Source organism: Dipodomys spectabilis, unplaced genomic scaffold (assembly GCF_019054845.1).
Source record: "Dipodomys spectabilis isolate Male_0828 unplaced genomic scaffold, ASM1905484v1 ptg000009l, whole genome shotgun sequence".
In the NCBI taxonomy this organism is placed as follows: Eukaryota; Metazoa; Chordata; class Mammalia; order Rodentia; family Heteromyidae; genus Dipodomys; species Dipodomys spectabilis.
Window position 1 is genome coordinate 26,454,611 of NW_024870686.1, and position 112,350 is coordinate 26,566,960.

Below are 112,350 nucleotides of genomic sequence, written 5' to 3' on the forward strand. Positions count from 1 at the left end.
CTACTAAGAAGGCTGAGATCTGAGGATCACAGTTCAAAGCCAGCCCAGACAAGAAAGTCCTGTGAGTCCTTATCTCCAATAAGCCACCAGAAAACTGGAAGTGGCACTGTGGCTCAAGTGGTAGAGTGCTAGCCTTGAGCTGAAGAACTGAGCCACAGCGTCCAAGCCCAGAGTTCAAGCCCCCTACAACCAACAAAAATAAGGAAAAATGAAAGGAAAGAAAGAAAGAAAGAAGGAAGGAAGGAAGGAAAGAAAGAAAGAAAGAAGGATTTGTCAATAAAGATAACTCATTTGTCCTTTCCTGATAAATCTTCTAACCACTGAGAGGAATGTCATAATAGAATCTTCTAAGGATCACAAATAACAATAACAAAGCTAAAGCTTTGCATGTGTTATCTGATTGAATGAGCAACACAAATGGAAGCAAAATTCTTAGCCCCACTTTACAAATGAAGACACAGTTTCTGGGCCAGGTATGGCAGCCCATGCCTGTAATTTTAGCACGCAGGAGATGTGGATCAAGTGCAAGGCCCTGAGTTAAATCTCCAGGACTGCTAAAGAAAAAAAAGGAGGAATAAGAGAGAAAGACAGAGAAGAAGAAGGAGGAAGAGGAGGAGAAGGGGAAGGAGAGGGAGGACAAAGAGGAGGAAGAAGGTTTGGAGAGATTGCCACACAGGTAATCGAGAGCTGGTGTTCAAATTCATGTCCCCATGTCACAGTGCAAGGCTAAGATACTTTCAGAAGTTGCTAAGAATAGCCTGAAGGATGGATGACCCCAGGGCTGGGCTCAGGGGCAGCCAAAGGAGTGGAATGCAGATTCATGCAGGGGTCTCAGCAGAACATGGCATGACCATAATGTGTGTATCCCAGTTGGTTGGGAATAGCAGGCAGGGGCACAAGAATGCAGTAAGTTCAACACTCTACCACGTGAGCCACAGCTCCACTTCTACCCATCTCTCACCTGCAGGTGTATGCTTGGCTCACAACTGCCCAAAACTAAAGAGCCTGCTGAATCAAACTCAGTCCCTACACCAGATTAATAAGATATGCAGCCATGATTTTACTATTAATGAAGAGGAAATAATAAATGTGAAGTTTTGTGGGAGTGCCAACTGTTAGACTTTCCAAGCTACAGTAGTTTGACAACCTTGCAAATCTCAAGTGTTGTCTGTAGACTAGCAGCAAATAGTATTGCTTCCTTTGCTACTGCAGTGAATGGAAAAAATTTGAAATGCACAGTGAAGCATCCAACTATTACCAGCAGGTGGCAGTCTTGCCTCAAGATGAATTCTTGAAAAGTTTGCAGTCTACAATTGACTCTGATATAATTATAAAATTATTTTTAAAATTGTAAAAACTAGAACTCATATATTGAAGGAATTGGAAAGTAATATTACTTAATTATACTAGCTCCTGGATTTAATCTGACTAAACCTGTTCATTCAATTAACTACACAAATATAACTTTTTGCTGTTTATATATTAACTGAACTCATCTACAAGACATATTTCTGCATATTAGGTAAAATTACAATGTTTAGACTATTCAAGTCCTGGTAAGGAGGAGAGCATATGTAAGTATTAAATAAGGTACTTAATAATTTGCTTTTCTGTGAGAGATTTGTGTGATATTATATTCATCCTCTGAAAAATCTCAAAAATTTTTGTGCCAGTCCTGAACTTGAACTCAGGGCCTGAGTGTTATCTCTGAGAATTTTTGTTCAAGGCTAGCACTCTACCACTTGTGCCACAGCTCCACTTCCAGCTTTCAGTGGTTACTTGGAGATAAGAGTCTCATAGACTTTCCTGCCTAGGCTGGCTTCAAAGCATGATCCTCAAATCTTAGCCTCCTGGGTAGCTAGGATTATAGGCGTGAGCCACCAGTACCCTGAAGTCCCATCTATTTTTCAAAATGCCTGTTTTCATTATTCCAGAGAAATACTAAAAATTATATTTAACATTTTACGAGTTAATGTTTCTAATTTTTATATTTAAAAGCACATTTCACAAATGATTCAACGTTAAACGGCAGACTCTACTTGGAAATCATGGTAAATTTGTATTTTTGCTCTCAAAATATTTACTAATTCTATTGCACATTTTCAGTTGTTGACTTTATGTCCAATAAGAAAGTCCATGGTTTCACTAAACAATGCAATAAACTGACTATTATTGTCTTGGTCACTAAGAAGTAAGAAAATTTTTACCTTGAAGAAGCATGCAATATTGTTATTTGTTAATTCTAAGCATTCTAAAAGTCCCAAGAAGATGAATGTGTACAAATTCCCAACAAAATAAATTATCAACTCTCAAAATGGTGGTTCACGGCTAGGAATGTGGCTTAGGGGTAGAGTGCTTGCCTAGCATCTACGAAGCTCTGGGCTCCATTCCTCAAAGCCACATAAACAGAAAAAGCCTGAAGTGGCACTGTGGCTCAAGTGGTAGTGTGCTAGCCTTGAGCAAAAGAAGTTCAGGGACAGTGCCCAGGTCCTGACTTCAAGCCCCAGGACTGGAAAAAAAAAAAGGGGGGGGGGAGGTTGCTCATTTAGGTTTTGCATAGCATGTAATCACTTACTGACACTTTTCTCCAAAACTCAACTCACAGTGTCACACATCCAAAATTAAGTATCAGAGTGTTTTTCATTAATAAACTTCCAAAACTGAATCTCTGGATGTCAGGAGTCTAGTAAATGCATGGCATGAGAAATAAAGAGAAGGTGGTATATTCATGTTAGAAAAAAAAATCAGGACACAGCATAGGCCAAATTACTAACAGCTGGTGATAGTTGTGCAAGGTCTCCGCCTGTGAAATGATCAAAGATTCCTACCCAGGCCTGGTAGCAAACTTCTGCCACCCCAGCTGTAGCTAATCAGCAAAATCCTAGCTCAAAAACAAGAAGGAAAGGTCTTCTGATGTCATGAAGACCAGGCGAAGCCAGTGCCACGAAGGAGATTCACAAAGATTCACAAACCAGTGAGCTTCCATGTAAAATGAGATTTGTATCCAGGGACTTACATGCAAAATAAGGTTTATAGGCATTATTATCTTCCAGGATCCTATGACTGCTGATCCTTCACCTTCAAGGCAAGCCACTGCATCTCACAATCCCATCTGAGTTGAAGATATGGCTGCCAAAGAGTTGGTGCATTAGAATGACAGCATACTGGAGTTTGTGGGGGTTTGCAACAGTAACTCCAGCAAACTAAACCTTTAACACAATACTTTTTATGAATTAACTTGTATGGTGAAATCCAATATAAGTATTGGATGTAGTCAGGTTAGAATTACAAAATGATGGAGAAATCATCTTAGGAAGATAATGTATTAATTCAAAGACTAGGGAAATTCAGTTGTTGTTGTTTTTTATTTTATGTTATTTTGTTGTTGTTGGTTGTGGGGCCTGAATTCAGGGCTTGGAAACTATCTACTTTGAGCCACAACACCACTTCTGGTTTTCTGGTAGTTAATTGGAGATGAGTCTCATGGACTTTTCCTGGCTTTGAACCTCGATTCTCAGAATTCAACCTCCTGAGTAGCGAGGATTGCAGGTGTGAGCCACTGGTGCAGAGCTGAAATCCTATTTTTTGCTGGAAGTGTGCCAATAAAAAAGAATAGCAAAGGGGTCTGACGAGACTTCTCTCTGGGTTCTGCAGTCCACAGAAGAATGGCCTCACCAGAACTCTGTAAACCATCAACTTGGCAGAGAACATCATTGACTTTGGACATTCACCCTGACTGTCCTTGAGTTATTTTTCCTGTTCTTGGACAAACATCAATTGGCCTATGGACCACTCTGTGCGACAAAACTGTTAGTTTTTCAGATGAACTATTAAAAATATACAGCCTTTCTTTAGTGCGCTTCCCATCCTCATAGATTGACCAGATTATTTTAAAACTTCCTAAACCACTAATCAATTGATATTTTCATGAACAGACGCTTAATTAATTAGCACCTTATTGCAGGTTAGCATTCAGAGGCTCTGAGAAAAGGAGTTTCAAAGAGTTTTGACCCTGGTTGGAGAAGACAAGCAACATATATTAAATAAAGGTTGCAAAATACGACAATTTCAATGTTGTGCCAGATGAAAATAAAATCACTTAATTTGCTGCCTAGAAAAGTTCTTTGGACTGATTAAAATCTAAACTTCATGTTATTTTTGTGGTTGCGGGTATGTTTTTCTCTTGCTGTAATCTTCTCACTGCAAATGCATTCATCATGCTTAATGTTTTATTAATCTTCTACCATAACTCAATCATGGGATTTGGGGCACTCTCCAATTTATTTTATGGCTTCAAGAAAGGGATTCTAGTTATTTTGTAAATGAACTGCCACTATAAACTGTGCAATATCCCTAGACTGTTAGGCAAATTGGTCATGTTCATTTTAAATAAATTAAAACGTAGGCATTAAACTTGATTTTCCTCCTTATTTGGCAATATTCGCTTTAATGCTATGAATATTCCATGCCATCCATTTGAAATCTCATGAATGATATGGCTAATTTTGTGTGGTGACATTTAGAGCAAATCATCGCAAAGCTCACAGAGCATGGCTCAGTTTACCCCTTTGTAGATGGTGGTGCTCCCCACTACTTCCATGAGAAGTCTGACAGTCAATGCAACCAATGAAATAGATCCCTCCGCCCCAACCACTAATTAGCATGGACTGACAAATAGCAAGGATGAAGATTCTGTTGAAAAGTTACACTTCACTGACACGGGTAGGAAGGGAAGACAAACATCCCTTTTCCATTCTGGCTCCTGCCCTTCCGTGGCTCCGCCCTGGGCCACTCTGAAGAAACTTACAGCTCTAACTGTAAGAGCAATTGCAGACAGCTTCAACTCTGAGAAGCTGACTAGATTTTGAGGGACTCAGGGAATCCCCCTGGGTCATTCACAGGATCCTGGAATTAGGATACTGGGTGTAGCTGGCGCCACCTTGGCTTCTTGGTGGATGAGGTGAATTCCACCCCCAAGGGCGGGACTTGAACAATAGGCTCCTGGTGTGCCAGATCTGTACCCTAAACTCACCAGACGCTATGAGTTCCCTGTGACCCTGCTCTGTGACCACGATCCTATTTAGGCCCAAACCAGCACAGTTGCCACTTTTTGCTTCAGGTCTCATGTCTCCAGACTTTCCTTGGGTCACCATGGGTGTCCCCCTTCAGCCCTCCATTAGAGTTGCTCTGGTTTGTTGAGATTGCTTTTCTGTGCTTTCTGCACTCCGCTAGCCTAATGGGCGCATGTATCCACATGCAGTCACTGGCTTTCTTTTTTTTTTCTTTCTTTTTTGTTGGCGGGGTCCGGTCGTGGGGCCTGAACTCTGGGCCTGGGCGCTGTCCCTCAGCTCTTCAGCTCAAGGCTAGCGCTCTACCACGTGAGCCACAGTGCCGCTTCCGGCTTTTTTTTCTTTTTGCTTATGTGGTGCTGGGGAATCGAACCCAGGGCTTCATGCATGCAAGGCAAGCGCTCTACCACTGAGCCACTTTCCCAGCCCCCAGTCACTGGCTTTCTAATAAAGACTCCCAATGGGACCTCTCACAATGCGGCTACTCTGTATCTGGCGATCGAATTCCCATATAACAGACCCTTTAATAGAACCAGAACTAGTGTCTGACAATGTCTCCATTCAGAAAGAAATCAGCCCATGCTGGGAGTTGAAGGGATGACAGGTAGTTCAGGGGTACTACCAGAAATAGCCACTATATTCTTCCATCACCTTCAACCTTGATGTCAGAAGACGGAGAGGGCTGGGGAGCAGCCTGAGCGTGAAACAGGAAAACTCCCAATCCAGGGCAACCTAGAGCAAGCACCCAGAAAGTGCCCATCACCCTGTGTGTTTGGCTTTCGGCATGACCTTTGGGAAGGTGTTTTTAGATCCAGCCATGAAGAAAGTCTATGACAGAGCCAGGAAAGTTGAGTAAGGGAAATCTCAAGAGGAAGAAAAGTAGCACAATGGGCTGTTGAAAGTCAGAAATACTTCTTACGTGGCTTCTTCACAGTTCAGTGCACCTTGTAAGCAGAGCTCACCCATACACAATGCGAAAAAGATGTATGCACCGTGAGTCAAAAAACTGAAGATTCTTCAGCTATGCAACTTCTATGTTTCTGACTTGCCCATTACATCATATTTTGCACACCTTAAGTTAGACAGTCAACTGCTATGTAAAAGAAATGTTCACCTGAGTTAACATCTGAGAAGCAACAGTTAGCATGCAGTCTCTGAACCCTTCCCTGCGGTCAGGTCAACAGGACACACACAGCCTGGCTCACCTCTTCCTCTTCCATTCTAGCACTGATCATGGCTCCTCGTTTCGTCCTCTCCTAAGTTTTCCCAAACGTAAAAGAAAAGCAAATGACATGGTCCAGAAAAACAATTAGTGTGACAAACACAAGCCAAAACAAGAGACTCAGAGAAATCAACCAAACTACACTAAGACTAATGGAATGAAAAATCCATGAGTACCAAAATGAGCAATGAGCAACATGTGAGGAAACTGAGTCACAAGGGTATTAGAATAAAGAAAGAGCAGAAAACAACCTGAACAGATCAGATCAACTCTAAAGGAGAGTTAAAGAGGGACGCCCTGTTGACCTGAGGGGAGTCAGGAGCCATGCGGCATGGCATAATGGCAGCAGGGGTCAAAGGGCTGAAGTAGAGCCGTGGTTAGGGAACAAGGTCACAGGGAGTGTTCAAAGAGTCTCACAAGTGTATGGTACAGGTCTGGCAGGTCCAGGAACCTATTGTTTGAACAGTTTCCCAACACAAAATATGTATATAATCCAACCTGTCAAATGGGCAGAGGGCAGAGTGAAAGAGTGCTGGGTTTTTTATAAACTATTTTGTTCTCTTTTGTAAATTTGACATCTTCAGAGCCATCTTTGGTTCTCCTGTTTTTCTGGTACCCTCCAGATGGGGGCCGGGTGAATTATGGGTAGAAAAATGGCTGAGATGACGGGTAGTTCTACTCAGAGCGAACTCATTACCTACCACATTTCCCTTGGGGAATAAGCGCTTGTGGACTTTCAATGTAATTAAATGTAATATTCATGTCACAGTCAAAGATTCCTAAAGATGGCTGGGTATTCATTCCCCTTTCAAGCTTAGTCCATTTTCAGTAATTACAAGTACAGGCCAGAGCACACACACCGCATTATAAATCACTGAAAGCAATCATGCTGAGAGAGATCTGTGAAGTCCTTTTCCTTCTGTCTTCTCCCACAGTGCTGGTCAACATCAGCTTGTTGACTTCTAGCTGTATCTCTTATATCCTCCTGTAGTGTGAGCTGTTAAGCCACATTTTCCATGTAGTTTAAGAAAACTGCTCTCAAATCCCTCATGGTGTAGAAATGGTTGCTTTCAAGGTAATTTTTAATGAAAGCAATAAAGCTGGGAGTGACAGCACACATCTATCATCCCAGCTACTCAGAAGGCAGGGGCAGAAGAATCTCCAGTTAAGGCTAGACTAATCCCATCTCAATAAAACACAGACAAATGAGTTGGATTGGGAGGCTGGGGACATGTAGTTCAAGTGGTAGAGCACTTACCTAATGTGCTATAGCCTGGATTGAATACTCAGTATCGAAAGTAAATTAAGGCAGAATTAGAGTTGTGGTTCAAGTTGTAGAATGCAAGGCTAGCCTTGAACAAGAGAAGTTCAGGAATAGCACCCAGGCCCCAAGTTCAAACCCCAGAACAATACATACATACATACATACATACAGGCAACAAGGAAGGCTTATTGGAATTGATAGTGCAAATACTAACATGTTACAATAGAGAGCCCTTGAACCAAGTTGCTGAGAGAAATACCCACTAGCTACCTACAGTTCAGTTAATCCTTCAACATTGCTCATGCATTATGTCCCCACTTTCATCCTGAACTCATTTCTAGTTTTGTTCTTTTGCTTGCTGACCCAAGTCAGAGACAAAAACATTGGTGACAGATCAGAAGCATGTCGACATAAAGAGAAGAAAACTCAGCTCTGAAGGGACTTACTTGAGGCTCAAGTCTGAAGATGTTTCAGACCAACCATGAACTGATGGCCTCTATTTGAAAATACCCATTTCCAAAGCGCTCCAACAGGTAGTCCTAACAACAATTTCCAATTCAACAAAATAGGCTGACATCTAGTAAGTGCCAGAACTATACGAGATTCAATTACCAAAAAAAAAAAAAAAAAATCTCCTCAGGAGAAGTTGCAGGGTTTGTATCCGCCTATAAATCAAGTATTGTTCAAATCAAATCAAGAAACCAATTTCCTCAGCGGAATAATTTGCAGTTACAACATAATCTCCACGCTTTCTCTAAGTAAAGAAAGCTTATTCGTGTTCATGCTTATCCTTGATAGAGAGCTAAACAAACAAAGCAGCTATTACTGCAATCACACACAAACTGTATTTGTCAGCTGGGGAAAGAAACCCATCACAGTATTGAGGGGTACCACATTTGCACTCCCTTCATCTGTGATGGAAGAGAACAAAGTTGCATTTATGAGATGACTTCTGTTTCTAGGCTGGAGTCAACAGAGAACTGTGAAGTGAAGTCCTTCAAAGCAAACTTTAGTGTCAACCCCACCCCATCCCCACCATTTGCTGAGGTAACAACTTTGAATGGCCTAGGCCTTTGAGCTCTTCTGGGACAGACTCTGGACTTTGGACCACTGACTCCCTGCTCCATCAGGACAGTCCAGAGGAAAGAAGCCAGCTTACTGACAAAGAGTGCTCAGCCTACCAGTGTCCTTCAAATCCTACTAAATCAGAGACTGTTCTCCATCCTCCGCCATCTTTCTTTCTGTGAGCCCCTCACCCCTCCTCCCATGACCTTCACTCTCCTCTGATATCCACCTTGGCCTCTTCCCTCCTGGCCTTGGCCACATCTTTTAGCCTTTGCTGCACAGAAGCCCCAAGTCTACAACAAGATCTGTGGGGTCACAGTTTTCCTAAAAGGTAAAATAACCCACACATTCATTCCCACAGAAAATTGCCGTGAGACTTGCCACATCTCCTTTGAGATTGCTCACCAGAAGCAAAGAAACATTTATTTCTTCTGGGGGTGGGTGGCAATGAAGATATCTCCCACCCTCTGAGCTTGACTGCCTGTCCCTCTGTCCTGAGCTGCTTTATGCAGTGAGTGGCATGGCGTCCATTCAGAGGGCAAAGGAGTGACTAGCAAGCCAGGAAGTCGGAGAGTGTTGTGTTGTTCGGAGGTTTGTTTGTGTGCTTGTTTTTTCCTTGTTTGATCACTTCAGTCAACCAACTTCTATTTTCTCTCCGATGGAGGGATATTTGGTCTTCCTTCCTTCTTTCCTTCCTCCCTCCCTCTTTCCTTCCTTCCCGAAGAAACTCTAAGCTAGAAATACAAAATTCCAATCTATGGGTAAGACATAACTTTTCCAGGATTCAAAGGCGAAGCATTTTCAAAGCCAGATTTTTTTTTCACCCCTTGCAAGATCACCCCGTTCCCCCATTCAGGGTCTCCAGAGCTTTGTTTTATATGTTTCTCACCAAAGGGTGCTTTCTGCTAGCCATCCGATGGAACTATCCATCCCCAACACAAAGGAGGCTGAGTCCTCAATGCATCTCCCTCCTGTTCCTAAATCCACACATCTCTAGAAAGTGGTAGATTTAGCTAGAGTGGTCAATTCACTCCCAGGTTGGCAAACTGCCCAGGAGGGAAGGGCTTTAGGATGTCTCAGAGGGACATCAGGAAGGGTGAGCTCATCAAGCTGGGGTTTCTGCCCCCAGTGAGTTAGAAGCAGACCATTTGACCTCTTGGTTTTTCCAGTTGGGTAATGGGACAGAAGACCACACACAGGCATGCATACCTCCAAAAGACCGATTGGGTGCACAGTCTTAACCCCTAATGAGGAAGGGATTATTTTCCTAATGCTGACTCAGCCTGTTCTGGCGGCTTTGCTCCTCTCAGCCAGCAAGTCACAAGTTAGTGGAGAAGTATTTGTTTTTATTTCCTCAATATGTGATTTCTAACTCCCAGGAGCAAAGAAACCTCATGTAGGATCTTACTCCCTTTCATTGCCCCTCTGCCTCCAGAAAGGGTCACAGGTCAAAATTTCCACTGTCCTACTCACTCTCCACCAAACAAGACACAACTGAAGAACAAAGCACTAGCAAGTAGCACTTGGCCATTTTTATTATCATATAAAGTCTATGGGTGGCTTCAATGCAAAACCAGCAAATCTATTAGATGACTCCTCAGACTCTCTAATATAAACCAGGGCATTTTTAAATGAGCTAAGAGCCCGTGTGTGTGTGTGTGTGTGTGTGTGTGTGTGTGTGTGTGTGTGTGTGTGTGTGTGTGTGTGTGTGTGTGTGTGTGTCCCTATCAAAGAAAACCAAAATAGAGGTTGTTTGAAATTTTGGCCAACAGTTATTAATTTTTCTCTAATACATGTGATTGAGAACTGTGTCTCAAATATACTGTGTCTGTATTTGAGAGAGTTGAGAGGCTTGATGAAGTGCCTGTCTCCTGGACCACTCTAGTGTGAACGTCTTGCAATGGGTTTCTGGGCCTGCAGGTGATTGTTTTCCATCCTACCCCCAACCCCCTCCCACTATGGCCATAGTTAGTTCTAGAACTTAGCTGATGACATGAATGGATAGATCTTCCTAAAAGGTCCATCTGCCTTCGTGGGGTGGCATGCGTTGAAATAAGTATGTCCTCTAAGGAGTAACCACTTAATTAGGTTATAACCACAATGCCAAAAGGAAATGCAGTGATTGAGGACAATGGAATTTGAAGGCTAATTAGCAATCCTGGGCTGAGCTTCATGTAGCTACAGGTCAAACAAGCAGATCACACTGGCTCACAAAATACTTCCTGATTTCTGAAGATGAAGAAAACTCACTGAGTTTCTGGAGGTCAAGCCTGACACTTCACTCCCATTCCTCAAATGAGCCTAGCCAGGCAGCCGATTCCATCCAATGTGACGTGTTCTCTGGCTTTGTCTTTGCAATCTATTTACAGACCTCAGGGAGCATTTTAAAGCTTAATACACTTTAAATGTCGTGCCAGTCTATCATTCATTTATTAAGTAAAACTCTACTGACACTGAGAAGAAAGATAGCAAGATGGCCAAAGCTCTTGTTTGTACAGTGCAGTGGAGGAGATGCAAGCAAGAAATCAAGGTCAGAGGCCATCAAGGAGACACAGTAAGTGAGGAATCCTGGGAAGGCCAGCTGATAGCCCATTTGAAATCATTCTCAATGCCTTAACATTTGGCATGTAAACAAGTCAAGGGAGTGGTGGGAGGAGAAAACGGATATGCGGAGATGATTTGGTGATTTGGATTGACCAGGACATGGGATATTAGAAGACACTGATTGGAGACGAATGTAGGTAGGCAGGCAGAGGCCAGGTCATACTTAAATATTAAGCTCACTTCATATTGAGTTCACTTAAGGATTCTTAGCAGATCTATTACTAAGAATTTGCAATTTGATATGTAATCATTATATATAATTCCATATAATCTGCTTAGAAAGAAAAATCTGAGGAGGTGAGGCAAATTGGATAGGAAGAGACTCCGTAGAGAAGATCCACTTAGGTTATTGTGCTGTGGTTAATGGTGACAACAATGGGGATTGAAGAGGGTCATGCAGATGGTGCGTGGTACAAGCGGACCGGCTAGATGATTAAGGAAAGGCAGGTGAATGGATTTAGAAATATCCAAATGTGCAGATGAACATTCCAATAATCAAGCTAGAGAAACAGAAGAGCCTGAGCTCTATATTATTTTTTGAATTGTTATTGTAAAGGGATATTCAGAAGGGTTTCAGTCTCAGAAGTCAGGTAAAAAATGCCATCTCATCCCTTGTTCTCTTCTAGTCATGAGCTCTATTTGAGACAGACTAAGATGTTTGGTAAGTTACATACAACGATCTGATCTCCAAAAGAGGTGGAAAGGAAAATATGTCCTAGGTCAAAGATAACATATAAACTATTAACAAGTGAAGATGCCAAACAGATATCTGTTTGATCCCAAAAGAGGAGGAGCTGGAGCAGGAGGAGCAGGAGCAGGATCTGGGCGCCAGTGGCTCATGCCTGTAATCCTAGCTACTCAGGAGGCTAAGATCTGAGGATCAAGGTTCAAAGCCAGCCCAGGCAGGAAAGTTGTAAGATTCTTACCTCCCGTTAGCCAGAAAAACCATAAGTGGTGCTGTGGCTCAAGTAGTAGAGTGCTTGCCTTAAGCTGAAGAGCTCAGGGACAGCTCCCAGGCCCAGAGTTCAAGCCCCACAACCGACACCCCTGACCCCCCAAAAAGAGTCTAGCAGGAAACAACTAACATAGCCATATGAACACACAGCAATTAGTGCTACCTTGGATCTGACAATCATCATAAGAAATGAGAGACCACAGGAAAGCAGAAAGCAGACAGGAACAACCAGAGAACATCTATCATGGTTAGTACAAAGGAGGACAGTGTGGAGGAGGATGCGAAAGAGTAGTCACAAAAGTCAGAGAAGGTTCCATGCCATGGTTGATCAGGGGAGCAGAAAGCCTCAGGCCACGAAGTGCCTACCTGTCCCAGGTGAGAGTGTCTTTGGTGTTGTGTTGACCCAGACCTAGGCACATTCAAGAGCAGTGTTTTGGTCCTACCAGCAAGAATGGAATCTAAAAGCTCAGTAGAGAGAGGGATGAGAGGGACCCCAGCTCAAGGTAAGATTTGGAGGAGAAGCCATAAGTAAACTTATCTTTCTAGGGGTGGAGATGGTGACTCCAGCCCTTCTGAGCTGAGCTAGGGCTGATCAAGGTCAAAGGCTGGAATGAAGAGCAACTTGCACTGAGCTCCTTCCCCAAGAACAGCAGACCACACTGAGAATGGAGATGCCAGCCAGCCCCCTTCCACTTGTCAGGGAAAGCCACAGCGATCCTGAACTTAAAAAAGCCTCTCCCCCTCTAAGTTTACTAATTTGAATTTTTTTCCCTCCACTACAGACTTGGCTTTTGTAAGTGAGGATTCAATTAAGTTCCTCACATATAGGCAAGTGTTTCTAAAATAGAGGTTAAAAGAGAGGAAGAGAGGAAACTGCATCTGAGCAAATGAAGAAATGTTTAAGAAAAAAATATTGCTGAATTCTTTGAGAATGAAGACATAGATTTAATTTAATTGCAAAAAAAAAAAAGGCTTCTTGAGCTCACACCTGTCATTGTAGCTACCTGGGAGGCTGAGTGAAGGCTGGAGGTTCAAGCTAGAATAGTCCTGAAGATCCTATCTTGAAACTATTCAGCCAAAACATAAAAATAAAAATACAGGGCCGGAGATGTAGCTCAAGTAGTAGAGTGCCAGCCTTACCAAGCCAGAGGCCCTCAGTTCAAGCCATAATACCGAAAGAAAAATTTAAAAATCTGATCGGAAGATTCCAAGATTGGGTTTCTTCAAGGACAATAAGGGATGAGACGCCCTATGAGCTAAACGCTCGAATTATCATGCGAGAGGCGACACCCCCCCCACCCCTCCCCCCAAAGGCTAACGTATCATCTCTAATTTATGGGAAAGATGGGTTTGCATTCACCAGGAGGCCCGACCCCACGCAGGGCCTCCGCCCCGCGCAGGTGCCCTGCGCCCCGCGTCCACGCTGATGAGCGCTTCCCCGCCTAGATGCCAACCTGTCTCCCGAGCACTGGGCTCGTGACCAGGGAGCGCAGTCCCACCAACCTTGGGCGACCAGAGACAGCCACGTGCGGCAGTCTGGCACTGCCTGGAGCATGCTCAGTCGGGTCCAGACCCGCTTCTGCAGGTCCGGACCGCTCGGGGCTCGCTCGCGGTCAGAGCCTCCCCCCTACTTGGTTGAGTGTGCCGGGGACAGAGAAAGAAGAGGGACGGAGAGTTGCCGAAGGTTTCCGATCTTTTTGACAGCCGTGCCTGACCCGGAGGACGGAACGTGCCGGGTCTGACTGCAGGAGACTCCGGGATCCTTCATCTGGAAGGGGAGTGGGGGGGGGATAAAATCCACTTGTCCAGGTTTTCCTGGCAATCTACGGCGAAGAGGGAGGGACTGGAGTAGGAGGGCAGGCGCAGGGCGTGGCCGGGGGGGCGGGCCGGGACCAGCCCGAGGGGCGGAGCCGGGTGCCAGCTCAGAACGGACGGCCCGGCCGGGCCGGGACGCTTTATTCACCAGCCGCCGGCCTCGCAAGGTCGTGCACCAACGTGTTTGTCCTAAGAAAGGAACCACTGTGGTCTGCGCGACACCCGATGACCGCAAGAAAACCGCATTAGTCAGACAACTAAGCGATGCAAGCTGACCTTATTAGGGACTTCTCGCTATTGTACACAAACAGAAAATCCCCTTCACGCCACGAAAACTAACCATTTTAGGGTAATTGTGCCTGTCTGCAAAGCGCCCCGATTTAGCTATCCATTGGCGTCCACGCAGAAACTGCAAAGAGGGAAAACTGCAGGACACGGTCCTCCGAAGAGCCCGCAGCGCGCCGGGGCGGGCAGGGCTGAGCCGGGGGACCCGGCGCGGGGACGCCGCGCGGACCGCCTTCCCCCGGGCGTCCTTGAGCACGGGCGCGCGGGGGGCGCTCCGGGGAGGGTGCCGGGAACGCCGCTGCCCGGGCGCCCCGCCCCGCCCCGCCCAGCCCCGCCCGACAGCGTGGACCGGTCACGCCGTCCCCGCGGAGCAGCGTCGGAACGCGGTGGGCTTCACGCGCCACCCCCGAGGGCGGGCGCCGGCAAGGACCGCGCCCGCGTTCTGAGACCCAGGATCCCACCACGCCCCTCGGGCTCGCGCCCCGCCTCCGCCCGCGGCTGCTGCGAAAACCCGGCGGCTACACCCCGCGCTCCGCGCCGCCCGAGCGCCGCACTGGGCATGCTCGCCACGGGCCGGCCCCGGCGCCCGTAGGTGGGAGCTCCGCACTCCCGGCCGCCCGCGGCGCATCCCGCGTCGCTGCCCCGGCGCCGGAGGAGGCGGCTGGTCCTCGCTGGGCGCTGCCGGGCGCCGGGTGTGCGGAGCGCGGCGCGGCGGCAGCTCCGGGGCTGGCTATGGCGAGGGGTGCCCGGAGACCACCGGAGTGGCGCAGCGGTGTCAGGTGAGTGCGGGCAGCCGGCGAGCCGGGGCGGCGGGGCGCGGGTGGGAGGGAGCCCCGCACGCCGGCTCTGCGGCCGAGCGGCTGCGGGAGCTGCGGAACTTTCGGGCGCTCGGGGCTGGCCGGAGCCGGCGGCGGAGGCTGCGCGCAGGGAGGCGCCGCGGGGTGCTCGCCTGGGGCTCGCGGCGGGTCGCCGGATGCTCGGGATCCGCGCGGGGCCGGGGCTTGGTGGGTTGGGGACAGCGGCTTTCCCGAGGCTCGCGCGGTAACCTTCGGAGGGCCGGGAGCACGTTCCCCCGCAGCGCCCTGCCCGGGAGCCTCTTCGATCTTCGGGGAGGAAATACCGGTGGCCTTCGCGAGCTCCGGATGTGGTTCATGTGGCGGTGCCTCAGTTTCCCCGGACAGGGAGGAGGTGCAGTGGACGGGTTGTGGGCTGGAGGGCGCCTCATCCCGATGGCGTGCGTGCCCGGAGCCTTCGCCCGCCCGGCCAGGGGCTCGAGCTCCTGGAGTTTGTCGCATTTGACACTGTAGCAAGTTGACATCGCGTGGCTTCGTGGCCTGGGCTGGGGGAACCTGCTTCGTGGGCTTAACCAGCGAAGCGCTTGCAGAAGCTGTTTGTTCTAAACGTGAGCATTAACCTGCCTCGCTCTCGAGAAAGCCTTGAGCATGCGAATTGCCACATTTATAAAGCGAACTACAAAAAGAAAGAAGGAAAACCAAACCAAACAAACAAAACCTTATGGCTTGTAAGGCTATTAGCTGCTTGCATTGGAGAACGTTGATTCCAGTTCAATTGCCATTGTTTTTAAGGACACTTGGCTGGAAGTTTGAGTACAGTGGCAATATCTTTATGTTGCCTTAGCTTTAAATTAAAAACTTGGAAACTTAGCATTGCAGAAGCCAATTTTTTTTCAAGTTTTCTCACTTTTGTTTCTAGATGAAACACATTTTTTTCCCTTCCCAGTCGCTACTATGTACAACATAGTAAAATTGTTCAGGATGAAACGCAAGATGGGAAAGACTTTTAGGAGAGTAGGATTGAACAGTATAGTTCTTCTGACATTTATGAATGCAGAAAGCACGGTCTGTAAGTCTTACTGCAGTCTCTACTATCGGTTCGGAAACCACACTGTTACAACTCTTGGCTCTAATAAGACTCAACTAATGATGAGAACTAAGTTCTACTTCTAACTAAAGTTGAATTCTCAAGCCGATTCCTCTAAGTGCTACTTCGCAGATTCCATTGTTTCAAAATAAACTTCTTGTTCTCATTCTCAATAGATTTTAGAGACGCACCAATGATGCTGCTTCTTGGGTTGTGGAAAGTCTTTGAGGTGAAAGGGTTGTGGAAAGTCTTTCCTGCTTGCTTAGGATCTTTAGGTGGTTGGAGCTGGGATCCCCAGTGATTTCCCAAATGTGCTCTACGCAGTGCTTCACCAGCCCCAATTTACTAGCAAGAAAGGCTGGGAAGATCCAGACAGCTGCAAAAATCAACAACATGAGAGGCTGGGAATGTGGCTTAGTGGTAGGGTGCTTGCCTGGCATGCATGAAGCCCAGGGTTTGATTCCTCAGTGCCACATGAACAGAAAAAAAAGCTGGAAATGGCGCTGTGGCTCAAGTGGTAGAGTGCTAGCCTTGAGCAAAAGAAGCTCAGGGACAGTGCCCAGGTTCCTGAGTTCAAGCCCCGGGACTAGCAAATAAATAAATAAAGCAACAACCTGAGCACCATTACACCTTAGACCTTCAGTTCTCCCTTTGAACCAAATAGTTTGGTTGGTGATGCTTATTACTCTTAAATGTATTTCTAAAAATATTCATAGGAACGTTGAGAAGCTTGAGAAACAGCACATATACTGGTGCTCTATAAAAGGTGTCAAGTTTAAAACCTACCATGATGTCCTGTACACAAAGTGTGGCTTACACTGCCAACTTGTGCCATTCAGCAGGTCTGGAGGTCTCTCAGGCTGGAAGTAGGCAGAGATTCCTCTAAGCCTTCCAGATAGCTGAGGCAGCTGGGCCTCAGTTTACCTTTTAGGAATATAGAGTTTAATATAGATCTGTAGACTCTTTTGGATCTAAGAATCCCAAATATGTTCATGGTGTTGGGAAAACCAATGAGATGTAAGCAAAAGCCTATTTACATATTTGCCTTAGCTTTACGAAGTCCATATTCCCATAACTCTACTAGTCAACAGGAGTTAGGTTGAAGGGGGTTTTACTTCCATGTATTTGTCTTTCTATGCTATAATGGCATCTTTCTTGACAAGACATGCATAACAAATCATTGACTTTAAAATTACATCTCTCCCCACTTGTGTTCCCTTAAATCTATTCAATTGCTTTTTTGGCTTGTAATTTTAATACTTTTGGCAGTTTACATTTTGCTTAATTTGCAAATTAACATTTCTTTTAAACACAAGAACTTCCAGATTCTGAAATAGTAAATAAATATTGTAACCACATACACAAATAAATAGTGTAGGCCATACCCACAAGAGCCCAGTCAAGCCATTTTTTTTTGTTTTGTTTTGTGAAATGAGGGTTTGAACTCTCATTTGCTAGACAAGCAGATACTATCACCTCCACACCCTCACATCTCACCCACTAGGTGAGTTGCCACTTGCCTTTTCCTGCCCAGGAAGGGCATTTAAAACATTGACGATAGTGTATAATCCATGGTAAATCACATTAAAGCCAGAAACAGTCTCAAGATGCAAAAGGTTGATTCTTAATTTGTTTTAATACCTCCATAGGATGGTTAAAAGACTAAGAACTGGTGGATTACACAATAACAACCAAGTAAAAGTAGTTGATAAGTTATATTCCAAATAGACGTAGTGTACATTGATTGGTCTTGCCTCTGCCTGCACCTGAGGTCTTTATGCAGTAAAATATCACATAAATTTTTATAGTGAGGCCTCCAGGGCTGCAAAAATGAGTAAGGCTTTGTGACTCACCATCTAGTTACAATGATATACTTGAGGATAAATAAAGTACAGTACAATATATACACATGGGTATAAGGAGACAAGAAGGCACCCCTTGGGTTCAAGAGAGAGGAGAGTCTTGTGGAAGTGTTGGCTTCCCAAAGGATAGTTGTAAGGAATGCTGAGAATGGTTCCCATTCTCCTATGAGTGAAGGCCTAGGCCAAAGAAACCCATTATGGCAGGCACAAGAATATCCCCAAAGGAACTCACTTTGAGACTTTGCAGATATGAGTAACGATAGAGAGATTATTTTGAATCATTCAGGTGATCCAGTGTCAACTCTAGAATGACCATAAGTGTAGGAGGAAAGCAGACATTAGTGTCAGTGTCTGTGAGGATGTTTTCTCTAGCTGGCTTTGAAGATGAAAAGAGTCACAAAACAAAGAACATAGGCAGCTTCCAGAAGCTGGCAAAAGCAAGAAAACAGATTTTTCACATAACAGCGCCTTGATTTTAAGCCCATTAAGACTCCTATTGAACTCCCAAGCCACAAACCTTATAATAATAAATTAGTGTACCAAGTTTGTGATACTTTTTACTGGAGCCTTGGAAAGACAACACAACCATGTACAAATAGACTTGAGATAAGGGTACCAAGGGCAGTGATAGGATCCTGGAATTAAGGGATCCTTTTATTGTGATCAATTCAAGGTCATGCAGTGGGTTTTATCCCATTTTTAGATAAACAGTGGAAAACTAGCTAAAGATGGTTATGTTTTTTTTCAGCTAAGGATTTTTGACTAGCAATCTAACATGGACAGGCTGCCATCATATTTGTTTTTCTAAAAAAAGTAATGTGTAGCTAAACCCCAAGTTTCCTAGGGCAGTTTTCTGCTAAAAAGAGTCTCACCAGAAATGGTCAGGGGCCAGTAGGAAATCTCAAACCAGTATGTTACAAGTCAGTCTTCTGAATTAATCTAACATGACATTCATTTGTGCTTGTGCAGTTAATAACTGGAGAAAACTTTTACTCGTAATTTGTAATAGTCGTAAAAATTAAGACAGGTCAAGACACATTTTAGCTAGAGCTGGCCACAATTTAGGAGGGCTTGCCTGAGTATTTGTTTTCCAATGGGTTATCAGGACATACCCTAACATAAATCATGGGTCCACAGCACTGTTTCCGCTCATTGTTGTGTTTCAGTAGTCATCTGGTCTACTTTCTGCAGACCATGCACATGTGAGCAGAGAGCGGTGAAATTCAAATGTAACATAATTAGCTTGAAAAAGATGAGATTTCATCTGCGCCAAGTCTTCACAGTTGGCAATAACTACTCACAATGTCATAAGCGTGTAGCTGGGGGACTGCCATAATCAATTACCAATGTTGGCCACAGGCATTGTTTGGCCAGGAATGGTGATAGCTACAAATACTATATCACCTGACTTCCAGACTTAACTATACGAAATTCATTCATTTTCTCCAAACACATTCAGGATTTTTGTTGTTGCTGTTGTTTTGGGCTGCAATGCCTGTCTGACAAAAAATTTATAGTGTGATTGAGTAGCTATCTCTCTGTGCCTGGAAAACTCTAACTGAAGAAATCTACCTTAGTGTTACAAGGATGGCTCAGAATTGAGACAGAACTAGATGACAGAAAAAAATTAGTAAGAGAAAAGCAGATTTCTCAGACAATGTGGCAAGGAAGCCCTGGGCTAGACATATCTGCTACCCCAGGGAAACAACTGTAGAATTTGATTAAATCTTATCTTAATAAAAATAAAATTGTACATATTTATATTATAGAACTTCCATTTGCATAACTCCATGAGATTCTGACCCAAACATCCTTCTATAATAATGTAATAGTTCTGGTTTTCTACTTCAGTACAGTAGCTCAGTATTAATCTGTCAATCAAAAAGAAAAAAAAGCAACCAGAGAGGGATTCTTCAAAGAACAATGATATTTATTTGGGACTAATGGGACTATACACTTGGCTTAGTAAAGTATTGGTGTATGCAAAGAAGTGGAGGCAAGGGGAAAGTTTTATGGGCAAAAATGAGGAAGATCACATCAGAAAGTTTGAAATAATTCTTGGTCATACTTACTACTAAGTATGATGTCAGTCTAAGGTTCAACAGACAGTTGCATGGGAAGATGGCCTTTGTACTTCTTGTAAGCTTTCTGGCAAAAAAAAAAAAATCTTTTGTGATAGTATTATCAAGTAATCCTATGTAAAAATCTTTCCTTAATAAGTTCCCAGCTCTATTTAGGCTTTGAGACCCACGACTCAGCTTTTATCCCGACAACCTTCACAGACCACTCCCCCATTTCTGGATCTCTCTGCTTGATTTTTTAGATATTGCATCCTTGGCTAGTCCTGTGCTTTTTCTTCCCTTGCTCTTTCTCTGGGGGTTGGTCCTCTGCTTTCCCATGTTTCTAACATTGGGATTCTTGTAGGCCACTGTGTTCTTTCTGGGTGATTAGATTTCTCCTTGACTAAACCTGTCAGTCATCCATGCATTAATGCCTCCAAGTCTGCCTTTCAAGTCTGCCTCTTGCAAATCTATATGCCATCCATTCATTAATTCATGGATTCAAAGACTGGAGATGTGGCTCTTACCTAGCAGGCCCCAATGCTCCCTAGTACTGAAGGGAAAAAAAAAAACATGGATTAATTCAACGAATGTCAAATGACATCTGATAACTGATTGGAGAAAGAGACATGCAAAAAGACAGTCAGACAAACTATGACATTATGGGTAGAGTAAGTGAGAAGGGAATGTTCTGAGTCCTGGATGCTTTTAGCCAGGACTTCAGACTAAGAGCTCAGCCACTGTGTGAGGGATAGAAGGCAGTATGGGGAGGCACAGAGCCACTGTGGGAACCTGTGGGAGTCAGCAGGGGGACAAGGGTGTAAACAGGGGTGGAGTTAGGGGGAGACTCACAGATAGCATTCAAGGAGTAGCTGGGAATCAGGATGTGAAAGGTCATGCATGCACATTAAAGACTTTAGTTTCACAATCTTAACAAATCAAAGACATGAAGTAGGGTTTTTTTTTAAATATACTTAAGAGTGTCCAATCATATGATTCTAAACTGTTATATAAAACATTTTACAACCTTCTCTAATGAAGATAAAAAAAATTATCAAGGAAAAATTACAAAAAAAGCAACAAGGATAAAATTTACAGTTTTAGGGGCTGGGAAGGTGGCTTAGTGGTAGAGCACTTGCCTTGCATGCCTGAGGCCCTGGGTTTGATTCCTCAGCACCACATAAGCAAAAAGAAAAAAAGCTGGAAGTGGCGCTGTGGCTCAAGTGGTAGAGCGCTAGTCTTGAGCTGAAGAGCTGAGGGACAGTGCCCAGGCCCAGAGTTCATGACCGGACCCCCCCCCAAAAAAATACAGTTTTAGTACTTCAGGAGACATAATTAAATTTTTCTGTAAGTTTACACAAATATACAGTAATTTGTTTTATATAAAAGAAATACCCTAACACGGTAGAGTCTCACAATGCTTTGGCAAACATCCATTTGATGTTTTAGAGTTATTTTAATGTATTGTTAACAAATTTTCAATCAGGCAAGTTTAGATATGCCTCTGTAGCCTCCACTTAAAACTAGAATTCTTTTTCTTGGTGCCAGAATTACTGTCGAAGTGAGTCTGGTCATCTCCAGACTCAATCAGCTTTACAACAGCTGTTGACTTGTCAATTACTTCTTTAACAATACCCTTTTTCTTATGATGTTTATCGCCACGTTTTTTAGTTATAATTTTTACAATGATTTCAGCCAGGGGTCCATTTGGGATGTTCTTTTCTTTTCCTCTTCAATCTCCATGATTCCATCGAGTACAGATTTCTTTTTCTTCTTTTCTTCAGCCTGCACTGAGCTCTGGAAAGTCTTTTTGCTTTACAGATGCTGCATTCCCCAGTGTTTGCGGGGCACTTGGCCCTAAGAGACTTGATTTGGAAGATGTTCCTGATGAACTGCCTGCTCCTTCATTCAGATGAAATGTAATTTTCTCTGCTGAATTCTGTGAAAACAGGGGTCTCCTGCTCTTTCCCTTCCAGACCTCAGCTCATCTGCTCTTCAATAAACTTGGCAGTTTTCTCTTCATTGTTGAGGTCCTGCTTCTTCTCCAGCTCCAGTTGCCACCGAATAGTCTCTGAGTCCCTTGTCTATGTACTGAATGTAGCAGGTGCCTCATCTACTTTGCACAAGCCTTCCCTACCCAGCCAGTTGGTAAAGTCGGTCCGCATTTCCCACTGAGTGGCATTCCTGTGGATGTGCTCGCAATGGCTGATTATTTGTTGTAGACGATGCTGTTGTGCACTCTCCTGGTACCAAAGCGTCTCTTGAGAAGTTCTGCAAAGTTGTTCCTGAATGCCTCTGAAAAAATAATCCATAAACGGTTGAGGATTTTCTGAAGCCGGCAACAGTTGTCTCTGATGAGGTTCAGACAGACAATGACACTTGAAGCCCCTCACGTGCAGCACGGCTTCTGGCACATCTGGCAATACCAGCGCAACTTCTGAAGTCCTTTGGATTGGATTCTGTTGGTGATGGCCTTGGGAGCAAGGAAATCTGGCTTCCCCATCGTGACCATCACAGATACCAACCACCTTCAGGATGAAGTGGGCTTTAAATCAGATATTGTAGTAGTCAGCCAATGTTAGCATGACTTGACGACTGGTAAGACTAATGGTAGTCAGAAATAATGAGCACTGGAGTAAAACCAGAGTAGTTGCAAGCTATTTCGGGCTGAGAATCATGTAGCTGATTGGTATACTGGGCAGGGAATGGAAGGAGGTTTAAACCCCACTCCCGTGGAATTAATTGGATTATCTGTGTCAAGTACTAGAGAAATGTAGAAACATGCCTGTCTTGAGCGATTGTGGTCTTGGAGCAGCTTTTCCAGGCCAAGACTTTGCAGCTCTAGAGAGACCGATTTCCACAGCATGTGCTGTAATCCTACAAGTGATTAAAGTAGAACAGGGCTTAGAGCCATCACGAGGGCCGCATTCAAGGGAGCAACCTTGCCATTGCTGAACCCAGACTATACAAGGAAGGCAAAAATGAATAGAATTCATTTCCTGATTTTCCCAAACCTTTGGGGCTTCCAGATGCTTAGAAGCCCAAAAGAAAATTGGATTCTGGATTGAGGGAGAAATTTATGTGGAGGGTGAGCCGCAATGGCTTTGTAATCAGTGGGAAGAGGAAAGCTCCCCAAACAGATATTTAACTGTAATCCTGGGCCTTTCCTGCCATTGAGGATCTGAGTTTGCTGATGGTAGGAAAAGCATAAAGGGTTGGTTCTTGAGGAATAAATGGGTTGGAGTAACATGCTCCACACATGGGGTCTGCCCGTGCACATGGAGTTGGGCTAATTCAGATCATTCTCTTGGGTTCATTAATGAGTGCATCTCTTCTAGACATGATGTACATCTTTTCTCCAGACCTATAACTACTTAAAGCTAATGATGGCTCTATATTTATGGCTATGAAAACCAGATGGTGCCTTTCTAGCCTAATAGCCATGTTACCCTGCATGGAGAAGGTCAATGTTCTATGATAAAAGGTACAATCCATTAAAAAAAATTTTTTTTTGTTGGTCATGGGGCTTGAACTCTGGGCCTGGGCGCTGTCCCTCAGCTCTTCAGCTCAAGGCTAGTGCTCTACCACTTGAGTCACAGCACCTCTTCCAGTTTTCTGGTGGTTTATTGGAGATAGGAGTCTCATGGACTTTCCTGTCTGGGCTGGCTTTGAACCTCAATCCTCAGATCTCAGCTCCCTGAGTAACTAGGATTACAGGCGTGAGCCATCAGTGCCCAGCTGTACAATCCATTTTTTCCTGGTTGATTTCTCTGTTTGGCTATTAGCCAATAGCCAGGACTTCCTTGATAAACTGTGAGTAGCTTAAACTGCTAGTGACCATGTGCTTTCTTATTAGTCAGCTGCCATTACTGTCATTTTTGTCCATTTTTGCTTTCCCTCTAAACTCGGGCACTAGGCTACACTGTCCTGCTCCAGGCCAGGTCTATCTTCCCTTCTGCTCTTGCCTTCTCCCTGCCTGCCTCTCTGCCATTTTTTCTGGCAGTTCTAAGTTGGAAGGAAAGTTCTGTTTTCTTTGTGATTTGAACAACATAGATTACATGGTTTCTGAATCCAATTAAGTTTTTCTCCATTTCAATACTGTACTTTCAACAAGAAAATATTGGAGCTCCACTTTTCTCCCTAGATATCCATCCTCAGGATGGCTTCCTTCTTGAGCCTTTGTACATAGTCCCATCCCTGTCTCCATTTTAGTGCCACCTTAGGTGTTAGGTTTTGCATTGTAGGTAATGAATCATCTAACCCGAAGCCCTCTTTATCACTTCTAAGAAGCCCTAGAGGCCCTCCAATTAAATAGAGTTTATGGACGAGTGCCCTAACATTGCCTGCTGGAGTTCTCGAGACATGCACATATAGCAGGTGCCATTCGTAAGACTCACAAAAACATCCTGTAACACAGGTTTGCATTAGTTGTCATGCTGTCTTTTAAACTACATTTAAACTACTCTAAACTCCATTTTCCTAAGTCCCCACTCCTACTTGGAAACTGTCCTGTCTATTCATTCTCTGATCTTTGCCAACCTTCTACTTCCACAGTGATTGAATTCTTACTAAAAGTACTCCAGTGGTATCCAGTGTCTTTCTATGGCATTTACCTAGTTTACTTCCTGTTTATTATTTTGTCATCACCTAAGTGACAAGTTCCTGGAGGATAAAGAACTGTTCTTACACATTTTTTTAATTGGAGATAAATCTCAGATTTGTCTGACCTGGCTGGTTCAAACTGTGATCCTCATATTTCAGCCTTCTGAGTAGCTAGGATTACAAGCATGAGCCACCGGCACCTGACTGATGTACACAACTGTAAAACAATAATTACTTGCTATTTCAGACATGTTTGCATTTAGACAGCTTGCCCAAGCTGTGGTATGCACTCACTAGCCACTGTGTACAGTTCCACGGGTCTTCCCGCTGTGGGCTGGCATCCTGGCTCTGGCTGCTGGGCTCTGCCCAGTTGTATGGGCAGAGTGCCCTGGGCCTGCCCGACTCTCAGAGTGCAGTGAGGCTCCTAGGGTGATCACGAGCATGTTTTATAAACCATAGATGCTGAGCAATTATAAAGAACACTATTGTCTTGCTCTTAATAATTAAGTCACGTGGAGTTGGAATCATAGGATCTCTTCAGATTTGTTTTTCATTGAGATCCAGCTCTGAGTGGAATTTGTTAAAACCACTTCATATGTGGAATGTTGGTTATGCAATTCCACTTTGTGATAATGGGCTGGTAAAGAGAGAAGGAGGGAAAGCTATTTAATGACCCTCTCCACTGATTGAGTGAGATTTTTTTCCCCCAAATAGATGAAATCTTACTCTGAAGAAAGAAGAAACTTTAGTTGATCCGTTTCCTAAGCTGTGAATCTAAATGGCTTTTTACCAAACATCTAGAGGTAAAAGAAATGAAGGAAAGGTTGGGGAAGGCAGAGCAGGGGAGAGGGGAGAGGGAAGGGGAAGGGAAAGGAAGCAAAACGAAGGGAAGGGAGGGGTTCTCCTCAATTTCATAGCTCTCCCTCTTTCTCCATGTTACCTTGAGCCTCTACCCTCCAGTCCACCATCCTAGTACTATACCAGCTCTAAAGTTTCACTGTAAGGCAAGGATGCATTTCTGAAGTCTGACTTAAGAATTCTTGACTTACGTTTTAAAGTTCCATTTGCGGTAAAGAACAGACATTTCCCTAGGAAATGGGTCAGATGTGCAGGAAATGCAGGGTAGGTGTAGATCACCAGTAAGTTGACAATCGGTCTAATCTATAAAATAGACTCACTTCCCTGAGCCCTTGCTGTGAGTGAAGCCTGTGTCTGTAGACAGGGGGTTGGGCAGTAAGCATCAGCAGCTGAGCAGGGAGCCCTCCTGGATCTCAAAGTTGAAATGTAAACTGAGTCAGTCAAGGGAAAGGCCTTCGCTAGTTGTCCCCCAATCAAGGAACCGCTGAACAAAATTTTAATATTTAAGGGTTTGGATTTTTTTTTAAATGTCATTGCCTTTGAGGCCTTCCCCATAGGCAGATTGTTACTAATCATTAAAAGATAATAAAAGTAATGAATGTCTGGTACTAAGCAAAGTCAACAAATATTTAAAGCCCAATTACATTGTGTCGTGATAGAACTTTGTTAATGAAAAGAAGGATTTTTGCCTTGAGTGGATAAAGAATATACCAATGGATATTATTCAGCAGGGGAAAACAATAAAAATGAATGAATGAAATTCTGTCATTTGAATCAAGATAAATGATGCTGGAGCCTGTAAAGTTAATATAGGCTCATTAAAATTCTTTAAATTATCTCTCCACATTGCAAGAGCAGACACAGAGCCTCCCTGTAGCGACTTACCAGGTGAAATGGATATTTCTAGGCCCAAGATGTTCCATGTGTTGCACCTTGATGAGACCCCTGTGGTGCAGCCAAGTGGTTCCTGGTCTGGAGAGATGCCTGGAGCGGGCTACAGGCATGGTCGCCTGCCATCGTCCAGGTAGCAAGGTGAAAGTGGTGAACTGCCCTAGAGGAATGGGACTGGAACTGAAAGAAGTCTAGGCTGTACTAAGGAGGACAACTCCCACACCAGCCCCTAGGTAGTCCCTGCTAGCCCTGGCTGCATGTAAGTGAATCTTGGGGAGCTGGGGCTGCCTAGGAACCGATTCACATCCATAGTGGCAGAAGGCGTCTGGAGGGATCAGTGACTGGAAAGTCCTCAGGCTTGGGGCTCCAGCGTCCATTTTCTTCATTTGTACAAGATGCTGTATGCCTCATGGAGAACAAGTGAACTGTGTGGCACCCAAGCGCTTTCTGCACACGTCCTCCAGGCCCCAGAGCCTCGGGGACCACAGTACTTGCCCTGCTGGGAATGACTACAATGGGATTTTTATCTGTGCCAGAATAACTCTTTCGTTCTTTCCCACTTTTCACCCTTACCATTTCTTCCTTTCCCCAGCCCTAGTCACACCCTGTTGTGCTCCATAGAGGGTGGATTTGGGAAAGACCTAGAGATGGAAGAGTCTATAGCTCCGAGCCATCTGCAGACTGACAGGGCTCATCCATCATTTGTGAATCATAAACGAGTGGAAAGGAGCTAATATCCACAGTCCAGGTTCTGGGTCTTAACCTGCAATTTCAGAACTGACTTTTCTCCTCACACCTCACTCCAGAATTTCTGCTCTTGACTTTGTCCCCAGAGATCATCCTATTTCTTATCCCAGAAACACGATCCTATTCCTTTGCTGTAATATAATCATAGTTCCTGGTTGTAGAGAGACCAGTAAGCATGCTCTTAACACCGGCTGTGGCTTGGGAGGTTGAGCATGTTCCTATCAGACCTTTCTCTGTGTCGTGATTGGCTACTACCCATCCTTCAGGCTCCTAACAAGTTCTACTGTCTGATCACAGCCCCCCCCCTTCTCCCCCACCCTGCCCTTCTGCCTTTGTAAGATAGGAGGAAAAACTGCCCTTCCACTTCCAGACCACTGAGTTAATTACATTTGGCAAATTGGGAAGCTGTCTGTACACAAAGACTCATTCTCTAGCCAGGTCTTGAGAGTTTACAAAGTATCTGGAATCAGCAGGAAAACCTAAGCTCACAATTGCTTTGGGCCCTGCATCTTATTTTAGAATGCCGTCTGATGTCTACACTACCTGCTTTGCAAGCTACACAGAAACACCCGTTTGCCTCCATCCAGACTAGAGTGCCCGTCTCCCTGAGCTTGTGGACAGGTGACTAGGATTTCACATCAGGATAAAAGACCTCCGTGACCAGTGGGATCCTCTGAACATTTTTCCAAGCACCCAGACTTTCAGATACCCATCAGCTCCTGATTATATGTACAATTTATACACTGCATAGATCAAGGACTTCTCATGAAATGGGTTTGAGATTCAATTACAAACAAGAATTTAAAGTTTAATCACAGCAACTCAAGGAGACAGAAAGTAAAGATCTCAGATATCTCCAACCACAGAAGGCAAGGTCAAGAGACTCCTGAGCTAGGCCTGCACTTCACACAAGCAGGAAGCAACCAAATACTGACTTGGACTGCCCATTCCTAGCACCATTTTAGGATCATCAGTTCTTGAAGGGGGAACAGTTGGCCATGAGCCAGGGGGAAGTGCAAAGGGAACTTATAATGGAGAGTTCTTGAAGGCCTCCAGTCCTTGAGGAGGGAAAATGTTAAGAGAGCAGGTAAATATCCTGTGTTGAGACCAAAATAGCCCACCAAAACTACAGGATGTCATAAGATGGCGGTGGTGGTAGTGATGGTGGTATTTTTAGTACTCCACCCAAGTCAGGGTTCATGTAAGGCTTCAGTCCAGCCTAAAGTGAGTCAATTCCTAGTTCCTGGGATAACAAATCTTTAATTTATCTGGGCCAAGTAAACCATGTTCTAGAGGTCAAATATAATCCAGCTAACCTCTCTTAACCTCAGGACAGTGACTTTGTGCTGTGAGCTGCTCCTAGGGAGAGATTTAATGTTCCAAGCCCCTTACACTTTCAATGAAAACTTGTGCTAGGGTTTAATATAATTGTCATTTCCACCCTAGAGATGACCCACTTTCAGCCTCTTGAATGTGTATTCTTTTCCTAAGAAACTTCCCTATTACTTTTATAAATAAATAAAGACTGCTGTAACAGATCCTCTGGGTACTTCCTTTCTGTAATAACCAAGTTTAACCAGGTTGTATTTAATAGGATATTAATAGAATCATATCTGTATATTAAAGTGATTTTTTAATGACTTGATAACCCTAGAGGAATATGACATGGCATTTCTAAGAGCTCTAACTCATGTGATCCTTTATCTGTGTAATCAGAACAACATTCCATGTAGGGAGAAAACGCGATGAAGATCTAAGAATAGCTTCATAAATTATGCACCATCAGAAATAGAGTAGAAAGCCAGGCTGAGGTGGCTAGCTTCTGTAATTTTAGCTACTAGGTAGGCTGCTAAGGACACAGTTCAAAGCCAGCCTGGACAGAAGCAAACAAACAGATTGAGGCTCTTATTTCCAGTTAACCAGCAAAAAGCTAGAAGTGGATCGATGGCTCAGCCTGAGTTGAAGGGCTGTCCTAAAAGATAGCACCTGGGCCCTGAGTTCAAGCCCCAAGACTAACACTAAATTAATAAAGTAGACAGTTATCATCTCTATGCCTTTCATTTATTTTTAAGATTGAAAGACTAGTTTAAGACATTGGTTTTTTGAAAAGTACATACATTTCATATGTCAAAAAATAAAGTTCTCTTAGAGTAATAATGAGACCGTATTTTTTGTCTCTCCTCACTTGTTCAGTGGGTTTAAACAGCTCAGCTGGTGGTGGTTCACAGCAATTCAGCATGTTGGGGTAAATGTTCTATCCTGCCCAGTTAGAAGCTGGGAATAGACATAGTGCTATGCTTTTAAAATTAGTAGTAGTAGTATTACAAAAGTGATGTGCAGGGGTTACAGTTACCTAAGTCAGGTAATAAGTGCATTTCGTTGTGAACCATGTTACCCTTCCTTCACTTTCTGCCAGTTTTTCCTTCCCATCCCCCTCCACAGATTGATAGTTCATTTTCAACATAGTGTCTAGTGAGAAATGCTGTGCTTTTAATAGTAAATGAGATTAAAAGCCAGCAGGAACACAGGGTCTCTCCTAGGGCCAGCTGCTCCATAACATGAGCCCTAATTCTCACCATATATTCCTAAGTTTGAGACGGTTGATATATTTGAGTGCCAGCATTGTTGTTGCCACAGCAGGTGGCAGGGGGTGGAGTTAGAAGGGGGGGGACAAGGCAGGGCTGCCTTGGACCCCACCAGATGGCTCAAGGTGGCCTCTTGCAGACCATCCTTCACCCAAGTGTGGCAGGGAGTGGATTGTGCTGCCCGAAGGCTATGGTTAGAATTCATGTGTATTCCACCAACCATGTCAGGCATTGGTTTGGGGCAAATGAGCAGCCATGCCCTAGATAGCCGGTGTGATTGTAGACATTGCTCCTGGGGGTCTGGTATTACTTTAACCTGCTAGGAAACCATCGTTAAATCTGTACATTCTAACCCCTGTGTCTCCTCTGCATCTGCCTCTCCTTCCCTTCCCTTCCCTTCCAATGTCGTTCAGGCTCTTGCTCCTTGTTCCCTTCCTGGATATTGCAGCAGTCTCCTATCTACCTGTGTGTCACCAGCCACACTCTAACTGGGCGGAGTCATCTTTGACCACAGAACTGCGCACAGCACCACCCATGCCATCACCGCCTGGATCACAGCCTGTCAGAACGGCGTGCTTGGTGCCCTGTGGCTGTGCCTGCCTCGCTTTCCCCCGCTTCTCTGTTCTTCCACACCTTCCCGAGCACTGTCCAGTGGCCCCAGTTGTGGTAGGGCACCACCGTTCCTTTGAAGATTCTGCTTCTCTTTGGGGGAAGCTTCTTTTTCCTGGTCTGTTTGGTGAATCGTTTCCAATTAAACTATTACTTCCAGAAAGTTCTTCCTGGGCCTGCTACACTACTTGGGTCTGCTTTGTATCGTTGCCCAGCAGATACTTAGCACCCTCTGATGACATTGTTGTTGCACTGTCCTGTTCCCCCTCGTAGATTCTTGGATGACCAGGTTAAGGGCTGTTTTACCGTCGTGGTTTTCACTCCTGATGGTATACCTCGCACCAAGTCACCTGTTGTTAATGTGTACTGGTCTGGATCAAATTGATCCCCTCCGTGTGGTTTTGTTATTGTTAGCGGTGGTATTTGATTTTGTTTTGAGATAAACTCTTACTAGATAGCCTAAGCTGGCCTCTACCTGTGATCCTCCAGTATCAGCCTCCCAAGTGCTGGGGTTAGAAGTGTGCGCCACTACACTTGGCTAGTCTTCAGTGTGATTCTAAAGTCACCTAAAAGCAGTGCTCTTCCATTCCACCATGTGGTAATCGCATTTGCCTGATCGGTGTGCCAATCGGGAATTTCCATATAGATAGATTAGTATACATTGAAGAAAGGAGGCCAGCTGGAGTCTCTCCGTTAACTGTATAGAAACTTTAGGAAAACCTCAATGAGTATATTAGAGCTGCCTGAGAGGTCATTAGTTGCAGTTCTACAAATTTCTTAGTCTTTGACTTTAGAATTCCACGGTCCCTAATTTGAGATCAACTTAACTGCCTAGAAATGTTGATCTTGAAAGATGTTAAGTAAGACAGATTAGGCCAAGGAGAATTTTGGTGCTTTCATCTTTCCTAAGAGTTATAAAATAGAATCATTTTAAAATTAGAATTTGTTTTCTACAATAGTCATGGGGGTGTTTCTGATTACTTATAATATATGGGAAGGAAAGTTACAGACATGGGCTGGGAAGGTGGCTCAGGGGTACAGTGCTTGCCTTGCATGCATAAAGCCCTGGGTTCAATTCCTCAGCACCACATGAAGAGAAAAGGCCAGAAGCAGCACTGTGGCTCAAGTGGTAGAGCGCTAGCTGAAGAGCTCAAGGACAATACCCAGGCCCAGAGTTCAAGCCCATGACTGACAAAAAAGGAAGAAAGGAAGGTCCATCCATCATTACAATGGCTTTAGTTTGGGAATGTTACCATTTATGATTTCATGGTATTCTAGTGCCTGTCTCCAGCTCTTAGAGAGTCGGGTCTTCCAGCTTCACACTAGAAACCTCTCTAGATGGTGTCTTCAACCAAAAAGCCTCTTTTGTGCCCATGGCATCCTCCCTACCCAAATGGAAACACAGGTGACTCAGCTGGGAGTGGTGGCACATATCTGTACACCCTGCTACTCAAGTAGTAGGAGCAGCAAGGAGGAGGGAGGAGAATGAGGAGTTTGAGGCCAGCCCAAAAAAGACAGCAAGACCTTCAGTTACAAAAACATGTGGGGGGCCATTGGTTCAATCCCAAATACCTCAAGAAATAAAAAAAATGAAAAAAGAAGAAAAGAAAGTAGTGACGACTCCATAGATACTATAAGAAGATCCAGTTGTGCAACTCAACGGGTTACTCATCACAGCAGATAGGAAAATGCCAGCAATAACTGTGCCAAGAGAAAAACAGTGTTTCTTCATTTCATTCAAAACACTCTTAAACAAGGGGAACTTTTCTCCAAAGTCCAGAAGTGCGAGGCAATAATCTTGCTGACTATAGGGAGAGTAGCAAAACTAAGACTCAACAAAGCCTTTTTCCCAATAAAAGACAAGTGTCGGAAGATAGGGAAGGGGTCAAATTAAAGCACATTTGATGGTTGCCAAATATTTTCTCTTTTGCCCTTTTAGAAAATATTCTATGGAATTTTTCCCAAAGGCCGTGAGCAAGCCATGAAGCTTAACAATTTGTCCATTGTAGCTATTGTTAAACCCTGGTTTTGAAATCTGTGGTCTTTGTTCTTGTATTTTTAAAGGACTACAGTGTAAAGCTGCTGGATTATAGTACTTAAAGTTTACTCTTTAGTAGCTGAATTGTCTTTCATAAAGTTAGACAGTTATGAACCAAACTTTTCATGATCTTGTCTAAGATCCTAGTCTGGTAAGCTAAAAAATTTGTAGAATATTTTCCTAGCACCTGAAGTCACAAGATGCATTGTAATTTTTTTGACAGTGGGTTGTAATTTACTTAAACAATTGCTTCTAGACTGATCCTACCTGAGTGTGTCTTTACTCCAGGAAAGAAATACTTTTAGTCTATTTGCAGATTTCTGCCACCCAGGAACTCTCCTTTGTAATGGGGCATTTGCTCAATGAGAAACAGAAGAGTTCAGGACCATATGGTAAGAGGAGAGAATGAAGTTTGGTACACACTGTATCATGGAGAGCTTAGAAGGACCAGACCCTCTACAAGCCCTGAGACCTGTAGCAAGAAGAAGGGAGAGGAGTAGATAGGTGCTTGATGGGCATTTAACAAACAACCTTAGGCAGTGCCCAGGCTGGCCAGTGCTATAGCACCTGGAAGCCATGCTGAACTTATCCATCTCATCTTCCCCACCCCGCAGCTAGATGGGATTTATTGATTTATTGTGCCCATCCCTCAAGTCCCTGGCAGAATGCCCAGCATATGAAAATATTCTCTCTCTCTCTCTCATTCTTTCTCTCTCTACTTTCCTTCCCTCTCACTCTCTTCATTTCTCTCTTTAGAATTAGAACTGAAAGGGCTTGGTGTATGGATATAGTGAAATCTTTCTAAAACTACTAATTCCTGATTCTTAATTGATTTGATGCTTTATTTTCAAAAATGAATTTCCATTAAAGCCCTTTGACACAGATGATCTGTAAGTTACACATTATGTTTTCTGCTCCTCTCAGTGGGATAAGATAGGAGTAAGAATGAGGAAATGAGGGGAGAGGAGGAACTAGTTTGCTAACTAACTTGCACTAAAACTCAGGTCTCTGTCTCTTTGCGTCTTCAGGGCTCTAAAACACTGGCTGCGTTTCAAAAGCCAATATGATTGTAGCCAAAGGACTGATTGGCATTACTAAAATGTCATCGCACCATAGTACCCTTCTCTTTGTTCTTGTTCTCATTTGCCAAGCCAAGGGGTATTTGATCGTGAGTCCTTACAGTCGCCCTGTCTTTTCAACAAAAATATGCAGACAATAAAAGTGGCTAGAACCAGGATCCAGGCCTTGTCTAAAACCTGAGGCCATGATCCTAATGATCCTTTCTGTATTGAATATGTGAGCTCACAGCCACCCTGAAGAAAGGAAACCACAAGTTCAGCCAAGTAAAGACAGCCACTTCCAGAGTCCCAGCACTGTCTATCGCGCCATTGCAGCTTGTGCTATCTCCCTTGGCCACCCCGTTTGTGCTGGTGGGGAAGTGTGCCGGCCTCATGAGGGCAGGAAGACGCTTGAGTCCAGGGGAAAGGAAGGAAATCCACAGCACTAACACTCTTCTCTCCTGCTGAAGACATGTGCTGTCTGAAGCTAACTTATTGCTACTAGGTATCTCTTCGTTGGGAATGAATGCATATGGAATTGGAGTAATAGTTTTTTCTTCCATCAAGATATCTCCAGTCAGTCACCAAATGAATCCATTGAGCACCCTATGTGTCAAGGGCAACATTGGACTCTGCAGATACAAAGATCAATGATGTATATAGGATAGTCCTAAGGATAGATATAGCCATCAGTGGAACAAAAGAAAAGAGTTTAGAAATAGACTCACCCACATACAGTCAATCATTTTTGACAAGATAGCAAAATAATCTGCTGGAGAAAGACTAGTGTTTTCCAAAGATGGTGTGGAGCCTTCACCCTTGGGGGTACACACAAAAATAACTGGACTGAATCAGGAAAGCTAACACTGGGGCAGGGCACAAGGGCATTTTGGTGGTGAAGGAAATCACCTCATTTATTGTGGCAGTTACAGGGTTGATAACTTACCAAAAAACTCACTGAAATCCCTATCTAAAGTGGTCATACTTTATTGTGGGTACCTTATACCACAGTAAAGTTCATTAAGAGGAAACCAAATCCTGAAGCTATCTTGCTTAAAATTTCCTGATGAACTATGTAAGATCCCAATTTCATCCTTTGGCTTTGGAATCCCTAAGTGGCCTGTCTACTTCCCTAAGGCATCTGGTACTAAACGGACCCTTGTTTTCTTACCAGTGTCTTTGCTTTTCTTCCTTCTTGCTGCAGTACTTACCTCCCGTGTATTGACATCGCTGGTCATAGCTCAGGGGCCACCTTCCCAGTGAAGTCCTACCTGCTTGACTCAGCCCTCAGAGCCTTCTGGTGTTTTTCAAAGCATCCTTTACTAACTGAAATCCTTGTTTATACATACGCTTATTTACTGCTTCTCCCATGAGAGTGTAATCTCCCAAAACATGAAGATCTACTCTTGGCATCTCTAGGACTGAGAATAGTGCTTTGCACCCTAGCAGATGTCCAGTAAGTATTTCTGAGAAGCACAAAAGTAAGGAAGTGATAGGCATATACATACTGCCATGCCATAACATAGGTGACAGGGAGACCTTGAAGACTGCCAAGTAAAGGAATGGTGCTGCATGATTTGGAGTGTGCATTGGTAACTTTACCAGTGGTCATGGGGATCGGAGAAAGATTGCCCATCATGGAGAAGGCTGGCAAAAGAAAGTGACAAGGATGGTACAGATCTAAGTAAGGGTTAAGAGGAGAAACACAGCATTCTGGGAGGATAAGGGCTACCACTGAATTGAGGATATTCCTATACACACCTGCACTGAGGAGGGTCCCCTGGATGATAGAAGAGATTCAAGAATGAAACATATCATATTCTGCATATAAGACAATGTGTTTCCTTTACAACAATAGTTTTGAGTGATCTGCAGAACACACAGGTCAGGATGTCCAGTGGGAAGTTGGTAATATCAACCTGAAACCCAAAGAAGAGTCAGGACTGGGGACATGGGTACGGGTATGGGAATGAGGAGGTTATGAATGAGAATTAAAGGCATGGGATAAAACTTTAGAAAGTTAACTGTGGTAGCCTGACAGCATGACTAATGCCGGTATCCCTGGCTATTCAGGAGGCTGAGATCTGAGAACTGAGATTTGAAGGAAGTCTGGGCAGAAAAGTACATGAGTCTCTTCAGTTAGCCAGCAAAAAGCCAGAAGTGGGAGTGTGGCTTAAGTGATAGAGTACCAGCCTTGAATGAAAAAGTTAAGAGAGAGTAGCCTGAGTTCAAGCACCAGTACCAACACACACACAAAAAAAAAAGAAAGAAAGAAAAGAAAGAGGGAGGCAGGCAAATTAGCTTACATTTTTTTTGAAGAAGAAGAAGAAGGCCCAACTCTAGGGGTTAACTAACTTTAAGGAGTGAAAAGAGGAGGAACTTGCAAAGACTAAAGACTGTTGAGAGCAATCAGGAGAAGCTAAGGAAATGATGAAAAAGTTTTGAGAAAGAATAGTTCCTTGTGTCAATTAAGTATTTGGTAAGAGGAAGGAATAAACTTTGCAAGCCTAAATTCCCTGAGAAAGAGCTGTTTTAGAAATAGAAAATGGTAATATGGAGAGTAAATGGTAAGTGAGGAAATGAGTTTAAGATACTGAATGTTTTCCAGAAATTGAGAAGATAGCAATCATTAGGAGAACACTGGTCTTGGTTGCTTGTATGTACACTGTTGGTTGTACACTGGTTGTATGTACACTGATGGCTATATGTACACTGATGGTTGATTCTGCAGCTGAAAATGTCTGTAAGTATTATGAGAAAAGAATATGAACTGATTGAGCATAGGCAAACATTGCCAGGTATCACCAAGGGCCTAGCAAGCACTTGGGAGAATTCCTTCATTTTCGTAATAAGTAATGGTTGTGCAATTCTCTCCAATCATGCTCTGTTCCCCTGGGTGTAGTTGCCAGGATGACAAATGCTTGGCTTCATCAAAGTCATATACTGGCAGAGCAAATGTGGCATGAGGACAAGGGGTCAAGACATTGGAGAATGTGATTGACTTGAACTGAAACAGAAATAGGGTGGGAAACAGGTAGGGTGGGAGACAGAGAGCAAGAAAAACAGAAGAGCTAGAAAGCCAAGTGAGGAAGCTAAGGGACATGGAAGAACGATTGGCTCCAACTAAAGATAGTTTATTAGAACTCAGTAATTACTTGGAACTTCAGAACTTAGAATTTGGAGGGCTGGGTGTTACCCTAGGATACCAGATAAAATGGAGAATCTAGGAACAGGGTGAAGGTTAGATCTTTGGACATAGAAGTATAGTCACCCATAAAAAGTCATCTCATACATCCTGATGCAGTTCACAAGGCTCTGGGAGGCAGATGAAGATCATACCCAGGGAATTCTGTGAGTGAGTATCAGGAAACCAGAATACAGACAAGGAATAAGCTGTGGAGTTCACAGGCACATGTGCAGTTAGTTATGTACCCTGGATGCTATCAAGGGCAGCTACAAGGATGCCAGGCTGATTCTGAACTTCTTCATATTGCCAGCAGAGTTTGAGCTGGGACCAATGTAATAGATGGGAAGGGCTGAGACACTGCTTTGGTGAATATTCAGGCCATCCGCAGGAAAGACAGCTGGTGGGGTCAGAAGAGACCTTAAAATACACAATGAAAAGAATCCCAAATCTTCCCCCTCCCACCCCATCCTCTGAGTGCTGGAGATGAAACCTAGAGCCTTGCACATATATGCTTAGCAAGCTTTCTACCATTGAGCTATCCCCCAAATCAATGTTGAACTCTTGAAGTAAGATGACATTAGTGTAACATAAGAAATATATCTGGTCCTGTTAAGAACTATATGTTTTAATACAAAAGCAAGTTATGCTGTTATTTATTTTAAATGAAATTTAACATTGGAATCTTTTCTGAATATGTTTTAAGAATTATATAGGTTCATAATTTAGCTGGATTGCTATATTTTGCAAAAAGTATTATAAATGTTCATATTTATATGTATAAGTATTCATGTTTATTGGTATGTCATTTTTGTTTTTAATAGAGTCTTTCTTTCTTTAACAGATTCTTAGTCAAGCACCACCTCCATGGATCCAGGACAGGTTTGTCCCATGGCCTGCTCTGAACAGTGTGTTTTCTGATAGAAGATTCCATTGGCAAACCATCTATTGCCTTACCGAACAAGCTAAGAAGATGGATCTGTTGAAGAACCATCTGACTGTGTGCTTTCTACCTTCTGTGCCCTTTCTAATCCTAGTGTCCACTCTAGCAACTGCTAAGAGTGTCAGTAACAGCACTTTAAATGGCACTGACGTGGTCTTGGGCTCTGTGCCCGTAATCATTGCCAGAACTGACCATATCATAGTCAAGGAAGGGAACAGTGCCTTGATTAATTGTAGTGTTTATGGCATCCCTGACCCGCAGTTTAAGTGGTATAATTCCATTGGCAAGCTGCTGAAAGAAGACAGCGAGAAGGAAAAAGGAGGTAAGCTTTAAAGTTCTATCAAATGTCATTGGTTGTAAACATGGATGTGAGAGTTAGCACCCTTGATTGTTAGATGTCTCATGCAATTCATCTTTTTGTTTAACAAAAGCAAAAACAAAAGAGAATAATATATATCCTCAAGGATTCAAAGCAGTAGTAATTCTTTTGGTTTCTATTCACTGGCTCAGAAAACAAAGGGCAACCATTGAAGTCCTTTTACAAAGTGACTTGGAATTTTATAATGCATTCAAAACATTAGATAGAGACAGATGTAAGATGGATTTCCCCTGTCAGGTTCCATTGATAAGAGAGTTTTTTTTTTTGTCTCACAGAGAAATGGCTCAAATAAACAAAGTAGCAGTTGTTTATCATTAAATGTCACTTTAATTCACTGACTGTGCATTTGAAGACCACACTTCTTAAAAGAAGTCTCTGTGCAAATTCCCAACCACCCAGTGGGATCATTGTGGGTTCCTGGGGGACATGGCTGAAGTTTCTGGGCTGAGGTCCAGAGGAAAGGGGGACGCAATAGTAACAAGTAACGAGAGGCAAAGGTAGAATGCTTGTTTTTTAATGAATGAGTTTGGGACCAAAAAGTGTAACTCCCATTTCTAAGCCCTGAGCTTTTTCAGGAAAGACTCCAGCCAGAGAGAGGATTGGGATCAATGCACTTCTTGTTTTAGATGTGAGAAGTAATTGTCTGAAAACACTAGTCTGGTCTCATTGACCTGAAGGAGTTAATCTACTTTCCTCAGCAGGCCACTGGGGGTGGGAAAGTAAAGAAACCATTGTTCAGAAATAGCAGCTTATTCCTTTCTTCCCATCCCTTAGCCTTTTAACCAATGAACAATCCTCAGAAGGGTTTCTGCTCTAGGAAAACCTACATTTTTAATCTCTTTCCTTCATTTTATCTTAATTGCTGTGAGGAAGGATAGAAATGAACACCTTCTATCTCCTTAGGAGTTTCTCAAAATTACATGATTCCGGTTTCCCGTGTGTTTCCAGTAGAGTTGCCTAGCTGCCTGTGTTATGGGGGTCTGGCTGTCACCATGACACTGACATTGCTCTTTGCTTAGCCATCCAATGCTGTAGGGTATAGTAAAGCTGATCCTTTACATCAAAATATTATGTACTATGAATTATATGTATGTTTGATCTAGGAGAATTCCTAATCCTGTAAAATTAAGGGACCATAAAATGCTGACTGAAATTTGCTAGAGGTCCTGCTGCTCATTAAGTGGCTATGACTAGAATCTTCATAACTGACAGTGAAGAGATGAGGAAACATCACCCCTAGCCCAGACTCCTTTCCATCCCCGCAGATGTTTCCTCCATGGACCATGAGTCAAAAACAAGGTAACATCGCTCTTAGGAAGTGAGGGCTGTAGCCATGGTAACTTCCACACTCAAACCCCTATATCTACCTAATCAGGTCTTTTTGTAGGGTCGGACCACCGCTAGGGATGTCAGGATGACTGAGGGGAACAAGGATTCAAGATGTGAATCTACCTTTCACCTGGACCATGAAGCAAAGGTTATTCCTGTATGTTAAAGACATGGCACTGAAAAAAAAAAAAAGAAGAAAAGTATAGGAACAACAGAGATGGGACCTTAATTTCTGTCAGCATGTTTGAGCATGCTGTCTCAGAGAAATCTGCAGTGTCTTAATTGAAAAGGCCCTTGTAGCTATGGACTTAGTCTTGGAAGACAGACAGACACTGTGCATTGGCATCTTCATATAAATATTGAAGAGTTCAGACCAGATAACAGTCACATGAGGCTCAGTTATCTTTCATTGTGAGACCAAGGTGGCCTGTAATAGTGGCCCATCAGTAAATTACAAGGTAGCTGCTGGAAAGCCTTTGGCAGGCAGAACTGCTCCATCAGAATTCAGCACTCCCCTTCTTTGTAGCTAGAGGCCTTGCCGATATAAGTCAATTTCCTTTTAAAAATCTCCTAAAGAAAATGCATTTTCAGTTTTTAAAATGACTCATAGTACTAGTAACTTGATGTTCCAGCTCGGCCTTTATAATTACAAGTGCATAATAATAGTAATTCCAGAGCATAAGTAGCATGGGGTAATACACACAGTGTTACAACTAAGAAGCACATAGAAAATCACAAAAGTTAAAAAAGGAAAATATCAAAACTGAAAGATTCCTCCTCATAAAAACATTAGAACCATGGTACTAGAATAGGCTATTAAAGAGCTCATAGACTTTGCCTTTCTTTGTTTGTTTGTTATAGTCAGTCATGGGGCCTGAACTCTGGGCCTGAGCATTGTCCCTCAGCTCTTCAGCTCAAGGCTGAAGAGCTCTACCAATTGAGCCCCACTTCTGGCTTTTTCTGCTTTTGTGGTGCTGAAGAATGAAACCCAGGGCCTCATGCATGCAAGGCAAGCACTCTACCTTTGAGCTACTTTCCCAGCCCTGACTTTTCTTTTTTTCTTTTTGTCTGTTGTGGGACTTGAACTCTGGGTCTGGGAGCTGTCCCTCAGCTCTTCAGCTCAAGGCAAGCACTCTACCACATGAGCCACTGCGCCACTTCCAGTTTCCTGGTGGTTTATTGGAGATAAGAGTCTCATGGACTTTCCTGCCCAGGCTGGCTTTGAACTATGATCCTCAGATCTCAGCCTCCTGAGTATCTAGGATTACAAGCATGAGCCACTGGTGTCCAACCCAATTTTTCATTTTGGATAGAGCAAATACTTGTTTTGTAGCACCATCGTAGGTTTTATTTTTCGAACCAACTGGCTAGAAGTTTAAATCTTGCAGTTACAAGTCGACCAAGAAGGAGTTGAATATCAAATGGAAAATGATGCTAATATAGAACCTTTCCTAAATACCACAACTACCATTTAAACCTAGCTAGCAAAATGAAGATCATCTTCATCAACAACTGCCATTTATTAAGCCCCTGTGGTTAGATGTATTATTTCTGATCCTTAAGTAGGATAGCAAGGTGTTACTAATCTTCACATGGGAAACCAAGTGGAAGGACAGAATCTTGCACAAGTCAAGTGTGGCTAGCTGGTGTTGATTCTAACCTCTGTGCCCAGCTAACATCTGCTTAATCTCAGTTGGGAAGAAGGGTCGAGGAGCATGGAACCCAGCCTGGGTAATGGAAGGAATACCATCCAAGTTGGACAGAGTTAGAATTGGTGTTGTAGGGCCTGTATGTACATGACATGAACAAGACAGAACCTAAAGGAACAACACAAGTGAGTCCCACCAGCTTAGGGAGGGATTAATCAATCTTTGGGAATTCAGCAGGCAACTCCAAAGGACATCTAACACAAACTCAGGCTTTTATAAAAGGCACATTTATTTGTCAATATAGGAGAACTGAAATGTGTTGTTTATATTATTAAACTGCCGTTAAATTGATTATATTATTGTTTCTAATCTTAAATTGGATAACAATGTGTCCTAACTTACTGGATATTTTGAGTTATTATTTGTTAGGTTGATTTATAATTTCTATACTCTTCGTGTGCATCCGTGTATATTGTAGGTCTGTCATGGCCAGCACCCCTACCAAATCTGTAATATTTCAACAGTCTTCATCATCTAACAAGTTGCTCCTGGAACACAACATCATTCATTTTGTGATTTGTCTAGAAAGAGGCAATTTCTTATTTGCTGAGAAAGTAAGATAGCTGTTATTGACATCAGTCCTGTGGGTTCTAGAAAGAACTGGATTATCTTCTGTGGCGCAGTTGGTCTGCTTGAGTCCCTGATGCTCCCCAATTCCATCTGTGTAATCTATAGTTGGGAGAGCATTTTTTGTTGTTGTTTTTGTTTTTCCTTAGTAGTTCACCAAAGAATCTGTGTGCAATGATCTACGAACCATGCTCTGGAAATAACTGAGGAAACAAGCAACATGAGTAACCACACATGCTTACAAAATGTACTGTTTTAAGTTTTTGTTTGGCTAGGGGTGAATAGAAATGTCTAGCTGCCAGAAAAATGTGTGGGGGAAAAAGTGCCAGTTATTTCAGGAATTAATTATCCGATGTATTTTTGCCACGACATCTTACAGAGACCTTAAACCATCTACACTAACATTTCTTTTTTATTTTTTGTCAGCCATGGGGTTTGAACTCAGGGCCTGGGCGCTGTCTCTGAGCTTTCTCACTCAACACCAACACTCTACCCCTTTGAGCCACTCAGCACTTCTGGTTTTCTGGTGCTTAATTGGACATAAGAGTCTCACAGACTTTCCTGCCCAGGCTTGGGACTGAGATTCTCAGATCTCAGCCTCCTGAGTATCTAGGATTACATGCTGAGCCACCAGTGCCCAGCCACAGGAACACTTATCAGATAAGTAACAAGTGTTTCAAGAAAGTCAGCTGATATAAGCCCTTGTAAGCAGCCTTGACTTGTTAGAGAGTAAGTTTTAAATTCTTCTTCAAGTTAGGTTTCTGACCTTACTGTGAATTTAATTTGCATATTTCTATATAACCAAAAACCCTTAAGAATTTTTATTTAATAAATATGTACCTGAGTAATCTGAGCTGAATTGTAGATCTTCACGGTGGTTGGCATTGCAATTGTAGCATTGTGGAATTCATTACCACAAATTTCACCTCTGTTGCTTTGCATATTTTAATAGATTGTGCAATGACTTTTAACTAGTTCTGCAAGGTACAACAAGCCAGCGAAGTTTTAAGAATGTAGTTTATCAGCTCTCTACTTTACACACGGACACACACACTATATATATGTGCACACATATATATTGTATACATAGAAACATGTGTACATTTGCCTAATTCCGTGGTTCTCACTGCTACCTATTTCCCCTCAAGAGTCTCTGTGGCCAGGTCTGGAGACTTGGCCTCTAGTGGGTAGAGGCCAGGAGGGATGCTGCTAAACAGCCTACGGTGCACAGGACAGAGCCCTACAGCAAAGAATTTTCCAACTCAAAATACAACAGGGCTCAAATTGAGAAAACTCTGGTCAAGCCCTAAGAGTACCTGCAAAGGGGCCTAATATGTTGGACCTAGGTTCATTTTCAAAATTGGACCATACTACTGGCTAAGCTGGTAACCATTTTTATGTTTCCTTAGTGAGTTGGGCTCCATTTGGAATGTGAGCCCACACAGCTTCAGTCTTAGCAGTGAAAAGAACCCCTCCAGATCCACTTCAGATAAGGATAACAACCAAGATTCCCCCCAAACTAGAAGTTATTTATAGGAAGCAAGGGGAGGGTGCTTTTGTTTTGGAAGACCACTTGTAGATCTTCCCAGGAAAGATTATTGCTAGCTCTCATGAAATTACATGCTTCTCCTTTAAAACAAAACAAAAAGATCAAATTAGCAAAGGATCAGAAGTGTCCTTTTCTAAAATATAAAAAGGCAGTAGGATCTTTTCAGATATTCATACCTTTACGCAAAACAGAGCTGTAGATTCTGAATAGCAAAATCCTTTTATGCCCACCTTCTTGAGCCAAAAGCTGAAGTGAGCTGCATTATCCCAGGTCAGGGGTATTCCACATGCTGTAGGAAGTAGCCTTTTAGGACGGCCCGAGCACTCTCTGAAGAGCTCTCTTAGGAGGATTGAGGGTGTGAGGCACAAGGGCCCTTGCAGCTTGTGGAGTTTATAACCTGATTCTGCAGTGCCTTCAGAGAGCTGTCTGCAACCGATGCCTTGTAACAGGTGCAGCCATGCCGTGCTAAGTGTGTGTTGAGTTACGTTTCAGAAACAACAGAAAAAGGTATATGTCCTTTCTCTTCAGGCACCTGAATTTCACCTCGTGTGAAATAGGCACCACATTCATAGGCACAAAGTCATGTGTCCATTTTCTGCTTGCTTGAAGAGAATCAGTTCAGTGTGGCAGTCACTCAAGAGGATGTTCTGTTGATGTTTGCATAAATTACATGAATTGGAACCCTCACCACCTGAATAACTGAAGTTGATTTCAAGAAAACATCGTACATGCTGTGGCAGATTGAAGGCCTGAGAGGCCAAGTTTCTTAAGGAGGTTGTGAGGAGAGCTTTAGTCTGTTTATGCCACTCATTGGAAATATAGATGAACCATGCATCAGCTGGTTTCCACAGAAGAATGTCTCTGAGGGAAAAAAAAATGTCCTTTCTTTTGAATGAATAATTTGTGGGAAGTTGTAAGAGCTTAGCATTTGGGTACAGTGTTAATTTTTAATGCTCAGTGATGATCAGGAAGAGCTGGGAAGTGTTAGAATTTCAGTAAACATGGAGTTTGGGGAAAATCAGTCATTGCAGAGCCTGTGGGGGTTAATGTTCATGCTTTCCCTATGGTTCTTCAGTTCCTGGATGTGTTGATTCTGCTCACTTCTCCTCAGGAATAATTTGGTCAGAGGGTGTTTGTGTGAGTGATAGTTCAGATGGTACCATATGTTGGCTTCATGTCGAGTCACGGGCACCCCGTACCAGAGCATTTCTTGCTGTTTCCAGGATTAACTGTAGCCCTAGGATGCTGCTGTTCTCATTGTTGGCCCTGTCCTGTTTAACACCATTACCTGCACATGCCCCCATGCTGAGCACAGTGAGCCAGGTCAATTGCCTTCCTGGAATCAGACTAAGTATCAGCTTCTCCTAGAGGCAGCTAGCAGGGAAGGAAAGCTCTGGAAACATTCATCTGAAGAAGAAAATTTTTTTAAATTATCTTCATTTTGTTGCATTCATTAATGTTTTCCCAGATGGTCTAGGCTTGACTGATTTAATGAATTTCAAGAAGTCTAAAAGTAGGTCGTAGGTTATATCCAGTTTAAATTTTGATGGATGCTTCCCAATTGACTTTCATACTGGGTTGGCAACCTAACCCCTCTCAGCAATAGATGGGGTAGGTCTTTCTACACATTCCCAACACATGATTGCCAGCAGTGCCCCTCTTCATTTTGACAGTCTGGAAAGGTGAAAGTTATGTTTTAAAATATTATTTTGATCTCATGAAATGTGTATGTGGTTAACTATTTCTGACAGTACTGGAGCATGAACTCGGGGCCTCACTCTTACTTAGCTTGCGTGCCCAGCTTGCACTCTGCCATTTGAACCACGCCTCCAACTCTGCTTTTTGCTGGCTATTTTGGAGATGAGTCCTTTGGATTTTTTTTTTCCACCTGGGCCAGTTTGGAACCATAAACCCAAATATCAACCTCCCAAGTGGCTAGTAATACAGGCATAAGCCACTGGTGAACAGCTTATCTCTTTTAATTTTACTACAGTTTATCAATAATGACTTTATACACTTTGACACCATTTGCAGTTCTTGTTTTGGTGAGTTACCTGTTCATGTCCTGTTTTCATTTTTTTTTTAGGGTTTCTGTCTTGGCTTGCTAAATTCATAGGAGTTTTATATTTTATAGTCATTAAGCATTTGAATTTTCTCCCAGTCTTTTTTTTTCAGTCATTTGGCTTGAACGCTGAGCCTGGCCACTGGCTCCTTTTGAGGTTAGCACTTTACCACTTGAGTCACAGTGCCATTTCTGGCTTTTTCTGTGATTAACTGGAGATCAGAGTCTCACAGACTTTCCTGCCCAGGCTGGCTTTGAACTGTGATTCCCAGCTCTCAGCTTTCTGAGTAGCTAGGATTATAGGCATGGGCCACCAACACCCAGCTGAGTAATTTTTTTTCTAATTAATATATTGTATAGTACAAAAATAATTTTAATCTAATCCATTAGTAGTGTTCTTTAGAACTTCTGCCATTTTTTTTAAAGCTTAGAGAAACCTGCCTGTCAGAGATTTGTAAGAATTATTTTTATGTCCTCTATTAATTCTGTACTTTTAATTTTATACTTGCATCTTCAGGGTGCTTGGGACTTATTTGTATATATCACATAAAATAGAGATTCGCCTTTTATTCTTTTCTCATGCTCAGCCACATCTCAATAAGGCCACAGTGTTATTTTAAAAATGTCTACAGTTAGCTTTATCTGCTTCCAGACTTTCAAGTTTTCTCCTCTGCCTCATTTGGGTCAGGCTTTCTCTAGGAAGGAGGTGAGACACCAGGGTGGAGTCTGAACTGAGTAAAGAGATGTCTGAGCAGGGTATTCAGAGAAGCAGAGCATGCCACGCAGAGAGGAAGCAGGTAGGAAGGTCCTGTGGCCTACGATGTTAAATAAGGCAAGGCTGCCTGAGAACAGTCAGGTAAAAAAGGTGGTACCTCATGCACAAGGGGCTCCCATTCTCTTGTAGAGAAGATATGAAGTCTTTGCACACTATTGGGCCTCGTGTAGTCTGGCTCTGCATTCCTAGCAAGCCTTGTCTCCATCCAAGCCCTGCCTGGTTTCATACATGGTTTGTCACACTGTGTTCTGTCTTGCTTCTGGGCTCCCTGACTCTACCCTCCTTTTCTGGTCCTGAGAGACCCTGCTCCTTACTCCTTTCCTCTTCCCTCCTTCTCCACCTGGCTGGCCTCTTCTAGGAAGCCCTGTGCCTCTTCCCACTCACATCTCTTCGCATGCCATTGCACTTGTCAGGCAAGACTGGAACTGTCTCTTGGAATCTATTTCCCTATGGGGACTGGATGATTGTTGAAGTCAGAAACTGGCTCTTACTCATCTTTGTATTCTCATCATCTAAGCATGGAGCCTGGAACACAGACAATTTGTTCAGTGATATCTGTTGACTGAATGAGTGAACAGGATTTAAAAGATCGTTGCCCTTCTTAAAATGTCAGCTTTGTTGTGCAGCATAACACACACACACACACACACACACACACACACACACACACACACTCTGCAGCACAGCTCAGAAACAACATCTGTTAGCTTTTCTCTTTGCAGAGGAGAGAGAGGTTGCCACCACAACATTTGTAGTCACATGTGGGAGGGAGATGTTCACCTGACTTGTGCTTAGAGTTTCTGGGGGAGACTGTGACTAATTTCTGGGCCACTTCTGTCTTACAATAATGCATGTGTCAGTATTTTAGCCTAACACCTCATGTGTATCACCTCACAAGACAGCTGTGGAAGAAGTGGCGGCAGAAGGGAAGGAGGGTACTACAGTCTGAGCAAGATACAGGAAGTAAAGAAGCGAAGCAATGGGAAGAATGCTAGGGAAGCAGCCTTTTGTATTATGTTCAAGGCGTAATGGTTATACACCTCTCTCTCTCTTTTTTTTTTCCTCTTTGGTGCCGGTCTTAAACTCGGAGCCTGGGCACTGTCCCTGAGCTTTTATGTTCCAGGCTTGAGTCACGGCTCCACTTCTGGCTTTTTTTTTTTTTTTTTTGGTAGCTTAAAGAGTCTTACAGATTTTCCTGCACAGATTGGCTTCAAAGCATGATTCTCACATCTCAGCCTCCTGAGTAACTAGGATTACAGGGGTGAGCCACCAGTGCCTAGCCATCTGCCTTTCTTTTTAATTGCTTCTCAAATTGTTACATATGAAACTGAGTTGGCATAAGCTACTGACGACCTCAGGTTTTTATTTGCACTAACATGATGCAGCTGCACAAAAATCTAATGCTGTATTGACATTCCCACACAGCTAGTTTAAACCACTCAGCAATAGCACTGTGTGTACCTGCTTCATACTTTAGTATTCTGTACTGCTTTCCTTCTATGCCAAGTACATAGTAATGTTCTGTCTTGGTGTTTATTGATAGTTTCTCCACTTAAAGGGTGGGGCGGGGGAAGAAGTAAACAAATGGATCTGAATCATTCTTTATACAAATAACCCACCTTCTATCCTACCTTCACCCTAGTTCCTACTGTGATTTCCAACAAAAGAAGAAAGATAAAATAAAGGACGATAAAGAAACTTCTGCAAGGCTAGTCCAAGTCTTTAAAATCCAGTATCTTCCATACAGAATAAGTTTCCCACCAATGGGGGTATTTTTTTTTTTCCTATGCCTGCTATAGTCTGCTTTATGAAATGTGAAGATTACAGGAAAACAAGTGGATCAAGCAAGTTCCCTGACCTTGCGTTATTATATGTTCCCCTAAATCTGCTGCTGAAGGATGGAAGTTCATGCACAGGGAATGGAAGTGGTAGAAGGTTTGCTGGGTCCCATCTGCACAGGGATACACCACAGGCTTGGTGCTGTCTGCCTGTGTATGCACATTCAAGACACTGAAAAATACTAGTCTTTCCAAACCAATGCTTTCTACTCTTGAGGGAAAATACACAGGCTGAATTGTTAGGAAAGGGTTATTCTGGGATACCAGGAACTTCCCTTCACAGATGGTCTTTCAGAAGGCAAAGTAATGTAAACTCATCTATGAGGAAGCTTCATGCCAGTTTTACCACATCCAGCAAGTGGGAGAAGCTATGGCCCCAGGAAGGTACTACATTAATTCCCTCTAGTCTCATTAGTCCTTGGGGCCAGGCATTGTGCCTTACACCTGTAGACCTAGCTGCTTGGGAAACAGGGCTCAGGAAGATCTTGGCCCAATGCCTGCCTGGACAAGAAGCATGAGCTCCTAATCTGAAAACTAACCTAAAGCACAAAGGACTGGAGGTGTAGCTGTAGTGGTAGAACACCAAGTTTAAAGTCCTGAGTTTAAATTCTGTTACTGTTACTCTGTTAGGAATGAACATAGCTCTTATTCCCTCGTTCCATAGTCCATTGAAACCTGGTCACTTACGTGTCCTTGAGATTTTTTTTTAACATTTGCTGATTTGAGTAAGCATTAGGCTTTTTATTAGAAATAAAAGTCACTAACACCAGGGGAAGAAATAAAATACACCATAGAATAAAAAGGGAACTCCATATTAAATCGTTCCCATTCTCAAGAGAGGTTTCTCTGGTTGGCTGAGGGAATGAGAGAGCTTTTAGAAGTCCCAATATGCCAGGCCTTACTTCTCCCTCTTCCAGGGACAGCAGTATTGAGAGCTAGTAAGCTTTCATTTCTGACTCCAACGCAACACCCTGGCACCAAACCCAGGATCATGTTTTCCAGGGGCTTCCCAGGAATTAATTTCAAGCTCATTGGATAGAGACCTTTATTCAGGACCATAAAAGATGTTCACACACACACACACACACACACACACACACACACACACACACACACACACACACACACACACACACAGGGGAGGAACACAAAACACTACATAAAAAGTTAATAAATAAAATGCTTTATGTTCTGAAAGCAGGTTACCCTCATAAAAATGTATTGACTAGTCATGCTTATAAGAGGGCTAGAAAATCAGAGACCTACTCTGGTAGTGGGCCTTGAACTCAGAGCCTCACAAACTCACTTTGGCTTTTTCACACAAGGCAAGGCTGGTACTCTACTTCTGGAACCATGGCTCCACTTCCAGTTTTTGGTGGTTGCTTGTAGATAAGAGTCTCTCAGGGGCTGGGAAGGTGGCTCAGTGGTAGAGTGTTTGCTTTGCATGCATGAGGCCCTGGGTTTGATTACTCAGCACCACCTAAGCAGAAAAAGCCAGAAGTGGCGCTGTAGCTCAAGTAGTAGAGTGCTAGCCTTGAGCTGAAGAGCTGAGGGACAATGCGCAGGCCCAGAGTTCAGGCCCCACAACCAACCAAAAAAAAAGTCTCATAGGCTTTTCATCCCAGACTGGCTTTGAACTTGATCCTCAGATCTCAATCTCTTGAGTAGTTAGGATGACAGGCGTGAGCCACCAGCTTATGTTAAAAGTTCCTAGTTATATAGTTAACAAGTTCTTTCTTAAAAGCACAGTGTTTTCCAGATTATTTCTCTCAGTGTCTACTAGGATGTGGAGTTGCACAATATGGTTTGTTGGTTAGCAAGGTAACCTGTAGCTGAGGATGTAGCATAGCGGTAGGTTCTTGCCAGGCCTGTATAAGACTTTTCATTTGATCCCACTGCCAGAAAACAAGAAAATAAAGAATAAGGAGAACAGTCTTTTGAGAGTACAAATTCATCTTCTAGTTTCACTACTTTCAAACAGGTGACCTTGGGAAGAGCATTTGGCTGTCCCTGTTTCCCCTCCTATAAATGGGGGGCATATTAGTACTTCCCCACAGGGTATTGCCATGGCCAAATGATGTGGTGCATGTCCCTGGCCCATAGCAAGGGAAGGGATGAGGTAAATAGTCCCCACTGCTGTTTAAGCTGTGTAAGTTTTGACTGATGGGTCTGTGTGTCCTGTCCTTTCCCTTCCAACAGGAAAATGGCAAATGATCGATGGTGGTCTCCTGAACATCACCAAGGTGTCTTTCTCTGACCGAGGTAAATACACGTGCGTGGCTTCTAATGTCTATGGTACTGTGAACAACACAGTAACGCTGAGAGTCATTTTCACCTCGGGAGACATGGGTGTCTACTACATGGTCGTCTGCCTCGTGGCCTTCACCATCGTCATGATCCTCAACATCACCCGCCTGTGTATGATGAGCAGCCACCTGAAGAAGACCGAGAAAGCCATCAACGAGTTCTTTCGGACAGAAGGTGCAGAGAAGCTGCAAAAGGCCTTTGAGATCGCCAAACGCATCCCCATCATCACCTCAGCCAAAACGCTAGAGCTTGCCAAAGTGACCCAGTTCAAGACCATGGAATTTGCCCGTTACATTGAAGAGCTTGCCAGGAGTGTACCTCTTCCCCCTCTCATTATGAACTGCAGGACCATCATGGAGGAGATCATGGAAGTGGTTGGGCTGGAGGAGCAGGGGCAGAATTTTGTGAGACACACCCCAGAAGGCCAGGAGGCCACAGACAGGGATGAGGTGTACACCATCCCCAACTCTCTGAAGCGAAGCGACTCTCCCACGGCCGACTCAGATGCCTCATCACTGCACGAACAGCCCCAGCAGATTGCCATCAAGGTGTCTGTGCATCCCCAGGCCAAAAAAGATCACGTGGAGGATGACCAAGAGGGGGTACAGTTAGAGGGCAAAGATGAAGAGGAGACGGAAGCATCGGCCGAACGTTCACCAGAAACTGGAGAGCCTTCCACAGACATCACATCCACTGAGCTCACGTCTGAAGAGCCCACGCCAGTGGAGGTATTGGATCGAGGACTGCCCCCAGCTCAGATGGAGACAACAGAGCCAGCAGTGACAGATGACAAAAACACCTGCATTATTTATGAAAGCCATGTCTAATACCAACTCCGAAAAGCTATGCATATCCAGAAAATCAGGAGCTCTCCTTGTCATACAGATTAGTACGCACTTGCCGCTAAGCCTTACCAGGAGACTCTCATCCCTTAGGTAGGAGTGATGCCATTTTCCAAGGGGAAAACACCTGCGTGCAGCTTACATGACTGGAATCTCCCCGGTAGAAAAGGATGCGAGAAACATCAGGGTGCAGAACTGATAATATCGGACAGAAAGGCTCTGTCCGTGTGATTTGAATTTTAGAGGCCATTCTCTGCCAAATCCCTTAATTGGTGATGCCCTTTAGGCACAAAGTCCACTTACTGTAAGAGATCCTGAGTTCAAGAGCCCTGTCCAATGCACACCGCATTGCTTTTCCTTTTAAAAATTATAGGTCTGTTACCATAGCAAATGCACGTACATGGGTTTGTTGCACTTTTCTTCTCAGTTTAAATTAGCTTCACTGTTCCTTTATAATGGGATAGTTGTTATGATAGTAATACTAATTGATCTTTCTGATTTATCTTCCTTGCCATTTTTATCCTTCGTTTTCCTTAGAAACTTACCTCATAGGCTTTTTGGTATCAGCCTCCCCCAGTTCCAGGGCTGATAGCTAGAAGTCATTTGTAATGTTCCGAAGTAGTTTCTGTGCTCCTTGATTCTGGTGTTGGCTTTGTTTTTCGTTCTCCAGGTCTATTTTCATACAGTACTGTTGCTTTTTTTGTTGTTTTTTTTAAGTTCCCCACTGAAGCTGCTGTTGTGAAACTGAGAAAACCTTTGCCCCAGAATAGCACTTTAATAGTCAAATAAAAATGTGTTTACTTGTCCAGTTCTAAGAGCCTTTTGGTGAACTCAGCTACGGTGTGGAGGAAGGATTAAAGTTTGAAAGTACACCCTGTGCTCCTATAAAAGAATGGTTTACATTTAAGTAACATCATTCCTACAGTTGTAGATATCAGCTTCCCAGAAGGGTTTCCCAGGACTAATACACGTGATAGGACATCAGGAGAAGGATCTGTGAAGTACATAACCAGGTCCACTTTTGTAACCTGCATAGCTGACTTACTGACCCTTGAAAGGCAGAGGGAAAGATTAAGGTGAAGGTATAGAGAACCATGCCATTAACTTTATGCCAAAATTGTTGAATTATGAATTAGTCCCACAAGACATCAGTATATGCAAATATGCAAGGCAGCGTGATGTTACAGAACAAAGATGAAGCTAGTCATCCAGAGGTTTAGCACCTACCTTACCGTGCCAATAAACAGCTGCCTGGCTTTGGGCAAGTCTGTGCCTCCACTTCCCTCTGTGTAACATGAAGCCCTCTAACATCACTAAACAGTCTCAGTCTCTCAGAGAGCCACATCGATAAGATCATCTCTGCTCTTTTTCGCAGCTACTTTACAGATTTTTTTCTTTCATCTCTAGTTTCCTCCAATATTGTTACACTGCATTGCTTACTCAACGAGGTTCCACTTTTGAAAAAAAAATCTCAAAATTTCGAACAATTTATGGAACCCCTCTGCCTCTCAAAAAACCACTAGGACCGCTTGCACAATTCACATGTAATCTTAGTGGGAAGCAGTGGTATTGCTTCATTTTCACTTATAAGCATGGGAGACCAGAACCTTAAAATAGGTGTAAGGGTGCTGGTCGCATTGGTATGGTAAGCATGACAGGGTTTATGTGGTAACTTAGCAATGGGAGAGAGGACACAGATACTCAGTCCTCACTCTCTTACCATCTGGGGAAGCGATCATGGACAGATTCCCTTCAGTACTCAGTGGTCCATAAGACCCCTCCACGCTCAAATATTTAGTTTTTTGGGAAGTTTGAAAACTATGACAGTCCCCACCATACCACATAAGCAGATGGGTATGTGACACTGGACATTTTTGTGATCCAAACTTTTTTGTGTATGTATCAGTTGTGGGGTCTGAACTGAGGGCCTGGACACTGTCCCTGAGACTTTCTGCCTAAGGATTGCACTCTACCACTTTGAGTCACAACTTTACTGCCAGTTTTCTGATGGTTAACTGGAGATAAGTGTCTCACAGACTTTCCTGCTCAGGCTGGCTTCAAATGGCAGTCCTCATATCTCAGGGTCCTGAGTTGCTAGGATTTACAGGCATGATCCACCAGCACCTGGCTTTGTGATCCCAAACTTTTATAGCCTCTGCAGTTGAGGGTAGTGGGCTTGGATTTAGAAGTGACCTTGATATTCCTATTCATAAATAAAATGGACATTAAAGGCAACTTTACAAGATGATGACATTTAACTAGACATCCCTCTGAAGAGAAATTACCTGTTCCTATCTAGTTAGAACTATTTCAAGCGTCACCTAAAAAATTTAGTAGTAAGCAATCAGTGGGACCATGACTCATGTTTGGGCTCCCTGCAAAAGCATTTATATATGTAGATTGCAGAAACTCTTAGAACATAAAAAGTTTTCCAATTGTTTGTTTAAAAAATTGCTATATTTGAATTAGATGCCCAAAGCAACAAAAGGGAATTGCAAACATTTTGTGATACTGTGTGAACTTTTCTCCATTCTGCTCAGTTCTCACTCCACCTAAACTCAGCGTAGGTTTCCACATGGAAAGAAGGGCAGCCGTTCTGTGTAGGTGTTGACTGGGGCCATCCATTCTGTGTAGATATTAATTAGGGATAATAAACTAAAATTGGGCAGATTTTTTTGTGGGGGAGGGTAGGTAGCAAGAGTTGAAATGTGTGACCAAAGAATGGTTCTGAATTGGTTTTGCTATTTTAAATGGCAGTGAGGTAGATTGTGTAGACTTTTGAAAACTTCCTCTTTAAGAAATCAAAATGCTATTATGTAACAATAGACAACTTAAAGAAGCTTGGCTTATGATGAGAATTTCTCTTTTCATACACCTCACAGCATCTTTAGGAAATGGTAGACCCTCCTGCTAAAATGGGAATTTCAGAAGACCTCATGATTCTCAGCCATTTTGTTCAAAAACTAAAGTGAACTGTCCAGCCTCTTAGAAATTCAAAGGAGTGCAGTGGAATGTGAGCCTGAGCACATTGTACTTGGACAACTTGGGCAGTTTTTAAAGTTTAACACTACGTCCCTTTAGATCTTATACAGGTCATGCTTTTTAAAAAAAAAAAAAAAATCTGGTTTCAGAGTCATTCTGGTCATATCCCAGCAATTTTTTTTTCTTGAAATTCTAAAAATTCTTTACATATATGTGCATATTTAGTTCACTTAGGTGATCTATAAACTTGGATGGTATTTATTCTAAATGGGAAATAAAAAAGAATTTTATATAAAAATTATGTAATTTATAATGGTTTTGTTTTATATATTATATTTTCATATCTTTAGGGGCAGATCTGCTGCTATGATCATCTTTTTGTACATCATATGTGGCAAAAAGTGATACTAATACTTGACTAAAATCTCTAGGAACCAAATGTGGATATATGTGATCTGTCTAGAAGTGGGTCTAGAAACGTCTGAATGTGCTCACTCATCCCAAGCATTGTCGTGTCATGTCTTCTGTCCAAATGTCTTGGATGCTTACGGGCTTTCCTTGGTACCAGCTAAGGCTACAACACCTGATAACCCATACCGTGGACTCTGGAATCTTCTTCCCTTCTTTACATTATTTTATTATTTGTTTCATCTTTCATTACATAAGTTTAGGTTGTTTAAACTTCCCTTTGAAGGGCAAATGTGAAATACAAGAAAGCAACTTTATGGATGGATGAGTCTTAACTATAGTGGTGGAAATCGTTTTCCTAGACTGATAATATGTTTTAAGTCTAAAGCTTAGGCTGTTGTTCACTGGGATCTAGATCTTCTGAGCTCTGTAGCACATGAAAAAAATGTGAGGCACAAAGAATATTTGCATGTTTTGAACAGGCACACTCTGCATGTGAGTGCACCGATAGAAACCAGCAAGCATGACTGCAAAACTGGTCAAGCACTGGAAGGAATTTTTTAGAAAGCCAAATCAGTTAACCTTTTGGTATGTGGTTTGGAATACAACTGTTTTATTAGTGCTAGAACTCTTAAAGCTCTGCAAACTGGGATTTCTTTTCAGTGTTTTCATTCAATTAAAAAAATGGAATATTAACTTCTGTTTCAGATATCTTATTTTTTTCAGCACAGTTCCATATTCTGCCTAGCTCACTTACTCTTTTGGCAGTCCCTTAAGTAATTACTATTTCTATTCTTACTTTTTAAACTGACTTACTGGGTCTCTTTGAATATCTACCAAACCTCATTGTGTATTCATATACTTATTCTGAGTACCTGTTACCTACAAGATTGTTTGCTTTTACATTCAACTATTCACTGTAAAGTCCTTTAAGAAGCCAACAAAGTTCATTTTCTTAATGACTTTTTTTGGCTTCTTTAGTGACTCACAAATTTGGATTAACAAATCAACTGTGGGAGAAATAATCAAATAAAACAGAATTGTTTTTATTTTTTCTGAAGGACTAAACACTTAACTGTTATGTAAGAAAATTATAAGGATGATTTTCATCTTTAAAATGAGGTTCTTGTTAGAGAAAGAACTTACAGAGGATCTAATACTAAGAATGCTACAATCAAAATCAAAGCTAGAAAATGCAAAGGTAGAAAGTAAGTATTTCTAAGAATATTCTAGCATAAATTATTATTCATTTAATCAATATCTAAGACCACATAAGGTATCTTTCCTACACCACAAAACCATGATCAACACTGCACCTACATATGTTTCACTGTATTTCAGTAGTTCTGGTTGTTCTTTGTTAAATTAGAAGGCAAGATTAAAAACAAAATGTACCTGGAAAGAAATGTCAATTTGCTGATTTTGAGAACTATAAACTGTTCACCTTTTAAAAAATAATTTAAAGATGTAAACAAATGACTATAAGTTGATATTACTGTAGCAAAAAAACTAAAACCATGTGATCCATCCTGTATTTTGATTGTTGCTTTAATAAAGGGTTGCACAGGTGTGTGGAATGTGTATCATGTCCCCTCATAGGGCACATAATTATAGATGGATTGACATACAATGATACAAAAGCTTTAGTTCTTTCCTTTACTTTTTGCAGCACTTCTTGGGAAAAGAGAAGAAAGGAATTTGTTTATATATAAAACTGCAACATTTTTCCTTAATTCAGAAGACTTAACTCTATCCTGACAAACCTTAGAGGACCTTATTTTTATCTATGTCAACAAATAATTTTTAGCATATGACATCAAGCTTGCTGTCAAGAATCTAAAAAGCTGGGCGCTGGTAGCTCTTGCCTATAATCCTAGCTATTCAGGGGGCAAAGGTCTGAAGATTGTGGTTCAAAGCTAGCCCAGGTAGGAAGATCCATGAGACTCTTATTTCCAATTAACCATCAGAAAACGAAGTGGCACTGTAGCTCAAAAAGTGATAGATTGCTAGCCTTGAGCAAAAACACTCAAGGACAGGGTCCAGGAGCTGAGTTCAGGCCCCATGACTGACAACAAAAAGAGGAAGGGAGGGAGGGAGGGAGGGAGGGAAGGGAGGAAGGAAGGAACAAAGGAAGGAAGGAAAAGAAAGAGGAAGAAAGAAAGAAGATCTAAAAAAGATCCAGAAACTTACACACATGCAGACATTGCACAGAGACACAGGGAACAGGTGTCAGCAGCAGAGCTACCACGAAACAACACCAAAGCCAGGCCAAACCCCAGGACATTTTGCGTAGGTGCTCTTTTTTTAATGTATACATTTTTATTGTAAAGATACTGTACAGAGGAGCTACAGTTCCCTGAGGAGGGTGATGAGTACATTTCCTATCGAGCATTTGTTTTTCCCCTACCATCCCTTCCCTCCCACCTCTTCGCTCTGCTCCCCTGAAGTTGTAAAGTTGGTTTTCAACATAGTGTCTTTTTTTTTCTTTTTATTAATATATATTTTTATTGTAAAATATTGTACAGAGAGGTTACAATTACATGAGCAAGGTAATGAGTTCATTTCCTATCGAGCATTGTTTTTTTATTATTTTTTTTTATATTGTAAAGATACTATACAGAGGGTTACAGTTACATGAGTGAGGTTATGAGTACACTTCCTCTTGAACATTGTTACCCCCTCCATTGTTTTCCCCCTACCATCCCCTCCCTCCCTACCTTCCCTGAGGTTCTTTTTTTTTTTTTTTTGATTGTGATTAAGTGATTACATAATTTCCGGAATTTCACAGTATTGTGGAATAATGATGCTCATTTAAAGTCACAAGTTCATTCTAACTTTCCTGGAGCAAATTGTCTATCACGGTCTATAACATATAATGGTGTTCACATGTTATATACCATATATGTGATCAGCAGCATGGGGATATTTAGTAGTGGTTCGACCAGAAGAGTGGGAGTTCTTTGTTTTTTAAGTCCTGTTAGTTTTGTCGTATCACCTAACATTTTGGATTTAGCATCCACTTATCAGGGAGACCATGTACTGTTTGTCTCTTCACTCTTGGCTTACCTCGCTCAACATGATTCCTTCTAGCTCCATCCATTTCCCTGCAAATGCCATTATTTTGTCATTTCTAATGGCTGCATAATATTCCATTGTGTACAGATACCACAATTTTTGGATCCATTCATCTGTGGTGGGGCATCTGGGTTGTTTCCATAGCCTAGCTATTGTGAACAGTGCTGCAATAAACATGGAGGTGCACGTGTCCTTGTATTTGGTTCCTGTTCAGGGTAGATGCCTAGAAGTGGTATGACTGGGTCGTAAGGGAGGTCAATCTTTAGCTTTCTAAGGACCCTCCAGACTGCTTTCCAAAGTGGTTGTATGAGTGTACATTCCCACCAGCAGTGTAATAGGGTTCCTCTTTCTCCACATCCCCTCCAGCATTTGTCGTTGGCTGATTTGTGGATGTGGGCCATTCTGACTGGGGTAAGGTGGTATCTCAGGGTTGTCTTTATTAGCATTTCCTTCACCACCAGGGATGATGAACATTTCCTCATGTGTTTCTTTGCCATTTTTATTTCTTCATTTGAGAAGTCCCTCTTTAGTTCCCTTGCCCATTTAGTAATTGGTTTGTTAGGTTTGGGAGGGATTAGTTTCTTGAGTTCCCTATATATACAGGATTCAACATAGTGTCTTGTACATCTCTGTTACACTAGGTCAACCTGTATCCTTATTTCAGCCTTGTTATTTCCCTTCCCCTCTGACAAGCAATTATGTCATAGATGTTCAGTTCCTTCAGATGACGTAAGTTGTTGAGAAAAGGTGGGGGTGGGGGATGAAGGAAGTATTTCCAGCCAGGTAGACCAAACAAGCAATCTAAATAGTTGAATTAACTGTAACCCCTCTGTATATTTTCTTTACAATAAAAAAAAAATTTAGGTCTGGGAAGGTGGCTCGGGTAGAGCATGCATGAAGCCTTGCATGCATGAAGCCCTAGGTTCAATTCCTCAGCACCACATAAGCAGAAAAAGCCTGAAGTTGTGCTGTGGCTCAAGTGGTAGAGTGCTAGCCTTGAGCTGAAGAGCTGAGGGACAGCACCCAGGTCCAGAATTCAGGCCCCATGACCCACAAAAAATAAAAATAGAGTTACTCAGTAGCACCCTTATACATTTTTTCCCTTGACTATCTCAAGTTTAAAAAAAAAAGAATTATGCTGGCATTAATAAACAAATACACATCACAGGAGAGAAAATAAATTCGTGTTCTAACTGGAAATTTTTGATATATCCATATTTTCAAGATCCAAAACAAAAACAGTTGCTAATTTTGTTGTTGTTGCAAGTTGTGGAATGTGTGGTCTGCATGGACCTTGAAAGCAGGTAGGTAAGACACTCACATACGCACGTAGTTGGGACGATGGAGTGTGACTGTGAGATTATCTGTTGTACCATCTTTCCTTCCGTGTCCCAGGCAACTCCTAGTTCTGCTGTGTTTGAAAATTATAACTGAGGGCTCTCTACCACAGGCAGTGGGAACATGTGTTGTTGATAAGTAGAGTCAAAACCTTAAACGCTGGAAACATCTCTGCCATCATAAAATTAATTTCTTTACTGTCAACACAAAATGAAAATTGTAAAGGTATCTGTATAAAACACAGGATAACAACAAAAGGTTGGGCACTCTCTGAAACTAGTACATGGCAGACATGAGTGGGCAGTTTCTGCCAACAGGGATGTTATATTACTCGTGTATTCGTTACTGTGATGAGAGAGTGCAGGCAAGCTGGCTTTATAAAGAAAAGAGGTTGGTTCAGCTCAGTTTTAGATGGCCAAAATCTAGCAAAGATTCTTGTCAGAGATGATCTTGGCTATACCAACTCAGGGTGGATGGCGATGGCAGATGACAGGTTTCTAGTTCATCTCTAGATACAAGAAATTAGAAAGGATCTCAGTCCATTATGATGGCACACCCCAGTAATCTAATGACTTCACCGGACTCCCCCTGCCTTTTTTTTTTTGTCAGTTGTGGGGCTTGAAATTAGGTCTGGGTACTGTCCTAGAGCCTCTCCATGTTCAAGGCTAGCGCTCCACCACTTGAGCCACAGCACCACTTTTGGTTTTTGAGTGGTGAGTTGGAGATAAGATTCTCACAGGGACTTCCTGCACAGGCTGGCTTCAAACCACGATCCTCAGATCTATCTCAGCCTCCTGAGTAGCTACGATTAACAGGTGTGAGCCATTGGTACCCAGCTGGACCCCACTTCTTAAAAGGTCTTGGGGACCAAGCCTCCTAACACTTGAAACTTCAGGAAACACTGACCACATTCCAACAGCAATTGTGAAAGATAGAACCAGATACCCTCCCCTGACATGCCCTGTGCCTAAAGTTCACTGGAGAATTGTCCATCAGCCAGGAAAAAAGAAAGATTTCACCAGCTGACTCATTGTTTCCACATGCTGCCTTCTTTTTAACATGGACAAAGTGTATTTCAGTATTATACACTTTCCATCATTCTCTTTCCTCTTCCCCTGTCGCACCCCCCACTGCCGAGCTCAATGCTCCTGCATTTTCATAGGACCTCGAGAAGTGACCTAGAGATATATGCATTAAATGCCTTACTGAGGCATTTTAAAATAGCGAGTTAAAGCCAAATTCATTTATACTCTTAGGCAAAATTAACATACCAGGAGTAAAATAATTTTCCTAAAATATTAACAAATATTAAGGTTTGAAACAATCAGGTTAAAATAGGAATAAGGATTTGTCAAAACCTCAATTTCTTGTTACCCCATGTATTTCCCACCGCTGGTCCAGTGCTCATTGTAAAAAGTGATTTGGTGAGCACTTTGTGCAGCCACTAAATGGAGCAGATTTTCCTGACAATTGAATTCTCTCTCTGAGTTTGCAATAAGAATCCCCATGAAACATCCAAGACAATCACCTGAGCGCAGAGATATAACAAAATTAGGATAATGTGCTGTTCATCCTAGGTGCTGTACAATGTCTGTGTCTTGACCTTTTTGTGATTCATACAAAACTGATACATATGTTGGGAATCCCTTAAGTGATCATTGCCTCTGTTTTTTGGTTTTTTGGGGGTTTTCTTTTAGGTTTTTTGTTCATTTGTTTGCCATTCCTGGGGCTTGAACTCAGGCCCTGGGCCTTGTTTCTGAGCTTCTTTTGCTCAAAGATAGCATTTTACCACTGAAGCCACAGTACCACTTCCACCTTTTTCTGAGTAGTTAATTGGAGATAAGAATCTCACAGGCTTTAGCTGTTGGTGCTGGCTTCTAACTGTGATCCTCAATCTCAGCCTCCTGAGTAGCTAAGATAATAGGTGTGAGAAACCAGCATCTGTCAAGAAGTTATATAATTCCAATCACCAAGATTCTCACATGGAATGCAAAAATGGAAGGTTGAAGAAAAAAATATATACTGACTCTCCATAATGTTAGGTGATGTTTTCTCTCCTTTTCCCTGACAGTATTAACTCAAATGTCTGCCTAGTAGACCAAGTTAATTATGTATGATGTAAAGTGTTTGATTATGGAGTATATTCCATGAGAACACTCATCTGGCATGTACTAGATACTTTATCCATTTAACATAAAAGTTAATTTTAATGCTGATTACATCTGAATTTAAAACTGAAACATTGAAAAAATCCTAGGATTTGGCATTCTGTCTGTAGAATCATTTTCATCTAATGAAGAAGAGACTCGAAGACATGAAGACTCTAGAAAATTTAAATTGCTTGGCCTACATTATGTTTGTAGGAAGAAAGAGAATAATGACAGCTGATAGAGAGAATGTGGTTAGATGTTATAATGTACAGAGTTTAACTTTGCATTATCTTCCACCCATTCTAAATTATTTGCCTTCATAGGAATTACTGAGATACATTACTGCTATTTCTGATGTTACCAGATCCTGAGAAAATACAAATTTAAAAATATTTTTTTATCATATTGACTACTTCACGTTACCATCTCCCATTCCCTAATGAGCTTGAGGTATTAAATTAAGCACATTTTACTGTCTACGAATCTTTTGAAATTGCTGTGTTTCATATATACATACAAACTGTTAGTAACCCAACTATATTAAAATTCCACAACCAATTATTCTGGATCAGGGAGGGGTTTACAGTATGGTTATAAAAGCAGAGCAGTTACATGATCTGTGAATGTTTGCAGCTTAAAAAGGAAGACGCTCTGCTTTAACACAAAAATACTCCATTACTGGAAGCACAAAAAGTTAAACATGTTTTCTCCAACTCCATGTATGGATTTGGACTTTTCTTCTTAATCATTTTTCTTTGAAACTCTGTAAACACTTCAAAATAAAAATCAGGGCTGGGAAGGTGGCTCAATGGTAGCGTGCTTGCCTTGCATGCATGAGGCCCTGGGTTCGATTCCTCAGCACCACATAAGCAGAAAAAAAAAGCCAGAAATAGAGCTGTGGCTCAAGTGGTAGAGTGCTCACCTTGAGCTGAAGAGCTTGGGGACAGCGCCCAGGCCCAGAGTTCAGGCCCCACAACTGGAAAAAAAAAAAAAAAAAAAGTAAATAAATAAATAAAAATTAAAACCAATCCAATTAGAGAACCTTCAGCTTATTTTCTTTTATTAAATATTTACACTCACCAGCATAGAAAATGCTAATAGAGTCATGGTTTCCTTGTTTATGCAAGAATAAAGAGAGTTGCTATGCTTAAGGACACCTAATTTAGGACATTAGCCACACATAAAGTTGTCTTGCACCAACTGGTAGCAAAAATATATGTATACTCACAGTGGTGGTCTCAGCCCTAACTACTGTTCTGAAAATGTGTTTTACTATGTGTTGCATGGATAATTTTATCTTTCTGTGATAGAGCACATATATTTTAACTTTATTTTGAGATAATTATAGATTTACATGTGATTGAAGACCTAATACAAATTACTAGGCACTGGTGGCTCTTGTCTGTAATCCTAGCTACTCAGAAGGAAGGATTTCTGGAAGGACTGAAGATTAAGGCCAGCCTGGGCAAAAAGTTCTTGAGATACCCCTTCCCACCCCCCACCCCAATCTTGCCCAGTAGCTGGGTTTGTCATCCAGCTATGGCAGGAAGTATAAATAGGGGGATCATTGTCTAGGGCAGTGAAAGCAAAAATAAGACTTCAAAAATACCACAAAGACTTACGTTCAAAACCCAGTAACAAAAAACAAAACAAAACAAAACCAACAAAACACAAAAAAACACAAAAAATAACAAAAAAACCAGTAACACCAAATAATAATAGTAGTAATAATCATAATACAGAGATATCTCATGAAACCTTAATTCTTCCCTGTGGTGACATTTTCCTAAATGACCATTTAATATCATTACCAAGATACTGACATTGCTATTCATATAATTCCCCAATCTTACTCAGATTCCCCGTTTTACATGTACAGGAATGTGTGTGTGTTGTCTATACAACCCTATCTTGTGTAGTTTTATATTTCATCCTCCATAGACAAGATACAGAACAGTACAAACACTGTCGGAATGCTTCATGTTATTATACATAAACAAATCTACTTCCCACTCCAGAACATGTCTTAAACAGTAAACTGCTTTATTAGACAAGTGATGCTTCTGAGGAGCCAACTGTAACAAGTGTATTTTTCTAGAAAAATGTTTTGTTTTTGTTTTTACTTTTATGGTTTTTACTTTTGTGTTGGTACTTGGGCTTGAACTCAGGGCCTGTCTCTTAGCTTTTTCAGCTAATACTAGCATTCTACCACTTGAGCTATACCTCCACTTGGTATTTTGGTGATTATTTGCCTGGGCTGGTTTAGATCCTATCCCCCTGAGTAGGTTTATAGCCATGAGCCACCAGTACCTGGCAAATTCCCAGTTTCTTAGTGTCTGATTTTTCATCATTTTACAACAACTTGTTAATGAAGATGTGGTTTGTGAGGGAAAAGGGCATTCACCCCAAATCCTATAAAGCCCTTGAGAACTTGGACTGTGAGGCCCACAGGCCACTGTACGGGAACTCTTGCATAGTCCATTCATACCCTAAACTGCTTTTGCAGCCAAGAGGTATGGAATACAAAAGACAAGTCTGGCTTTTAAGTGTCTTTCAAACAACTCAGGGAAATAGTGCTCCTCCATTATCTAAAATGTCCAGTACTCACTACAACTCCAGAAGTTCCAAAACTAAGGCTACAGAGATGAAGACCAAGAAAGTCATGAGCAAAGGCTCAACCTATGGGATACTAGTAGTCTCACGTTCTCCTTGCACTCCTCTCTCTGGAATAGGCCAGGGCTTAATATTATACCCAATATATAGCTAATAAAAAAATCTACTAAAACATTAATTCTGATATTTTAAAAAAGCATTGAGCCCACTACTTGAGAGGTTAAGGCAGGAAGATTGTGAGTTTGAGGCCAATCTGGGCTACATATTAAAGCCCTGTTTCAAAACACAGTAACAAAAAAGGAAGAAAAAGAAGGAAAGGAAGGAGGGAAGGAAGGGAAAGAAGGAGGGAAGGAAGGGAAAGAAGGAGGGAAGGAAGGGAAGGAAGGAGGGAAGGAAGAAAGGAAGGAGGGAAGGAAGGAAGGAAACATTAAGGGCCTTGGTAAGAACTGAATACCAATTATTATCTCCAGTACTGAAATTAAGACAACTGATTGTAATGTTGAGAAATGAAAGAAAAAAGCTTTGGTCTAAACTTAAGGATTCAGGAGGTCAGTTCCTGTAGAGGATCACTCAGTAAGTCTGGAAAAGTCCCCATTCTAAGCCAGTAAAATTCCTTCATGAAAGATTAATTCCCTCAGAGTAATACTTTTCTTATTATGCAAATTCCCTAGGCCTCGGATCATTCTCAGTATGAATTGGCATAGTCTTGTTACTCTACCTAATGAGGTTAGAGGTAAGCACTCTAAAGATAAGAGTTTTGAGAGGGCAGAGCAGGAGAGCAATGCTGACTCCAAGGAGACTTCTACAGATGACCAGAGTGGAGGTTCTGAGCCTCCAGAAAGCATCATCAATCTTGGAAACATAACAGAGGAGCTGCCCTAGGAAAAGGAGAAAAACTGAAAAATTACTTCTTCATACTATTAACCAGGCTAGACATAGCCACATAGCAATGCCTTTTTAATTATATGCATTGCATGTGTTAATGCACATTTGCTTTGCATATGTTAATGTGTATTAGCATATGTAAACAGATCTGTATAATGACATAAAATTATACTCATTACCTAATGTCTAGTCAAAAAATTTCTTCAGTCTCAGTCATGGTTGTCTCCTCAATGAAGAGAACCCCAATGCTTATAGCACTTTGGGTTAATTGGTATCTTCCTTCTAAAAGCCAAATTGTCAAATCATTTTCAAGAATTGATTCCCACTGTTAATGGAGGACAGACTTTCAGCCAGGCAGCAACATGAAAGTATCTTTCACATGCTCATTTATTTTGAGTACGATGCATTAATTGGAATACTTAGCTTTCATGAGGCTCAAAAATGTTCTTTATAATTACCCAGCAGTGATTGCTAATCTCTATTCTCTACTCAAAACTCAGGATTAAGCACAAAAACCTAGCAACTATAAGGTTCAATTTCATTGTTTTCTGTTTCATTCTATTTTCTCTGCACATGATATATTTCACAGTCTTACAGAATTGTTTGTACTCATTTATTAATACTAGAATGTATCAGAAAATATTAAGATAAATGTAGGAAAGCCCTTAAATCTTTTTTTTTTTTTTTTTTGCCGGTCATGGGGCCTAAACTCTGGGCCTGGGCACTGTCCCTCAGCTCTTCAGCTCAAGGCTAGGACTCTACCCCTTGAACCATAGCGCCACTTCCGGCTTTTTCTGTTTATGTGGTGCTGAGGAATCGAACCCAGGGCCTCATGCATGCAAGGCAAGCGCTCTACCACTGAGCCAACTTCCCAGCCCCTTAAATCTTTTTGTTTTTAAATTTTTCCTCCATACCAGTACTCACCATTCTTCTTCCCCATCCTTCCAGGCCTTTAGCTCACGAAATAGAAATAATTTTCCCAAACCCATAGTAACAAGTCCACATAGGTGTTGCAACTACTAGACCAGGGGATTGGTAAAGACAAGAGACATTCATGTCTCCACAATGCTTTCCAGGAAATCCTAAAAATCACTGATACTAGGTGAAACAGTATCTCTTCTCATTACATTAGGATTTATGTTTATCTTTGAAGCATGTGAATCTACTTCACTGGACTTTATAAAGCTGGGGCTTCATACATCCTAGGTGAGCATTCTATATCGAGCTATCTTCTTAGCCCAAAAAGTACATTTTGGAGCATCTTTTTAAACTTAAAACCCTACCATACGAACCCTCATTCCCAAGATGATCACCACAGTCTAGATGTTTCTGTTCCTTTAAGATCTTGATGCAGAAACCTAATGTCCTATTCAATAGTGTTTGGAGGTGATCAAGTCACAAGAGATATGCCAAGGAAAAGAGATATGCCAAGGAAGCTTATTAGTGCTACTTCTCCCAGATGAGCATAAAGGGAAAAGAGGCCATCCATGGGAGGGCTTTCCCTCACCATCTTGATCCACATCTCAGCTCAGAATTGTGAGAAATACATTTCTGCTGCTTATAAACTCCTTAGGCTATGAAGCTAAGCCTACAATGGCTTTTGTTAGCAGATTTATCTCTTTTCTAGAATAGAATATCGCTTTATTTTTCCCATTTTCTTTTCCTTCTCACTTTAATTCAATATTTAAAATGGCTTTTGTCCACTCTCAGTTTGTCATGATGAAACTATTTTCTACCATTAGAAATCTGTGGTGAGTTCAAGAGACATAAATTGCTACAGTTATTTCTACACGATTACATGTCATGTTCTCTGCAAGCACTTTATAGTCACTGGAAGATCAAGCAGAACAAAACCACCTACTTTCTAAGTGCTCATACTGACAGACACAGCAAATGAACCCAGTTTCAGGTTAACAGATGAACTATCTAGAGATTCCTGGCTAATTTCCAGGGATTTTTAGAATTCAAAAGAAACAGAATTGGAGAATCCAATCCCTGGAGGCTGGTCTGCATTTTCTACCATCTTTAACAAGCCGGACTTCCTCCAATGGAAAACTAATCTCTAAATGAGGAGTTTAAAGGTTCATTTCCCAGGTGAGAAGGTGTGCTTATTCTCCAGGCTTGTTTTGAAGCCAGAGACAGAGTATGTAGCACATAGATCTCCTAATCTCAGGACCAGAAAATACTACTCATGAGGTAAAGGGATTCTCTGATGTTGGAGGAGAAGAAATAAGCATTAATGGCATGATATATTAATTTAAATAAGTAGTTGACTCCATGATCCTGAGCCTATACATTCTTATGGACATGCATTTGCTTACTGCCAACCCATGCCTATGTTTGGGCAGGGCCATCATTCATGGAGGGGTGAGGGATTTCAATGGCTCACTGCCACGTGAAAGAAATTACTGTTTCCTCTCCATCATCCTCCTTCTGTGCATCCCCATTTTGGTCTGTGTATGGAGCAGGTTGGATCTGTGTAATGAAAACCATTGTTTTCTTCCTGTCTGAAAGCCAGCCAGATGCTCACAGGTAGGCCAGTATTTGAAAGTACACAGGCAACCATCCACCACAGGGGATATTAGCATTTCCTGGTCCTCCTCCTTCCGCCATTGTATTTGGCAATGTTCTCCAGAGGCACAGAGCCAATAGAATTCATATATAATTACAAGAGGGGATTTATTGGATTGATTTGCATAACCTGAGACCAGATAGTCTCACAACAACCCACTGAAAGCTGTAGAGACAGGGAAATCAGATGACTGGTTTGCAAAGCTGGAAGCTTCTAAACATGAGAGTCCAATGATACAGCCACAAAGAAAAAAAAAAAAAGAGGCTGAAGCCTGGTAAGTCCAAAAAGCCTCCGGTGGTAATGCCCAAAGGCTGTGGCAACCACAAAAATATAAACAAACAAAAACACCCGTGTGAGCAGAATGGAGCCTGTGTGTGCGGGAACATGCCTGTGCTACCCGTCCTGTCCTTCCGGACATCCCACCCGCCCCAGCCTATTTGATTCTGCTGCCCGCGTTAAGGGTGTGTCTCCCCTGTGTCTCCCCTCTCAGTTCACTGTCCCGTGGGTTGTGTCTGGAAACCGCCTTATACATATACCTACAAGTTACCAAATTTCTAGATATCCCCCAATCCAGTCAAACTGACAACCAAGATTGGCCATCACAGTCACAAATCCCTCTGGTCACTTTCAGCCATTCTATGTGGCGAATGCATACAAATCCACTGACACACATCAACAAAAGATGGTTTCAATGTGGTGGGTTAACTTTCTCCCCATATTCTACAAGAAATGCTGAAAGATATGCTATATATCTGCTTAATATCACTTCTCTCCTCCAAACAACCATGTTCAGGTCTAATTTACTTCCACTAAAGCTGTCTCCTACTCAACTAACCTGATTCCTGATCAGGACTTGAACTCAGGTCTTCATGCTCGACCAGTTTAGTTGCTCATAAATGGCCTCTCCCCTTTGAACCATGCTTCCAGTTTAACTTTATGCTGGTCTTTTGAACTTTTTGGCTCAGGCAGGCTTTGGACTGTGATCCTCCAAATCTCAGCCTTCTGAGTAACTAGGATTACAGGCATAAGCAACCCACACTGGGATTCATAGTCCTCTGGAGTCCACCCTTGACTGACCTGCATGCTGCCACCGTCACTACTATCAGAACAGCCTTTGTTTACCCCTGAGCAAACTCATCTTAGAAACCTCAAACTATGAGGTGGAACTGCATCCCAATGGGACAATGTGACAAGCCTTGTACACACCCATGTGCCCTACTTATTATACATTTCCACCACACACACACACACACACACACACACACACACACACACACACACACATTCCACACAGCCAGCACTCCACTGTCAGCCCAGAGGCAGGAGAGAACATAAAAGTGCTCAGATTTGCCATCCGTCCTGATAGATGTATAGAACAGGAACTGAGGGAAAACTGACAGAAATCTTGCCAAAGTGAGAGTCATATCTACAACCGTACAAATCTACTTTTACCTTCCCACATGCTCACTGATGAACCAGATAGAAAAGCCCTGTCAGGAAAGCAGGCAACTCTCCATCCTGTTCTAACACTACTCTCCCATCCTAAAATGTCTAAGCAAACACAGCTAGAGGCAGAATTCAGAGACAAATTCCAAACATACTTCTGCTGGTATTTATGGTCTCTCTGTCACTCTCTCATGAATGGCTAAATTCTACAATTACTGCCTCGAAATTGAGAGAAGGACTTTAGACTCCAGAGCTCTTCTTTTACCTAGTATCTGGCCAGGTGGTGCCTTTTTACATAATACTAGCCCTGTCTGACCTCACTGTAAATCCTCTCCCCCGCATTTGCAGAGTCCTGAGAAGCTGGACCCAAGATATTATTAAGTAATTAATTAATAAATTAAGATATTATAATTAAGTGGTAGAAATCCTTTCCAATCTTTGAAAATCACATCTCCCTACTTACTTCATGGAAATGAATGAGGCCTATTTACTGCTCAGTTTTCCTCATCTAATAACCTCTGGGACTACTCCTGTTTAAAACTGGGCATTAAATTTAACCTAAACAGCTAGGGAAATTGAAGACATATTATAGAGAGTGGTTCTAGATATTTCTCACACTTATAAGTGTGAGTGGGGGGTTATACCACTTTTCTGTAGGTCTGATTTCTGAGTTTTTACAGGATCTTCTGTGTTAATTGGTAACTAGGTAATTAAATATCTTGTCCGGATGCCTACAACGATCAGCCTTGTACTAACTTTGATAAGTAAAGTCTGTGAGTGGGAGGGAGAAGAAGACATAGGCTTTGCTTTTTTTTTTTTTTTTTGGGTCCGGTCATGGGGCCTGAACTCTGGGCCTGGGCGCTGTCCCTCAGCTCTTCAGCTCAAGGCTAGCGCTCTACCACTTGAGCCACAGCGCCACTTCCGGCTTTTTTCTTTTTGCTTATGTGGTGCTGAGGAATCGAACCCAGGGCCTCAAGCATGCAAGGCAAGCACTCTACCACTGAGCCACCTTCCCAGCCCCTAAGCTTTGCTTTTATAATAGAATTCTTGATTTCTTGATAGTGATTTATGTGAGCTCTGGGCTCATGAAGAAGTGATGCTGATTAGTAAAGCAAAATCATCTCTTTTGTAAAGTTCAAGTGATCATGTTCAGATGAAAGGCCAGAAAGTACTTTTAATTTAGAAAATATTCCAGAAGCATCTGTCTGTTTTCCAAACTCTATTTCATATGAAGAGCAACTTAGTTTTCCAAGGCATCATATCCTAGTTGAGATGATTCTGAACTCATCATTCACTTGATATATTCTCCCACATATAGTCTCTGACTAAGCTAACAAAGTCAGTGCTTTCCTTCTTCTACAAATTTTTATTACAATTAATTTTAATCAGAGAATAAAGTTTTGAGCATGAGAAGACTTAACAGGAAGCCAGTCACTCCTTAATAACTCAACTTTATTTATTGGAAAGTAATAGGTGCTCCAGGTAATACAAAAATGGCTGTTGTTCTCAAGGACTCCATCTTTTTTGTAGAGTTCGTAAAATGAATAGTCAATAACTGTTTCAGATGATAAAAGTGGTAAATGACTTCATTGAAAAAGAAATAAAATCTGTCAGGGGCCAGTGGCTCAAGCCTGTAATCCTAACTACTCAGGAGGCAGGGATCTAAGGAATCAGAGGATCATGGCTCAAAGCTAGTCTGGAGAGAAAAGTCTACATGACTCCATCTCCAATATAACCAGCAAAAAGTTGAGCTTGAGGAATGGCTCAAAGTGGTATAACACCAACCAAGAGGGGGGAACCCTGAAAATTCCAGGAAGAAATAACTGAGGGGTTAGGAGAACTCTGAGAAGAAAAAGATAGTTTCAGATAATCTGAAAAGGGTTGTTAAAATTTGATCAGATAAAGGAAAGGAAGAAAGACCATCTAAGAAACAGATTCAGTGTGAGATAAGGGGTCAAAGCAAAAACGGCAAAGGCAATTCAAGGGCTAGACCACAGAATGCACAAGAATACAGAATGTGACAGACAGCTATAAGACCAGAGGTGGAAGACCCATCGGAGCTGGTATATGGAATGCCAGTGTAAACTACTGGCTTTATCTTTAGACAATATGGCCTCTTTAAGAAGTGGAACAGGACAGGACCCTGCTTTAGAAAGAGAAATGGACCAAAAGTAGAGGCACAGAGTACAACTCCAGGGCCTTTTTTTTTTTTTAATGACTTAACTATAAGTGACAAGAGTGAACCAGGTTAGTGGATGTGAGGATCTACAGAGCAAAAGCAAAGGATATAAAAACTATTTCTATCCTCCGTTTTAGCCATGCCTCTCCACCATGCACAGCCGGGGCCAGCAGCTCAGTAAATAAACTTTTCCTGCCTGAATAGCGCGTGGTGCTCTCTTCATCCGCTACCTAATGAAACCTACCTATTTAATATACCTTACGTATGGTGCCGTGACTTGGATGGGGTTTTTGAGTTGGAAATGTTAGAATTTCCTAACCACCCCTTTTCTGCAAACCGAACTGCCTTAAGACACCACTTGAGACTGTTCACCAATACCGTTGCTGGCCTTCATATTCACACCTCTTCTCTACTCTGCACTGCAGAAGACTACATATACATCACCCATGGTCAACAAATACATTAGTCAATGTCTTCTAGAACCATCAGAATTTATAGACATCTAGAAAAGAAAAAATTTTATGGGGATTGGCTTAAGAAATTACAGAGGCTGAAGGTAACCATGGTATACAATCTGCAATCTGGAGACCAAGCATTGCCAATGGTATAATTCAGTGAAATTTGAAGACCTGAGAGTCATGAAAGGGAAAGGCAATAGTATAATTCTCAATCTATCGCTGGAAATTGGAGAACTTGGCAGGGCTGAGAGTGGTGTATGGGGCATTAGTATAATCCTACATCTGAAGGCCCAAGAACCAGGAGCTCTGATGCCCAAGAGCAAGAGAAAATGAATGTCTCAGCCCAACAAGAGAGAGAACCAACTTATCCCTCCTCACATTGATGAATGCCAATATTCTTCAACCAGTCTAATCAACCAGTCTAATCTCTTCCAGAAACACCTGTGACAGGGGCCATGGCAAATTTTCACATCAAATTACCCATCAGAACCAGCACTAGCATTGTTTCCATATTAGGTACACCTTTCAGCTGAAGTTTCTATTCCTACTTATTTTTAAAATTGGGTCCAGGCACTCTGTTGAGAACTTTTCTGGAATGATTTAAAATGTTTTCATTCTAACAGTACATGAAAGAAATAACATCATTTCATTTTATAGATAAGGAAACTGAGCTATCCAGGGTTACACAGTTAGAAAATAATGAGAATTGGAGTTCAATCCTAGGTCCAACTGAATAAAAATCCTGTATTTATATCTATAGTGTTATGTTACTGCCAGTTGGGATATCTGGAAAAGCCAATGATGTTCACTTAAGGGAGTTCTGAAGCTAAGAAAGCTGTTAAATTAACTACAGTCCTTGATTAAGTAGTAGCTACAAAGAGGAAAACAGGGAGTAACAAAGGAAGGTCACAAATGGAATGTGAATTCTGGAACAGAATGAGAAAAGAGATCCAAAGACAGAATTTGGGCCATGATGCAAGAGATACTTAGCAAGAAGGAGGTTTCTGGAAGGCCAAAATCTTAATTTTTAACCTAGAAGAACACTCAGATGAATCATGCAATGATTTGCCTCCTTTCCCCCAAACTTCTACCTTTGCCCCAACCTTCTATTTTCAACAGTGTCATGAAATAAGTCCTAGGAAGAGTTTAGAACCAACTTTTTTTTTAGCAGACATTAGTCTCCTTTTTTTTTTAATGTTAGAATATTGTAAGTTTTAGAGTACACAGAAAAACAAAGTTTTGTCTAGATAGGAATAAGAAAAGGATTTGTTGTGAATATTTCATGAAACTTCTGATAAAGCTGTCTAATAAATACAAGAGAGCAGGGAAAAAAAGTATTTCTAGGGCTAGGAATGTAGCTCAGTGGTAGAGTGCTTGACTAGCATGCATGAAGCCCTGGGTTCGATTCCTCAGTACCACATAAAAAGCCCAAAGTGACACTGTGTCTCAGGTTGTAGAGTGCTAGCCTTTAACAAAAGAAGCTCAGGGACAGTGCCCGTGCCCTGAGTTCAAAGGCATAGGACTGGCAAAAACCAAACAAAAACAAAAACTATTTCTAAAGCGACATCAGGGGCTTGGCAACACATGGTTTCTGGAGATTTTCAGCCTGAACCACTAAGAATATGATTTTTTGCCATTAGCAGAGCAAGAAAGAACACATATGAAGAAAGCTGAATACTTTGAAGGATTTGAAGTTCTTAATGTGATTTTAAGACATCCATCTTAAATACTTAATTTGCTTAAGTATTGAAGTATATAAACATATGATGTGACAGAAACGATCGTTTGTGTTCATTTTACTTTTCTCCCTCAATTACAAAATGCCTTCTCCATAGACTCCTTCACATGGCAGGAACTTAAGACCTGCTGACAGATGAAAATAGGCAATGGTATTTTGTATATTGAAAATAACAAAATTACAGAGTTTTCTAGCAATTAAAAATGGAATCAATAACTAGGTCTTCTGTTGGAAATAGATACTTGTTATCTTTAAGAACATGCTGTATTATTACTAGAAAGTACCATTGTTGTCCAAGTCTCCAAACCACTGAAGAGATGAGAATTACAGAGACATATTAAGTGAACATGCATAAAGGAAATGACTTAGTTAGGATCTTTTCAGCTGTTAGTAGGAAAAAAAAATCCCAACTCAAAATGACTTAATAGATAATATGAAGTTAAATCTCATATAGGGAGTCTGGAAGAGGGGCGGCTCCCAGATTGGTTAAATCATCAGCATTATTAAACACCAAGGTTTTCTCCAGTCATCAACAGTCCCATTTACTCCCTGGTCCTTCAACTAGGTTCCCTAGAGACCTTCAAATGCCAAAATCCATTGCATATTTTCACATACCACTTGGAAGTGAAAGGGGAATATTTCCTCTTAGTCTTGTTTCTTAGTGTGTTTTTCTTTGTTTTAAGGAAGGGAGTTTTTTTCTTATAGATACATCTGTCAGACTTTCCCTCTCCCTTTATTGTCCAGATCAGTCACTGGTTCATACAAGTCCTAATAAATGCCTTGTAGTGTGGTTAAGGTCATTCAGTCCTGAGACCAACAGAACAGCTACTAAGGGGTGAACATGATCAAAGTTACATGGTGATTAGGGAACAAAACAGTGATATTTGCCACATTCCAAATGAGAGAAAGAGAGAGAGAGAGAATATAACAAGAGAAAAAATCAACTTGAGAGTAAACTTAAAGAATTAATTTTTAAAATGTATTTATTCATATCAAATAGTTGTACAAAATGGATTTCAATTCCAGAACAGAGGATAAATGTATTTAACATTTTATATCAGTGAAGTTAGAAAATAACAATAATCTGTTCTATTTTCTGTCACTACTTCAGGGGACACTCATGGTCAAAGATAACAGGATCGAGTGACATGAAATTCTTGATTTCTCTAGTCACCATCATTTTGAAGAGAATTCTAAGTCACCTAAGAGCTAACACTTAATCTTGTGAGAATGTATTAGTGAACCTTCTTCAGGCTGCCAAACTGACCTTGGGACAGGCAGCCATTCAGAATATGAACAGTACAAATAAACAAGCCAAGAGAGAGCTATAAATTCTAAATGCCCTCCTGAAGCAGTTCCTGAGAAAAAGTAGATTCATTTTGATTTCTGTCTTGACAGATAATGATCACCAAGGCATGATTATGACCAGAAATGCAGCTTCTACAGTCTAAAGAGCTATTAGCCTGGTCTCCTCTGATCATTGTTTACGCTTCCTTGATTAAAAAAAAAACATCCTGGGGTGTGTTTACACCAATCCATCACAGATTCATGAAATATTCTACCTATGAATCCAATTTTTTTCCCTTTGTCTGACCTCCAAGACTTTCCTTACTTGATTAGAGATGGTAATACAGGTCTAGGCTTGGGTAAGATAAATGTTACACACACAGCTCAGCTTTTGGTATCTTCAGATCAATGTACATGGTAATTTTAATATACCAGTTTGATTTGTGCATTTTCTATCACCTGGCAACATAAGCACTTTGAGAAAAATCATGCCAAAGTATCCACAGCCAATTCATAGTCTATCTGTACTTACTCAGCAAGATGACAGACAATCATATTTGCATTTCTATTCATCAGGCCATAAGCAAACACCATCAAACCTGGTGGTTAAGGACATCATTTGTTGGTTGTATTGTCCATATTGTTCTTTCTCTTCTATTTATGTTCTTGCAAATCAATCTGAAGCATATATACAAATATATACATAATGTGTGTGCATATATATACCAAATGTTATTACAGAAAATGGATTGTATGTATATACACATATAATATGCATTATATACATATATATACCAAAACCAAAATATCATAATAGCAAATAATAATATATAAACCACATATATGTATATATGTCCATATATATGTACACCAAAATAAAAAATATTGTCATATCAAATGGTAAATGATGATGATTAAACCTATCATCCATTCAACAGATGTTGTTAATTGGTTACTAATATATGTTCTAGGAACTATTCTAGTTGGTGGAAATGCAGCAATTGGGAAATCAAAGTCTCCTCACTTTACAATTCACATACACTTTCTTAGAAATTATTACTAAAACCCTTGTCTGTATTTAGATTGCAACTACACAGAAATCTGTATGAGTTGGCCATGGTCCAAGAATTTATAATTATAACAAGTTGCATCAGAACAAAGGCACCAAACCTAATAATTCTTTTACTCATCCAACAAGAATTTACTGAGTACCTGCTATTCTGAGAACTTGGCAAGCAGCGTCTGAGGATCTCTTCCCTCAAGTAGCTACTATTAAAAGGGGAGGGGGGATCAAACAACAAATAAACGTGTACGTAGCATATTGGATGGTGGTCAAGTCCTTAGGTAAATAATAGTGCAGGGCAGGGTAAAGAGAAAAGATATGGGTTGGTCTTTGGATGTACTACTAGATGAACAAAGACCTCAATAATAGGAAAAAATACAAAAATCCCTGTAGAAGAAAATGGTTGGGATTTTCCAGGATAAGCAAGCGTGAGTTAGCAAAGGGAATAGAAATAAGGTAGGGGAGAAGCTGATCTTGTATGTGGGACCTTGTCAAAACTATGGCTTTAATTTGAATAAAAAAATATTTAGAGGGCTTTTGGGGTCATGAACACGATATAGTCTAGGAAACCTACAGCATGGTGGGGAGTAACGTGAGCTTTAAAGTTGATGTATAAAATGAAATCGTGTGATATCTTACTTCCATGAAACTGTCCCCAGTAAAACATAGCAACTCCATCCCTGTGTACCAGTGTCTTTAGTCTGTGCTGTCTGAAAGGTCTTAGACATGCTCATCCTGCCCATTTCCATTCTGGCATTAGCAATGCACCCTGTGGTAGGCATTTGCCATTCTTTTAGTCAGCACAATATTGAAAGCTCCATTTCATGTTTAAGGCATCTCCTGTCCCATGAAACAGAGCCTACCTGTCACTCCAGAAGCTGGGGATGCCTAATACTCTACCAGCCTCCCTTGCAGCTTACACTCAGAGGTTGAATAGGAGGACAGTGAGCTGGGAGGCTGGGGATACGCAGCATCCATCCTGTTGAACAGGTACAAGGACCAGACATCCACTGGACCTGGGACAACAGGCGTTGAGGTTCCGTCATCCAGATTGGCACATGCAATTGTAGTGGTCACAGGGTTGCAACTGCAAGTCATAGTCTGAAGTTATAATTGTTCCTTCCAAATCACCCCATAACAATTAGAACCCAGGGACTTGGGCAAGGCACAATGTGAATGTTTTATTTTTGTTCCATATTGTATGGCTTCTTGAGTAGGACTCTAAAGGGTCTGGGAGATGACTCCAATGACTGGATACTGGCATCATCTCCAGGCTTGTTCACTCATGTGTCTGGGGCTGGGCTGGGATGACTCAAAAACTGGGAGTTCACTGATGATCTTTCTCTGGTCATAGGACCTCTCCTTATGATCTCACTGCAAAAATTGAAAAGAAAGTGGTTCTCCTGCAGGATCGCTCAGGGCTCCAAGAATCTGAGACCTCATCCAGGAAGCCACAAGATCGCACCTAGGAAGTCACAGAGCATCCCTTCTGTCGCATGCGATTTTTCAGAGCAGTCACAAGCCCACCCAATTCATGAGGAGGGAACAGAGACTCCATTTCTTAATGAAAAGTGTGTCAAAGTGCTAGCAACATGTGTCAAAATCCCTACAGGTGTCTTTATGTGCTGTGCTACTGTCCCTGGCTCTGCAGTCCCTAAGCCTGGATGTTTGGCTCTCCTTAGGAAGTCCACAAGCTACCCAATATCCTTTGATATTATGACAAGAAAGAGTAATAGAGGGGATTGGTATGATCAAAGTACTACATATATAAATATATATATAACAATATATACAATATATGTATGGAACATCACAAAACCCCTTGGTACAATTAAGTATTAAAAAGTGCCTGCTATGATTGCATTATCTAGAGTTTACATTGCTGCCTACCTACTGTATTACAATTCTGATCGGCACAAATGTCAACCTGACCTAAACATTTATGGCTCTCTCATAATTCAAACAATATGATCCATATAAATGACCCAGAAGCAGTGGACTGTGGCTAACCTTCTCATTCCTGGAAGGCAGCCCTCACATCAAAGCTAACTTCACATTTACCTACTGCTAAACACACCCCCCATATCACATCCTTATTACTATTCCCATGTTCAATCCCTCTTCCTCCCTATTGGCAATCTTGTCCCTTTCAAATCGATTCTGCAACTTGCTTCATGAAAGCATCTACCAATTCTGCTCCTATGCCATATAAACAGAAGCCCCGGGAACCGGCTATCTCCCTCACAGTTCTTATCTCAGTCTCACTGGAGGCTTATCTTTCTTGCTTTGCTATTCCTTATCTGCTTCCTTATGTGCTTCAAAAAGAGCACATAAGGCCAATAGTCTACCACCTTTTTTTTCTGTGCTCAGATCAAGAGGATCCCTCTACTGGAATGCCTTTCCCCTTTTCCTCTCCAATCTCCCTCCTCTGTACCACATCTGAAATTCTGAGTTGATGCTCAACCACCTTTGACTATCCTCGGGGCTACAGCTAGCATATTGTATCTGTTTATAAATCTATTGGCTTTTCAGCCTTGTAAGCCTATGAAGCTAAGATATAGACCAAAGCATTTATGTATCCTCAGTATCAGGGTTCATATCAGCTCACAAGAAATGAATTTTGGTTAAATAAGTGAGATCAAAAGGCAGTGGGGTTTTTAGTCAGATTGGACTTGTGATCAATAGTTTCAGACACCTTTATGATTAGACACAGAACCACACTATGTAACACTGAAAGTCTATCCGGTCTCTAGCTCTTAGTCTTTTCTTTCCAAAAAGATAGAATTTAATAATAATAATAATAACAGAAGGAGTTTAGTAAATAATGGCACCTGCCTTCTATGAGGACACCTCTGCTAGCATATGTCAGATTTATAATATCTCACTAATTTACTGCTGCATTCTTGATAAAAGTTGAATTATCATGATCAAAAGCATTTTATCCATAACACTTGATCCTCTAAAGTCATCTGATGTACTATCTGTTATAGTAATGTGCCTACTTATACGACATTGGGATTAGAAGTAGCTACTGTTTATTATTTTAGGCCTAGGTTTCTGAGGTTTAAAGCCAATTACCCAGAAGAAAAAGGGATTCTGAAATAGCAAGAATTGTGTGTTACAGAAAGTACTAGAACCAGGACAGTCAAATTCCTAGTGATAATAGTAAGATGCCTTTTATCTAACAGGGAACATGAAGTGCAGGAACCACTACTGAAATGCACACTGGATTGACCACTTGGGAAATTTTATTTATTTACTTATATCACCATTATCATTTTTATATAAATTTATGTTCTTTGTAATTCTAGAGTTTTTGAGTTTGGGGCTATTAAAATTACGTGTAGATTTTTTTTCTCTTTTTCTCTGATACAGAATTCTGACTGCCTTAGTTTCTGTTGAAAGAAAATATTTTCTGTAAGTCCCTGCCAGATTTGAAACCTCCATCCATCTTCAGATCAGGCCATATGAGCACACCAACTCACTCGAGCTGTCAAAGAGCAATTATTTTTCAGACTGCTTGGTTTCAGGAACTGACAGCTAAAACAGCAGAAGAAATAAAAGAAAACCAAGAGCACATGCTGGTATACATCCTATTTATGAAATTTACAAGTTCAGAGTTATCCATACAAACAGCAGCATTTTACAAGGAAGCTCAGCTTCTTAAATCCCACATATCTATAGATCTATTATTTATGGCTCTCCACTTAAATGGTCTGTGTTTTGTCTGGAAATAGCATCTTGCCATTACTACTCAAGGAGAGCTGTCTTAAGGATCAGTGAGCAAATATAACTGTCAAACATCATGACCTCCCCAGACTATTAGAGATACAAGGCATTAACAACCATGATTGTGGCCATTAATATAAAATGCTTGCTTCCTTGTGCATTTGTTTTACAGAGAAATATAAACATCACTGGGGACTAAGTCAGGAAGATGGAGTGGTAAAGGCCAGCCTTTGCTAATAAACGAATCTGAGGTTCTCCTGAGCTTCATAGCAAGACCCTGTCTGAAAAAAAAAGGTGGCTTGAAGTATAAATACTGAGTATCAGGAGGATATACACCAAATCACCAGGCTGAAATCTCTCAGAGACTGAAAGATATTTCCAATGTTTTCCCATGTAACTATTTTAGGCCATAGTATTTGTCAAAGATTTGATGTATGCCTAATCACACAAATGGATTGCTCCAACCACCCAGATGCATATGTAGAAAAAAAAAAGTACTTTCCACACTATGGTATTATTAGCTTCTGCTGCCTGAATCATGTAAGATCTAGTTTTAGAAGTGATATTGACATAATAAAAGCATAACCAACTTGAATTCTCTCTGCCTAGCTTATGCTCATTATTAGCAGCTCCCAGTTAGAAATTCTCTCAGAAATGCTATTTCCTTCTTTCACTATTGTCATTTTATCCCTAACATTTGATCCTCTAAAGTCATCTGAGGTACTATCTGTTGTAGTAATGTGCCTACTTATACCACATTAGGATTAGACATAGCTACCATTTATTATTTTAGGTCTAGGTTTCTGAGGTTTAAAGCCAATTACCCAGAAGAATAAAGGATTCTGAAATAGTGAGAATTGTATATTACAGAAAGTACTAGAACCAGGACAGTCAACGCTCTCTAGTGATAATAGTAAGATGCCTTTTATCTAACGGGGAACATGAAGTGCAGGAACCACTACTGAAATGAACACTGGTTTGCCCACATGGGAAGTTTTATTTCAGTTTCATTGACATGCTTTAAGGCCTAATGTAACAATCTCTTTTTTTCACTTTGCAATCTTCATGTTGCTTTTTTTAAATTTTTATCTTATTGTAAAGTTGATATACAGAGCCGTGACAGTTACATAAGTAAGGTAATGAGTGCATTTTTTTTCAAATAGTATTACCTCCTCCCTCATTTTCTCCAGCGTTCCCTCCCCTGCCCCCCGACACTCCTCCCCTAAGTTGTAAAATTCATTGCCAATATAGTGTCTAGTAAGTATTGTTGTTGCATTAAAGTAACAATCTTAAACCATCTAAAAGTAGACATAAGTATATCAATTTGAAGTATAGATATAATAACAAAAAGGTGTTTTATTATTCAGAAGGCACAAAGTGGGTGTTGCTTTCAAAAACACTCGGTGTTTTCCCAGACTAGCAATTCAGGTTGAACATGAACTACTGGCCTAATTCATCCTCTCCTATAACATAGCTCATTACAGACATCAGAACAAATTTAGAGCTCTGTGTGTGTGTGTGTGTGTGTGTGTGTGCGCGCACACACACACACACCAATGAAACCATACATTGACTCAAAATCTCAGAGATTATATGTCTTGTTATGCAACTACTATAAATACATTGCATAGGAAAAGCAGGAATCTGATTAGACTAGTTACAGCTCCCACGCCTCAGCCTAGGTAGTCTTGTTTCTTCTCTTCTGGAAGGACATCATTTCTCAGCCTAAGGACCAGGTCCTCAGGGGAGCAGGTGGGAGCCAAGAGGTCAGATATGCCATTTTTGGATTTGTCAATTTCCCCACCTTCCCTTTGACTCCCTCCTGCATATTTTTCCTTTCCTGATCCCTTTGCTTTCATTAACTTCCTACCTATGATCACATTGCTACTGGGTCTTGTGTTCATCCAGTTGCTCAACAAATCCAAGCTGATAGCTGCAAGATCATCTTGGTATCTCTCATGGTGGAATTTCAAGGAGATGGTGCTAGGCAACTGAATCATGGGGAGGTGTTGGACCAGTAAATTAAGAAAAGAGTTTTAACCATTAGCATTCCCCATTCTGCCTAGGTTCTTAGGGTCAAAGGTTATGAATGTTAAAATACTTGTTATTCTTGTTTTAGCCTCTCACAAGCTTCTACCAGATCAACCCCCACTCAATGTCCTTAAAGTAGATAAGCCTCGGACATGGCTTAACCTGATCTATCATTTCCTGTCAATAAAGCATTTTAATAACTATAAATAACTTAGAACTTAGTTACTGGAAAATGGCAATGTAAAGAGCTCATACTACAGTGACAGAAGTAACACTTTTAATCGAATCAGAATGAAGCACTGACAACATTTAATAAAATGTTTCTAAGCAACAGGGTAGAAGAATCAAAGACTTTCAATAGAGCTGACATTAATAGAACAAAAAAAGAATCCAAAAATAGACTTCTTCTTATAAGCAATTCACTCTAGAGGTAAAACAAACCCCTTTCCTAAATCCAGTTTATTGAAGAGTAATATCTCAGCAGGCAGTCCATGTATGGGCTCAGCATAGAATGACCATCTCAGAGGTCAAGGTTAGATATTCATAAAAACCTTGGAGAGTAAATGCTATGGAAAAACAATGGTCTGAAGACCCTAATCTACAGCACACTCCTTTTCAACCCTTGACTATATACTTAGAAAAGGAAAGAAATGTTCAGTATTCCACATTATATGTGTTTTGGGCCCATGTGAGTACAAGTTTTCATATTTCATCACTAGTGACACTCTGGCTTTGCTAGCCAGAAGATTTCCTAAAGAGAAATGAGTTGCTGTAATAGACTCAAATAAGTACTTAATAGATTCTCATCTAGAAGAGGATATGCTATTTTTTCTTGTCACCTTAATACCTCAAATCCAAAATGCCTTAATACTTATAGATGAATTTTCCCATCATTGTGTCTTTGAAATGACAGCTTAGAAATCAGTGAACAGACTCTTTAGCTTAACCAAGAGATAAGTGCATGTGAATGTCCTTTTAAATAATAGTCTGTAAGTAAGGCTGGTGGCATACAAATGTGTTCTTAGATCTTTTACTACACACACACACACACACACACACACACACACTGCATAATGAGTTCAAGAAAAAAAGAAAGAAAGAAAGAAAAGAAAGGGAGAAAAAAGAGAATCCCAGTGTCTGGTTTACAAACTAGAACTGGAAACTATTATATCTCTGTTTCTGCTGCCAACTAAAGATGGACATAGAAAGTCACAGTAGGGACCATGTAGATATTACATCAGAGGAAAAGAAGTTTGTGTAAAATACACACACACACACACACACACACACATACACAACCCTACATGCAGAAAGAAGAATGTTGTCAAAAGCTATTGAATTGATGGTAAATTACTTTTTAAAACATATAAATATGTACAAATGTACTTATGATCTTGTATATGATTATATCTACCTGTTTATAGGTATAAATAAATGCTATATATGCACTTAATCTCACTAAAGATGACTCATAAAAATGTACTGATAATCTGTAAGGTTAAAGACACATAACTCTATCTCAAATGCTTACACGCTTCCTGACAAATTAAGTCTGATTTGTTTTTCCATGACATGTCCTGTTATCCTGCAGAGATAAGTTCTGGAAGTATTGCTTTGCTTTTCTAAACCACCTTCAATTGCGAAAGTATTTGACTTAAGCCACTCTGATGATTTTTTATCAGTCAGCTTGGTGAAGATTGCTGAAACAGGGGTTTAATGTTATAGCTTGTAGTGTTTCTGTTATTCCTATTGCTTTTTAATGCATCTTAGTGAAGATATAAAGTATTCCAAAGTAAAATGTTTGATTTTTTATTGGAAAATGATTAGCACAGATTTTATTTAATATGGCTTCCACAAAATCAAAAATGAAGTTGCCAACTGCTCCTTCCACTTTCTGGTGTTGTTATAACATGCCCCATCAATTCATTCTATCTCCTCTCTCTCTCTCTCTCTCTCAACTTGGAGCTTAAACTCTGAGCCTGGGCACTGTCCCTGAGCTTCTTTTTGCTCAAAAATAGTGCTCTACCACTTGGGCCAGAGAACCACTTCCAGCTTTTTTTATTTTGTTTTATTTTTATTTTTATTGTGAAAATACTGTACAGAGGGATTACAATTACACGAGCAAGGTAATGAGTACATTTCCTATGAAGCATTGTTGCCTCCTCCATTGTTTCCCCTTCCCATCCCTTCCCATCTCCACCCCCAGCCCCGCACCCCCTCCATCCTGCTCCAAAGTTGTAAAGTTCGTCTTTTGACATAACGTCTTGTACATCTCATTGTTGCAATGGGTCCACCAGTATCCCTATTTAAACAACTTCCAGATTTTCTGAGTAGTATATTGGAGATAAGAGTCTCACAGACTTTCCTGACATGGTTGGCTTGGATCCATGATCTTCAAATCTAGGCTTCATAAGTAGCTAGGATTACACCATCCCTAAGACTTGTTGATCTAGCCCTGTATCACCCTGATAATGCAATGGTGTTCTCAAATAGATACATTACCTACATCAGTGTTGTCTGTCCTGACTGACAAATGTTTAAATGGTACTACAGCATGCAGCAAAATATTAGGTCAGCTGAAGCTAGGGCAGAAAAAAACAGAGGCTAAATTGATGGATAAATTAAATTACTACTAATTACATACTGTATAATTACATACTGCTTCATTTTTGAGAATCATTCTGTAGAAGTCCACCTTTCATGGCTCTAGATTAGTTTTATTTTACTTTTGTTTTTACTTTCAGTGCTGGGGAAGATAGCCAGGGCCTTGCACATGTTAGTCAAAGTGCTCTACCACTATATTACATCTACAGCCTAGGTAGACTCTGAAATCTAGCTTTAAATATGTTAACTGGCTATCTGATTTTAGAAATACTTGGCAGATATCCTCCTCCATTGCTTGCTTCTTCAATGTCCAGGTCTTAAGTCATTACTTAAAAGACCCAAAAATAATGCAAACCCCCAAGATACTATCTCCAGATACAACAGAGGCATCCAATAGAGAAGATCATTGAGCTAAGAAGCCACAGTTTAGTTTGCTTATTTTGCTCAGCCAATAACTACGTGAACACAATTTATATAATTTCAGATACATTCATAAAAGTTCCCATTTGCCATTCAGACCAAGTTCAAGTACCCAGTGTTGCTTTCAACTTGTGCTCAAGTGCCTAAGGTAAGTTGCCCAGACTCTGAAACCAGACAACGTACATTTGAATCCTGGGTCTGCCACTGATCAGCTCTGTGCCCCTGGACAAGTCAATCTCTCTGGGACTCAATTTCTTAATCTGTAACTGGACAATAACAATGGCTACCTTGTAGAACTGTGATGAGGATTAAGCTGAAATTGTCTTGTGCTTAGTAAAGTACCTGACAGAGTACTATGTACTTGTCAAAGAAAAGCAGATTTTCTTTTTCATTTTATATGTGTTTGTCAAAGAAAAAGCAGATTTTTTTTATTGTAAAGCCCAAATTTAGGTCTACATGCTTGAAAAACTTTTTCCTAAATAGATACACTATCATGCATTATAGGGATACATTCTAAAATTGTCTTATTATAACTTCTTCATTGCATAAACTTTTAATTTTAAAAGCCTTTTCACTTTTGGAAGAACACTTCATATAAACACAAACACATTGTACAACTATAAATATTTTCTTTACATACTCATTCTATAAGGTTTTTAAATTTTAACTTTTTTTGTTAAACACTAAGACACAGCCGGCATCTCACGCTGACAATCCTACCTACTCAGGAGGCTGAAATCTAAGGATCGTGGTTCAAAGCCAGCCAGGGCAGGAAAGTCTGTCAGACTCTTATCTCCAATTAACCACTAGAAAACTGGAAGTGGAGCTGTGGCTCAAATGGTAAAGTGCTAGCCTTGAGCTGAAGAGCTGAGACACAGCGCCCAGGCCCAGAGTTCAAGCCCCACGACAGATTAAAAAAACAAAAAACAAAAACAAAAAAACAACTAAGACACAAATAGGCATGATGACACATGCTTGTAATCTAAGCACTAAGAAGGCTAAGGTAGGAGGATCACAAGTTCAAGGCCAGCCTGGGCTACATAAGCAGGAAATCTGTTTCTGAAAATCAAGAAGGAAACACAAATGTATTTATTATCCTAGGCCTATGCAGGGTCAAGATTGCATACCACTGGAAGGGCTTTGAGGCAGTAACACCCACCGTAGGCTGTCATCTCTCATGATAACAATGCCTTCCAGAAAAGCTCTTGAATGACCTGCCTGAAACTAAATTACGGAAGTTCCTTACCAGCACTTACATATTTACATATCATTCTTCCCAGAGATCCACTAACTTAAAGTATTCAGAGAAAGTTCTTCCTTCTTCCCTGCCACATCAATTATGCCCAAACAAAATCTTCCCTGAGATCATCCCTATTAAGTCAGCACAGAACATACAAAGAGCAGTCGGCAGACTGTAAGGCAGTTAACATTCTTTCATGGGGCATACACACACCTTTCAACTAGCAGTGGCTTCTTCTATGCTGTTCCTTTGATCGTCAAACTCTCTATTTTTATGTAGTTAGCGTAAGCCAAGAAACAGGGAGGTTGTTTGCATTGCCAGCTTTAGATGACTATATATAGACATATATTATATGCTCACATAGGTACGTAATACGTATATGTATATTCACACCAAATTCTCTCCATCCGTTCAGCAGCAGGATTTGGCTCTATTCTGTAGCTTGAAGTTCTTGGTAGTAGTTCAGGGACTGCTGTGCACTTGCTCCTGCTTGTGCTGTGAAAGAAGGATCTGCGCCAGCCCTGCTAAATGCCAAGCAGAAGCTTCACTCTAGCTTCATTTATTTTGCTGGTTTGAGGTAAGTCTTTGATTCGGTGTCCAAATGCAAAATACTTCACTACTTCCTAAACATGCAATTCTAAAATGGCACTTTGGGAGACCACATAATCCAGCAAGCCATGCACGTGGGCTGAGATTAATGTATTCATGAAATATACCAAAATTTAAGCCACAGTCTCTAAGATTGGAATTTATGGACAGATGTTAACTCGTGAGCCATAAGGAATTTCTGGGTGGTGAGGTACCCACAAGGCTACATAATGGGCAAAGGGAACAGGAAAGAGAACAGATATCAGAGCAGCCACTGAACTACAGGTTCTGGTTTAAGAAAAGTCATAGTAAGAAACCTAGTAAAGGGGCTGGGAAGGTGGCTCAGTGATACAGCGCATGCCTTGCATGCGTGAGGCCCTGGGTTCGATTCCTCAGCACCACATAAGCAAAAAGAAGAAAGCCAGAAGTGGCGCTGTGGCTCAAGTGGTAGAGCGCTAGCCTTGAGCTGAAGAGCTGAGGGACAGCGCCCAGGCCCAGAGTTCAAGCCCCATGAACTTAAAAAAAACAAACAAACAAAGATATTAAACATTCACTGAAGACCAAATAGTTGCATCCTAGTTATTTTTCTAGGAACCTGCTCTAGTAGGGCCTTTGTTCCACCTTGGTGACAAGACATTCAATGTCTCTGAGCTTGTTTCCTCAGCCATGGTGATGATGCCCTCAACAAAAGGCTATTCTAGTCATGTTCAACACCAGCCTCCTCTGCCTTCATCAACATCAGAGCTGTCTGTGTGAACTCACTCCTCCTCCACGTTTATCATTGCCTTATCTTTTTTGTTTTTCTTTCTTTCATCAGAAAAGTAATGTTATATAAGCCTGAAAACTGAGTCCTTCCCCAGCCGAGCATCGGATGAGAACATGATTATAAATGACATTATGATTACAGCTTTGAGAGACAATGAACCAGAACCAACTAAACCATGCCTGGACTCCTGTCAAGATAATAACTCTGTGTTGTGTTACGATACAAGAGTGTATCCATACTGTTATACAGCACTACATAACTAATTCATTTCAATATTCTAAAAAAAAACCCACTCAAAAAGCAAAATGAAAACAAACAAAAAACCAACTCTTGGCCCAAACCTCTGTGCTCTCAATCACTATTATTTTCCTTTCTATTTTGTTACAATATTTCCTGAAACGTAAATATATTCATATTCTTTTTTCTTTTTTTTTTCCTTTTTCTTTTTTTCTTTTTGTCATGGGACTTGAACCCAGGGCCTGGGTGCTATTCCTGAACTCTTTCCCTCAAGGCTAGTATTCTACCACTTTGAGCCACATTGCCACTTCTGGTTTTCTAGTGGTTAAATTGGAGATAAGTATCTAATTACTTTCTTGCTAGGCTGGCTTTGAACTGGGATCCTCAGATCTCAGCCCTCTGAGTAGCTAGGATTATAGGAGCAAGCCACCAATGCCCAGGTTACATCCTTTACTTACTACCCATATTGTGGTGAATTAAAAGTGACCTCAAATTTATTTGTGGTTGCTCCTCTCATTGAGTAGAGTCTACTTCTCTTCCTATTGCATACAGGTTTTCCTTTTATTAACAGAGGGCAGTTGAAACAATAGTGTAGAATTTCATAGCCTAGGATTCATGTTGATAATCCTAGCTACTCTGAAGACCGGGATCTGAGGATTGTGGTTCAAAATCAGCTGTGGCTCAAGAGGTGGAGCATTAGCCTTGAGGAAAAAAACTCATGGACAATGCCTAGGCTAGGAGTTCAAGCCCCAAGACAGGCACCAAAAAAAAAAAAAAAAAAAAAACAACCCACTATGGTTTACAGTTTTTATTTCTGTGCAAATGAAACACAATACCACTGGAAGCAATCATATAAATGAATGAGTCATTTCATCAAACCTCCAGATAACAGCAGCTTTCCAGTGCCCCAGCCAATATCATTTGGAGCTGAAGTGTCACCCATATAACCTCAGTTGGCCTACAGAAATGTGAGGAAAAAGAAGTAATCCTATTATTTTATGATATTGTATCCATGTTGACATAGTATGGTTAAGCATAACTACAGCACCAAATCACAGTGTCCTTTATCTTTACCTCTAGGGTGTTAAATACTATTTATAAGGGAGACTGAGCTCCTGAACTAGGCCCAACAGACAAAAACAAAAATAGAGTTACTCATGCTAGCATTCTAAGTCACCAGGTAATAGCTAAGTTTTTTTATGGGACCGAGTAAGTTATCAGTAGAATAAGAGATAATAGCCAAATTCCCAAACAAGCGAGTTTTAGCTGGCATGAGGAGGAAGTTCCCTCTGCTTCAACTTTTATAAGAAAGGTAGTTTCAAAATGACCACTCTGCACTTCTTGTTTTCTGTTTCTGCTTTCCTCAGCCCTTTGTCTATAAGTCCAACTTTCTCTGTTCAACTCATTACAGTCCTTGTTCCAGTCAATAAAATGAGTTGTTGCCAGATTGTAGAGTCACAAACAAAAGCCAATTAAGATTTTTTTAGCTTACTAGAATTTTTTTCATTTAATATTTATAAAGCATTTATTTTCATGAACACTTTGTCTCAAAATTCAGGAATTTTTTCCATTTTTATTTGTGTGTTTGTATTTTCTTTTTTGATAGCTTCAAGGCATAGGAAAGTAGTAAAATTCTTTCTTTTTCTTTAATACTTCTTCTTTCGTTTCTGTGATATGCTCCAGGACTCAATTTCTTCTCCTCCAGTAAATGCACAACGCTCCCACGTTACTACACTGCAGTATTTCTCTATAGAATCTCTTCTTTGGTAGTTTCATCCATCCCATTGTTTTAAAGATCACCTCTGTGTAGATAATGTTTAAATCTTTTAGAGGCATAATCATTAGAAGCTCAAGGTCTGGAAAAGGTCCAGACAGGGTTTTAATCCTTGGCATGCCAATTACTAGCCATGTGACTTTGAGCAAGTGATTTGACCTTTAAACCTCCATTTTCCCCCTCTCGTAATTCTGGATAATAATAGTATCTTTTTTCATAGGGCTATCATCACTTCAGTCTGGCACAGAATAAATATTCAGCTTCTGTGTTTTACAGTTTTTCATATAACTGCTTGCATAAGAGAAATGATAGAGTGCACACACTTGTGTGTGCTCAGAGGTGAATGGTAAGGGCTGCCCCCATCCACGTTAATTGGTCTGAGTGCTCCCGCCTCTCCCAGCCTCTGCCAAGCCAAAACCCCAGGGGCCGGTCAATATTTAGGTCCATCATCTCTTCTTGGCAAACTATTGGGAATCTTTAGCAAAAAATAAAATAAGAATAAATGGTAGTGATTATTGTCCTTATATCTAAGTGGTCCTGATATCTCCCCAGAGCTCCAGGCCCACAAATAACCCTACCCTGCTGGACACTTGCCTCAACCTCCATCCCAAATCCAGATTATGAGACCCCTGTGCCAACAGCATTAGCAGCCACATTAACCTGAGAACTTGTTAGAAAAGCAAATTCTCCCACATAAGCAGAAAAAGCCGGAAGTGGAGCTATGACTCTAGTGGTAGAGTGCTAGCCTTGAGCTGAAGAGCCAAGGGACAGTGCCCAGGCCCAGAGTTCAGGCCTCACGACCAACAAAAAAAAAAAAGAAAAAGAAAAGAAAATTCTCAAACCCTAACTTAGACCTACTGAAGCAGTAACTCTGGGGATGGGCCCAGCAATGCAGATTAAAAAACAAACAAACAAAAAAAAATTCCAAGCCACTCTGCTGAAGTTTTAGAGCTGGTGACCTATAGTCATTTCAATCCTCTCCTTTCCCTTTGCTAGGTTGTTTATTCCCACGAACCTCCTAGGTACTTGGCCTCAAAATCTCCGATTCCTCCATCCCAAGAGTCTGGAGTATGTGATTAGTCACTAATCCTTTCTTTGCCTCTAGCAGTGTCATTTGTTATTCAGGTCTCTTCTTGGATAATTTCCTTCCACCACTCCCCAGAGGAGAAACTGGCCAATTTCTCACAAACCATTCACTTAAAAGCTAATTTGTCCATGGCCAATTTAACTAATAGCCAGTTAGAATAAAACAAATTCATTTAAAATTAATTTCATGCAGTCAAAATCTTCCCATTATTCTGCTCATGACTTCTACCTATTCTTTCTTTAGTAAATTCTTGTTTGAGATAAATATCAAGATGCTTTTTTTCTATGTGTTCTTTTTTTTTTTAACACTTATTTTGTTTAACTCTTAAATTGTCTAGAATTTGTTTTGGCTTTGGGTGCAAAATGAAAAGTCAAATTGCCTGCCAGCATACTGGGCAAAAAAGAAAAGCTCCTCATTTAGAATTCTAAGTTCTGAGCTCTTAGCTTCCCAGAACTTGAGTTCCCTTCAGGCCATGTGGAAAGATCAAAGACAATAGCCAGGAAGCATGAAGTGCAGGGCTGTTCTTTCACAAGGGGGTGATTGTCCACTTTCTACACTGGACTGACTCTCTCAAGGGCCTCATTATGAGAAGGGTTTATGTTCTAGAGGGGGGAAAAAAAGACAAATAAGTTTGAAATTTAATTTAAGCTTGAAATTTCTTAAATATTAAATCTAAATTTGAAATAAGCTTGAAATTCTTAAAGATTATAAAATTGGTATCTTTGGCCCTTCATAACTTCAGCTTCTGAAGATATGGTTCCAAATAATATTAAGTTGAAAATCTTTGAAAAAAATGTACTGATTTGTAATATGTAGTAATGTCTATGATGTTAGCATCGGTACTGAACATGTACCGACTTTTCTCATTAATATTCCCTAAATAATACAGCACATTAACTTTGTATTTACATTATATTATATATATTAGTAGTAATGGTAGAAATTATTGAAAGTATAACAAAGGATGTATAAGTTACATGCAAATACTATCCTACTTCATTTAAAACATTTGAGCATCTAAGGATTTTGGTACCAGTGTTAGGAGGTCCTGGTAGCAATCCCCCTCCAATACTGAGAGACAGCCATATACAAAGACTAAACCTGGATCTTCCCTTACTCTGAGTAAGCCCCCTCCTCTACCCTGACATAATTGCTACTATGGATCCAAGAAAGGAGGTAAGAAGAAGGAAATAGGGCAGCAGTAGGTAGCAGGTGAATGAATACTGTGGCAGGCCAACCTTTTTGACCTCTTAGATACATAAAGGAGGAATAGAGAACGTAAGGGGGAAAATAGAATTGATACTACTTTCATAAAAAAACAACACTATTTTCACTAAGTGATCACTACAAGTGATTTAAAAAATAGAAGTCCTAAATTATAACTGTAGCTGAACCATTTTCAAAATAATTTTATAATAGCTCCGTGATTTTTTAAGGAGCTGGCAATCAACCAAGGGTGCAGTAAATAGACACAAATTTAATTGCCATTTTCAGACATCTTAACAGCTTTTTGTAAAAGCATCATCTATTAATTCATTTACATAGTAGATTAAGAATAGAAATGACAAACCAAATACACACAGTAGCTTCTTGGTTATTGAAGGTCATTAGCTGTTGGCAGGCATTTGTATATGTATATGTATACCTATATCAACACTTTAAAAGTTATTCCAGGTGAAGGCATGAGTCAGTTGGAATAGCACTAGGGAGGAAGGCAGACAGGCAGGCAGGCAAGGAAGAGGCAAGTATCTACTTCCCACCATGTGGAAGAGTCAAAATTGGAGTCTCCAAAGAAAGTCCAAGTGCTTCCTTCATCAAGGACTCTCTCTATAGCACACTGCCCTGTACCTCAAGAAACTAGAGATTTTCTGCTTTAAGACTTGAGAAAATGACACTGCTAGTTTCATCTATCTTATCTGGTTCCCCTGGATAGAGCAGAACTTTGGTATGGCCTGGAGGCTGATTCTCCACATTGATACCTAGAGGCTCAGCAGGAAGTTTAAGGGCTTTGCAAGGCTAGTCTTTACGGCTTACCACCAATCCTGACTGAATTTAAATTAACTTTCCTTGTTGACTCAGATGTTTTTCTTTTATCTGTTATCTGTCAATAGTCTGCTTGATATTCTATGTTTCCCCTTAGCATTGTATCTCTCCTCAGAATTCAAGTTGTTGAGGAATTCATTCAACATTGTCCAACTTTCAGGTGTGGACTTAAGATCACTTCCTCTACAAAGTAAAGTCTCTGTTTTTAGGTACAATATCAGATCAGGCTAAATCCTAGTTCAATGGAAAAGGGGAAAAATAAGAGAATCTTGGGTTTTAATATTTACAACGTAAGCTAGGCACAGTGGCTCACACCTATAATCCTAGCTACTCTGGAGGATGCGATCTGAGGATCACAGTTCAAAGCCAGCCCAAGCAGGAAAGTCTGTGAAACTCCTATCTCCAATAAACTACACAGAAAGAGCCAGAAGTGACACTGGACTCAAGTGGTAGAGGACTAGCCTTGAGCACAGAGAGGCTCAGAAGGGACAGAGCCCAGGTCCTGAGTTCAAGCTTCAGGACTGGCAAAAAAAAAAACTACAACTCAGTTGTAAACTATGAGGAACAGTATAGTGTAATAGAACAGAAAACAAGTAGTGCTTGCCTCTATTTTATTGGTGGTAGTGGCATGTAAGTCTGTGTCTGTGGGTGTGTATCCGTATTTATTGTTTGCTTACTTTTTGAGACAGGGTCTCATTATCTAACTTAGACTGGCCTCCACTCCATGATCTTGCTGCCTTAGTCTCCTAAGTCCTAGAATTATATGTATGTGTCACCACATCTTTTTGTTGATATTTTGCAGCTAATTGGGAAGCACATTCCATGACCATCTCCTTTCCTTCCCATCATCTCAACTAAAAATAACTTCCTAAAACTAGCCCTGTCTACGAGGTGCTACACAATTTTTCAGAGTAATTTATGTGGAAGGATAATTATGTAGTCGCCTCCAACTTGGCTTTGTAGTCATTCATCAGAACTGAGTATTTGTTGGTGATAGTATGACACTAGAAACATGGCGTTTCTATTTTAATATGAAAGAAGAATTGAGAAAGTTTGCCCCTGATGAAGCACAGGTCTAAATGCCATCACATTAGAAACACAGCCATAAATTTTAAATTATTCTAGGGGAAAAAAATCTAAAACATATGCAGTAACAACTATTAAAACTATCCTAGCATTTTTGCTATTAATAGTATTTTCTACTTGTATAAAAATGAAAGATTTCTTTTTTTTTTTCATTTATTCTCCACTCTACCTTGTGAGAGGGGAAGAAAAGCTATTGTTATTTTTTTTCCACGTGGCAGGAGCACACTTTAGAAGCCCAAGGTCATACAGCTAGCTAGTGAGCTGAGATTGAGCTGAGGGCAGGTGCTTTTTCACTATATTACTAATGCACTATCCTTCAAATAAACACCAAGGTCTTTGTGCTGTTTTTTCCAGTAATTGTGATGAGCAAGCAGGATGAGCTATAAACATTCTGTAACCTAGACATCTCATGTCTTATGATGCACATTAAAGATCCAGTCTCATTTAGATGCTCAATCTATAAATGAGAACTAGGCGTTTTATTTAATTGGCCTATATATTTCTTCCAGATTTCTAAGATGGTTTTGTAGATTATTTAGCCACACTTGTACTTCAACGCATTTTGGGAGGTGGGGAAGAAATGGGGGGAAAGTGCCAGTCCTGAGGCTTGAACTCAGGGCCTGGGTATTGTCCCTGAGCTTCTGTGTGCAAAGTTAACACTCTACCACTTGAGCCACAGTTCCACTTCCAGCTTTTTGGTGATTAAATGGAGATAAAAGTCTCACAGACTTTCCTGCCCAGGCTGGCTTCAAACCATAGTCCTCAGATCTCAGCCTCCTAAGTAGCTGGGGTTACAGTCATGAGCCACTGGCACCCAGCTTAAACACAATTTTTAACAAAAACAAAATATTATCTTTGATGAGAATGGAGAAAATGACATTTCACAATCACAGAAACTATTATTTGTTGTGTTATGTTGTGTTGTGCTGTGATTGAGGCCACCAATAGTACTACACCTTTCTCTTGTCATCATTCATATTAGCCAAAGCAGTATTTTATAACCATTCTGTAGAATAGAGGATGATTTGAATTTGAAAATGAAATGAATTCAGAGTAATCTTAAAGGATGCTAGTTGATGGTATCTGGCTGGGCACTGCTTACCCAAATTAAAAGCAGAGATTTACTTCCCAAATAGTATTTTTTATAGTTTTATAGTTTTTTAGTATTGTATATTTATCATTATAACTTAGAATATTAATATTTAATTTTCTCCTATTTTGTATGTGATTTGACTTATGTGATTGATATTGTTGTCTCATACCAGAGCTGGCCATTAGGTAGGGTATTTATAGGTCCAAATGATACCTTTTAAAAATCTATTTATGGGTTGGGAAGGTGGTTCAGTGGTAGAATGCTTGCCTTGTATGCATGAGGTCCTGGGTTCGATTCCTCAGCACCCCATAAGCAGAAAAAGCCAGAAGTGGCGCTGTGGCTCAAGTGGTAACACACTAGCCTGGATTTGAAAAGCTAAGGGACAGCACCCAGGCCTAGAATTCAGGCCCCATGACTGACCAAAAAAAAAAAAAAAAACCTATTTATTGGGGCTGGGAATGTGTCTTAGTGGTAGTGTGCTTATCTAGCATGCACAAAACCTTGGATTTAATTCTTCAGCACCACCTAAACAGAAAATGCCAGAGGAAGTGCTGTGGTCCAAGGTAGAGTGCTAGCTTTGAGCAAAAGAAGCTCAGAGACAGAGCTCAGGCCCTGAGTTCAAGCCACAGGACTGGCAGAAAAATTTTAAAAATCTATTTATTTACTTATTCATTCATTCATTTATTTTGTGTGGGTAATGGTGCTTAAACTCAGGGCCTTGTATTCTTGATTGACTTTTTCATTCATGGCTAGTAAACTACCACTTGAGTCCTACCTTCAGTTCTCAAAGGATACCCTTGAAAACAAGATCTCTTGAATCCACTTGGGCCATTTCAACATTCATGACCTTAAATCATGGTGGGGAAGTGGGGCTAGACAATAAGAGATGTTTACTGGATATAACCTCTGACCTGTTTAGAAGCTGATACCTCCCATCTATTTTGAGACATTCAATTATTATAAGGGAAGGATGAGAGACCTGGTGGAGGGAGTTTCTGTGGAAAGTGTTTAATTTTAGAAAATATTGCCAAAATACATTCCTTTGAACTGGGCATGCAGTTTTGCATGGCTGCTTCCATAATGTTGGTGTACATCAGAAGGCCAAAGCTTCCAAGACCTCCCAAGCCTAATACCCCATAAGGTTATAGCAATGAAGAAGAGATTTGGGGGCAGAAACTCAATGCTATTGTCCTGACAGTGTAATTATTGGAGAAGGAATAGGGATTTGTAGAGAAAAGAAACTTGGGGAAGATACTAAAAGATTCAGTAGCATTCTAAGGCAGGTCAAAACCCCAACCACTGCCTCCTACTCTGCATCTGAAAATAGGCCCAGGGAGCAGTCAAAATACCACTTACTTCTTTCTATATTAATACTCATAATTACAGCTAACATACATTAAGAGGTTACTATATGCCCTGCACAAAGCATGTCACATGAATCCTCTCCTTCCTTCTTTTTGTACTTTTTAATCTCAAAGTAGTCTAGGTGTATTAACTTACTCTTCCTGAGTCCTAAGCTTTCCAACATTATTATAAACATAACAATACCACATTATTGGAAAGCTGAAAGAAAAATAGATGGGAGCATGTGTTATCCACCATACCCTCAAAATTGTTATTTAGTACAAGGAACTCTTTCCTCTTAAATCTTATGCAAATACTTGGATTTTTATGGTATAGGTATTATTTTTCCTTTAAGGTCACAGTTATATGCATTTTTAATTACTAATATAAAATTAGTGCTTTGAACGAAACACTTAAAAAAAAAAAATACCTCACTCCTACACCAGTCCTGATGGTTGTTTTATTTATTTATTTTGGTCCGGTTGTGGGGCCTGAACTCTGGGCCTGGGCGCTGTTCCTCAGCTCTTCAGCTCAAGGCTAGCGCTCTACCACTTGAGCCACAGTGCCACTTCCGGCTTTTTTCTTATGTGGTGCTGAGGAATCGAACCCAGGGCCTCATGCATGCAAGGCAAGCGCTCTACCACTGAGCCACCTTCCAGCCCCAGTCCTGATGGTTAAGGGAGAAGACAAGAGACACTATTCTTCTCTGAAGGTGGCATTTAGCCATGGAAGCTTGGTCAAGTTCAGTGACACTAAGTCATTAAGGAGCTTTCACAGGAGACAGAGAAGGAATTTTATGCACATAGGCAAGTCTTAGCAAAGTTGGGTACGGTGAAAAGAAGGCACAGTCATTACCTTCCCACCTCTGGAACAGAAAGTTGGTCATAGACTGTGTAAGTATTTATTCAGATTCCCACTGGGCTAGTCTAAAACCTACAATTTTCTATGCCCTACATGGACTGCGACTCTCAATTTCAAAAATTTTTAAATTTTTGTAGATATGACTTAAAATCACAGTATACTCTGCCACCTCAACATTTTAAATAATGTTTCTGGGATTTCAAATAACAGAACTTAGTTCTGTTAGTCTAAGGTGAGGATGGGGGAGGGGGGATGGTGAATCACGAGAATGATGTCAGAGTAGCCCATGGAACTCAAGAACAAGTTCATGAACCTCCTCTAAAAAAGTTGCCATCAGTGTGATTCAGCTCTGAAAACTCCCAGACTGTGCTTCTCAGGCCCAAATGTCAAATTCTAAGGCAAGAAATCACAATAGTTCAGATGGCTAAGCATGTACCTGGTACCCACCAGCTTGGGTTAGGGCCATTGTGTATGGAGCAATCACAGATGCTAGAAGCAACCTCAGTGTCAGCTAAACAGTCAACTCGAGCAGCTACTGCCCAGCCTCAAGAAATACCCTGAGCAGCACATTTTACATGGAGCTATTTCCCTAGAATGTTTTATTAAGCTAAATATAGACATGATAGAGGGCAAAGCCCTACTTTAAAGAGCTTTCTAGAAGGAAGAGTACCTTGAACAAAAATTCAAATGATAACTAAAGTCAGATTTGGCCAGTAAAACAACTATTCTTTTCCTGAAGGCCACGGCCTCTAGCCACTTCTCAGCAATCTGACACAATAGTGTCTTCAGCTCCGTTCTCACAGTATAAAATATAGGAACAGGGAAGCCTGGCAGGGCCTATTCAAGTGCAATCTCACCAATCACATCTTCCCCCAGCATCCAGAGATACAGATACAACCCTTCCCCAAACACTGCAGAAGTGCTAACTCTCTGGGGTCCGATATTACAAAACAGTTATTTGAGAATCTACATGCTCTCTGGTCATCATCATTAGGCCAAATGACAGCTTTTCATTGCTAGAATGAACTAAGACAATCATCTTTTAGGGAAGAAAGATTTATTTTGGCATACAGCTTTAGAGATTTGAGTCTATGAGCCAAAGCATTGCCTGAGCGTCTCTTGGGCCTGTTAAGAGGCAGTAAATCATACAGATGAACTGCTCACCTGAGGGTAGCCAGAAAGCAGAGAGAGAGGAAGAAGCAGGAGTCCTAATGTGCCCCTTCAAGGTCATGTCCCTAGTGACCTAACTTCCTTCCACTGTTCCCTCTTCAAGGTTCTACCACCTGCCAAAATAGCATTACACTCTATGGAGTAAGCCTTTATCTAACATACATGCCTTTAGGAGACACTACAAATTACAGCAGCTATGTCTCACCTATATAGTTCCTTCTAATTTCAAATGCATCTTCATTGTGGTCATTCCTGACGTCACAACAGCTTTATGTAATTTCCTTAATTTAAAACATAATTCAAGAAACTATTACACGCAGAGATGTCCCAACAGTCTGATGTTACAAGGGAGCCACTTAAGATTTTATGTGACATGTAATTGTACAGAATATCAGAAAATATCGTCATAAGGTGAACAAAAGGAATTGAGGATACAAAGGAAGCTATGGCAGACATGATTATTTTTAGCACAACTTGGGGTAATGGCTTTAGTGCAGTGCAATTGGAATCTAATTCCAGAGCCAGTCTTCATATTAATTGTTCTTAGCAGGAAGTGGCGCTGTAGCTCAAGTGGTAGAGCACTCGCCTTGAGTTGAAGAGCTGAGGGACAGCGCCCAGGTCCAGAGTTCAAGCCCCACGACCGACAAAAAAAAATAAAAAACTATATAGAGCACTCAGAACCTCGGCGATTTAATTGTTCTTAGCAATATAGAAGATTAGGTCACAAAAATAACTGTGTTCAAATTAATGGCTTCTAAAATACATGTGTTTACCTAGGTAATCCAACTTTATTCATTAAAATTAACTAGCATGTTAATACATTTACCAAAGCTAACCATCATAAAGTCCAACTCAGTAGGACAATGGTGGTGGCTAATGCTCAACAACGTTTGAAATCACTTTTGTCTCTACAATTCCACAAACAAATATGGTCTTATAACTGACCACTGCCATTTATGTACATGCTTGCCTTTTTTTTCTTTGTTGCCTCTTGCTGTTTTTACATAAAACTGCTCCATAAATATTGCTTTTGAATGTTTACACCTCCCTAGGGCAAAATAAAATGGTTAAGCGGAGCCACTGCAGGATTTCTTGTCTGCTTGCTTTTTCCTTCCCCCCCCCCACCCCGCCCCCTCTCTTCCCAGCCCTGCTTTGGGGATTAGTCATTCTAGGCTGCTCTGCTCTGGGTCACATCCTTCCCATGTTCTGCCCTCTCCTTCTTCCCACCCTATCTATTGTGAAGGCTGGCATCTTCCTTCCCCTCACAAAAACGGAATTTTTCCTGTGTAAAATGTATATAACAGCCTTTTCTCTGAATCCAGCTATGGGAAACACTGAAACCAGTAACCCATCGCTATTTATAAAAGTTCAGTATATAAGGAAAGAAAGAAGACCATCTAACAAGGCAAGACCTTTTGCTGGTCACTTCTTATTTAATCAGACATAGAAGATAGTATTAAGCTTTCAACAAGTTAGACGTTAATTTGCTCTCGGGTCCAATAATTAGGTTTGAAGAGGAATTCAGTTTTGACTTCCCTTTTGCTGAATTTGTTGTTTCCCTATGAGGAGGTATACTGGTTTATACTTTGCTAAGTCAGTTTTTTCTCTAGCAGATCTCTTAAGGCTAGGTTTGAATTTTGCCTAAATGCCCTAATTGCTCAACCATGAAGGGGGTACAGTTCGAAAGCTATTTTTCAGACAACCGATCACACAGAGCAATGTTTTGTTGTTACTGGCTGGAGACTGGGTGGCAGAACAAAGAGTCTGAGCAGAAATGAGAGCAGTGCCAGCTAAAGTATGGGCACCTGGATCATGCTATTCTACAGCACACCCTGTTCTCAGGAGATGTCACAATTACCTTTCAGGAGCAATTCAAGACCCCCAAGGAGCACAACCAGCTCATTTCCCTTTTCCCAGCTCACAGCTTTGCAGGATTGTTAGAGCCTTCATTTCTTTTTGTGGTTTAGAAGAAAAGTTAGACCTCCAAGCCTTCATCAGGATAACTTGGACAAGATGGAATTATGCTATAGACAGGTAAAGTGATGGCTTCTGATCCCAGACACTGATGATTATAGTCCCTTTTGTAAGGCCCTTCCCAGAACCTTTGTTATCATTTATCTCCAAAGATGTAGATTAGATAGATAAGTAGATGATAGATGAAATAGTAAGATGAAAAATCTGACAGACAGACACAAAGACAGACAAACTCTCTCCATCTCCACTCTTGTATCCTCTTTCTTCCTAATTCAATTCACACCAGCAGGACTGCAGAGTCCTAGGATCTCAAGAGCCTAAGTGAATCCTTAAAAGAGTCTAGTAGCATCACCCAGAATCAGACACATCTAATCGTATACAGCACCAACATTTCCCACCACAGAAAAGACAGAACAAATTCACGAGCATTTCAAGGAAAAATTAGAGGGTTTTTGTTTACATTTTCCCCTAGGCTGAACAATATATATTTAAATCATGTTTTTTATGTGCTTGCTATTTGGGCATGAATTGAAATTCAACAACCAAGTCAAAGACAATCCGGTGTGTACTGTTGTTAGGGCACATGGAAATAAACAATAATGATAAAAGTTAATGGTCCCTATTGCTCCCCCACCCTGTAGCCCATATTGCTTCCTAACCTAGAGGGCAAACATATATCTACTCCATGCTGTAACATGGTTATGGAGTGCTAGTAGGAGAGGGGGGAAGGAATAAGAGAATGAGAAATAAAAAAGGCTGAGAACAAGAAAGAAATGTATATATCCAAGTATATATTCTGGATTTTAGGAAGAAGAGAGATATTGCCTAGCCATGCTCTCTTTAACACAGTCTCTGAAGTGCCTAGATGTGTGTACAGCTGCCACAGACGTTGCATTGCGTTACTTCAACTCATTCTCAAATCTGTTCCTGTTAATACAAGAAGGAAGAAAATGCTGTTAAAGATTTCAGAAGCCCAATGAGTACATCCAGAGATCATGAAAGATTGCATTTCCACCTTGGCTCTCATAGTACTCTCTGTCCAAGCTCAGAAGGGGAATGCATTCAAGGACCTTAAGAGCCAGTATGGTTAAGTTCCATTTAAGGTTATGGTGGGAGGGCAACTGGAACAAGGAGTCTCATCAGACAGCTGTCTTGCTGATGGATACACTCTCTGAGGCCAAACTCACTGTATTGGTTGCTACCTTGGTCTGTTCTCAGGCACATACATGTAATGGAGAGACATTTTGTTCCCCAATGGCAAATTTCTATTTTACTCAGGCATTGTTGGTCCTAATTGGCCATTACAGCCTTCTTCTTATTATTCATACCATTTGCCACTAAATATGGTAAGCAGCAAGATGTGTGTGTTGGTATTTGCTGTTAAATGTGATGAGTCTCTGTATAAGCATTCTGAATCATTACTATTAGCATAATTACCACGATAGAGAACAATAATCTTACATACATATGGTCTAGATATTTAGAGAGCCAAATGTAGAAAAAAAGGAATGCCTGTTAAATGTTTTATGAAAGTTGTAATTAATAGTGAAAATGCACTGATTTGCATAAAGGAATAACTATATAGGATACTGTTAGTTCAATGGGTTCAGAAAAATTTTAAAAAACTGATACTACGTTGGGGGCCGGTGGCTCACGCCTGTAATCCTAGCTACTCAGGAGGCTGAGATCTGAGGATCGGTTCAAATCCAGCCTGGGCAGGGCAGTCCGTGAAACTTATCTCCAATAAACCACCAGAAAACCATAAGTGGCGCTATGTCTCTAGTGGTAGAGCACTAGCCTTGAGCGAAGAGCTGAGGGACAGCGCCCAAGCCCAGAGTTCAAGCCTCACAACCGACCAAAAAAAAAGAAAAGAAAGAGAATAAAAAAACCTAACCAAAGACATAGATGTCTGTATTTCCACAATTAAAATTAATCTATATTTTGCATATATGAGAATCATGCAGGTTTAAGAATCATAGTGGCTCATACCTGTATTCTAGCTACTAATGAAGTAAAATTTGGGAGGACAGCAATTCAAGACCAGCTCAGACTCAAAAAGAATAATAAAAAAATGTGAGTGAGACCCTCATCTCAACAAACAAGCCAGGCAGTAGTGGTTTCCACCTGTAATCCCTGCTTTTCAGGAGGCATAGGTAGAAAGATCACAGTCTAGCCCTGAATAAAATACAAAACCCTATCCTAAAAATAACTAAAAACTAAAAAGGGCTGGAGACATGGCTCAAGTGGTAAGAATATCTGCCTAGCATGCTGGAGGCCTGGTTCAAATCCCAGTACTGCTAAAAAAAAAAAAAAAAAAAAGAGGCATCTCTAGTTAAAATATGCTTTATTTGAATAAGGATGTACATTGGCAACTCATGGAGCCAAGAACTATATATAAGTAACTATGAATATTTGTAAAAAGAGAGATGATACTTTGAAATCTGTACTTATTCATTTATTTATTTCTCACTTCCTTGTATAGGATATTGCCCTTTATCAACCAGAGGATCTTATTTGCTTTAGGAGAATGAAAACAACTATAGAAATACAGAGAAAGGAAGCTTCCAAAGTAAGTTTTCAAAATTTACAGAAACATAATACTCTTGAGACTATGTAAGTTTGAAAGTGAAAGCCTTAAAGTTATTACTTTATATCGGTTAATCAATTCAAACTCAGAAATTGTAAGGTGAAAATCTCCTTATCGGAGGTCTTAGGACCTACAGTTCTGGAAATAGGTTCAGATAATTCTAGATGAGTATTTTGTGGGAGGCAGGAAATGGGAAAGATTTCATTTGTTATGTAATATTGAGAAAGAATAGGGCTATGTGACCAACAAAAGATAAAAAAAAGAATATATATACTCAGTAAAAATGTCCATAGACAAGAATCTTGAAACTTCTTGCTATGCCTCTTCAGTCTGTGATTAATGTATAAGTAGCAGGTTATTCCAGATACATGCAATCCAAAGGCAAAAGTAACCAAAGTTCAAGTTCAAATGCAGCAGCTTGACATAGGAAGAAATTCTACTTCCTTGACAGTGTTTTTAAGAGTTATTTTGCAGTTGCCTTCATTGTAGTTGCTTTTTATTTCATACATCTCAAAAGCAAAATGAGCAAGACTGATCATAAATTTAAAGAATTTAAGTGTGCCACAAAGGAAGATATTGTTTGGCAATTTTATGATGGTGTTTTGTAATTTTAAGTTTGTGATGGAAGAGTTGTGAGGATTACGTTGGTAACTTGTACACTTCTCAGCCAGATATGGTGGTACTTGCCTGTAACCCTGGACCTGTGAAGCTGAGGTGTGATGACAGCAAGTTCTGGGCCAGCATTGGTTACAGCGTAAGGCTGTCTCAATAAACAAAAGCAAACTCTAAGCTTAATCATGTATGTGATCTTTAGATTAGGCTTACCCAATGAGTTTCCTCTTTTTTCTTTCCTCATTTTCTTTTTCAACTCTTAGGATGATAAAAATCCTCAGATTGGTTACTAAAATCATCGAAGAGTCTTTTTTGTGAGTCCTGTGTAGTGTGACTGACGTCTCTCCTAACTGATTTCATTCTCTTGTTAGAAAAGAGCCAGCTGGATCAGATCATTTTCAAAAGTACCTGCAGATCTCATATTCTATTAACCAGCTTATATTTTCCCTGTAATTTGCTCTTAGCCACTGCATAATATTATAGCTTCTTCCATACCATGCAACCATACAGCATTAATCTAATACCACAGATCCACTTTGCCTGACCTACCAACATCAGTTACGCCAAAAAACCCAATGGCTTTTTCAAAGATATCTTCTTACCTTTTCTTAAACATGCTTAGGGCTTAAAAATAATACTGTTATATGCTTGGTCATGATTACAAAATTTACCTGGAATTTCAGATACTTAATTCATCAGGCCTTAAATTTGGGGTGTTTTTCTTTTTAGATCTCATTGAAATTGTACTCATTTACGTTGCTAATCTAAGGACTCGATTAATAATAAGGGTGTCTTCACATTAGAAAATGTTGAGAGTGTCCAAAACTCACAGTCGCCTATGTGTCTCTCCTAGATACCTCAGGCTGAGATTACCAGAATCCCATAGGCAGACTGGAGAATTCCTGGGGCTAGAGGTTCAGGAAGACTTGGTAGCTAATTTTATTTATACCTCCCAATCTCTTTACCATCTGAAAGATAAGTCAGAAAATACTGAGACATAAATGTAATTGCATTATAAAATAGCTGACTCTTCTCTAGGAAGAAGGAATCTGTGTGGAAGCCTTGAACCAAAGGTATCTCTTTCATGGCTAGCCATTTACACTCTGTTCAACTTTGCCTTGTTGGGTATATCTTCACCTTTCAACAGGACAAGATGCAGGAACAGCAATAATTTCCACTATCAGGTCCTTAATATAGACTAGGCATGTATGCATCACGGTCCTTGTGGATGGCAGCCCTAGAGCTGGGAGATACTACATCCTGGCCAATCCTACAGTCCTTATAAGCCACATAGGGTACCATCATAATTCTCATGTATAATGAAGAAAAAGACCCATCAAAGTGACTAAATAGACCAATAGTAAAGAGAAAGCTATATTTGAATCTTAATGATGATGTTGAGGGCCTTTCTTCTATTGTCAAGAATTCTACTCCCTATTGTAGGATTCAAAAATAAGCAACAGGTCTGGAAAAGCACAAGACAGATTCATGTAAAATTAAATAGCAATGAAAAATGGAGATACTGTTTCATTTCAAAAGAAAAAATTTATCACAAGGCAAAACATGATTAATTGCTACATGGACCACCAGAAAATAATCAGTACAACCATTTAGAAGAGGACAGAGCTATAAATATTTACAAGCTTTGGTAAATATAGTCTATGTGCTAGAAATTTCTAAATAAGTTATGAAAATGTGAGGCAGCACAAAGGCTGATATTGAGAGAAAAAAATAAAGACCTGTTTCTTCTGTAAGAAGGCCTGTGGAAGAGAAACTGTAGGTACTTATGGGGAAGGAAGAAGATAAAGGGTCCATGGCAAAAATGTCAGAATTCTATAAGAATGATGTGATGTAATTCCCCCTTCCCACTTAGGAACATTTTTATTTTAAATTTAGTGTAAGGCCTCAGAAACTCAGTAGTGTGTGTGTGTGTGTGTGTGTGTGTGTGTGTGTGTAATGAGGCCTGAACCCTGGGCCTGGGTGCTGCCCGTCAGCTCTTCAGCTAAAGTCTAGCGCTCTACCACTTGAGCCACAGCGCCACTTCCAGCTTTTACCACTTACGTGGTGCTAAGGAATCAAACCCAGGGCCTCATGCATGCAAGGCAAGTGATCTACCACTGAGCCACCTTTCCAGCCCCAGAAACCCAGTATTTTAAATGCATGAATAATGTTTTATGTGGAATATTCTTTGGGTTTTTCTCTTTTTCTATAGTTAAAGAGCTGTGAATTTTTTCAAGTAATTTTGAAGGATTCTTTTTTTTTATTTAAAATTGTACTGGCAAAACTTAAATTGTAATTTTCGGTCTACTTCTAATGTTGTAGGATGTACCTGTTAAAACACTGTGTTCTTTCATGTTCCAATCAGATGGGCAAAGAATAGTTTTAAAAATACTGGTTTTCACCTTTAAATCTACCATGCATCTACTACTCGTGTGCACTTTTGACTAGGACCAAATAAACTAAGGTCTATAAGAGGCCTAGAAAGTGAATTGCCAAATTTAGTTTATGCGTTTCAAATACTGCAGGAGAATCATGTTTGATGACAACCCAGGCAAAAGGTTCACAAGACTCCATCTCAATCAATTAAAAGCTGGTCACAGGGCACTGGTGGCTCATGCCTGTAATCCTAGCTACTCAGGGGGCTGAGATCTGAGGATCGCGGTTCAAAGCCAGCCCAGGCAGGAAAGTCCACGAGACTGTTATCTCCAATAAACTACTAGAAAACCGGAAGTGGTGCTGTGGCTCAAGTGTTAGAGCACTAGCCTTGAGCTGAAGAGCTGAGGGACAGCGCCCAGGCCCAGAGTTCAGGCCCCATGACCAAAAACAAAAGCTGGGCACAGTGGTCTGCACTAATAATCCCTGCTGTGCTGAAAGTGTCGATAGGAAGACTATTATGTGCATATACAAATAGTGTAGTAAAATTCATTGACACTTTCGCAAAATGAAAGAGTAACACAGGGAGTAAATTTGAGCCAATACATTGCACACATATGTCACTATACAGTGAAACACCGCTGTACAATTATTATATACCAATTTACTAATAAAGTAAAAACTGTAAAGCAATACTCAGCTCTAGGGACATAGGAACTAGGAGAAGAGCTATAATACTCACTTCTTTTAGATTACAGACTATTCTAGAAAAAGTTCCAAGAACTGAATTAGTAAATACACAAAGGCTATCATTACTCCAGAATGAAATCAACTGTTTGCTGCTCTGGGGAGTCTACATGTAAGCTGAGAAGGACCCAGTCACAATAGAGCAGAAGAAAACCTTCCAAGCAGAAGAAGAATGCAGATCTACAAGACCCTATGGTGGAAAAGAAATCACTTGTGTTCAAGGGCTACAGGAAGTTTTGTGTTTCTGGTACCTCACGTGGAGTGGGGAGCAACTTACAGATTGGGTTTGATAGGCAGGAGCCAGCTTCTTAGATTTTTCTGAAGATGATTCCCATAAAGGAAAGCATTTGAATCAGAAATGTCATGTGAAAAGATAAAAATCAGCAGATTGTGTATCTCAGGAATGTGGACAAAGTAAAATGATAACCAGAAGGTGGTAGATCAAAGATTGACTCCTTGAGTAAAAAATGAATAAATAACAAGTTAAAGAGAACTGGATTATTTTGATTATGTCCTCAAGCCATCTAAGACAAGAAATATTAAACTTGAAGTCATTTATTGCTACTCAACCTTGAAATAGACTCATCACTGAGGCATATGCTGTTCTTTCATTAACCAAACCAACCAAGATTAAAACAAAGTTGAGATTTCCATGTGCTCATTTTTTTAAGTTATTCTCTTCAAATTAAAACTGTAGTGAAATATCTTCCTTGGAAGAGTACATAAGATGTGAGTGGTACTTTTTGCCTGGAAGCAGAAAACTGGACACCAGTGGCACAGAGGAGAGAGGGCCGCAAGACACTGTATACTCATTGTGGAATTTTTATTTTTATTTTTTTGTCGGTCATGGGGCTTGAACTCTGGGCCTGGGCACTGTCCCTCAGCTCTTTAGCTCAAGGCTAGCACTCTACCATTTGAGCCACAGCACCACTTCTGGCCTTTTCTGCTTATGTGGTGCTAAGGAATTGAACCCAGGGCCTCATGCATGCAAGGCAAGCGCTCTACCACTGAGCCACCTTCCCAGCCCTCATTGTGGAATTTTTTAATCATGTGACTCTTATCTATTCAAAAGATGAATAAATAAGATTTTAAATTAAACTTCCTTAACTACATTAATTTTGTGAAACCTCAGAAAAGATTTTTACAACTTCTCTAATGTAAATGTGGTGTGTGTGTGTGTGTGTGTGTGTGTGTGTGTGTGTGTGTGTGTGTGTGTGTGTGTGTGTGTGTGTATACATATTCAATGGAATTCTAGGATTCTAGGGGCTGGGAAGGTGGCTCAGTGGAAGAGTATTTGCCTTGCATGTATGAGGCCCTGGGTTCAATTCCTCAGCACCACATAAGCAGAAAAAGCTGGAAGTGGTGCTGTGGCTCAAATGGTAGAGTGCTAGCCTTGAGCAGAAGAGCTGAAGGATAGTACCCAAGCCCAGAGTTCAAGCCCTACGACTTCCCCCCTCCCCCCAAAAAAGGAATTCTATGCCTCCATCAGATAGAATGACATCACCCATTTGTTAGGAAATGGAAAGACTTGGAAAAAAATTATATTAAGTGAGGTAAGCCAAGCCCAAAGAAACATAGGTCCCATGGTTTCCCTTATTTGCAATAACTAATATATGTCTGGGACAAGCAGGAAAGGTCAAAAGCTATGTACATATAATCAGATAAGATGATGTTAAGTGAAATAAACCCCAAGATAGGGACACACAAGTGTTTTTTTTTTTCTTTCTTGCTATTGTTTCTAATGTATTTATAATGTACCATGTGATTTTTTTTGTTACTTTGTATGTTATTCCCCCACTGTATAACCCGTGTTTTCACTGTATTTGATGTTGGTATAATTTGGGGAGGGGAGAAAACAAAATGCTTAAATAGGGATACAGGTTGACCCATTGTAACAATGAGATGTACAAGACACTATGTTGAAAAACGAATTTTACAATTTAGGCAGGAGAGGGGGAGTGTAGTTGTGGAGATGGGGAGGGAAGGGATGGTAGGGGAAAAACAAAGGAGGAGGCAACAATGCTTGATGGGAAAGGTACTCATTACCTTGCTCATATAACTGTAACCCCTCTGTACAGTATTTTTCAATAAAAAAAACTTATTTAAAAAAAAACTCTAGGGGCTGGGAAGGTGGCTCAGTGGTAGAGCGCTTGCCTTGCATGCCTGAGGCCCTGGGTTCGATTCCTCAGCACCACATAAGCAAAAGGAAAAAAGCCGGAAGTGGCGCTGTGGCTCAAGTGGTAAAGCGCTAGCCTTGAGCTGAAGAGCTGAGGGACAGCGCCCAGGCCCAGAGTTCAGGCCCCACGACCGGACCAAAAAAAAAAAAAAAACTCTAATGTTTCACTTTATTGGGAAAACAGGCAATTTTCCCATTCTAATATTTCCAAAACATGACTAAGGTGACAACTTTTGCCAAGTATATGTGAACATAAAGAGATGAAAACATTACAAAACTATTTTCAAGTAGTGAAATTAATGAGAATGGCCTTTTGGAAGCACTTTAATGTATACAGATACTCAAACTGTGTTTACCAGAACTACAATCCTTTTGCCTATGTGAGAACATGAGACTGAACAAAATCTGCAAATAGATAACATATTCAGGGGTCAGCACACTACGTGCTTAGAGCTGATTCCAGTAAACTGTCTCCCGTTTTAATAGATTGGCATGCTCATTTTGATTTTGTAAAATATTCTTGTCATTTGATGCTGTAATAACACTTTGTCAATTTTAAACTCCTTAAGTTAGTAACAGAGGCTTTCTATAGTAAGTAAGAACAGTATATACTTCCCATAGTAATTTTGATTCTCACCATAGAAAATGATTCCAATGAATTCCCCACATGAAAATTCAATGGTTGTACATGAGTCTAACTATTCTTCTCTCTAAATCTACAGTTTACAATTGCTCTTGTTTTCTAAAGTCTTAATTTCATAAGGTTACAGAAGCAGATGTCTTCAGCAATGATGAGTTGGAATTATTTTTCTGATCTTTTTCTGGACCAGAATTGCAAATGAAAACACATTTACTCAGTTCATATTTATAAGGTAGAAAAGTGCATTACGAGGGGAAAATGTTACCAATGTTAAAAAATATTCATTTGCCAAAATCATCATTCATTCATTAAAAGGCAAATGATGGCTCCCAGAAGCTCTCACAAAATAACAGAATTTATCATTTATATCTTCAGTCTGGGCCTCTTTCTGCACTCCAGACACATTTAGCTACTCATGTGACATGTGGATGTCATCAGACATCTCTGCTTCACATGTCCAAGGCACTGCCCATCACTTCTCCAATGAACTCCAAGGTAAGAAGAATTCGTTTCTTTCCAATTCTTAGGCCAAAAACTACAGTAGCAATTTCAATTCTACATCCAGTCAGTTGGAAATCCTTTCAGCTCCGTGATTCACTTCCATGGTTCAACAACAGACTGTTCACTTCCATGGCTTCTTTCTTTTTTTTTTTTTTTTTGCTTCTTTCTATCTTAATTCAAGCTACCCACACCTTTTGCCTGAATGTCTACAGCTTGCTTATTACTAACAGGTTCTAACAACTTGCTTATTACTAACAGGTCTACCATTAACTCATAAGAGTGCCTTTGTACAAATTTAGAAAAAAAAAATCCTTTCTGCAAGAACGAACATTTCTATAGAAATACTCAGAAGTGTGACATTTCCAATGTTTGTCTTCTCTTAGATTATGGCACCCTTGTACAGTACCCAGCCTACGTAATTACACAAAATTGCTTTCCTTCTAGCACAGTATATCTTTACTGATTTAGCTTATTTATTGTACGTTTCTCCCTCTTTGTGAGGGAAGGCAGTTCACCATCTTGTTCCTTGTTATATCCCCAACACCTACATTACACTTGGCATATAATAGATAGTCAATGAATCTTGAGCTAATCGTCTAAAGAACAAATGGGCCACAGCATCAAAGCCTCTGGGAATGAGCTGCCAACAGGATTACCTAAATATTCAGAAAGAATTTCTCTGGATTCACATTTCCTCCGACTAGTTATATGGAAAGACTATTTTAAAACAGGTGTGTTAATTTCTGCTTGTAACAATCATTGCCATGAAGAAGATATCTAGTACTGAGTAAGCTCCAGCTTTCAAAGAACGTTGTGCTGGCCATGGCATCTTTCTTCATTTTCCAGGGATTAGCCTGACAGCTGCCCTTTCATGGTAGAACAGAATCTAATTTGCAATTCTTTCTTTTACCCTTTTTCTTCAAAGCATATATACAATCAAGAATTGTCTCTTCAGTAGTAGGTTGCATTAGCATCATTGCTTTTGCATCTGCACAATTGCTCTGTAATGTATAATCTCATCAGTGATAATTGTATTCCTATAAAAACAAATAATGGAAGCATGGAAAAGTCCCGTGGCTTACGAAAAGTCACACAGTTAATTAGCATCAACATACAAGCTGACTTATAGCTAATAGCACTTGCAGTACTCTTAGTATAAAATATTAGTGAGTCCTTGAATTTCAGTCCTAGAGTAGACTTTGGTAACATTTTCATAAGTAAAAGATAATTAAATCCTATCTTTTGGGAGACAAGAAGCAGAAGAGAAAAATAAATATTAAAATTACAAATGCTGAAAGGTAAAATAAGTGCAAAATAATAAAAAGTTTAATCAAAGCCAGAAAACTCATTCAGCATATACAAATATTGTTAGCACATAATGTTGCACTGACTTGATTTTTTTTTATAAAACACAAGTCCTCATAGATTGCATTTCTCTGATTTTTAAGATGTTAGGTAAGTCAATTATTTACAAAGTAATGTGGTTTTTTTTGCAAGCCTTCTCCTTCTTTGTCTTTGTTTTTCCCAGAACATCCTCTTTAATTTTTTTCTTTTTATCTTTTATGCTAAAAGACAGTAGTAACTCTTATGACTGATACCGTAAGTGTCCCAAGATAATATACTCTCATACAACAAACAAACTGCCAGACTGCACGATAGAGGGAGTTTTATTATGGAAAAATCCATCTTATCTGGCACTTACACTGCAGTATATTTAAGGCCATAAATTTTCTTTTACTCATCCATTAGATTTTCTTTATGAGTCTTTTTCAGAAAATAGACAAATGGTGGTGTTTCACATAAACAAAGTAGGTCTCCACAATCACCTTTGTAAGCATGCTCTCTTTAGAAAAAGTGCAGGCTATAGTTGATTTAGTTATCTCTTTTCTTAAATGTCTTTCTTTCCTGCTTCCAAATTATCATCATCAAGCAAAACCAAGAATCAAGTGAGACACAAATAAATACATCTTCCAAAGGCAGGGTTTTGCTAACAAAGGATGCACTGTAGACCAGCATCCTTCAGGCACTGGTAAGGAATGAATTTACAAGACACTATATGAACATGCACACAAGTTCTTCCCATTACTCAAACAGTAAGGAGTAAATTTTAAGGATCTCTCCTCCAAGAAAAAAATTATGTACATGATGTGCTATTGTGTGTATGTATGCATGCACATGCACACATACATATATGTACACACCAATACTGAGACTTGGAATCAGGCCCTGTGACTTCTGCGTGGCTTTTTTGCTCATAGCTGGCACATTACCACTTGAGCCACAGCTCTTCTGATCTGGGTCTCCTGAGCAGGATTACAAGCCTGAGCTACCAGGGCTCAGCTATGATGTTGCTATTTTTAAAGGAAAAAAAAGCTTGTTGCATCCTTCTCTTTCTCCTCTTTCTCTTCTATCCACTCTTCTCTTCTCTTCTTCCTTTTCCTCCCTCTCCTCTCCTTTCAGCATCTCACTAAGACTGTTATCCTTGTGAATAGTAAATCACTCAGCCCCCAACGAGCATATGTTTCAAAATCCAGAAGCAAGCTGAAAAGCACAACTATCATTTATTGGGCATTTACTATATGTGCCAGGTACATATGTATGATATCTTTCCCAGCATCGATTGAGAGGTGCACTCAACTCACTTGACAGACAAGTGGTCAGGTTAGTAGGAGGAAGTAAATTTCCCAAGAGAACACAACCAACCAATCGTCAAACTTGTTATTAAAAACCATTATCTCCCATGCTCATCTGTCCCATTGACATTCAACATGAACTTGCTATGAGCCAGGCACTATGGAAATATGGCAAGGAGATTAGCAAAGATGGGAGACAATAGACATAAAAATATGTATGAATATATATGGGCATACACCACATAATGACATTTTAGTCTGAACCACCTGCATATGTGATGGCCTCAGAAGATTACAACGGAGCTGAAAATTTCCTCTCGTGCAGCATTTTACTGCCTTTCCTGTGCTTAGGAAAGAAAGGCAGTGTTTAGATACACAATCACCACACTATAGTGTTCAGCAGAGTCGCATGCTGGACGGTGTCGCAGGAGCAGATACCTCAGTGTGAGTGATTTACCACCATCTAAGTTTGTCTAAGCATATTTTGCAAAATTCACACCATGTCCCAATCTCCTAATGACACAGTTCTCAGATTATGTACCTGTCTACTGACTCAAGAGACTATGTGCAGTGTGTATATGTGTAAACAGATAACAAATGTGGATGAATAGGCCGGATGTAGTGGCACCTACCTGTAATTCCAGCAAATTCAGGGGGCAGAGGTAGGAGAATCAAAGATTGGAGCCAACCTGAACAGACAGATTTTCAGAGCTAAAAGCCCTTTGAAGGGGAAATCCCAACAACAAAACAAGGGAGGAGGCGTCATGAGCCCTGGTGAGGGAGGTGGTTTGAGGGCAGGTGGATACTTCATGTGCATGCGCTTATACATTTATATAGTATAGTTAGTAACAGCTCGTTTCGGGGTCAACATAAGATTTTTCTTTAT

At 40.9% G+C, this 112,350-nt stretch overlaps 1 protein-coding gene, 1 long non-coding RNA gene and 1 pseudogene across 3 annotated transcripts; 2 read left to right on the plus strand and 1 right to left on the minus strand.

Annotated features, from left to right (window-relative positions):
• Positions 1-14,905: 14,905 nt before the first annotated feature.
• Positions 14,906-51,345, plus strand: Mfap3l (microfibril associated protein 3 like). Of its 2 annotated transcripts, XM_042700179.1 has the most exons (4): positions 14,906-15,058; positions 37,499-37,919; positions 43,475-43,478; positions 50,003-51,345. In XM_042700179.1, exons 2-4 carry the CDS (start codon positions 37,628-37,630, stop codon positions 50,937-50,939), a joined length of 1,233 nt encoding a protein of 410 aa, XP_042556113.1. In that variant the 5' UTR covers positions 14,906-15,058; positions 37,499-37,627; the 3' UTR covers positions 50,940-51,345. The 2 variants fall into 2 exon arrangements, with proteins under 2 accessions (XP_042556113.1, XP_042556105.1); XM_042700171.1 differs by lacking the exon at positions 43,475-43,478 and having other exon boundaries at positions 14,907-15,058; positions 50,005-51,345.
• On the minus strand, positions 21,565-22,585 carry LOC122125319 (annotated as a pseudogene).
• Positions 51,346-53,014: 1,669 nt separating the features above from the next.
• LOC122125641 lies at positions 53,015-71,152 on the plus strand. Its single transcript, XR_006150767.1, has 4 exons — positions 53,015-53,521; positions 62,765-62,771; positions 69,049-69,053; positions 71,141-71,152. It is a non-coding gene; the product is annotated as an uncharacterized LOC122125641 (long non-coding RNA).
• Positions 71,153-112,350: the final 41,198 nt, after the last annotated feature.

What these genes read in the sequence shown, in the direction of transcription:
- Mfap3l (XM_042700179.1), top strand. Translation starts at nt 37,628, where the DNA reads ATGGATCTGTTGAAGAACCATCTGACTGTGTGCTTTCTACCTTCTGTG.